This window comes from Eretmochelys imbricata, chromosome 10 (genome assembly GCF_965152235.1).
Source record: "Eretmochelys imbricata isolate rEreImb1 chromosome 10, rEreImb1.hap1, whole genome shotgun sequence".
Lineage (NCBI taxonomy): Eukaryota > Metazoa > Chordata > Testudines > Cheloniidae > Eretmochelys > Eretmochelys imbricata.
In genome coordinates, this window is record NC_135581.1 from 32,593,929 (window position 1) to 32,737,751 (window position 143,823).

Sequence of the window (143,823 nt, forward strand, 5' to 3'; positions counted from 1 at the left end):
CATGGAGATGGGGGCGGGACCAGCCAGGATAGTAGGGGCTAGACTCAGGGACAGTGATTCCAGACAGTATGGGGACCCCACACAGCTCTTCCAGTGTCCCACAGCTCCTGCAGCTCTGTTGATGCCTCTCAGTCCTGACCTGCAGCCCCTTGGCGATGAGACTGAACCATGCCTGGGCAGGGCAAAGCCAGAGGACACTCGAGTCAGTCATCCATCCTGGACGTAGGGGCACAGACTCAGCACCCCATCTAGTAGCTGGCTCCCGCAGGGAGCTGGTGCTTGTCTGTATCAGCAGTTTTATCTGACACAGCAAATGACTGCAGGTTGTGGGGCTGAAACAATCTCAAGCTGTTCTCAGGCTGTCTGTGGGTGAGGTGCTCGGCTCGCTTTCGTGGGTCCGGGCATGGGACAGGAGTACCTAGTGCTCACTTTCGGTAAGCAGACCTGGTGCTGTGAGATGAGCTGAATGCTGGGTTTAGGCGCCTGATGCCAATGCTCATCAGAGCCCAGGAAAGGTGCTGGTTGGTACAGACAGCAGGACGGTGGCCATGGAAGTGGGAATCCAAGGAGCATGTAACAACTCACCTGCCTGGAAAATGGAGATGCTGGAGGGTTGGGCCCATCCCTAGCCAGCGCCAGCGATGAGAGCTGAGGGATCTACGCTGTGACAGGCAGGAGGGCTGCTGAGGTATGGGCTCAGGGGGAGCTGCAGTAGGTGCAGAGCTTGGTGGCAGTAGCAAATATTCAAACAAGAACTTTGAAGACCAGAGTGGAGAAGGGTGAATAGGGTCGGTTGGTCCAAAGGACCGGGCAAGAGCCATTCCAAAGAGATAGGCAAGTGCCGTTCTGAAGAGACGGGCGATGGCCTCCGTTACTCTCAGCCGACTGAAAGGGAGTTGGGTGCAGATTCCCGAATCCAGAGTGGCAGAGATGGGTGCCATGAGGCACCCAGTGCAGTAACGCAACTGATCCCAGAGAAGCCAGCGGGAGCCCCGGTAAGAGTTCTCTTTTCTTTGTGAAGGGCAGGGCACCCTTGAATGGGTTCACCCCAAGAAAGGGGCCCGAGCCTTGGAAAGCATCATGGTTCCAGCAGCATCCGGTGAGCTCTCACTGGGCCTTGAAAATCCGGGGGAGATGGTGTAAATCTCGCATTTGCTGTACCCATCTCCATAGAATCATAGAATATCAAGGTTGGAAGGGACCTCAGGAGGTCATCTAGTCCAATCCCCTGCTCAAACCAGGACCAATCCCAAATAAATCATCCCAGCCAGGGCTTTGTCAAGCCTGACCTTAAAAACCTGTAAGGAAGGAGATTCCACCACCACCCTAGGTAACCCATTCCAGTGCTTCACCACCCTCCTAGTGAAAAAGTTTTTCCTCACATGTAATCTAAACCTCCCCCACTGTGACTTGAGACCATTACTCCTTGTTCTGTCATCTGCTACCTCTCAGAACAGTCTAATCCACCCTCTTTGGAACCACCCTTCAGGTAGTTGAAAGCAGCTATCAAATCCCCCCTCATTCTTCTCTTCTGCAGACTAAACATCCCCAGTTCCCTCAGCCTCTCCTCATACGTCAAGTGCTACAGCCTCCTAATCATTTGTGTTCCCTCCACTGGACACTTTCCAATTTTTCCACATCCTTCTTGTAGTGTGGGGCCCAAAACTGGACCCAGGACCCAGATGAGGCCTCACTAATGTCAAATAGAGGGGAACGATCAAGTCCCTTGATCTGCTGGCACTGCCCCTACTTATACATCCCAAAACGCCGTTAGCCTTCTTGGCAACAAGGGCACACTGTTGACTCATAGCACATAGTTGACCTCCACAGCAGGTCTCCAAGGGAACAGCCTTTGGTACGTGTAGGAAGGGAAGTCGGCAAGCCAGAGTGGGATAAGGATTGGCTCTAAGCCGGGCTGGGTCAGTCGGGTTTGGGTGTGCAGTGGAGCTGCACGAGATGCCCTTCTGGATAAAAGCCAGGCCCCTCCTGAGGATCGCCCAAACTGCAGCGGGCATTGCTCCCCTCTGGCCTTCTGGGGGGTAGCTGCTGTCCTGCCTGGCACCAAGTAGCTGATTTAGTACCGGTGGGAACAGGGAACGCCAACAATTTAATTCACACAAATGCCTGTTGGGGGCGCTGGTACAATGTGAATTGTGCTCAAAATGTCAACCTGAAGCAATTCCATGAAGCACGTGCACAGACACTGGTCAGGCAGAACTAGGACTGGCATAGTCTGATCCTGCGGTCCCACTGCCCGGAAGCAGCCTAGGCCTTTTAGAGCCAATTGATGTGGGTCAGTGGGCCCTGCTTGAGCGGCCCATTCCTCAGAGCAGTCCCCAGACATAGCCCCATGCAGACACCCGAGGCACTTGCCAAGCTGGGCTCCTCACACCTTTCCAGGGCTGGGACGCTTCTGTTCTATTTGTTAAGATCCCTTTGATGTCACTTGTATTCAAGGTCATTTTCTTTTTTCTTTTCCTTAGCTGTCTTTCTTTCCGTGTGAGCTGGGACCCCCTGTCACGGGGTACTGGTTCTCGGAGGCAGGCTGGGAGGGCAGTCGCCCCATTCCAAGTGCCTGGGCAAGGTGAATAGGGCTGAAGGAATAACCAAACTAGGCTCTGGGAGAGTGGAAGATGGGGCTCGAGAACCCAGGCCATTGTTCCTTTCAGGGTCTGAGGCCAGGCACCTTGGTGGAAGGGCAGCCCGGCGCCCCATGAGCCTAGGCAGGAGTTGGGCGGATTAGACCCATTGGGGAAGGACCAATGGCAGGGGCAGATGACCAGGTGGGTGATCCAAAAAACAGGCTCCATCCAAGTCAAGGAGACAGCTGCAAGGCAGAGCTCAGCCAGGGCACAGCCGCACAAGGAGGGCTGAGACCTTGCACCAACTGGGCCAGCTGGCAGGCTGGGGAAGCGCACACATGAACCACCCAATGCTCAGGAGGCATGTGGAGCCCCAGGCATGGTGTGTGTGGGGGCAGATAGGAGGACTCTGCTGGGAGCCAGCTGATGTTTAACAAACCAGAGGGGCGCACTCTTTGTAGCTTCTGTGGGCTGAGCCCCAGGAGCTCCTTGCATCCCCGCATCAGCTCCCTGCGGGCTACACTCCAATAACCTCTCTTGCAGGGAATCCCTGGAAGCCCCCAACCTCCTCCCAGTCTGGGGTTTTGTGCGCCCTCCAATCCCAGCTCCACTCACTCCAGGGTCCCCCAGTCCAGTGGCTCAGTGTGCACCATTCCTGCTTCACCCCATGCCCTCCATTCCCCCACTGCCAGGGCCTCTGTTCACCCCTTCCCACCAAGGTCCTCTATCCCCCACCACTCCATGCCAGACCCCATGTGCTTGGCGCCTACACAAAGCATCTGCATTGGTGTTGCTTCAGCCAGGCCTGAACTGCACAGTGGGGGCGTAGCTGGCCAGGTGCTCCTTGCCCAGCAGTGGCGCTGTGCCAGGGAGTTGTTGTCTGTGTATACAGTAAAGTGAGCAGCTGCCAGATACCTCTTAAACCTCAGACAAGGGCTAGCAGTTCTACTGGGAAGCTGCTGTAGTGGCCATTGTCCATACCAGAGTCGTTCAGTCCCCAGCTGGCATATGCTACCCCCCACTTGCCTGCCCTGGGGAAGCCCCGCACCCACCCCATGTAGCAGCATGTGAACAGCATTTGAGGGGAAGGGCGTAATTTGGATAGGCTGGTATCGTTGCCACTAGCAGGGCGGATTTCAAGCACTGGAAGGGCTCTTGGCAGCCTTCAGTCCAGCTGAAGTGACTCCCTGGCACCCGTGAGAACAGGGAGGTGGATCTGGGGCAGTCAATGGCTCGATGATGAGGGGAGCGGGTGTGCGTCCTCATGTAGGCTGCACAGAAGCAGTTTTCTGTCAGAGGACAGTGGGGGCTGCCCTGGCTGTAGCCTTCTCTGATCACATCTACTCCTTTCATCTCATCAAGCACCATCCCAGGCTGTGCCCGTGAGCTGGTCCCACAGCACTAAGGGCTGGGCCGGTGTAGTGGGAGGTGGCCCCCGGCGCCTCACAGCGGGGCCCGGCCATGAGGACAGAGCAGGAGAGGGATGCAGGCAGTGACTTCGGCACCAAATCCAGCCACCGCGTCATGACACGCTGGGCAGAAACTAGGGTTACCATGTAGCCAGGTTTTCCCACACGTGACCTCACTTTTGGTCCGCCGAGATCCGTCAAGGCACATTTTTGAAATATGAACAAATGTCCACGATTTACTTACTTACCTTACTTCTGCGGTGCCTTCAGAGCCGGGCAGCTGGCTGCTGCCCCCCGCCCCATTCTCCTTACACCCCAGCCCCCCTGCAGCATCCTCTATTTGGGAACCTGAACGTGGTAAACCAAGCAGAAAAAGCTTCTCTTGCCACCGCGCGGCATCCTGGGATATGTAGTCCTGCCCCAAGCTGGGCTGCTAGGAAAGAGGGGCATGGCCCATCGCCTCCATGGGCTTCCCGCCCAGCAACAGGCAGCCAGCGCCATAGGGAGGCACCCCAGCCCTTCCTCTCACTCACCCACCAGGGCCCGGGGCTGAGGGTGCTGGAGGCCCCCCAGAGCCCCATAGTGCCCCCCAACACTAGAAGCCTGTATTCCAACCTCATGAGTGTCACTTCTACCCCCCCCCCCATTACCGGGGGTCTCCATTCTAACCCCATGTGTCTCCTCTACCCCCCCCGGGCCTCCATTCTAACCCCATGTGTCTCCTCCAGCCCCCCCCCCCCACACACACCATGGGTCTCCATTCTAACCCCACATGCCTCTCCAGCTGGGGGGAAGGGGTTAAAGTGATCTTTGGGATGAGGGTAATTGCTCCAAGAGGGCAGAGCCAGGGGAGGCACTTGGAGCCACAAGCTGGGCACTGGCCACAGCCGCCATTTTGCTGGGTGCTGCCTACCTGCCCTTTCCAGCACCTCCATTTGGCAGGGTGGCCCAGGGTAGCTGTTCCATGAGATCTAGAGCTGGTGAGGCCATGGGGACAAGCCCACCTGGTGTGGCCAACCAATGGCTCGGTGCTTAGGGGGGGACCGCTTGGAGTCTGGTGCCATGGGTGGGCTCTGCCTCCTGTTCCCTTTCCTCCCTCCCATAGCACCTGCACCCATCTCCCCAGCTCAGGCCAGGCGGAAACTCAGCCTGGAGCGGCCTGGCCGAGGTCACACCCTCTCGGGGGGTGCCTCACAAAGTGGCGTTGTCCGCAAGGGCCCGTCACAGAGGGGCTCGGGGCTGTGGGACATCAGGTCTTCAGGCCCCATGACCTGCTAAGGCATGCAGAAATGCATGTAGTCCTGCTTGTACAGGTAGGGCAGTTCTGACGGGAGGCCTGCATGGTTGAAGTCCATGGCTGCCTTTGTTACAAGCAACCCACTGAACTTCTCCTGTCCAGATCACTGGTGCTCCCCTCTCCGTCGTGGGGGGATGCCTTACGCCTAATGGCTTTGCCCTACGGCGGAGCCATGGAACAGCAGGTATAAATGGCTGGGGATCCTCTTGGGAGCAATTCCCCTGGGCTGGGCAGGGTCCGAGAAAGGTCATCCCCCCTTGCTCCATGCCCGTGATGGTCGAGCTCTCTGGGCCGGCCGCAGCGAGACTGCAGAACTCCTGGGAGGGAAGGGAAAGGTAGAGGAGAGCAGGCAGAAGGCATGCACACATCTTGCAGGGACCTTGCTGTGGGACAGGGTAAAGAGAGGGGTGCTTTGTCTTATACACGCAACTACCCCCCCCCCCCGAAAAGTGTCCCAATTTTTCGCACTAGCTATCTGGTCACCCTAGCCTGACCCTGCCCTTGACTCTTCCCAGGTAGGTCTTAATAACCCCAGCACCTGTCTCGGCCACGAGGGAGAGGGGAGTCCGTCCTCTGATACCAGTCCCTCATACTAGACACTTTAGGCTTCAAAGCGATAACTCTAAGGCGGGGTGGGCAAACTTTTTAGCCTGAGGGCCACATTTGGGTATGGAAATTGTATGGTGGGCACACATGGTGGGCCATGAATGCTCATGAAATTGGAGGTTGGGGTGTGGGAGTGGGTGAGGGCTCCAGCTGGGGGTGCGGGCTCTGGAGTGGGGCTGAGGAGTTTGGGGTTGCAGGAAGGTGCCGTGGCCCGGGACTGAGGGGTTTGGAGGGCGGGAGAGAGATCAGGGCTGGGGCAGGGAGTTGGGGCCCAGGAGAGGGACAGGGGTGGAGGCACCGGCAGCGTTTACCTCAAGCAGCTCCCAGAAGCAGCAGCATGACCCCCCTTCAGCTCCTAGGCAGAGGCGTGGCCAGGCAGCTCTGCACGTTGCCCCGTCCGCAGGTGCCACCCCTGCAGCTCCCATTGGCTGTGGTTCCTGGCCAATGGGAGCTGTGGGGGCCACACCTGGGGTGGGGGGGTGGCAGCATGCAGCGCTCCCTGCCTGCCCCTATGCATAGGAGTCAGAGGGGGACTTGCCGCTGCTTCCAGAAGCTATGCGGAGTCACAGCATGCACAGAGCAGGGCCAACCCCTTACCCTCCTCCCTGGCTGGAGCAGGGCAAGCTCCAGACCCTGCTCCCAGTGGGAGCTTGAGGGCCAGATTAAAACATCTGAAGGTCTGGATGCAGCCCCTCGGAATTTCTGAAGTCAAAATGGCTGAGAACTTAAAAACTGAGACAGTTCCAGATCATTAAACCCAGTGACGACTGACCCTAGTGATATTCTGAACCAAAAGAGCCCCGAATTGTAGCTGTCTCCATCACTTCACACAGACTCAATATTCTAGGCTTCAGTGTGACACACAGCTCAACAATGCTGGGATCTTCTATTATCAAAACTGAAAACGCTGCCTTTCAGTCTTTAGCCCAGCCAGACATGGATTTTTCCCTTTCCCCTGATGTTATTAGTTTCCTTATCAATCTTTTACGCTTACACACACACTCTCTCTCTATCACACACACACTGAAAAAGGACGGGCTTTTACCCAAAGTTGTCCTCTTTCTCTGTGTTAGAATAATACTTTTTGGCCATCTAAAGTCATGGGGGCAGGGCATCAGTGAGGGTCCCACAGGTTGAGAAGACAGGGATTGTCACGGAGCCAGTGGTGGGCAGTATGTTTTGAAGGGAGGAATGAAAGGGGGAGGGAGGGCAGGGACGTGAAAGTTGGGAGGCAGAGCTGAAGACCCCAAATACCCTCCTGAACAACTCTGACCCCTGTTTTTCTCCCCATACTCTCCTACCCTGCTTTGAGCTCCTCTTTCTCCCTAGAAACAGCATCATTGGGGGAAAAGGGGTAAGCCTGGTGCCCTGTCCCCATGCTTGGAGGGAGCATGGGGAAATGGGGAGTTCTGGGTTCCCTTTCCCTATTGGAGAACAGTGGAGGGAAGGGGAAACCCTTGAGCTCAGCCCCTGACCTGATGGAGCAGGCACGGGGAGGGATTGTAGAGGACGTTGGGGGTAGTTGTAGGGGACGGAACAGATTGTTCTCTGGGGCTCAAAATCACTGACCGAACAGAATCAGAAAGGGGAAAGTTGGGAGATCAAAGGCCCCTTTGAAGACTATCCCTCTTTCACCAAGGGATCAAAATCAGTTTTTCATCAGCGCTCTAGTCAACGAACTGGGGTTTCTAAAGATGGGGTTTGGCTGGTCCCCTACATCTTCTCAAACACAGAATATTCTCACCTGCTGCTCTGACTGCATCTCTGCTGCTCTGACCATTGAGCTATGCACCACTCAGTGGCCAGCTCCACTTCCTCCTGGCCATGCCTTAAGGGGAAGTGGTGGGGCTGTGAGGAGCCCATGGACCCACCTGTGGCAGGCAGGGGTTGCAGAGTGGAGATGCAGAGGGCCCTGCGCCAGCTCTGGGCCCTATGAGGCACAGGGGGCTCTACACATCCCTCTACAGCACAGGGAGTTCTGGGAGCTGTGAAGTGGCCCATTCATCTCAATGAAGTGTTCTCAACAGAGTGAGAACACCCATGCAGATGAATACAGCCTGAAAGAAGGTGTCAACTGCTCCAGTCACCTCAGTGAGTATTCTCAGCCCTCCTTCCTGTGGGCCTATACCAGGCACTGAGCATGCCCATTCTCAGCTCCCAACTATGATCTCAGAGCTGCACACTGTGCCACACACCAAACATGCCCATCCTTAGCTTCCCACTTTCGCCAGGGACTCCTGGACACCAGGAAGAGAGCAGTAGCTTTGGAAACATCTTGAGCCTGGAGCCTGGCCCCATTTCTCAGTGTCTCAGGGCAGGCCAGGGCTGTACCTTTTAGGGGAGAGGTGGTCAGGGCCTGAGTTTTGTCTCCTTCCTCTGCAACCCGAACAGTTATAAGAATCCCAAAATGATAAAAGCAGCTCGGGCTGAACCTTCTATCTCCGGAACCCCTCATCCCACCCCCAAATGCACCCCAGGCTCTGGCAATGAACAGGGATAGCCAAGCTGTCCACCGGCTCCAGCTTCCTTGGCTCCTGGTGAACAGCAATTGGGGTCTGACAGTTGGGGGCAGGGAGGCCAGGCTGAGCTCCTAGCTCCAACATGGGGTGGGAGGGAAGGCCCCCCCCCGCACCACTAGCTGTAATCCGTGTTTTCTGCACTGTGACATGTAGTTAACCCTTTGACTCCTGGAGTCTCAGTTATCACCACTGTTAACGGCTAGGCGCAAGCTTAGGGGACACAAGGCGGCAGCAGCAGAGAGTGCCAGGAGAAGCTTGATGCCAGGGAGTGAGCAGGCACCGTGTCAGAGCTGAGGGGAACATCAGGGCGCCTATTCCCAGTGCACAGTCATGTTGGCGGGGTGGGCGGGTGGGTGCCACCAGCCCGGCAGCAGTGAGTCCAGGTGCGAGATGGAATGAACCCATCCTGCTTGTGCAGCAGGGACGTCTCCCCACAGCCAATGGATGAGCTGGCCTGAGGGTGGGGAGGGCCATGGTCTGAAGAAGCAGTCATGAGCAGCAGGGCCCCAGCAGCCCCCTGGGAACCTAGAGCCTGCCTGCACCCAGCCAGACCCCAGGCCTGGGGCTTTGCAGATAGCTGCTTGGGGAGACAGGTGCTGTGTTCAGAGGGTGGGGCTGGCAGGACGGAGACCCCTTAACACCTCTGCAGCCACAGCCTCCACCAGACCTCTCCGGGCCCGCTGTGCACATCATGGGGTCTGAGTGCCGTGGGGCCTGGCCTCTGCAGGGGAGTTGGTTTCCGGTGACAGGGTGAACCCAGGCCCGAGTCTGGGCTCAGCCGTCTGCCCCAGAGTGCTCTGCTCCGCTCCCCCTGCATGGGGCAGGGGATGCACACACAGACTACAATAACGGCCAAACAGAGGCTATTGCTGCATGGATTTATTACTCTAAACAAAGGAACAAAGGGAGGAGCCCCCAGAAATCCCTGCCGGGGGAGACAGGCGGCTGGCCCATCTCACTGGGGAGGAGCAGAGAATGAAAGGCATGGTGGCAAACGGAAGCAGACGGCAGAGCCCAGCAGCCATGCACACAAACCTGCCCCTGGGAATGCGTCCTTGTGGGCAGAGCTCCCAATAGGGACAGAAGACTCCCGCAGGGTCCAGGCCAGCCCCATGGATAGGGTGAGGGGCTCCCCACAGCACAGAAAGCAGGAACAAGGCACACAGCAAGGTCACCGCACTGAGCAACATCGATCAAGGCGGGCACAGGGGGCACCAACGAGGCCATGGGCACTGGGGAAAAGCAGGTGCCCAAACACCTCCTGCTCCAGGTGTGCAGCTGTGTGCAGAGTGCAGGTCTCTCTCAGCCCCGTAGGCTGGCAGCACCCCCATGCCCCGCTAGCCCCGTCTGGAACCCTGCCCAGGGAGCATGCAGCTGCAGGTCAGGACGAGGGGCAGAGAGATTCACGCCCCTGGAAATAGCGGTGATAGAAGCTTCCCTGCTACCAAAGGGAGTCACCGAAGTCAGTGGCAGGGGCCGGGAGGTGCTTTTCACGGCATCTTCCTGTGCCATGGCCGTGCCTGCTCTCCAGGGGAGGAGCCGTAGCAGGAGCATTGGGAAGACTGACCCCTCTGCTACCCCAATGCACGCCCCATCTCCTCAGCAACAGACACCCGAGCCCAGGAGAGCGCAGTGAGGGCCTAGGGGTGATCTTCTGCCTCATGAAGGCCTTACCAGGGTGGAGGCAGCTGGCTGCAACTCAAAGGGGCCATGGGTTAGGGGGTGGTTCTCTGCCATGGAGGCCTTTCCCATGCCCCAGCATGGCAGGAATCCCGTACCAGGAGGCAGGACCCCTCCACCTGGGCTTCACTGCTGGTGGTGCTGAGCATGGAGCTGCTGGCTTTGGAGAGATGCTAGGCCCAACCCCACCCACAGCTGAGTGCTCGACTCATCGGCCCTGCCCCAGCCAGCGGGAAACAAACTGCCAGGCTGATCCTCCCACACCTTTGGGCCCTGCAGCTGTAACAGGGCCTAGCACTGCCAGGGCGCTGCTCCCAACTCTCTGCAGGCCGGGCTCCCTGCCCCTGCCAGGGCTCAGACACACCACAGTGGTGCTGGGGCTATGGGGAGATTCCAGGGGCTAGGACTTGGGCTGGGGAAGGGTTTCCCCAGAGCTAGGAGGAGCAGGTGGCAGGGCTTCACTGCAGCAGGGAAAGTGGGCAGAATAGTAAAGGACGAAGAACAGGCTATTCTCCCTAAGGGCTCCCCTGAACAGTGTCACTCAGCAGAGCCCCACTGGCCCTGGCCCTGCAGGTAGCCAAGTGGGTGCTGCTGGTGGCTGCCTGGCGGGGCAAAGCCCCCCCTTCCGGCAGGAGGCTTGTGCTTGTGTCTAAGGAGCTCAGAAAGCTGCCCTGGAGCCGCTGGCAGGAGTTCGCCAGTGCTGTGAGCTAGGTAAGAGCCCGCCTGCAGACATGCATGGCATGCTGAGATCCCAGGAACCAGGGCCTGGAAGGAAGAAGCCACACAGCAGGGCGGGACAGGTGCTAGGTCCACCCCGGCGCAGCAGCGACCAACTCCCCAAGAAGGACGGGCTGGAGGGAGCAGGGTAGCAGCTGGTGGCTGAACCCAAGAGCCCCCAAGAGTGCAGGATCAGGAAGGGGAGTGGCATCCCATGTGCCCCATGCTGGAGATTCGGCTGGATCTTCCCTGGGAAGGACTGAGCAGGAGCAGGCTCCCCAGAGAGGGGCTGTCCCTCCTGTGAGTGCAGCTGGGGCCCTCGTCCCTCTGCAGGGGAAGGCATAAGCCTATCCACACTGCTCCTCCCACACAAGGCTGCAGGGGAGTGAGCGCCAGCTGCAAAGCAATCATGGAGCCACCAGCTGGACAGGTGGCAATGCCACACCCAGGGGACCATCGCCTGGGGACAGTAGCACCAGGAGGAGAGGGAGTGCCACATAAGTCTGGCTAGAGACCCCCCCCCGGGCTGGGTGCCCCCAGGAGAAAGCAGAGCAGACCCTGGCCGGCCTGCAAGGGGTGACTGGCCCAAGACGTATTTACAGGGGAGGGGCAGCGCAACCCTACAGCTGCGAACAGTTGTCGTGTTTACAAAATATACATGGGAGTGTCCTTCATTTGCATCCCGCCCCCCAACAACTCCCTCCCACCAGCTCCTCTGTGGGGGGAGGGAAAGGGGGCGGAGGGGTTAGAACAGGAAGTACTTTAAACATCTTTAAAAAACCAACCTGTGCAAAAGTTGTGCCCGTTGGTGAGGGGAGCAGCCAGTCCCAAGAGGAAAGCGGGAGCCTGGCTCGAACCCACTGCAGGGGGCAGCGCCTGCCTTCCTCTTGCCCCATTTACAGACTCATTTAACACACCCGAGCCATGTTCAGAGTGTCATTTGGGGGCCCTGCTGGGCGTGGGAGGCTCCCAGCTCCCTCGGGGAGAGGAGAGCTTGTGCATGTGGCTTGGGACGCAGTTGAGACCGCCGCAGGCCTGGGCGGAAGGAAAGGCTGCGCGCGTCCTCTGGGCAGAGCTGGGGCTGGTCGAAGAGGAGGGGCTGAGTGGGACTGTTGGCGCCATGGCTTGGAAGGGTCTTGGAGTCGGACGACCCTGAAGGAGGGGGGAGAGAGAGAGAGAGACAGATGTCACAGCCCAGGAAGACAGCTCGCTCGCCTTGCGGTCCCTCCCTCCCTCCCTCTGATCAGCCTAGGGGTGGAGCAGGCGGGCACAGGATGGGCTGAGCCACAGCTTGGGGGAAATCAGCCAGCATGTGAGCACCAGAGGAGCCCTGTGGGCACGGGACCTTTCGGGGGTGGGGGGAGGCTAGAGGGACTCAGGCTGCAAACGGGACACTCCCCACAGTCTAGCATATGCCAGGTATGTCCCGCTCTCCTTTGCTCGGGAAGGGAACTGCCCTGTGCTGGCTCCCAGGACAGAGGGGCTGGGTGGGGACCCAACAAGGATTTCCTCTCCAGTTTCTTGGCTTTGCTGATGAGTGCACGAGCCCCATGCCCTTTGCCACAGTTCAGCAGGACGTGGACCCAGCGGGCACCGGGGCCCAGATGGGAGCTCCCGCAGGTTTCAGGCTCTTGGCCCCCCAGTCTTTGGGGAACCCTGCACATGGTGAGTGGAAGCAGATCAGACCAGATCTCCTTGTGTGCGTGTGAGAGGGGGTTTCTGGGCCAGTTCCGCACCCTGGCCACTTGTGCTAACAGGGCTGAGTTACCCACATGCTTATGGGCCTCCTGCAGGAGCATTCAGCGAGGGGCTGCGGGAGGGTGCTCAGCATGGCAGGGACCGGGCTCCTCTGTTCCTGTAACAGCAGCGGTGGCTGGAGGCACCATGCGCCCCTAGTCGTGAGGAGCAGTGAGCTGAACTCACCTCGCTTTCTTGGGGAGAGGGACACTGGTGGCCTGCCCAGTGGAGCCTGGCGGGGTGCTGGGCCTGGCTAGCGCTGGGCAGAGGGGACTCAGGAATGCTGCCAGGGGGTAGGATCAGAGCTGACAGGTCAGTTTGCAGACAATTCACAAAGGAGGCACAAGCTGAGCAGTCTGGAGAGAGAGAAGCCCTGGGAGCAGCTGAACTCCAGGATTTCAGGCCAGTTGGCTGAAATCCCATGCCCTGCACTGGGGCCTGTTACTGCCACCCTGTGGTGAGGGGAAACCACTGCAGCAATGCACCATCCTAGGCCGAGCTGGAAGGGCAGGGAGGGGAGAAGGGGCCAGCCTGGTACTGACACATTCAGCTAGTCTGCCCCCACCACAGCCCCACCCTGAAAGGGGTCCTGCCGCCCCATGCAATTCCCTGCGCATAAGAGAATGAGACGACGTACCAGCTTACTCCTCTATCCCAATAGAGCAGGAATCGGGACCCAGTGCTGCCCAGGGCAGGAGCAGGGAGGCAGACAGAAGGAAGGAGACATTAGAGAGACGCTCAGAACAGACCGCGACTCTACGGGGGAGAACAGGCTGCAAGGACTACAGCTGATGGAGCTGCACTGGGAGCAGCTCAGCCACGAAGCCCCCCGAAGCGCAATCCCCCGCCCGCGGCACAGTGAGTGGGCCCCTCCCTCGCCCACAGGCTGGTTCCAGGATGAGCCCAGTGTGCCGCGTGTGGATTGTGGTGACAGCAGGCACAATCCCCCTGCTGCCACAGCCCTTCCTGCACAGGCATCCTGGAGGAGGATTCCCCTGCTCTAACGGCAGCGGGGCTGCAGCCTGGGTCCTCCCCTGCACAGCCAGCAATGCTCACTGCTCAGCGGCCCCAGCATGGCAGGCCCTGCCTCTCCCTCCCTGGATCAGCAGTATGGAGACAAGGAGCAATAAAGCCAGGAGCCTGCACTCTTCTCTGGGTGTGCCCGGGATCTGCTGCCAGGTGGGCTTTTCCCCTTGGTGGGAGCTCACAGCTGGAGCGCCAGGGCCAGTGATCAGATGCGGCTGTCACTAGAGGAGGGAGACCAGGGGTTTTCAGCCCCCCCACATGTTATGCCTCTATTCATGTACTCCTGAATCTTCGCTAGAGTGGGGAAAGAGAATCTCACCAACTTGCACGGGGAGGCCACTATCACACTTGCAATTGTGTTGCCGTCTGGTGGCTGCAGCCCAAAGAGCAGAAAGGAGGAAAGGGGGTGGGACTGGAAGCAGCAAGACAAAAGGGTGAGGGAGGAGGGGGACGGCAAAGGGAGATATAGGGCAAGTTATCTCTCTGGGAGCCCTACTCACCCATGCCCCTGGAGGCAGCAGTTAGCTCCATATGATCATGGCAAGTGGGTGCTTTAGGGGAGAGTTTCGCTCTCCACTGGAGACGAGCTGCCTGATGCGCCAACCCAGGCAAGCAAGCTGCAAGCAGGGTGGCTCAGCCTGCAGCCAATAGGCACAGCACAGACCCCTTGCCAAGCCGCGGCGGCACCACCCACCGCCAATCAGCGCCGTGCCCGCACAAGGGCTGGGCTGTTACCTGGCAGGTACACATCAACTGGGGGGTCGCTCTCCGACCGCGTAAGGCTCCTGTGCTCGCTGCAGTTGCTCTCTGGCGGGATGTCTTCCATGGAGGGCAGGCGGCTACCTGGAGTCAGCAGAGAGCTGGACAGCTTAGTGCCGGGAGAGAGATGGAGGGGCCTGTGCTGCCTTCCCTCCCGAGGAGAGACCAGTGCTAACAAGGGCCCCCCACTGCCATACGCATGGGGAGAACAGGTTCCTTCCCCACTGCCCCTTGCTGCGCCCTGCAAACGCTGCCAGGTGACAGGGCCAGTGACTGAAAAAGGCACCTCTCTTGTCTGCAGCCGAGACACTTGAAGACACATCAGGCCTAGGGAGCCCAGCGAAGTCGCGCAATGCCTCCTGCCATTCCTCCTGACAGCCCTGCCCTGGGCACTGATCACAGCACCAGAGTGCGAATCCTAGCAGAGCACTGAGCCAGCCCCAGGCATGCAGGGAACAGCCTGGATCTTACCCATGGAGCAGCACTGGAGCAGGGAGATGGCCACCTGGCACTGGGCAAGACGGAGAACCCACCCCTGGCGCTCTCCTCCTTCCCCATGTGGAAGCCACCTCCCACAGCAGATCAACAGGCAGCCTGGTGTTACTGAGGGTTTGTCTAGGGAATGAGATCTAGGCTTTTAAGTTGCAGTGAAATTTCCCATCAAGTGTTTGGGAATGGTGGGTGCTGCCTGGCACAACGGCCAACCGAGGGCCTCTGCCTCCCACCTGGCCCTTGGGCGCAGGCTGGGGAACATGGTGACAGCAGCAAAGGGGAGGAGAATGCACACAGCCAGCCTGTCATTGCACTACTGATCTGCCCCGTCAGCCCACCCTGGGCAGAGCTCAGCTCCAGGGAGAGCCGGCTGGGAAGGAACGCATGAGAAATTTCAGTCACTGTCGCTTCTCTAGTTCCCAGCTGGCGCGGTTTCCCCTTCAGCTTCTGCCACTGTCCAAATGCAGTTTTTAAATGCTCCCTTTGGAAGATCTGAGACATGAGACGCGCTGGAAGGAGTCACAGCGCACAGAGCTCTGCAGATCTTGATAGTTCTTCGCACAAAGACCCCTGTTGCACAAAGTTCATGTTTCAATGAAGAATCACACCTGGGGCCCAGCAGTGATGGGTCAGGCGCTGTGTCCGTGCACAAGCACTAGGGGGCGCTCAGTCTCCAAGGAAATCCCATGGACAAAGCTCAGGCTTGTCTAGAGGGTGAGTGCATAGCAAACTGGGGTGTCAATCTGCAGCACAGCAGCCTGCCCCTGTGCTAACTGGCCACGTGGACCCTGCTACCACACGCAGAGCTCCCAAGCGCTCAATGCACACAGGGGAATGTTTACGTCTTGCCTCTGAGTTGGGAGGTGAGATTCCCAGCTCAGGTTAGCGTGTTAAAAACAGTGGTGTAGCTGGGGCTGCATGGGTGGCTGCTCAGACCAGCCACCTGTGTATGTACCCGGGATCCAGGCAAATACGTATTCCAGCAGCTATCCCAAGACGCGGCCCATGCTACCCCAGCTCCATTATTTTTAGTGTGCTACCTCAAGCAGAGCTAGTGCCGGTATGTCTGCACAGGCTGGAAATCACATCTCCCAGATTAAACGTGCACATACCCTGAGTGCATGGTCGAAGGATCCATGTGGCCAGTTGATACGCAGCAGGCTAGCGTGCTGCAGATTTACCCCCCAGCTTGTTGCCCGGACAGGCCCTCAGACTGGGGAATTGCAGCTGATTAGCCATTGTCAGATTCAAGTTTCCAAGGGGAACTGGAAACCCCAAAGCCGGTCCCTGGCAGAGGGATTCCCACATTCAACAGAGATCAGTGACCCGGGCATGTGATCCTAGGCTGAGACCATGTCCATCCCCAAGGAGCACCTTCCAGAGGGATTAGAAGGAGCCCTGCCATAAGCTGAGAGAGCAAGGCCAAGAGGCTAGCAGGGGGTCAATTCCAGCCCCAAACTCTACCCTCTAGACTAACTTATCTGAAGGCAGGACGTACCTTGCTGCAGGGACGAGATCCCCTCCATTTCTTCAGCCACTATGCTCTGGAAAAGGAGAGAACAGAATGACCTCTGCAGGCTGGAACCCCTCCCCTCGGACTCAGTATACTGTACCGACGTGCTCAGGAGGGCTGTGTCCAGGACAGGGGGCAGCCTGATGCCCCGATACAGGGTGCCCAGCATTATCAGCACACTAGTACCATACTGGCCTGGGGAACGAGGGTGGCCACCTGTCCAGTCACACCACCCCCTGCTGAAACCCCCTCCTGGAGGTTCCCAGGTGTCAGATGCTGATTGTGGGTCCACTGGGCAGGCCCAGGTTGGGGGGTTCAGAGCTAGGAAGCTGCAAAGCCAGCTGCAGTGATTGGAGCCAGAATTAACCTAAATCTGCCACTCAGGAATCCTTCTGCACCGGCAGGAGCATCCCAAGTTAACAAAGCCCTTCAGGTGCCAGCCCCAAGGGGTTAGAAATGCCCTCCTGGGCTGTAATTGTAATAGTTCCCATTGTGCCCAGGGGGAGGGGTTGGGAGCATGGGAAACCCAAGGCATTGGGGTTGGGGGGTAGAGAGCTGTGGAGTTAAGGGAGATGGGGAAGTGTTTGGGGCTCCCCGGCAGCAGACTCCGGGCTCCTTCCCATCATGCACTAAAGGGTTTACCCTGAGCCCTGTTACTCAGGAAGATCCTGCCCGAAATGCACCTCCCCGCAGACTGGCACCCGTAGCCAGCCGCCAGGCCACAGCCCAGAGAGTGGCCCTTCACTGGTGCAGGGCTCATGGGGCAGGGAGCGACCAGGGTTGAGTGCTTGGGATGCGGACTTACTCCAGGAGAGCTGTTCTTCCTCAGTACCAGCTCGGCCCCGCTCAGCGCTGGCTGGGAGTCCGAGTCCTCAGAGAGCTTCTCCTCATCCTCTTCGTGGATCGGCGACGAAGGAGATCGTAACGCACTGGGGGTAGGAGAAGAGTGACGTTGCAGAGAGCCACAAAACATAGCAACTTACATTCCCATGGCACCTCCCAGCCCCCGGCAGGCACAGCACAGTGGAAACGGCAGAAACCAGGAGGTGCACAAGAGTGTAGGCAGGGGAACGTGCGATCAGGAACCTCCCTCCCATAGAAAGGGCCACAAGGGCATAAGCAGCCGCTTTGAGTGCTCAGACCCCTGGTGCGTGTCATTTGAGACACAAGCCAACAGTCACCTGCATAGAACCTGCTCATCAGGGCAAAGGGCCACCTCAGGCCTGCTGGGATCTGAACTTGGCATTCCCAGGAGTTTCAGCCCCTTCTTGCAATGCTTGTCAGGGCTCTGCTTCCGGACTGGGTCTCCACGTGTCAAGGGGAGGTTCACCTGCACCCTGGGGCTTGAGGGGCATGATACCAGAAAAAGCTCAAAGGAAGTGTGGGCATAGAACTGGGGGTGCGGGACATGGGGAGTGCGAAAGCACGGCTGCAAAACCAGGCTGAAAATCCGGGGCTGCCACTTCCCAGCCTCACACGGCACTAGGACAGCAGATCGCTCTGTGACCAGGAGTCAGGAAGGCTACTCCCCAGCTCAGTGTGTTTATGGACAGCTGATATGAGAAAGCTGGGGACCTCCTGTGATGCAGCCTACGGAGACAGATGGGAATGGTCGGTAGCTCTGAGCTCTCTAGGGGTATTTAGAAGGCACGTGCAGGGAAGAGGCCCTGGGGGAGGGAAGTTTCCGAAGTTAGGGCTGACCTGTCTGGAGATTTGCTCCGCTTGCTCTTTTGAGGGCCGCTCTCCATGGCTCTGTCAATCCCGGCTAGTGGGCGGCCAGCTGGGGGCAGTCCATCCACCACCCCGGTGTAGCTGATTTCCTCGTACAGAGGAGCGGAAGGGATGGATGGGGAGATGGAGCGGAGGCCATTCAATGCTTCCAGCAGCGAAATGGGCTCATATCCTGGAGGGATGTTGTCGGAGCTCTGCAGGTGAGGAAAACAGGGGTAACATCAGGCAACCCCACCAAGCTGGACCCAGTGCAAAACCGGGATCCCTGCTTTATTCTTTGCACAGTAAATCCTTTGCTCCTTTAATGGTTAATTTAAAGGGGCACCACCAGCTTAAAATTTTGTGCACACACATGTTTCAAACAACAGTCAAAATTCTATAAGGCAAAGATTAGAGAGAGCAATATGTTATGTGCTTGCTATTTGTCAGTTTATTTCTTTTGTGCATCCAACAGCCCTTCCTGCTGCTTCCTCCACATAGTGAGTTTCCTTTGTTGTCTGTCTGGGTCTTTCACATGACTGGGAAACTGGGGGCTGAGGGGACATGCCGTACATGTCGACGGTGTCCTGTTAAAAGTAGTTAAACCAATGTCATTTGAACCCAATTATTAATCACCATCAGCAGCCGCAAACTGCACCTCAATTCTGCACCGCAGTGCTCGTGTTTTGGGGGCAGGCTGGTAAATTCCCAAAGGGAAGTTTTTATTGCGCTGAGGAGGAGTATAAAGAATATGCCCAGCTCAGCATCTCTGCCACTGACTGAGATGTTATAACCCATTCACTTTGTGATGCCTTTCAGTGCCATCATCATCTGCTCTGACAAAGCACAAGTGCCTTGTAGAGGTTGGTGCATGCATGCCGGAGGACATGGCAGCGAGGTACAGCACACTGTGGGTTTAGGCAATTGGAGAGGCAGTGGGGGATAGTGAGCTAAGTGAGCAATGAAATACTTAATTGCATTGACACTAAAACTGCCCCTAGGTTCCAGGATTATTGCCCCACCAAGCTGGAGGGGGCATTGTGTACAGACACCAGCTCAGAGCTCCTCTTTCAGGAGGCAGCAGACATGAGGAGACAGTAAGAGACTGGTTTATATCGGGGACATTTTCTTCGCAGTCATGAGGGGCAAGAACCAACCCTTTTATTTTGTGTTTTCTTTTTTGAACGAAAGCTCAGGTGCTGTAGCTCGGTTCTGAGGCCGGGGGGTGGGGGTTGGATCCTGCAGTGAAGTCCACAGCCAGGGGCCACACAGGGCCCTGCGAATCAGTCACTGAAACTTACACACATCTTTAAGCAACAGCTCCCTCTCATCGGGCACTTACCACCCAGCTGTCCCTGCAGCCTATTGCTCTGCCTACAGCACCACAGGGAAGGGAGGGATAACTCAGTAGGAAGGGAGGGATAGCTCAGTGGTTTAAGCATTGGCCTGCTAAACCCAGGAGGGTTGTGAGTTCAATCCTTGAGGGGGCCATTTAGGAATCTGGGGCAAAAATTGGGGATTGGTCCTGCTTTGAGCAGGGGGTTGGACTAGATGACCTCCTGAGGTCCCTTCCAACCCTGATATTCTATGATTCTATGACCACTGCAGGGTGCCCTGCGTGATCCTCGGAGGGCTGCATCTGCAGCTTGCGAGGAGGCTGCGGGCTGTGTCAAGCTTGTATAACAGCATCAGACAACAGCCCTCATCTTTAATGAAGAGATGCGACCTGCAGAGAACACAGGTCCCAGTGCGCCACGCTCCACCATGAGCCAAGCCCCCAGGCTGACTGGAGCAAGAGGAAGCAGGAGCCTCCCTGGTGTTGAAGATGAGGGTAGCTGCAAGCCTCACTGGATAGGTCTAGGGGATAACAATGGATCGCTCCTCCCTCTCTTAGGTCCGTCACTTGCATTTATACTTCAGCTGTGCTTCCCCCTCCTGCTTGCCAAGGCGCGGCCCCTGATTCGTTGCGCTGTACCGCAATCATGAACAAGTCCCAGGGTGCAAACACTCAACTAGAAGAGTTTTAGAGAGGTTTTTTAAGCAACTTCACAACCAAAGGTGTTTGCTTTACACAAGGTGTGCAGGGACTCTTTTGCAATCAGTTCTGCTTGCATCTGAGACTTGGTTTGACTCTGCTATTGTCAACCCCAACCTCTCTGAACAAGAGTTTTACAAAGAGAGCCCAAGCACGCCCTTCAAAGAGATCGGGGCTAGACAAATCCAGACAAGCTCCCTCAAGCAATCCCATGGGTGGAACAGGAACTCGATAGAGGCTCTTTTTCCCAGTCCTAGGAGTCTGGAGCAGGAAAACAAGTAAGAAGGGGTTTTGATCTCAGGGTTCCAGTACAGGACCGGGGCCAGGAATCCCTGTGTTCTGATACTGACTCCCTCTGGACTACAGGCAAGTCTCCCAAAATGTATCCATCTGTAAAACAAGGATAATGCTGCTTCCCTCCAGCACAGTGGTTGGGCGAGCGCTATTAGAATGAATGGGAGCAGTGTCTGGGGTTAGTGCACTTTGGGCATTAGGAGGAAGCGAACCCCAGCGTGTTAGCAAGCCCTCCTACGTGGAAGGTCTCACATGCTAGTGAGACTCCTGGTGATTAATGACAGGTTTCAGAGTAGCAGCCGTGTTAGTCTGTATCCATAAAAAGAAAAGGAGTACTTGTGGCACCTTAGAGACAAATTTATTAGAGCATGAGCTTTCGTGAGCTACAGCTCACTTCATCGAAAGCTTATGCTCTGATGATTAATGTGACCAAGTCCACTCACTGTTTCCCTTGCACATTTCCTGTTGGGTAGGGAGACAGCACTTGCTTTGGGGGAACACAGGGCCAGAAGCCATACAGGGTTGAGAGTTACTTACAGAGTGCTCATCATGGTCCATGGTCTGCGCCAGGACGGGGCTGAACGAGACGGGCGACAGAGCCCCAGGCTTCTTCCTCACAGCTCGGATCTGCAGCAGGGCGCGGAAGGCTAGGAGGGAACATTGTACAGGTGACTAGATGGCCAAAGCAGCACGTCAGACAGCGTCAGCTTGTGCCACAGCAACTCCACTAGGGACATGGCTCAGACACCCCGTTAACAGGCAGAATTCACCATGGTGAGGCCCTGCACCCCAGAGACCAGGAGCTCCTGGGGGGACTGGCACCGATTTCAGGCTAAGGTCTTGTAGCTGAACACACGGAAGCCAAGTGCTGGTGTCCAGCCCCCTTAGCTCATCCGCTAGTGCAAGAAACTGGAGGGAGGAGCAGTCTGGCAGCAGACAGAGCCCCTGGCCCCGAGCAGCATCTGTAGCGAATGAAACGGCAGCTCTATTTATATGGAAATACAGCCCCAGGCCCTTCTGGAAGTGCCCACTCTCATAACTAACCTGGGGGGCGCTGCTGCACCTGAGCAAGGCCCTATATCTGCAGCCAGCTGTGTCAGCCTGCCGCCAGCCGTGTCAGCCTGCCCCCAGCCAGCGACCCGCAGGGAGGAGAGGGGCTGACGCATGGTGGGAGGCCAGGAGTTGGTACACTGTGGCAATCCCCAATGCAGGCCCAGGGCAAAGATGCAGTCGCCAGGCTCGGGCACGGTGGGGCAGCACTGCAAAGGCCCTCAGACAGGCAGGGACCCCAGCCATTGCTCAGGAAGACTCCCTGGTGCATGGGATGCTGCACTAGTCCTGGGAGGTGTGGGGATGGGGCCAGGCCTGGGGCTACTCCCTGAGAAGTGGGAAGGAGAAAGAAGGGGGGGGAGGGATAGCTCAGTGGTTTGAGCATTGGCCTGCTAAACCCAGGGTTGTGAGTTCAATCCTTGAGGGGGCCATTTAGGGAACTGGGGCAAAAATTGGGGGATTGGTCCTGCTTTGAGCAGGGGGTTGGACTAGATGATCTCCTGAGGTCCCTTCCAACCCTGATATTCTATGATTCTATGAAAAGCAGGCCAGGCTCTGACAGATTTGCACACAGAATGCCAAGGAGACCGTCAGCAGCTCTCTGTGACTGCTCTGCAAGAACCCCGCTGGGGGTGGGAGACACAGCTCCCTCTACTGTTTCTCAGCCTCAGATTTGTTGCTCCAGGCCAGGGTGGGGGTGAGGAGTTGGCCACTGTGTTAATGTGGCATTAATTTTCTGGTAATGGGGGGAGTTAAACGATGACTTGTTAACACTTTAGGGCTAGGAGGCACATCAGATGCGCTGAAATCCCCCAATGAACAAGACTCTGAGATGGTCTGAAACAGGTCCAGGCCCATCCCATACAAAGGGGCAAGGTGATTAAACTCAGGCCTCCTTGTTTCATTCACAGGCTCACGTTGGCCTCCATGTCACTACCCTAGAGCAGCCTCTGCCCAGACAAATCAATGGGTTCTTTTGAGGGAAAAAAATAGATTTTTTTTCACCACTAGAAATCAAGGGTTGCTATTTAAATTACACGGTTTTCTTTTTAAAAAGAAACCTGATTAAAATGAAATCTGAATTTAACCCAAAATATGTTAAGGCCTAAACTTACTATAATTTTTTAAAACATTTAAATAAAAAATAAATATACTGAATCCATGAGCCTCTATCAAAAACTGTGAGATAAAGGCTGCTTTCTTGATGCAAAGAATCCAGGGAACACAGCTAACTTTTGAGGTCAAGCTTTATAAATAAGGCACATTAGGTAATGCACTGTATTAAGGCCTTATTTTATTTAATAAAAAATCAATTTTATGTGCTGTTGTGTGTGTTTAATTAAATTCCAGTTACTATCCTATTGCAGCTTAACACAAATTACAAGAAAAAAGTTAATTACCTAGTAAATAAGCAATATATTATTCACCATTTTCTAACATACTAAAAATATACAATTAATAAGAATTTGAAAATATTAAGCTATATAATTGCTTAAATAAACGTATGTCGTTATAGTGTACTGTCCTAGGTAGCAAAAAGATGTCCTAAATCTAGTGTAAAGGCTCTATTTAGTTGTAAATCAACATGTTTAAATGGTTATATCAACCAATGACAAGGCACCTTTCTGTAGAAATACCTGAAGTACAGCTGGAAAAGTTGATTCAAATTGATGATTTGGCTGTCCATGGGGCGATTTACATCAATTCACCCTGCCTCCATCTCATTTCTGGCCCCAACTCACTCTCTGGAAAGCTCTAATTTTGTCACTTTGCTCAGACTTAGGTTAAAGGGAGTCTAAGAATACACCAGGCTTTCAACTGATACTGCTTGCTTGTGCTTAAAGACAATCCAGGGATTAGTCAGTTTCCCTGTTGCACTCAGCGGCTAGCAGGGCAGCGTGAAGCCAGAGGTTACGGGGAGTTTGAGCTGCGTTGGCTGTAACTTGGTCTAAATTCAGTTTCAGGACTAGACAAGAGCCTCTGATCAGGATGCTGCTGCGGACTTGGATGCTTGAGGCACTGCACACTATCCAGTTGTCTAGGTAAGGGACATGCTGGACACCTAGGCAGCGCAGGCAGGCCGATACACGCGCTAGGCCAAAAGGGAGCACCGGGTGTTGACTGCGTGTATCTCAAGCTATAACGTGAAGGTGTTTCCTGTGGCCTGGATGTATTACCAGGAGTATGTGTCCTGCACATAGAGGGCAGCATACCAATCTCCACTCTCCAGGGTAGGGTAATGGAAGCGAGGGGGACCATCCGGAACTTGATTTTCTTAGTTCAACTTCCTGGAAGTTTTGGGGAATTAGGAATAGAATCCCTCTGTGATGACAATGAGCCTTTTCTATCACTCCCCATTGCGGAAGAGACCGGACTTCTTAGAGTAATACAGTCTTGTGAGATGTCCCTGAAAGGGGACCGGGAAGGTAGGCTGCGGGGAGGGAGGTGAACTGGATAACACATTCCTCTTCACATTGCTGAGCACCCACTGGTCTGACGTTATTTGAGTTCCAAGCACTGTTAAAAGTGCAATAGGCATCTTCCAAAAGCTGGGATACATGGAGAGACTGGTATGCTGTCCAAGTGATTGTTAAGAAGCTGTTGATGTCTAGTGAGAAGGGCCTGATGGAGACAAAGCCGTCTGGTGCCATCGAGAAGGCCTAGATTGTCTCTTAAGAGTCATGAAATCTCTGCTGGAAACGTGATCTGTGAGGGCAGAGGTCTAAACTGTTTCCTCTTTGATTGGGGTGTACACCCCTATTGAGCTCAGTTGTCCAGGAGTTTTTCAGGGTGCACGTGACAACGTCAGTCTTTTGAGAGAACAATTCAGACCGCTCAAACGGCAAATCCCAGATTGCAGCTCCTTTGGAATTCCAGACACCTGGAGCCACGGGGAACATCTCATGGCAAGGACAGTGGCCACGGATCACAAGGCTGTATCAGTTGCATCAGTAGCTGCGTGGAGGGATGTTTTTGCTGTGAGGTGCCCTTCAGAGCCATAAACTGTTCCCTAGTCTTCTCTGGTAGTCTGGCTAAAGCTGTAAAATTAATACAATTATATTTGGACAGGAGAACTTGACGGTTAGCCACCCTCATCTGCAGAGTAACTGTAGAGTGAGTTTTCCTGCCATATATAGCCAGTCTCTTGAGCAACCTGTCTTTAAGCTTGGCTTTGAGATGAGACAGGTGGGAATGCTCACTGGCGGCCATAACCACCAGTGAGTTGGAGACACATCAGAGAGTGTGATAACTGATAACAATCAGAATCCATTTGAGGAGCTTGGCAGCATCTTTCCAGTCTTTTGGCTGCAGGTGGAATAGAAACTGGGGTCTGCCCAAGGATTTTCTCTGGTCTCAAGCAGGGCTTCTTCAATGGAAAGGACCACGTTTCCCGTAGCAAGTGTTTGTGCAGCATCAAGGAGACTGCAGATTTTCTTGAACCAGCTTCACCTGCACTCCTAAAGAAGAGGCCACTCTTCTCATTAGGTCCTGGACAACCTTGAAGTCCTCTGGAGGTGACTCTGCGGGTGACAGCCTTGTCTGGAGATGACGAAGTGCGTGGAGGGACATCCAGGGGTTACTTGAGTATCTCATCCTCCTCAATAGGGGACAGTCAGAGGAGCCTGATGAAAGGCTTCTTGGACTGGAGAAGGGGACCCCGGCTGGTCTGAGATTCTGAAGGAGGTCTCAGCTCCCTTGGAATGGGCCACGACCAGTATGGCCAAGAGAGGGGAACTCCACAGTTGGAGCCTCCCACAGTGGAGGGCACCATCTTGGGGCTTCCTTGAAAAAAGACGAGTCATAGTCCTTAGAATCTGTGCCCCTGTCATGATGTCTATGAGGTGATCTGAAAGGTCAGGATGGTAACAGAATTCCGAGTCTGAAGAGGGAATGTGTAACTCCCCAAGGAACAGAGGGAGCATTCCTGTCGGGGCTCAGGGGGGTCTTGAGAGAGATGGGCCCTGTAGTCCATATATAGCATGGGATAAGGAGGTTTGAATGCTGATGAGGTAATAGGTGTTGGCAGTTTTGAAGTCGACTTTGTCAGTGATGACAAAGGCTTCGGTTTTAATTATCGCTCTGGGAAAGCTGACTTAATCGATGGTCCCGGATACACTGAAAATACTGGCAATGTCTACCACACCAGATGTCTCTGTGTGGATGGTGCCAGGTGTGTCAACAGTACGGACAGGGCCAGTGGTGCGCATACTGCTGAGAATGCCGAAGACCCTGTGGTGCTCAATACTAGAGCTGGGTGTTGCAGTAATGGAAAGGCTGGTAAAAGGAGGCACCCAAGATCTCTTGCAGACAGGAAGACTAAAGGAGTCAGAGGCATTGACTCGATCATTGGTGGATCCAGCATTGCCAAGGTGGCCTGGATTGTCTGTACAGGTGAAGAGGGGCCCAGTAAAGATAAAGGCATGGGACTCAATGGTCCTGGAGGAACTGGAGTCTGATGGAGCTGGTGAGTGCTTATGTTTACGATGCCTCGAACCGGTACTGAAGGACTTACTGGAAGGCTTGCTCGATGAAGACTAAGATTTCAAGCGCTTTTCAGCATCGGAATGCTTTGGGTGCTTTGAGGCGGCCGACAGTGAGAGGAAGAACACTGTTTTTCTCTTGACTTGCATTCCGAGATGCGGGCAGCTGGAGGGGCATTCCTTGTGGATTCAGAATCCATCATCTCATGTGCGGGTTCAGTTCCAAGGCAAACCCACCACCACAGTGCACTTTTAGGCAAAAATCCCTCTGCTTTTTTCCTTTAGTGGGGGAGGAGGTACAAACTGGATATCTGTCCCTCACAATACCTTTTCCTAGTTAGAGTAAGCAGCTTTTGTGCCTGTCCATGCTAAGGAACAGAGGAGGTGGTGGCAGACATGCCCCTTTCATGGCCTTGGCTCACTGCACAAGGAGAGTAGGAGGACATGTGCCACCTAGTGGTCTGCTGGCAAAAGCCTTTGACTTGAACACACTGAGCACCCGTATCCCTGCACTGGAACATACATGTGCCTAATCACTTATTTTATCTAGTAGTTATTAAAAAAACAAAAACCCACACACTTCAGCCTGTCTCCTCCCAGTGTGTGTCCTCCCCCCCCAACCCAGTTCTTATCCTTTCCCCCCCACTTCTGTCTACTCCTGAGTCTCTACATTCCTCCACTGTCAGCAAATAGACACGCTCTGCCAGCAGGTTTCATCTCCCTCTAGTGGTCAGTTCACAAAGAAGATAATAGCCTTCTATTACTATCAATTACTCAGCTCAAGTGGCAGAGGTCCCAAACTAGCTGGTGACCCATGTGAGGGTCAACATGGTTCCACATGAGGGCATCAGTTTTTTCAGTAAGCTTTTTTTAAAAAAAGAAAATGATATAGAAGACTGTGTTAAAAAGAATGTTAAGATTGTACAGTGAAGCACTCATAAGTTAGCCTTACATCTGGCATTTCCTGTCTGTACAACCTTAATTTGCCCCCCTCCCCCTCCAATACATATGCATTATGATATAGTCTTTAGTTACATGATCAGATACTGTTCTTTCCACAGGATCTTCTGAAGACCCAGCTATCCTTTTTAATGGTGATCTGGAAACAAATGGGGGTTTTCTTTGTTTGCTTTTTTATGCATAAAGAATGCCTGAAAGGGTTTCTGTGGTGTCTAGAACAGAGGAGTTTTGAGAGCGCTCTATGGTGCACACTACATTCTAAGTCTTAAAAGACACCAGAAACCAGCAGTATATATGAAGCCTGGCTGTGTGCGGGTGCAAGTATTTAGTTAACATGGTTATTTGGGACCCAACTGTGCCTTTGTGGCTTCATCACATTATTTTTGTTATGTAAAGAGCAAAAGCGTAAGAGTTTTCTATTTAAAAAGAGGTTACTTTTGAGGTGGGAGGGTTTTTTTTCTTGGCGTACTCTATGGATCCCTTGATTCCCTGCTCTGTTCATTCCCTCTGAGGCACCTGGCATTGGCCACTGTTGGAAGACAGGATACTGGGCTACATGGATCTTTGGTCTGACCCAGTATGGTTGTTCTTATGGAGGACTAGAGAACTAAGGTGATATCACAAGTATCAAGGAAGTGAAACCCAAGGAATGACAAGGAAAAATAATGTCTAGTAGGACCATTTAAAAGTCTCTGTTGAAGATTTAAATATCTCCATCCTTTCAATTAAGGACCTATAAAGCTTCTCCCCTCCCCCCCAGCACTTCTCTGGTCTTTTCCCAGCAATTATTTCCCTCCCCCTCAGCTCCTCCATTACCCCTGACTCTCCCCCAGCCTTTGCACTGCTTCTGGCGGTGTGGGAAATACGGTTCTATATTGCAGTTTTAATGAATTATTACTCAGAGTTCTGTATTAATATGCCTACTAAGGATTCTATTTGTCAAAAAACATTTCCTGAATCTTTTCTGTTGTCCGTATTGTTACAGACATACTTGCTGACAGGTATTTTGAAATAAATGACCAAAAATAATTGAAACTGGTGTGATTATATTGTGTTATTTTGACAAATAAAATATTCAGCATTTTGCAGAATTTTAATTTTTTTGTTGCAGAATTTTTAACTTTTTGGCATAGAATTTCCCCAGGAGTAGTATTTGGTGCATTTACGAGCACCAGAGAGAACACCATCTTCTGAAGCAGTCAGGGACACTTAAATATTTATATTGCAGTAGCTCCCAGAGGCCCCAAGCAGGATCAGCTTTCCAGTATGCTGGGCACTCCCCAAATGCACACCAAGACAGGCCTTGTCCCAAAGATCTTACAGTCCAAAACAGTGAGCGGGGGACAGACTGGAGGGGATCCAGGATGGAGCAGGGGGAGAGGAACTCAAGGCAACAGCTATAAATACATGTTTGAGGAATTTGGAGGTGAAGGATACTGGGGATATGGGGCGGTAATTGAAGACGTAGGCGAGTATGGGATAGGTTCAATACATCTGATACCATGGTTTGATTCAGGCTGATCACATGGCTTTCGGGTGGCCAATAAACAAGCAGGGAAAGCCAGCTGCTTCAGGCCCTTTCAAATTATAACACTGAGCTGTTTAGTGCAAGGTTAGCCACCCAGCCCCAGAGACACTTAAACGAGCTTGCAATTAAACATGTTACAATTAAATGAGCTTGCGTCCACAACAGGCCCTCCCGAGGCTCAGAAAAAACGATCATGCCTGGAAGAGCTCATCAGAGTCAAGGCCCAACTTGCAACCTCCCAACCTGTCTGATTAGCTCCCAGCATGGGGTCATGCTTGTGACCTAATCCAATTTGCTGTCCTATTCCTAGTAACTGCTGAAATATTAACAGGGCACTGAGCTGGAGACAGGGCTGCAGTTACTCTGCTCTGCATCAGGCATTCATTTTTTGAATGAATAGGCCCTGAATTAGGGGATATGGAAAGGATTTAACACCTCCAAGTGCTGGACGTAAAGCAGGCTGGTGGTAGAAGCCAAACAGACTGCTGACTCGCAAGAGCTCCATTCATTTAATAGAATGCCAGTGAGTTAGCATCAACCCTCTGGAGTGACGGGAGCCAGTTTGCTTCAGGAAAAACGGTGGTGCTTACATAAAAGACACACCCTTTTCCTCTCCCAGATGGGGCTGCTAGCTTGACACACAGGGTGAGTGGACTGAAAGGAAGACGAAGATACACACTGCTAGGACACTGGTTGGAGGAAGCTAAGCAGGCTATAGTCCATCTAGACTTTGCCTCCCATTCTGGTCCCACTGGCTGAGCAGGAGGGGAGAGAATCAGACTACAGGTTTCTGCCCCACCCATAATCCCAGGGCACCAACCAGTCACTTATGCTGTTGGTCGGTAAAGCCACCCCTGCCCAGAGAGGTTAGGGCTTTTGCACCCGAATGGGGAGATGCAGCTACCCAATGGATGGCAGTGAGACCTGCACCCTCTCCTGAGTGTACTCACGCAGCCTGCAGATGGGGCAGTTGTTGGCCTGGTAGCGCAGGGTGTCTGCACAGGAATTGCACAAGCACAGGTGCCTGCAGGGCAAGATGAGGGTGTCTCTCAGGTCGGACAGGCACACCACGCACTCGTTGCTGTTGTCACTGTTCTCGTCATCGGAAGGCTGTTATGAGAGGAGAGGCAGTGCCACGTGAATACAGGTTCTTTGCTGGGAAGGAAAGGGACACTGCAATCCAATGAGGTCCTTGCAGCTCAAAGGTGAAATATGGCTCAAAAGGTAAAGAGGCTGCAATCCATGCTCAAGGAGCTCAATCTATTTAACTTAAAGAGAAGGTTAAGGGGTGACGATCACAGTCTACGAGTATCTACACAGGGAATGAATATTTGATAATGGGCTCTTCAGTCTAGCAGAGAAAGGTCTAACACATTACACATTTTTTAACCACTGCAACAATTTACCAAGGGTTGTAGTGGATCACTAGCAACTTTTAAAACCAAGACTGGATGTTTAGAAAAACATTTGCTCTAGGAAGGATCTTGGGGCGGTCTCTGGGCTGTGTTCTACAGAAGGATCGCCCTCGACGATCACAATTTTGTGCTCCTGTCCAGCCTTCTTCCAACTGCAACAGAACAGGCAACCAGCAGGGGAACTGCTGAGCAGCAGGAGAGAAGGGCAGCAGCTGCCCACAGCTCAAACCAGATCTGCCCTGGGGCCAGGGCCGGCTCTGGGCACCTGCCTAGTAAGCAGGTGCCTGGGGCGGCAAACGGGAAAGGGTGGCCCTGCGGCAGCTTTAGGCGGCACGCCAGAGGCAGCTCCTCCGCTTCCCAATTCGGCAGCATTTTCCATCGCTGCTTGGGGCGGTCAAAAAGGTAGAGCCGGCCCTGCCTGGGGCAGCAGCGGAGGGAGGTGGTGACACCTACCATCTCCTCCTGCTGATTCACACACGTTAATTTCAAAGTCCTGGGTGCAGCTCAGGGAACACTGTCCATTCAGAACCCAACACTTGTGAACAGTCACCCTCCAGGGCCGCAATGCAGAGCCTCAAGAGCTTCTAAGTAGCCCCAGGGACACAGGCTGCAGCAGGGAGTTTGTGGCCTTCTTCGAAGTGAGATACCTAGGGTGGGAGAGGGAAGACCCCTCCATCCCCCTTGGTGTAACACTGCCGCACTCTGGGCTCGATTATACGGCTTTCATTAAACAAAGCCCTGCGACTGCAGCTGACAGTCAAATGCAGCAGTCACTACAAAGAGGAACTTGCTCCCAGTCACAGCAGCTCCCTCTGCTGAAGCCAGGGGTGGGGGGGAGGAGAGAGGAATCCTTCCAGTGCAGTGGACCCTGCTCCCCCCCATCAGCAACACCTGCTGAACCTGGAGCAGTCGCAATTGTTGGGGAAGGGCCCAACCATTAGTGACCTCAGTGATGGGCACAGACATGCTCGTTCTTTCGTGTGAGTTCCCTTTGCTGACGCACGCTGGGACGCACGCCGCACTGTGGGGAGACCTAGACGTAAACAAGAAGACACAGCATCTGCTCCTGCCAGATGAGCGAGCCAACCTGCTGACCACACTAGCGAGCAGCTGGAAGCTGCCTGCGGACGTAGTGTGGGCTCTTGATCAATTTCAGGGCTCCTGCGTGTTGCGCAAGGAGGTCCTTCCTCTCTCCTTTTCACACTGGCTGCTCACTGTACTGGAACTGAACGACAAACAGCCCGAAGTCTTGCACTGACAGGGCTCTCTGTCTGAAAGAGCTGGGTCCGACGGCTCATCAGAAGACAGCAGGAGTGCAAAGAGGAGTCTCTAAGGGGACCAGGTAATAGGATTTGAAAAGAGTTCCCCGCCTCCCCACGGGCTACCTGGTGGAGCAGCCACACAGAGGACAGATTGTTAGCACAGGCCTGGGAAAAGGCTGGGGGAGAAGGGGTGGGGCTTCCCCTGTTCTGTTCCCTTCCTAACATCACTTCCTCCCGCAAGCGCAGCACTGGGGAATCGAGTACAGCACTCCCAAAAGCAGTCAAATTTGTAGAGGCCAACACCCGGCACTCACCGTGCTTCTCATCTGCAGAGCACATCACAGATGAATACTCTCAGCCTCTCCCCCCTGCCCACTGAGCTGGGAAGGTCAGCATTACAGAGGGGTAAACTGAGACTCAGAGAAGTTAAATGACGTGCCCAAGGCCATGCAATAAATAAGAACCCAGGATCAAATCCCAGGCTTGTCTTCTCGAGAAGGAGCTGATTATGTTTGTAGTTGAAGCGGTTTCCATATAATCCCTTTGGCACTAGTGAGACTACTCCGAGTCAGCTCCTCCACGGCTGCAGGGACATGGAGAACAGCAGTCCATTCCGACACATGGCCACGTCCAAGGGATGCACTGCAGCGACAGACCCGGCACAAGGGGAATGTTAACCCCTGGCAATGAGGAGCCAACCTGCACACACTAACAGCACCGCTACAGTCGCAAACCTCAGGGATGCAGAGAGCTCTCCTCAGCCTGCCCTGTGCTAACCGACCAGTCAGTTGCAAGGAGTGATCTCAGGGAGTGCGGTGGGGGGTGGGATCAAGGACCCACTTACAGGGGAGGAAAAGGAAGACTTTTCTGGGCTGGGAAGCAGCCTGTGCAGGGCACCAGAGACGGAGCGCGCAGTAGCTGAGCCTGGCACGGCTCTTCTCGTGATGGACCGTTATTGGTATGGGCTATGGAGAGAGGTGCCCGCGGAAACCCAACAGCAGCTGGTGCCTCACTCCCTCTAGCTCCTGTGAACATCAGGCACAGAGCCCATCCTCAGGCTGCCAAACAAAACCGAAGGGGACAAATTCACCACTGACTGTGGCATCACAACAGAAGGGCCTGGACTGCCATAATTAGCAGTAAGGCAACATGACCAGTACCTTTGTCTCCTGGTTGTTTTTATTCTCGATGCCATAGATCTCCTGAAGCAGGTAACTCACCCGATCCACCTAGGAAAGAAAGGGACTTCACTTAGCCTAGGAGTCATGGCTGCTCTATTTGCATTTATTCCATTTTAGTCACTTCACCTGCAACAAGGGAGAGAATGGGCTGCCAGACCCGCGCCACAGCCTAGGGCAGGGGTGAGCAAACTTTTTGGCCCGAGGGCCACACCTGGGTGGGGAAATTGTATGCAGGACCATGAATGTAGGGCTGGGGCAGGGGGTTGGGGTGCAGGAGGGGGTGCGGTGTGCAGGAAGGGGCTCAGGGCAGGAGGTTGGGGTGCAGGAGGGGTGCGGCAGGGGGCTCAGGGCAAATGGGTTCGGGGTGCAGGCTCCGGCCTGGCACTGCTTACCTCGAGCGGGTCCAGGGTGGCAGTGGTGCGCAGGGGGCTAAGGCAGGCTCCCTGCCTGCCCTGGCCTTGCACCACACCCGGAAGCGGCCAGCATGTCTGGCAGTGGCTCCTGGGGGTAGGGTGAAGCAGGCGGCTCCACCACATGCTGCCCTGGTCTATGGGTACCACCCCCAAAACTCCCATTGGCCGCAGATCCCCATTCCCGGACAATGGGAGCTGTGGGGGGCAGTGCACGGAGCCCTCTGCCCCAGGGGCCACAGGAACGTGGTGCTGGCCGCTTCCGGGAGTAGCATGGAGCCACGGCAGGCAGAGATCCTGCCTTCGACCCACTGCGCCATGGGGCAGGCAATCCCGCAGGCCGGACTGAAAGCCCTGATGGGACAGATCCGGCCCACGGGCCATAGTTTGCCCTCTCCTGGCCTATGGGGCGTAGCACTGCCCGTGCAGTGCTGAAGGGGAGCTGATCTACACAAACATAGCAAAGGAGCCTGGATGAGCCATGGCCCAGCAGAGCCCCTCCCTTCACCTTCACGCTGAGGAGCGGGCTTCAGACAGGGGCACCGGAAAAGGGGGGGCCCAGGAGGCCATTACTGGCGGTGAGTGCAAGTGATGTGAAGGGGGGGAGGAGCGAGTGGAGGCGGGGTGAGGGCAGGGCCTTTGGGCCAGGGCCATGGTTCCGGCGTCAGCGACCCCCTCCGTTTTTAGGGAGCTTCCGTTGCCCCAGCTTCAGAACTGGCTGAGGGGCAGGGACAGAACAGGGGTTACATCAAACACAACTGATAATACTGCACTTGGCTCATAGCAGGCCTGCAACAGGTGCCTGCAACTTCCGCTGGCTTCAACGGGAGCTGCAGGACCTGGCCCCTCTCAGGATCAGGCCCTTCTTGGTGGCTTAGCTTTAATCACGGATGTCCATGCTGAACTTCAGACCCCCCTGCTCAGTTCCATATAAGAAAGGCTGGACAAACGCAGCAGCAGCAGCCCTTGCTTCTGCACTGTGGCAGCCAAGTTTCCCCAGCACTTGTTACCAGCATGTGGTGTTCTGCTTGCAGATACCCACGAGTCAACAGAGCCGGAGAAATGGTTCTGTATGAGAAAGCTACTTCAGAGGGTCAGGCTCCTGGGAGAGCGCTAGGTGAGCGCAGTGAATTTACCTACAAAAGCGCTCGAGCCCTTGGGGTGTCTCCCCTTTAGGACAGTACATGGATAATTACTGGGATGGCACGTGCAAGTGCAAAGAGGCACAGCTGGCAAATCGTAACTGGGTATGGACTGTACTGCAGCTGCTATGCACCTTTGGCCTTGCCATGTGCCCAACGCAGTGCCCCTCCGCGTGAAAAGCCATGGAGGAGCAGGATCAGCAGCTAGTGCGGTGATGCCTTGGCCTGGAGTGCGTGTGCATGTAGTAACTAGGTCACAGGTTCAGTTCCCACTGCGGGAAGGCTTCTTAGGTTATGGTTTCCCACACTGGGGAGGGTGCGGGTCTGCCGCTGCATCACGAGACAGATGGGGTAAGAGGGTGCAGAGGATCTTTTCGTCTCTGTTCCAGGAAAGGGATGAGGGGGAAGACACTGAAAACTGAAGAGAGGAAGAAGGGCTCAGTGTTCAGAGCAGACCGGGGACTTGCCAGTAGGAGCTTTTACAGAGGACAGCTGGGGCAGCCACGCTGGCAGGTGCAGTGCTAATCTCACCTGAGCCTTCTACGCATGGAAGCACCCTGGTAACGGACACAACCTTTGATCACTGCGCTTCGTTGCAGATGCTATACAGTGAGCTCCACCAAAAAGCAAATCTCTCCTGGATCCACCCTGTGAAAAGCCCAGGGAGTGGGCGAAATGGTGGGGAGACCCTCAGTACTGCCCAGAGTGACATCCTGAAGATGGGACATGGAAACGCTTTACTGCATATCCAAAACTGACCCTTTGCCACTACTCTGCGAAGCCACCTGGAATCAGATGCTCGAACTCTCCCACCGGTCGGCCAGTTGAGTTTTCCACCTCCAGCCAATAACAAGAACTTGGTTGTTTGAAGGGCTGTGTCTGTGACTAAGAGCTTTAGTGCTGCAGAAAGCAGCACACACAGATGACACAGGCCAAGCCTAATCATATCCATCCTGCTTGCCAGTTTAAAATGCTCTGACTCATGAACCAGCAGCTTAATTCCAGTGTCTCCCCACTGAATCAGCATGGAGCCTACATCCATGCTGGGGCTGCGTTTCAAGGCAATGAGGTCAGTGGTTGGACTCTGGAGTGAAATTCTCCGCAGTGCCTCTAAGCTACAGGCTGGGAAGTTTTACAATTATTGTGTGGGAGCAGAGCGTTTATAGCTGGACATTTCAAAGAGGGCCTTGTTCCATCCTCCTGACTCCTTGGGTAATCAAGATGTGCAGACGGGGGTCAGCTCCGAGGGTGCCGACGGATGGCAGCGTGGGCACTGGAATCTAACCAGGGTGATGTGTTCCCTTTATTGAAAGATCTCTAAAATAGAATGTAGGATCACATGCCAGTTAGAAATATACGAGGCTCAGTCGACGGCGAAATCCACCTCTCCGACAAGGTAGAATGCAATTCCTGCTAGAGAGACCTTTAGGTATTAATTAGTGCACTACACCCCATCTAGCCAAGAGAAACTCAGCTCAGATCATTAGCCAAAAGGCTTACAGCACTGGGTACCCAGAAGATCTCAGGGAGTAACAGGTGGTTACAGTGGTAGGGAGGGAAGGAAAGAAGTCTAATGATGGTATGAGAAAAGTTGACAATAATATACACACACTTCACTCCACTACTTTTCAGCTCATTCTACACACACAGGGAGCAGACTAATCCATGTTAATTTCTGCAGAACTCTGTGTTCTTGTAGAAACAGCTTACAGGTCTATTTTAAAAACCTGGGAACATTATGGGTGGGACTGTTTAGCTCCTAGATTTTATGAGCTGAGGAGGAAGAGACAATTAGGAAGGCAGAGAACTGTGTCAGCAAAGAGAGACAGACAAATACACACTACTTCTTAGCAGGAGCTCCCATATTGTGGTAAGCTGAGAACTGTGCTGGCGGCCAGTTAAAAGGAAACAGCTCTCCATTTCAGCAGGCTAAAGTACTAAGGGAGAGCCGTGCACATGTAATGTAAGTCCATGCAGTAACCAGCATTTATTTGAATAGATCATTGCCATGTGGGCCAATACTTTACCATCAGCAAACTTGGCAAGAAGAACAGGCTGGTTTTGTGAGCTTGTGAATGCAACATTTCTTCCTGATTTAAAAAAAAAAAAAACACACACACAAACAAAACCAACCTTGAAGAGGAGACACTGCTGATTTCACTGTGCTCTGCTCCTTCACAGCCACAGGGCAGCCTCCAAGATGGCATTCTGCTCTACACTGCCTGGGAGTTCTCAAATTCAGAACAACGACCGTTGGGGATAATCCCTTTCTGGGCCTTACTTTACACACGTCAGTTAGTTTTCTGGGCTGAATTCTCTTGCTCCGTATCTTAAACCTATTGATGGGAGCTCCACGACCGGAGCGGAGACTGAGTTTTAATATAGCCAAAGGCAAAGGGAGACATCTATCAAAGAGGAATGCAGGCCAGACCTTCTGAATGGGGGACTGTACTCTGGAAAGCAGGAACACTGAAAAGGATTTAGGGGTCAGAGTGGACAAGCAATTGAACACGAACACCCAGTGCAAAGTTGTAGCAAAAAGAGCTAATGTGATCCTTGGATGTGTAGACAGGGGAGCAGTGAGTACAAGCAGAAGGTGATTTTAACTCTGTGTATGGCACTGGTGAGACCAATGCTGGAATACTGTGCCCAGTTCTGGTCTCTGTATTTTAAAAAGAATGTTGAAAAACTGGCCAGGGTGTACAATGATTTGAGAACAGAAAAAAATGCCTTACAGTGAGAGGCATACAGAGCTTAATCTGTTTTGTTTATCCAAAAGGAGACTGAGAGGTGACTTTGTTACAGGGTCTAAGTATCTTCATGGGGAGAAAATACCGTGTATCGAAGGGCTCTTAAATCTAGCAGAGAACGGCAGAACAAGACCCAGCGGCTCAAAGCTGAAGCCTGACATATTCAATGAGAAATAAGGCACATGTTTTTAAGAATGCAGGTGATTGACCTTTGAAACAAATGACCAAGGGAAATGGTGGATTCTCCATCTCCTGATGTCTTCAGATCAATGCTGACTGCCTTGCTGGAAGATATGCTTTAGCCAAACACAAGTTATTGGGCTCAGTGCAGGGATAAGTGGGTGGTGTTGGTGGCCTATGATACACAGGATGTCAGACTAGATGATCTAATGATCCTTTTTGACTTTAAACTCTCTGAATCCCCAATGGCCTAGAGAAGAGTATGAGCTATGGTGAACATCCGCAATTCATTCCTCTCTGTGGCCTACTGCAGATGAATGCTTCTCCTCACTGCTTGGGTTCTTAGATGAGTACGTTTACAGCAGCTTGAACTGGAGCGAGCAACTCTTGCTGTGTAGATGTCCCACAGCAGGACTTGAGACACTTTTCACACTGCTTTGACTGTGGAAAGCTCTTTTAAGGACTCATCTACACTTGAAACTCTGCAACTGTACTGCTGTAGACATTACCTAGATCAACAGAAGGGGTTCTCCCATCAGCATAGGTAATCCACCTCCCTGACAGGGGATAGTTAGGTCGATGGAAGAATTATTCTGTTGACCAATCGCTGTCTACACCATGGGGTAGGCCGGCTTAACTATATCACTCAGGGGTGTGGATTTTCACACCCCGAGGGATGTAGCTGGGTCAACCTAACTTTAGTATAGACCAGGCCGAAGTCAAGAAGATACCACTTTCAGCCCATCTTCCCCAGCAGTAAATGTCTAAACCACTAACTCCCTGCTGGCTGCAGCTACAGAGGCAAAACAGACCAGCTCTGATATGGACAGTAGAGGAGCCTTATATGACAACAAGTTTCCAAGATCAGTTCCAGAGTCAAAAGTTTATTGAGAACAGCTGTTTCAAAGTAGCCATAGTCTAACTGCCTTTTGTTTTTGCCAAGTTTCCTGGTGTGGAGCCTATATTTTTCTGTACCCTATTTGCGCCCCTTTGTTGGCAACCTTTGGAGAGACACCGGGATTGAAATGAGTCAGATGGAGTTCCCCTCTCCCCCATACAGGTGGCCCTTCCAGGTTATGCGGCTGCTCCCCTTGCTGTGGATCAACAGAAGTGTCAGGTTCCATATCCCATTCCAATTCCCTGAGTAACCCAGTTTCCATAGCAAGCCTCCCCCCGCCCATTTTCAGCCTAAAGCAAAATTTGACATGGCTAGATTAGAGAAGGGCTATGATAGATTTCATCCTTTGTGCAAGTCTTGTAGAAGCAAGTGGGAGCCAACCCAGCCCAGAGACGATGCAGTTAGTGAATAAAGACAACAGCCCAGCCAGCTGCGTCAGATGCGCCCCAGTAATAACAGTATTTACTGAGAACAAATGACCAGTGCAGAAATTAGATCACTAGCCAGATCACTGGCTGTAGAAACAGGCAAGCAAACTAAGTTACTGTTTGCACAGTGCTGGGAAGATGTCCCATGTTAAGTATTGACAGGTTTCAGAGTAACAACCGTATTAGTCTGTATTCGCAAAAAGAAAAGGAGTACTTGTGGCACCTTAGAGACTAACCAATTTATCTGAGCGTAAGCTTTCGTGAGCTACAGCTCACTTCATCAGATGCATCCGATGAAGTGAGCTGTAGCTCACGAAAGCTTATGCTCAAATAAATTGGTTAGTCTCTAAGATGTTAAGTATTATGATTATCAAAGATCAAAGACAGAGTCCACTCTTAAAGACCAACCACAACGGCAACTTATTAATGACATTCACATCAAACCAAGGCAACACATCATCTCACGTTTTAGGGGCTTTTTATCTTGCTATTTTTTTCCACCAAAAAGCACTACCTAAAAGCTACAGAGAGGCATAGTTTTTAAACCTCCCCCACCCACTGAGTTCTATCAGCCCATCAGGACAAAGCACTCTAACAGGCAATGCTCTCTCTAAAGCAGCTCAGGGAAAATGCAGCTTTATTCAAAAACTGAATATCCACATTAGAAATAAGGCACACATCTGCCAGGGAAGTGCAAGCCCCAGCACCCAAAGTCTTAGGGAGAGCTGAGTAAGGTGCAAAAAAGAGGGAGACATGATTAAGGTGAGAGGAAAGGAAGAGATGGGTAGTTGTTCTGTGGGTGGACTGGAACAGGGGAGAGGAGAGAAACGGGTGGGTGCAGAAGTCTTTGTTCAGTGCTTAACACAATGGGGTCCTGGGCCATGACCTTAGCTCCTAGGCACAACCGCAATACACCATCATAAAGGCATGGTGGTCATCAGTCAGGGTGCCACAGAATGGATGAATTTGGTAGTGGGATAGAAAGGAAGGAATGAGTTTCCAAAATGCAGAGAACACAACAGCAGGATTTAGGAAGGGCCTGGATGGGAAGAGAAAATGAAATCTCAGACTTGACACCAATACTGCAAGCTTTGGCCATGGGAAGGGAAGCAAGGCTGCCAATGGAGACATGAGGGAGAAGGGGAAGATGATCAGGCTGGGTTTTTGCCATGCTATCAATCCTGTTGCTATGCTGCAAAGGAGTCTAACTGTAAATAACCTGCTGCTCTTTTTAAACTCCACACTACTGGTGCTTCCGATCCTCAGCATGAGATCTGCTGGACTAATTCCTCCCTGCTGAGCAGATCTGTTGAGATCACCAGCTCAATGTCACGGTGAACTCAGCCAAATTCCCACAAGGGGAGGGGCCACCATCATATAACCAGTTTAGAATAGTCTTCCAACAAGGGCACACCCCTGGGCATGAATGGAAACTGCACATGCCCAGTCTGCTTCTGGATTGAATAGCCAGTGCATTCACCACAGCTCACTCTTTAGTCTTCTGTTACCTCAGCTGAACATCTGTGTGCTGCATCTTCTTCAAGGCCTTGCACTGCAGGTGCCCCCAAGCCACCTCACCTTATTCCTGGCAGAGAAATAGCGTCAAACTTCTCCTCCAAAGTCTGAATTCCTTGGGAACCTCGGTGTCTTGTGAGTCTTCCAGCTCTCAGGATATTCCCTTCAACTCTGCTTGGAATTATGATGGCTTCAGTGTCGCTCATTCTCGCTAGGCAACATCCAAGCCAGCTCTCTCAAGTCCCTCTGCGCTGGCAGGAAGATGGACCAGGTGAGTTAACAGCTCTTCTATCTCTGCTTTCTTGCAGTTGCTCCCAGGTTTCCTTTTAGCTGCCTGTGGACCAAGCACCCTCCATTTAGATCTCCTTGGACTGCTCCCGTCACCCCAGCTGCTCCTAGGATATCACCAGCAAAAGACGTTCCTTTTCTCAGCGAATAAGGAGACTTGACACATTGTGCAGGGAGAAAACAAGTACAGAGATCCCTGCAATTAGCTAAGGCACGCAGATGTGCAAGGAAAAGAGCTAACAGTTGTGAGGAGGTGGCTAACACTGGGGTGGCCAAAAAATGGTCCACCCAGTTAGACTTCTAGAGCCTCTATCATAGAACACAGAGCTGAAGGGGCAAAGAGTAGATTCTGAGCAAGTGGCGTTTGTGCTGCCCAACACATCCAGCAACGATGCAATTCAGACAGACCTCAAACTGATGTTGATAGAGCTTAGTGAAGACATCAGGACGGTAGATATTTCTAAGGCACTTACCATTTTGATACGCCTCAATCGGCTATGGAGATCCAGGAGCACAGAATGACAGATGTTGATCTAAACACAATGCACCACTCAAGCCAATACAAAAGGTGCTACCCGTGACATTACAAGTCCCACGGCGCAATGCTGGCACCTTTTGGTTGCACAGGCCCTATCTCCACCATAAAGAAGAGGAAGGCTCCCATCTGCTCCTTAATCTAGACAAATTAGGTGCAGCCTGTGGGCTTCTGGCAATCTGCCAATGCAGCTGCCCTTTGGGCACATGGGGGCATCTCTGGGATGGCAGCAAACATCTTGGCCCAGCACATTTTTTTTTCTATAAATGATATAAACAGGGACCATATACTTACAATCTGCTTCTGTTTTAAAGGCTTCACAGAGAAGCTGCCATCCACGTGCTGGTGGGGGGAAAAGACAGAGAGGTTAAACGGACTCTACGGAAATAGCCAAAGCAACAGTGCAAAGACACTCAATGCGCAATTAGTGTCCCCACACAGGGAGTGACTGTAGAGCAGGTAGTGCACCCCAGGTCCTGAGGGTTTCTTCCCCGTGTAGACAACCCTTCGATGCTGCACCAGGAGTAGCGGGATAGCTCACGGCAGGAGGGGTAGCTCAGTGGTTTGAGCATTGGCCTGCTAAACCCAAATTTGTGAGTTCAATCCTTGAGGGGACCATTTAGGGATGTGGGGCAAAATTGGGGATTGGTCCTGCTTTGAGCAGGGGGTAGGATTAGATGACCTCTTGAGGTCCCTTCCAACCCTGATATTCTATGATTCTAGTCCTTACTTTATCTATCTGAAAGTGTCACTTGAAGCATTACAGCACTAGGGGCCTCATTCCACAACAAGGCAGAGCTGTGGTTTTCTAAACATTTGCCAGCTGCACAGAGCATGTGGCAGAGAGTCAAAACGGACTTACAGATGGTCACCATGTGCTCTTGTGACTGCAAATTTAGTTAGAGCTACCGCGCTAATGGGCCACGCTTACTTAATCGACTGTAAAAGCTAGACCAGAAGAACAGAATCTACTACAGCTGCTCAGCACAAGACTCTTCAGCCACAGCTCAGCTCAATGCTCCACAGAGCCCTTTGATTTTGTAACTGAGGCAATGTGCGCTCCAAAGTTACCATCAGCAGGGGGAAAAAAAAAGCCACAGCTTTTGCTTTGGGGAAGCAGCCATGATGCAGAAAGGGTTGTTTGGGAGTTTGCCATCCAAGGCTTAAGTTACATTCACTGGGAGCACAAGCCAAAGGGCTGCTGTGAATCAGGAGGGGCCTCCTGATGGGATGGGGGAGACCAGTCTTATCTAGTACCTGGGTTATTTTAAGTGCATCATCTTACAGAGTGTGAAGGGAGTAAGAACATCTCCAGAGACCTAGTGACAAGAGGAATAAAAACACTTTCCCTGCAGAGTTTCACACAGCTTGTGTGGTCTCCTTACAGACCTACAGGGAAGGAAGGAATCTAAGTAAACAGAACCATTTACACTGGCACTCCCCAAAGCAGTTCTGTATTGCAGGACAACGGAAGTATGTCAAACTGACTGGTAATATGTCAAGCACCATTCAATCCTGCTTTGGGGAAGTGCACCGCAGATAAGAGGCTGTAATTACCAGGAGGAGACGGCTCCCTCCACTGAAAAACAGAAGCCAATGGAACAACTCTTAGATTTTTTTTTTTTTTAAACTGAAGTTGTTTGTACATTGGCCTGTGGCCTCATGAGCAAACCACACAGGCCGCCCAAGGGGATGCAGCGAGACTAACTTTTTCTTTCAACCAAGATCCTGAAAACAAGTTCATCTGGACCTCCAGTAGCAGGTCCTGGGCATCACCTGCATATTGATACCAGACCCAGCCGCAGGAAGCGGCGAGGACCAAAAAGTCAGAATCCCTTCAAAATGTATCTACTGCCATGCCCCCCGCTGGGTGCTACCCCAGTGCAGGAGACTGTTCTCATGCGACTCCCGCACCAAACCAGGCGATCTGGAGAAACATCCCGCTGGTGGGACCTTATCCAAAATGGGACATTTGCCCAGTCCATTCTCTACCAGGTGATTCCTGATTTCTGAAGCTGCCACTACACCGCTGCAGCTGCTATTGTAACGTATGGAAACTAACTAAAGACAAAGGGAGCACCTGTCCCTGGGACTAGACTCAGACCAGCTTGGGGGTCTCTCAACAGAAGGTCTGCCTGTGCCTTTGGTGTCCCTGATCTCCCTAGAGGTTTATCACAGACAGGGTTTGTTGGGACCCAGGAAGCAGCACGAGTGGCTCTAGCAGGTTTTCCATGTGGTGTGTGTGCAACCATGTAGCTCCCCCACAGCAAGACAGCAAGGTCTGACTACCCTAGTGGGATGACACTGTTGTTTTGTGTTTGTACAAACTCTTAAGGCTTTCAGCTGCTAGAAAGGAGGACCCCATTTATGTCCTGGCATGAAGAGAAAGCAGCTAGTCTCGGCTAAAAATTCCTGCAAACTCAGTGTGTTTTACTTTGTAATTCAGACATTTCACTATGGTTTCTGTCCTGCTACTTAACACCAGAGCACAGGAGAGACAGGCATCAAACATTTATTTGTGAGGCTACCACAGATTTCTAGCGAAATCTTTCTCAATGCTGCATTGAGGTGGTGCTCACCTCCCATCACCCCACCTCTGTTACCACCTCAGTACCCGCGTGTGCTAGATGGAAATGCAAACCCGCTGAATGAGTTTTGAAGCTAGGAGCTTTTAAAAAACCTGTTAAACAATTAACTGCTCTACAAGTACATCTCCAGATGCAAAAATGACACGTGAGAGCATTGACGTGGGCTAGAAAGAAGAAGAATGGATGTGAATGGGCTAATGTACAAGGAGCATGAGGGGAACTTGGCTGGTGGCAGCAGCCAGAGCTGTAATTTTGCCATCACAAGGTGAGCAGGGCAGAGAGATCAGGTAATCAAAGGGGCAACACCTACCATAATATGTCCTCCGCAACTTCACGTAACTATCAGATTGAAGGTGTGGCCCAGACCAATGGCTCTCAACCTTTCCAGACTATGGTACCTCTTTCAGGAGTCTGATTTGTCTTGCATACCCCAAGTTTCACCTCACTTAAAAACTACAGGCGTACAAAATCAGACAAAAATATAAGTGTTCCACCCCACTATTGCTGAAAAATTGCTGACTTTCTCATTTTCACCATATCATTATAAAATAAATCAATTGGAATATAAATATTGTAGATACATTTCAGCGGATATTATATAGAGCAGTATAAACAAGTCATTGTATGAAATTTTAGTTTGTGCTGACTTCACTAGTGCTTTTTATGTAGCTTGTAAAACTAGGCAAATATCTAGATGAGTTGATGTACCTCCTGGAAGACCTCTGCATACCCCTAATTGAGAACCACTGGCCTAGAGGAAAGAGAGCAGGGCAGGGCTCACAGACAGACAGCCATGTAAGCAGAAAGCACCCCTCTCTTTTTGAGATTTAAAACATGAAGATGCACAGCCCAAAGCATGGTGTTTTAAGGCCCTTGCATGGCTATCTTGTCAGTCTCTAAGACACAGATTTTCTCCAGCAACAACAATGACAAATTGAATCCTACTTCTTGCTTTAGAAGTGTTTGAACAAAGCAGAGATGGGCAGACAAGAGTAATTCTAACAAAGGATACAAGAGAATACAAGTTCCCTAATGAAGCCATGTCTCAGCCTGTCACCTAACAATGCTCTCGAAGGGCAATATGCAGATACTGAATTCTGCAACATTTACTTTTCACATTTAACAGCCAGAGAGCTAGGAAAGTGACTCCAAAAGGTCCGAATTCAGTCACACACACACACGAAGAGCACCATGCTGTAGTCATCATCAGGAGCATGCTACAGGGCCTACACGCTAACAGCAAGGCATGACATTGGAGGGAAGGATGCATAGTGAGGACACAGGCCTGGGAACCAGGAGAGCTGGTGTGACGTTGCATTCCATATGCTTTATGAAAATATGCTTGGAATGTGAGTATCATGTATAGAATGTTTCAGAGTAGCAGCCGTGTTAGTCTGTATCCGCAAAAAGAAAAGGAGGACTTGTGGCACCTTAGATACTAACAAATTTATTTGAGCATAAGCTTTCGTGAGCTACAGTGGTTCCTCTAGGCCAGTGGTTCTCAACCAGGGATATGCAGAGGTCACCCAGGAGGTACATCAACTCATCTAGATATTTGTATGGAATATGCTTCAAGCAAAAGGTCTCTTGTAAGGTATCATTACAAAGCTTATAATCTACTGTGTTCATCCTATTTGTATGAATGTATCATTCTTGTATCTAAAACTAGAAATATGAAGTATTACTTTGAAAAACTATTGTAACTATGCAAAGTGTGGGCCATTAATGGTGGCTTGGAATCTTGATGGCTCCCATTAACTAGGGCAATTGGTTGTAAATGGCTGTTTACTTGTAAGCCTTCCTGTATACATTGGTGCCAGATAGTGAGTAATGAAGTCTCACAGGACATATGAACATGTCACAACACTGGAATCCACCTTAAACGTGGTGCTTTTTCATTTAGAAGGAAGGATGGAAACCCAAAGAGAGACAAAGGATTCCCGCTTTGTGCCAAAGCTATAAAAGGGGGTGGAACAGAACAAAGGGGTTGCTAATCATGAGAAATCCCCTAGTTACAACCTGAGTTGGAAGTAACAAGAACTGTACCGGGGAAAGGATTGGGCCCAGACTAAGAAGGAGTCTACTCTGTGAAAGAAGCTTATTGGAACATCTCTGAAGGTGAGATTTTCCTGTAATCAGTTTCTTAAATGTATTAGGCTTAGACTTGTGTGTTTTGTTTTATTTTTCTTGGTAACTTACTTTGTTCTGTCTGTTATTTCTTGAAAACACTTAAATCCTACTTTTTATATTTAAAATCACTTTGTTTATTATTAAACCCAGAGTAAGTGATTCATATCTGGGGGAGCAAACAGCTTGTGCATCTCTCTCTATCAGTGTTATAGAGGGCAGACAATTTATGAGTTTACCCCGTATAAGCTTTATACAGAGTAAAACGGATTTATTTGGGGTTTGGATCCCATTGGGAGCTGGGTGTCTGGGTGCTGGAGATAGGAAACCTGCTGAGCAGTTTTGGTTAAAGTCTGCAGCTTTGGGGGCATGGTTCATACCCTAAGTTTGTGTTGTAGTGGAGTAGTGTGTCTGGCTCAACCAGACAGGGTTCTGGAGTCCCAAGCTGGCAGGGAAAACAGGCTCAGAGGTAGTTTCAGCATGTCAGGTGACAGTCCCAAGGGGGTCTCTGTGACTGAACCCATCACAGTTGGGTCCTCGTCCTGGCTTTGCCACAGATCGCGTGTGACTGTAGGCAAGACACTCTCTGCCTCAGTTTCCCCCTTCATAAAATGGAACCAATTCCCACCTGCCACCCAGAGGCTATGGGATGAGTTTTTGCAAAGTGTGCTGAGGTTCGTAGATGGAAAGGGCTCTAAGCACTGGGGATCACTATCAACAATCTCTAAAGAGCAGCATCTCTGTGTGCTTTTAGCACCCTTTTCCTTGAGACTTCCCAGGATCATTAGCAGCAGTTTCCCAGAACCTCAGGACCACCATGCTGGCTCATCCCTCACTCTCCCCTTTCACTGAATTTTCTCCCCAAATAAGATGCATTTCAGAAGAGCCCAAACTCACCCCGTTGACCTTGGCCTAACAAGTTCTATAGCAAGTATCCCAGCTCACTGGGGTCTGGAGAATTCCAGGACAGCACAGGAATCAGTGCTACAAAGGGACTGGACTCTCAACACAGGAAACAGAGCATGGGTCCAACTTTGCAGGAGGTTCTCACAAGAAACATGTGGGGGGGGGGGGGGAAAACCAGGTCTGAAGCAAGAACAGCACAGGTAATGCTCTCTTTCTAGCCAATCAAACAGCTTTGTTTATCACTTTATTGCTACCTAAAGGCTTGACAGGGGACTTCTAACTATACTGGTATAATCATACTGCGATAATGAACTGCTGTAGTTATACTGGAATAACTCCCCCATGTGATCATACTATTCTGGAATGTTAGTGGCTTTTGTTTCAGTTTAGTTTAAACCCCTTCCAAAGCAACAAATTAAAACAGAAAAGGCACTCCTGCCAGAATAAGAGTGTCCACATAGGGAGTTACACTGGGATAGCTACAGTGGTTTAAATTCACACTCTACCACTACTGGAATAACTGTCCTATGTAGGCATGCTCTAAGAGTTTCATATGCTTTCAAAAAGAGGGGGAGGAAGGAACTGAGTGATGAAGACTGAAAATCAGGGTGTTAAACTTCATTTGTTGCAGATGACATTTGGAAATGGAAGCAGAAGCCTTGAAAAGAAGTCCATTGAAATGTAATTTACAGGGCATTTCTACCCTGAAAAGGGATGTGTCAAAACAGCCCCGCCTTACTCAGTAAGCTTTCTCCCTGGGGGCATTAAGAGCCAGAACTCTTAACACACTACAAGTGATTACTCCATTTTACTACTATGAGTGCTCCAAAGCCAGCCCAGCTCTGAGAGTGGGAGCTGGAATCTAGTCTGGCTCTTGCACCACCCAAATTGTTATTTCAGTAGCATCCAGAGGTGAAAGTAAGCCGGTCCGGTCCGGTCCGGTGTACCAGCAAGAGCCAGTACTCCATGCCGGACTGGACCAGCTTCCCCAGGCTGGAGCTTTAAAGGGCCCAGGGCTCTCCGCAGTGGCTGGAGCCCTGGGCCCTTTAAAGCGCTGCCGGAGCCTTGACACCACTACCCCAGGGGCTCCGGCCGCGGGTCTCGGGGGGGCACTTTAAAGGGCCCAGGGCTCCCTGCAGCGGCTGGAACCCCTTGCCCTTTAAAGCATTGCCCAAGCCCCGCTGCCGGAGCCCCTGGGGTAGTGGTGGCAGGGCTCCAACCGTGATTTAAAGGCCCTGGAGCTCTGCTGCAATAGCGACGGCCAGAGCCTGGGGCCCTTTAAATTGCCCCTAAGCCCCGGGGCTCCCAGCCACCTCTGCAGCTGGTAGCTCCGGGGGTGATTTAAAGGCCCCGGGGCTCCCAGCCACAGCCGGAGCCTTTAAATCTTGATTTAAAGGGCCCAAGTATTTAAAGGCCCTGTCTCTTCCGATTGAGGCCAAGCCTCTTCCTGTCGAGGCCACGCCCCCTGCTCAGAACTCGGGAGTACCAGTAAGTCCTTAAATTACTTTCACCCCGGTAGCATCCCATTGTAGAATAGTTGCTGATGAAGAGTGAGCCAGAGAGAGAGCACGGGGGAGTGTGCAGGGCTGGTAGGAAAGCCATCTCTTTACTTGACAGCTGTGTAGATTTGATCTCGAGTCAGACACAATTAATATGATTCCATTTTCAGAGCAGAACTGTATTTAACTCATCTAGCTGGCACATCTAGAGTTGGAACAAGTTTACATGCAAAGGATACTAGAGATGGGACTCCAAGGCACTATGCTTTTTTCCATTTCCTCTGTGTTCCTGGGGACACTCAAGGTGCAATTAGTCAGTTAAAACCCAGAAAAGAAGTGGCTGATTGAGATATTTTGGGGATGGGAAAGGAGATTCACTGCAAGACACTTAATAGCCCTGGGAACCATCTAGCAGATTGATAGGTGTGTACACATGTAAGCACACATCTGTTCACTGAGGGAGTCATAAAAAGGGAAGAACTGCATCATTAACATGAAACACACAAAAAGACTCAAGAGCCGCATTTTCCAGTCACACACTGAACTGCCGAGGCCAGCAGACTACACACGTACTGCCGAGGTTACATGTTTGTTTTACCAATACATAAATAGCAAATTACTGAAGCCTGCTGGTATGTCCGAGTTCTGTGAGCACCCTTCTCCGCTTGCTCTGGTGACTCTGGCAGTAACTGGATCCTTAACAAACAAAGCTGCTTTGGATTAATGGCCTACACTTCAAACAGCCCCAGACCTTTCTAAGGAGAGTAAATGTGCTTTAAGCAAACAAGGTGAGGAGGGCCATGGGTGGGGTGGAGATTGTCTGGAAGGAGCAAGGCTGCGGCTGCAGAGCAGAAAACTGGCAGAGCAGAAAACGTGCAGCTTCCTGGTTGCTTGAAGCCTGTATTCCTTTCATGAGCAGTGCGGGGGGGCTGCAAGGGACATTTTGCTGCTGCTATGTTTCACCTATGCTTGGATTTGCCTTCCCTAGTCTGCCAAACATGGACGGTGGGTGAACCGTGGGCTCGGGGAGGCTAGCCCCCGGCCTGCCCCTTCTGTTCAAGGCCCTGCAGCCCCCCCTCCCCACAGGCCGCCTGAACGCCCCCAGTCCCAGAGCACCATGTGGGTGGTGTGAGCACTGGCTCCAGCCACCCGGAGTTCCTGGCTGCAGGCTGGCCCCCACTAGCCCCAGCCTGGGGCCCCGGCCATGGGGGAAGAGCTGTAGAGCGCAGGGAAGCAGGAGGGGACCTGGGGCCAGAGCCACACAGGGCTTTTGGGAAGGCTCAACCTCCCCTGGCCTCTGATATCTGCTGCCCATGGGGCTAAAGTCCTCAATGGTCACTGCACTTCACAAGCTCTCTGTTCAGACTGCAGTTGGATAGCTCAGCCTTGCGAGCAGAGTTTTGGGGCCATGACAGGATCATGGCAGGATGCGCTCTCAGGTTGCAAACATGCATCACCCATCACTGCGTCACAATCCCATCAAGCAAAGTCAAGGGACCATATCCCGATTCCATGGCTCCCTTTACACTTTCCTGCATCTTCCACCAAGACTCCTGGCTGCTTAGCCCTCTGGAGAAGGGTCCTAGCTGCTCCCTCCATTTGCTCAGCAGTGGGCAGCACGCTCTGGAAATTGCCACTATATTCTGTGCCCAACGCTGGGCAGGACCCGAATGGCATCAGCCAGCAACATGAATTCCATGCAAGGCCACCAAGAGTTTTGGCCTGCTGCATGAACAGTCTGAGGGAGGCCAAGGCTGCCCCTGGGGACACACACATTACTCAGCGAATGGACTGACAAAGAATCCCTGTCTATAAAACACCCTAATGTTAAAATTGTTCAGCTCCCAGTCTGCCACTCACTACCAAGCCACCTGCTGGCATGGCACAGGCAACATTGCTCCTCAGTCTTCAAACAGGTAACCAGCTACTCCTCTTTACTGCACCCCCCCACCCCCTTTCCAACCCTCCCACACTGCAACACCTCACACAGGGCCACGGATCAGGCCAACCCGCCTCCACTGCGCTCCCAAAACACCAGGCAAAGAATAACCCTCCACGCTCACCAGCAACCCCGGACACAGGGGGCCAAACAAACAGGGCTAGGAATCAAGGAAATAAAGCAGGTAACCTAGCCCCTCATAACATGGTCAGGGCATGGGAGGTTCCCCAGAGAAGAGGGTGTCCCTCCTGACTGTCCCAGGCCCAATAGGGGAGGGCTGGTCTGCATTTAGCCTTTAAGGTGACATTCAACAAGACACAGGAAACCAAGGGCCAGCTATGGGGGCAGGAATATGAGGGGGGCTATGGTTTAGGAGAAGGAGCCATGGGTGTGTTCCACCCCCAGTCCAGGATCAGCTGGGCCATCAGCCCCTCCACAGCATGAGGGGAACCCCATACAGTGATCACAGACTCCTTACTGCCCTGGGACTCCAGCCTCCATTCCACACTGGCTGGGCTGTGCTGAAGGCAGGGGCTGTGGTGCAATGCTCCCTGAAGCAGTCTGGCAGCCAAGTCTAGCAGAAGGCACTCAGGACCGCCCAGGAAAATCACCAATACCTAGGAGCAGGCTGCACCAAGGATGGTGATGCCCAACTGGTGGGCTAGCAAGCACAGAGCAGGTGGAGAGTGAAGAGGAATGATGGAGCACTCTCAGTGCTTGTGCTCAAACATGGGGCTCTCAAGAGGTCTGGGCACTGGACTGAGCTCAGCATCACTCATGCAATGGCCCAGGCAGCTTTAGGTGCTTTTGAGTTTTGCTGACCACCTTGCTCTGCTCTCTAACTATTAGGGAGGCACTCATCTCCACCTGGCATAAGGTGCACTTGGCATGCTTCCCCTTCAGCCGAAACCCCATGGACCTCCACATTACAATAGCTGGAGATCTCCGTGCTCTATGCATCAGGTCAAAAGCACCCAGACTCCTTGGAATTACAGGTTAAGCCCTTGGATCTTCTGAAGGAGAGGAAGTTCCAGGAGGGCTCAAAACCCCAAGATCCTTTCTGCCTTGCTTGGAGAGCGAGCAGCCCGTGGGCCACTTCATGGGGGGGTGGGGGGGGGAGGGAAAGATCATTGCTAAATTTCTGCTCCTCCCCACCAGGCAGCAACATGCCGTGTGAGTACCAGCTGCTGCCTCTCTCCCAGAGCGAGCTGAGTGTCGGTGTCACCGTGCATCCAGAGTGTTGGACTCTCTGGGACAGAAAGTGCTACCGAAATGGAAACTATCACAGCAGCACTAATGATTTCTAACAGAATTATCATGCACCATGGAATGTTGCACCTTCCGGTATCAGTCACAGTGAGGTGCCAATTCTCACAGCTCAGGAGACAAAACTTGCTCCATCAGCCGGAGGCCATGGGGAACAGATTTCTATAAGAAGCGTTTATTATAAAGGCTGGCCACATGGTGCTAGAATATGATGCCAGGAATGCAGAGCAAGGTTCATTTCAGGACTCCAGCTCCGTAGCCACAGGAGGCTGGGCACTATGCGAGAGTGGTGAGCTCGGTCTTCTCAAGCGGATAGTGGCGAGACAAACCCCATCCCTCTGACTGTCCTGCATACAAAATTACACTGGCAGTGGATTTGGCGCTAGCTACAGCCAAGAGGGCACGAAGGCAGCAGCAAGGGGAATAACTAAGGGTCTTTGGAGAGCAGGGAACGGTGAACGCTTTGGCTACAGACGTTAATTCACCAGGCACCGTGCAACACCACTCACTTTTGTCTCACATGGAACAAGGGCCTGATCCTCCCATAATCTCATCATAGTCCCAAAAGGGCACCTAGAGAATCTCCCACCACAGGCAACAGCCTGGCTCTGACCATTTCAGGCTTCAATACCTGCCCGGCTCTCTCCTGATTCACAGTATGGGCAGGGCCAGATATACTGGGAGAGAGCAAGTTTGCTCTTCTTGCTTCCAGGAGAATTTAGGAAAGAGGCAGGAAGAAATTCCCAGAGGAAGCGAGAGCTGCCCTTTTCCTTGTTCTAACAGTTCCCTAGCTGGCAGATGGCACCCCCAGCTGAGCTCTCTCCATCCACCGGAGGGCCTCCCCACTCCCCAAAGCAGATCGAAGAGAGACTTTTTATCCACCTCCAAGGTCAGCAAACACCACGTAAAATAACTTAGTTCCCAGAGCACCTTTCCAGCCAGGGGTTTTCTCCAGCACCGACTGATTAGCCCTCCCACTCCCTTGGAGGAAGCTATCCCCACCATGTTACAGCTGGGAAAACTGGGGCAGGGAGGTTGTGCAACTTGGCCAGGGTCCCAGCAAGCCCTGAGCAGAACCAGGCTTAGACCTCAGGCATTGCAGACTCCCACACTTCGGGTACTAGTCCACGGCTCGGAAAAAGAAAAGCAAACACGCTGCTCCCTCCGATCGCTCTCCCAGCCCCTCTCGCCTTGCCCTCAAGTGCAGTTTGCACCACTAAACTCCCTGAACAACCTCTAGGTACTCCCACTAAGGTGCCTTAACAGCTGCAGCATGGAGAAGCAGTAGCTGCACTGCTATCAGACTACGCATGCCGCAGGGGGGAGACAATCAGTACCGGGACCTATCCATACAGCAGAGTTCCCTGTAATATATCATGGTTTAGATTTGCCCTCTGGGTGGGAATAAGCTACTCTTACCATGTTCCCAAACACTGTGAGAGCCCTGGTCTTCACATATGACATAGCACCAGTTTGTAACAGGATTTGGTCTCAGATTAAACAGTCATATAGCAGATCTGGTCCTGCAGATGGATCTGAAGGCTCTGATCATACTACCATGACAGCCTTCTTTTGTCTAAACACCACTGCATTTAAACATCCTAGATGCTGGAATCATTCCAATCCTCAGGTGGCCAGGAGATGTTGCTTACAATTGGCTGGTTGACCACCACAACTCTGTGTACTGAATACACCTGCATGGGAGCTGATGTATGTTACATATGATGGTAGCGTATTATGGTAGCACCTGGGAGCCCCAGTCATGTGCAAACAGAACAAAAGACAGACATTCTGTACCATGGACACTTCCATCCACATGGCTATGTGGACACACAGGAAAGGAAGCAGAACGGCAGGGCTCAGTTACCTTTTCAAATGCAGCCAGGAGAACATGAGCATGGCCAGTAACTTCAACCACCACTGGAAAGAGAGAACAACATTGGTTAAAACCTTGAACAAGGTCGGCACCTCCAAGCCCACCACACACAGAGGGAACAGAACGAGGGTTATGCTTCTCCCCGCCATTTTTCGGTGGGGAGGGGGGCGGGAAAGGGGAAGAGAGAGTATTTCATGGCTATTGCTCTGTGAGGCCAATCCCCTTATGGTTTGGAGCATGTCGGGGAGAAGGGGTTCAGCGTAAAGAATGTAACAGCCCAGGTTATTATGACTGGGAATCCAGCTGCTGCACACAAGTTGAATTATATCCCATTTCCCCCTTTAATTGGCCCATGCTGCATTTTCATCCTTGCCTGCAATGTCAACAGCTCTCCCAGTTTATACTGTCCAGGAATTCAATTAGTGACTTCTCCACATTAGCCTCTGAAGAATGGTAAACACTTGGGCCCAGAGAACAGCCCTGTAGGGCAAATGGCACCTCCATCCTGCAGACAGCCTGTGAACCACTGCCCACTCAGATCCATTTTACCAGCTGCATCTCTCGCAGCTGTTCCGTGCAATCTGGCTTCTCCTTTACAGACACCAAAGCAGTGAGAGCGAAAAGCCTGCTGGGTTTCTTTTACTCCCTAAGCTTGTTATCCTCGCAAAGAGAGACGTCAGGCTGGTTTATCTACAGCTGGCAAATCCTCAGTGTTTATTGCCTTATTTTACTCTAGTCCTAGGGATTCCCAATTCATTTATTAATTGTACCAGCAGTTTATCAAGTACAGACACAAACATCTTGGTTTCATTCTCTGGCCCCTTCTGTCCTTTTCCCCCCACGTTTGGCCCCTTCCCAATTGGGGGTGATCTCATTCTTCTAGGAGAGCTCAAAAGCAACTGATGAAGCTTCCAGCACTGTACGCGTGGCTCCGTCAACACTCAGGAGCCAGGTAAAGACAGCGTGTTTTAGGAGTCAGACTCGTACATGCAGAGCCTCGGATGAGAGTCTGGAGGAGTCACGAGGCAAGACAAGGGGGACAAGGGGTATACCTGCCTTTGGTCCCACTCACATGACCACATGGCAACTAGCTAGGGATGCAGGGAAGGTTTTGAGTGACTTGCCGATTCTGCTGTCAGCTCCCAGGCTAGTAACGGCAGAAGGAAATGACTCTGCTTCCAAAGGGAAGGGAGCTCGGTAGTTCCTTTGCAGCCCCAAAGGGCATAAATGACAAGGCGACCCATTCATTTGATTCTGGCTTAAAAAAGCAACATGTGGGAGGAGAAACTATGGACTCTCTTGCCAAGAGTGACTGGTGACCCTTGGAGTCACACAGAGGTCTCACAGAGAGTCTTTAGCAGGTAAAGTATAGTTGGCAAAGATAACAGTGTGTGTATGGAGGCCAGGGGGGCTGATCCCCTCCCTGCTATCAGTGAGGGGGAAACAAGTTCCAGGGGATTTTTCTGCAAACAAGCCAGTATAAATTCTAATCTGAGCAATGGAATTAACTTCAGCTCTCCCATAAACCATTTTAAAGCCAAGTTAGAGATAGGAGAACCTAAACAGAAACTATGCCTGTTCATGCAGGCAGCTTGCATAGCCAGAACTGGACAGTCACATGCTGCACAGAAATCTCCCCTCCATTAAGGATTTTAAACTTAGAGCAGTTCCAGTTCCAGCCCAGTAGCTTTATACTCACAGTTCTGCACAGAAAGCAAGCATCTCCTGGCAGCTTTCGGACAAACAAAGCATTTTGCTGATTGCTCTTTTCATTTACCGTTCAATTTTATTTAATGCACATGCCTATCACTTACCAGGCGATCAGAACACCTACTACTAGCTCTTTCATTCATTAAAAGGAAAGAAAAAGGCACATCAAATTTTCTCAGATCCCTTTGCAGGGTCATATACTGTGCGCGTTGATATTTTTTCCAGGAGGGGATTTAAAAGCCATTGCCTGTCTAGGTTATTAGGACAGATTTACAGAGTTTATTAAATCAAATGAGAGTGCATTATTGACTAAGAGACACTGCAGTATGCACACAGCTGTATGCTTGCTTCCTTATTCCCCATCTCTTCTTGTTCTATTTATCAGGCCATGATAGGCATTTCTATATATATGCACCACTGCAGCATACAAGTAGATTGTCAAAGCACTCCCCAGACATAATGAAAGAGACACTTTTACATCTAAGAAAAACCAAACTTCTTTACCAGTGTTACTAACAGCACCTTCGATTATTACAACTGCAAACATTTTACAACTCCTTTCCTTCATACTATATTATGCCTTATTGCTCAACTTCATGTTGGTTCATATTTGGGGATTTTTCTCAACTGGTTTTGCTTGCCATCTGTTTCTGGACAGTTTCACATTTCTGGTTCCCACGTCCTAGCACAATGCTGCAATGTTTGTGCTGGAAATGGAGTTACTGTAAATAATCTGTTGGTCTCTGCTTTGGAAGACATTACAACAAAAAAAACCTAGGGTGAAATCCTGGCCCCACTGGCTTCAATAGAGAAAGGACTGCGTTTACGACAAAGGTAACCAAAATGTCTCCCATTAACTGCTGACATTCAGGAGGAGTGGTAGCCACACAAACAGCCTGAGGAGGAACAAACCTCATGCAACACGAATGGCAGTCTAGATATTATATTTATTAGCCAGCCATGCATCAAAAAAAAGCAATGAATGTTTTTAAATGGGTGAATGTATTAAAAACCGACAAATAAAAAGCTGCTCTGGCTGATTGTCAAGTAGGGCTGAAAGAATTCAGCTGCCCTTTGAACTAACCAGAGCCTTTCAACATTCAAAGTTAGGTTTCACTGTAAAAACAGTTTGATTTAACAGTGATTTGAAGAGCTTGGAAACATTAATGTTATTATAACAGCACCTAAAGATTTCACACAGATCAGGGCCTGCCTGCCTGCACATACACATAGCCAGAGGACTTGCAGTCTGATCAGACAAAGGGCAAGTATTACTATCCCCATTTTACAGATGAGAACTGAGGTGCAGCAGGATGAAGGGACTTGCCCCAGATCACACCACAGTCTGTGGCACAGCCAGGAACTGAACCAAGGTCTGACCTAGCCAGTGCCTTAGCCATAAGACCACCCTTCCTCTCCAAATGAAATCTGAGTGTAAAAGGCAGATTTGACTGTTACCTGGGCCCCTTTCCCCTGGATGTTTAAGTCACATTCCTGAAACACTGGAAACACATGGAGTCATTAAGCCCCATCCTGCATGAAGCACGTGTTTGGGGGTTGCACCCCTCTACAGCTATCTCTACATGCAAGCCAAGGGTGTGATTCCTCTGCTTATGTACATATACTCAGGCTGGAGCTAGCCCAAGTATAAAGAGCGGGGTAGCCGCAGAAACACGGGTACTGGCAGGGGAGGCATGGCTGAGTCATGCTGAGTCCAACCCCCCTCCCCCCCCCGAAACTGGTGGGTACGTACCCATGCAGCTGCTACTTGTGCTACTGAGGCTACACTGCTATGCGTGCTCTCGTTAGCTTGCTGAGAGCTAGTGTGCATATGTGTATGTGAGAGGGGGACTCAATCACCGAGTTCACAGTGCAGACAAAGCCTCCAAGGAGCTCGGAGAAACAACCAATCAATGAAAAAGCATCTAGCTTACCATCCCCTTCATCCACTACGGCTTGGATCACCACAGGGAACACGCCACGATCCAAATCAAAGTTCAACTGAGAAGAAAGAAAACAGGGTTTCAACAATGAGAGACAAAGCCCATGTTAAGCCAACACCAAGACAGATTAAAAAGTAAGGCTCAAGACTGGTGGCTGGCTGTGGGGAGCTGTATTGTGATACAGTGTGTGGCCCACAAAAAGTGATGACTCTGTTAGGCCTGGGTGGCTGAGCTCCCCTCCCAGCTTTAGGGGGTGGGGCTGCCAGGGTAGAGCAGAGGCACTCTGGTGGGGTAGTACAGGGGGACGGCTCCCCGGCCACCTCCTGTGCTGTACTTATTCTGCGGAGAGAGGACGTCATTCTGATGGGCTGTCAATCCCCACTTGCAATGAACACAAAGAATCTGTACCAAACATAAGACGACGCTTATCTTCCAGAAGGAAGAAATGAACATATTTTTAACGGGTACAGTGATTAAACAGGAAACATGGCTAGCAGACTAAGGAACCAGAGCAATTTGGATTTATTTGCCCCCCACCAATTCACATATCCAAAGGAGCTCCTATGCAATTTCCAGCTGCACAAAGTATCTAGAAAATAACTAATGCCATTAGTGATGCGTCGAAATGGTACGCTGTAGTAGCAGTATCTAAGGGTAGTGTTGCAGATTTTGCCTCCTACTTTATACAAACTACATATCACAAACTAAATATGAGTCAATAGTGAAATACTGCTACAAAAAAAGCAAACGTTATTCTGGGATACATTAGCAGTAGTGTTGCAAGCAAGGCAAGAGAAGTAATTCTCTCTCTTTCCTCAGCATTGATAAGGCCTCAGCTGGAGCACTCGGTCCCGTTCTGGGCTGCACACTTCAGGAAAGATGTGGACAAAATTGGAGAAAATCCAGAGAGGAGCAACAAAAATGATTAAAGATCTAGAAAACATGACATGCAAAGAGTGACTGAAAAAACTGGGTTTGTTTAGTCAGGAGAAGAGAAGACTGAGAGGGGGAACATAACAGTCTTCAGTATATAAGTGGTAGTTATAAACAGGAGGGTATTAAATTATTCTTCTTATCCACTGAGGACAGGACAAGTAATGGACTTAAATTGCAGCAAGGGACTTCTAGGTTGGCCATTAGGAAAAACTTCCTAACTCTCAGGATAGTTAAGCACTATAAGAAATTATCTAAAGAGGTTGTGGAATTTCAGTCAAAGGAGGTTTTTTAAGAGCAGGTTAGACAAACACTTGTCAGCGATGGTCTAGATAATCCTTAGTCCTGCCTCAGTGCAGGGGACTGGACTAGATAACCCACCCAGGTCCCTTCCAGTTCTGCAGTTCTGTGATTCTATCACAGCAGTAATGTCCTCAGTGTAGTTGTACAGATTTTGCTTCCCACTTTATAATAATAGGCTACAACATTTTAAAAGCATGTTCTTCAGCTGGTAAATTAGCAACCCTGCCTATGCCACGAAAGAAACCCAGAGTGCCGCATACAGTCCTTGATGTTAGATCATCACACCCCCCAGATCAGTAAAATTGCAATCTGGCATAAACCTCTCCCCCTGAAACACAGCACACGGATTTTCCTCTCCTGCCATGTTGTACACACAGTAGGTCAGGAACATGAATTTCAAAACAACAGCAGACAGTGACAATTTAAAATCTCACTTGAGAGTGCACAGCATAGGCCCAAATGCTTCCATTGCCTGAACTTCATAAAGCACTTTAACAATTGCAGGGAATCTTGTAAATTACAGAAAATGGAACTTTAAAGTATCGTCAGATGCCAGGAGAGGAGGTGGCTCAGGGATTCATTTCTGGAATTTTCTGAAACTACTGCATCAGTTCCCCGGCTTCAACTTGCAAGCCTAACTAAGTCTGTTAGCTACAGAGCTCTAAGTAGCTGCAGTTACACACTAAGCCATGGCTTCTCTTGTGCTCAGCATTGGCCATGAGATCTCCAAGGCAGAAGAGCAGAGTGAAAGGGACTGGCTTTCAGCTGGAGAAGGCACCAGCCCTTGGGGGAAGGGCATGGAGGAGGGCAAGAAACTCAGTACCTGAGGTTATTGAGGCTGTGGTGCCCCAAAACAGGCTGGGTTTCTTGCCCTCCTCCATGCCCTTCCCCCCAGGGCTGGTGTTATCCATGGTCCCACTTGCCCTCCAAGGCTGTTTGCAATTTAAATTGAAGGCTGACTTGAGAAGAGCCTTTCTTCTCAGCCTTTCTTCTGGACTCCTAATGAGCAAGAAAGAAGACTCCACTGGATAAAGATGGGGCCTATTATTCACAGATTTATTTTAAGATGAACAAGTGATCATCCTAGGTCGGACTATCAGAAATGACCCTTCCAAGGCCTCTTCCTGCTCTCTGAGTCCTCCACAGTTCAGAAAATAGGAACATTTAACTACAGCACCTATCTCACAATAGTATCCAAACACTGTGTCAGACTCATCAATGTCACACACACTTATGGCACACCTGCTGTCAGATGTGCACAGGGGATCTGATCTACATGAGCAAGGTTCACACAGACATAGCAGAATACCACAGCCAAGTTCCAATTTGCAGACCAAGAGTTCTCCCCCTGCACTTCAGGATAATCACCCTTGTTCTACAAAACAGCACACACATACCACCATAGATGGGTGCCTGGGGGAATGAGAAATGGCGATCCAACTGATAATGTACTGCATTTGGTAGGAGAAAGGATAAAGCCCCTAAGTCAGATCTCTGAGGTATCCAATGAGTCCTCCAACACCAACAACATAACAACAAAAACCCAATATTCCTACGGAAAAAAAATAAGCAGAAAATTCCTTTTAGGCCATCTTTACACATCATAAAGCAGCAAAACGACCTCACAGTGCAGATACTTTCCCTCTTTTATCGGGTCTCATTTATCAAAGCCACCAGGCCAACCAAACGCCTCAGGCAAGGAGACCCTATTCACGTGTATATCCCCAGACAGATAATTAGAAGTTCCCTAGCAACTAATCAACTTTGCCTGCAAACAGAACCCTAAAGGGCTGTTGTGGGCAATATGCTGCTTTCAAAAGCCACCTCAAGTTGTTAGTTGCCATTAATGGCCTCATCGTTATAGCTGTTTACTGCATTAAAAAAGCACTGAAAGGAGCCAGCCTTCTGCTCTTGCTGGCAACTGAAAGCACAGTGCCTGAAGTGACATCTTCACCATGAGCTCGGGGTGCGATTACCCTGCTCATGCTACCTGAGCATAAATAGATGTGTAGCTATGGTAGCCCGGGTAGATGCAGCAGAGGGATGGCTGAGCCATGCTGAGCACATACCCACTAGTTTCAGGGAGGTTTGGCTCAGCCGTGCCCCCATAGCCGCTACCCATGATATCAAAGCTACGCTGCTATTTATATTAGCACTAACTTCATGAGAGCCGGCATGAGCAGGTGTACACAAGCAGGGGAGTGACACCTCTAGCTCATACTGCAGATGTAGTCTTACACACACACTTCGGATGCTAAGAATGCAGATACCCCAATGCAGTGAATTAACAAAGCTGGCAGGAGGGGGGCCTGCTGATTCAAAGGAGAGAGGCTGGAAAACATACCGGGGAAAGAATTTGCCAGGCTCAAGAGGCTCAATGAACATCTGGCCTTTCCTTCCAATAGGGTAAAAATGGACTTGAACTGCTCCTCCCACCCCAAACGCAAACCCTAGAACTCCTATGCCTTCAATTTCACAGGAATAATGAGACCAGAGCATGCATCTGTAGCGTATGAGACTTGAACCTCTGGGGACATGTCCCTTTCTCCCCACCCCATGCTTCCTAGGTTTCTCTCTCCCCAGCTCTGGATGCTGCAGAGAGCCCAGGGCGTCAGATGCTGGGCCAGCAGCCACTGTGACTGCCATTCAGCGTCTGCACAGGCACCAAGAGCCAAGTTGGAGGCTGCATGGCTGGTCTTTGCCTGCTGCCGTGCTGTGCACCCTGCTGCCAGACAGAGCTCCTTCCTGACCCTGGCTCTTCAGCGCAGCACCAGGGCACGCAGCCCCATCCACTTGCCCTGCCAGACAGACAGGCAGCCTGTGCAGGGAAAGCAGAGGGGACTGCGCTCAACGGCTAGAGTCAGTAGGAGGCCAGTAATCACGGGTGTATCTGTCCACTCCCCTCCCAGCCCTGAGCCCAGTCTGCTTTCCCGGAGCAGCACTGAAGGGCCAGAGTTGGGAGGGGAGTGGAAAGATGCACCTGTGAGTACTGACTGGCCCCCTGCTGTAGAAATGTGAGATAAAAGGTGTCCCAATTTAGTAAGGGACAGGTAATTTTCCATTTAAATATGGGATGTCCCTTGTAATACAGGACTGCTGGCACCCTACCCACAAGCCAGGCTGAATCACAATGGCAGGAGGTAACAGAGCTGCGAGGGGATGACACTGCCCAGGCTCATTCCATGGCTACCAGAAGGCTTCACTTTCCAGCCCTGCCAATCCGGCAGTAGTGACAAAGAAATCAATGCCTGCAGGCTATGGGTCACTAGATTCCCTCAAAAGCCACAGAAAGACCCAATTCCAGAAAGGGCTCACACAGCTGCTTCACAAAAGCAAAACATTGTGAGAAAGGAAAGAGAGTGTCTGTGTTCGTTCTGAAAGGCGCCAGAAGAGGTTTGGACACATCCCCACATGCCAGCATCGTGTGCGCGCACTAGAAAAGGAAGAAAATGATGAATTCCTGCAGGAGGTTACAAAAAAGTTCCAGATGCTCAAGGTTCACTCTGGAAATGGAGGAGTGAGAATGATGGTCCACAGTATGAGACAGGTTATATACCACATCTTCTCCTTGGGTCACAGACGGGCATCCAGATACGCTCCTCCTGGTATCTGTACTCATGACCAGCTTTTCTGGATCCAACATCAGGTAGCTGATAAACAGACACTCTCGCTCATTGGGTTTGATCAGCAGCAAAAGGTCAGAACATTTTAATCTTTAAGTTTCGCCATTCTCACCCAAATGAGTCAAATGGGAGCAGCTCACTCCTCTCAGAGGTATTGTTTCAGGCTGTCTGCAGCCAGAGGCAGACGGCACTGCACAGTGGTTACAGGCAGTTTGCAATTTGAAGGTTATCTTCATGTGGCTAGAGACTTAATTTCAAAGCAACAACACTTGTCTTCTAGAGCACGAGACATCCACCAATGAAAAAGCAGTCCTCACTGAGCAGCAGTGAGCCTCTCCAATTGGACTCCTTATCTTGTTTTTTCCCCAGACTTCATCTAGGACTGATTTTATCACCTAGTATCTCAAAAACAGAATGCTTTATAACTGTTGACAGCTGGAATTCCAAACATCCAGAGCACTCCTTTTAACTGTGTAGTTTCTCAGCAGGAGACCCTGAGTACATCTGGCAAATCGGGGGCAGGGAGGAAGGGGGAGAGGAGAAACAAAAGAGAGTAAACTCCCATGTAGTTAAAAGCATAATACCCAAGAGAGCTTCTGAGTAGGGATAACTATCCTGTACTGCACTTGAAGTTCTAGCATGTCTTTCCATCTCTAACTGCTATGAGCTTAATTTTAAACCTAGTAACTTTACCCACAGTTGTTCATGATGTCCCTTCAGGGGAGCATTTAGTATGCTGAGAATGGCTTCATTTTCAAACCGTGGCACAAGGGGCATTTCTATAGAAAACAGAGACCCACCGTCCCATTACCTCTCTGTTCAGTGTGCTTCCTTCCATTAATTATAACCTAAATTTTAAAAGGTTTCAGAGTGGTAGCCGTGTTAGGCTGTATCAGCAAAAATAACGAGGAGTCCTTGTTATTTTTGCTATTTTTAAAAGGTGTAACAGTGGATCTCTTAGGCCTGCGCTGCACTAAAAAGTTAGGTAGATCCTGCTACATCACTCAGAGTTGTGAAAGATCCGCAACCTGAGCCATGTAGTTTAGCTGATCCAGTACAGAGTGTGCTGGGTTGATGGCCTCATGGACGGTAGAACCTCTCCCACTGGTGTAGGTAGGGTCTACACTGAAGCGCTATGGCAATGCAGCTGAAGTTGTGCTGCTGTAGCCCTTCAAGTGTAGACAAGCCCTCAGATACAAAGTAGACTAGTACCACCTACCAAGTACAACGTGGCCCATTAAATACCCTGCTGCACTGCCACCAGACGGGCAGCATACGTAATATCTTAGGCCTATCAGGTTGCAGCAAGCTCCCAGGGCTAGAGTAGATCTTCACTATAAAAGCTGCAGCAGCACAGGGGTTCTTCCCTCGCTAGGTCAACGGGATCTACACTGGGGTTAGGTTGGCTTAACCAAGTTGCTCAGGGGGTGTGGATTTTTCACAGCCCTGAGCAAGGTAGCTGGGTCAAGTCAACTTTTTAGCATAGACCTGGCCTTAGTCCAGATTTCCACTACAAACTTATGTCGACGGAAGTTAGGTCGGCACCGAGCTGCTGCAGTTGGTACACTGCTCATGTGCGCGCATACCGGCCCCTTTGTGTTGGCAGTGTGCGTACTCACCAGGACTGCTTGTATCGATGCAGAGTGTGGATAGGTATCCCACTATGCAACTCACCACCTGCCAGCACACTGTATTTTGGGAAGTCTTGGCAATGCATGATGCGGCCAAAACGAGTCGCACAAGACTGACTGGGAGCACGGGGTCAACTTCCCAGTTTGCAGCTGTCTCCATCCCATAATTTTATCTGTATCCCAAAATCTTTGCACCTTTTTTCAAAATCCCCCAAACCCACATGGCCCTCTTCGCTGTCCACCACGTCTGACAGAAGCATAGCACCTGTATAACTCTGCACTAGTGTCATGAATGTTGCAAGCACAGGGCGCCTGATCCTGAGGAATTTGCAGAGATGCAAGAACTACTGAATGAGTGAGGAACGTGACATTTCCCTGGAGGATACAGTGCTGTGGGCCATAGCGAGCACCAATTCAAGTTTGTGGGCAGCATTTGTGGAGCAGCTGCAGATGGTGGAGTGCCACTTCTGGGACTGAGAAACAAGCACCGACTGGTGGGATCACATTGTAATGCAGGTTTGGGATGACGAGCAGTGGCTCCAGAACTTTCAGATGCGTAAGGCCATATTCCTGGATCTGTTTGCTGAGCTTGCCCCAGCTCTCCAGAGTAGGGACACCAAAATGAAAGCTGCACTGGCAGCAGAGAAGCGAATGGTGATTGCATTGTGGAAACTTGCAATGCCAAATTTATACCGGTCAGCAGGAAATCAATTTGGAGTCGGGAAATCCACTGCGGGGACTGCTGTGATGCAAATGTGCAAGGCCATTAATCGCCTCCTGATACGCAGGGCTGTGATTCTCGGCAATGTGCAGGACACAGTGGATGGATTTGCAGCAATGGGGTTCCTGAACTACAGTGGAGCAATAAACGGCACACACATCCCTATTCTGGCAACAGACCACCACGCCACAGAGAGTACATCAACAGAAACAGCTAATATTCCACAGTTGGGCAAGTGTTGGTGGATCACTGGGAATACCTTACTGATATCAACGTGGGCTGCTCTGGGAAGGCGCACGATGCTCTCATCGTTAAGAACACAGGATTGTTCAGAAAGCTGCAAGCAGGGACTTTCTTTCAGCAATGCAGAATGACAGTTGAGTGCACTTTTGGTCATTTGAAAGGACGCAGGCGTTGTTTACTCAGTGACCTCAGTGAGAAAAATAAGCCAATAGCTATTGCTACCCGTTGTGTCCTGCATAACATCTGTGAAGCAAGGGGGAAAAACGTTTCTGGCGGGTGGAGGCAGAGCAGCTGTCTGCTGAATCTGAACAGCCGGATACAAGGGCTATTAGAAGAGTTCAGTGTGGAGCTACACAGCTCAGGGAAGCTTTGTAAGACCATTTTAACAGGGAGCCACAGTAGCATGTGTTGTTGTAGTGGACTCTACCTCATCTTGCTCTTTAGTGGCCTGGTAGGAATTGTGTGGTGATTGCTGTACGTGTAGTAACAGAACATTGTCAATGCACCTATTAATGTTGTTTCTGAATGACCTTATGAGTTGTGAGACACTTTGCAGTAACAGGTAATTGGTTGCTTTCAGAACTGCTGAGCACTCAGCAGCATATGTTGTGAACTAATAAAAATGAATGGTTACAAATAATAGAATTTTATTCTGTAACAAGTTCAGTGCAAAAAGAACCCATGCAATTTCAAAACAAATCCATTAAAAATGGAATAAAATGGAATTTATTAAGAGAACAGAACTTGTGAAGGGGAAAGAACATTCATGTCCATTTCAGCTACAAATACACCGACTGTGGCTGTCATGGGTTAGTGATTGTTTTTCATGTGCCCCCGGGTGGAGCGGCAGGGGTACTGCAGTGACCCCTGATTACACGTGAAATGTTGAGGAGGGGGTGTGTAGGGAGGTCCCAATATTGGGTTCTCAATGGGCTGCAAAGAGAGGTGAGCCTGGGATTGTTAAACCTGCAACAGAGTCTGCAGCATCTGTGTTTGCTGTCTGAGAAGCCCCATTATGTCTTGGTGCATCTCCGTCTCCTTGTCCTGCTGGAACTCCTGAGCCTTTCTCCTCCACTCTTTCCTTCTCCAGGTGTCCGCAAAGTTCATCCTCCAGGCCCTGTGCTCATGGTGCAGTGCAGTACAGGATCTCATTAAAGATGTCATCCTGAGTTCTCCTTTTTCTCCTCCTCATCTGGCTCTGCCAGTATGGAGGGGGAGACCCTGAAGGTCACAATGGCAGCAGCTGCAGATATAAACACACAGAGGTACCACTGTCAGCATATTCACCACAGAAAGCAAAACTTAAGATGCTTAATTCACTCCCGTTGCTCCTCTAAAGCTTTAAGCTCTGCATTCTCGCTTCTACTTGGGATTGCTTGTGCACGGCACCAGTCACTGCACCAGCCATGGTGAGTATGATCCACTGGGGGTAGGGGAAATGAGGAGGGAATTGTTTGATCACATGATTCTAGTTGTACAAGGCAATGGCACTGAATACTGAATGGCACAGACAGTGGTGATTTTAACTGATATCTCAGCCCTGAGGGTAACAGAGGCAGAGAGAGCACAGCTGCTGCTGGTGTCCCAGAGCTGCCCGGCTCATATGCTGCTAGCCTGTGTACTGCAATGCTGCCTGCTAAAATGATCACCAAGTGGCATGGGACAGCGTCCTACCACGGTAGAAGAAATAAGACAGCCCTCCTTAGCAACCTTCGGCTGACAATGGAAGAGGACTGCAATGAAAGTTTCATTGAGATCTCCATGGAGAACTCAAGGGACATCCCTGTGTACATAAACATGTGGCCCCCTTGCCTAACTCTAGAGGGGAATGAAAATCTGATAGCAACTCTACCTCTCTTGGTTGTACCACTCCCTCTTCTAGCAAGAATCAATTAATAAGAATGTCCTGCTACTTTGGAGATGCCACCCCTGTAATTGAAATATTTATCCACACACACTTACCAAGGCTCTTTACCCTACAGTGAACTTGCCCAGGATCAAAAGGCAGGACTGGCTGGATTGCGATGGAATCAAAAACAGGTCCTCACTGTGCAGCTGGATTCCCCCGGTCACCTGTCTCCCATATTCCTCCTCCTCCTCTTCCACATCCTCCTTGCTGTTCATGGCAGGGACCTGTGACTCAAGCTCCTCAGAGTGCTGGGGGTGGTGCTGGGGTCTCCACCGAGGATGGCAAACAGATCTTTGTAAGAGCAGCAGGTCTGTGGCTCGGCACTAGACCGATTGTTGGCCTTCCTGGCCTTCTGGTACACCTTCTGCAGTTCCTTGACTTTCACGCAGCATTGCTGGTGGTCCCTGGTCATGCCCCTTCTCTTGCATCCCCTGAGCAATTTGCTCACAGATGTCAAGGTTTCTACTGCTGGTTCAGATCTATGCCTGCACAGCCTTTTCTCCCCACAGGCCCAGGAGATCCAGTATCTCCTGCCTACTCCAGGCAGGAGTGTGCAGCCAGCATGGTCAACTGCGCAGTTTCACTCAACAAGAGAGAGCTGCTAGGTGTGGTCGACAAGCCAGGCAATCAGGAAAAGGAATTTCAAAAATTTGCAGGGCTTTAAGGGGTGGAGGTGGGGGTTCTGGTCTCCGTGACCTCGGGGAAGCAGAGTTCACAATGATGACCAAAGCAGTCAGTGTGGGGCATTGTGGGACAGCTGCTGGAGGACAGTTAAGGTCGACATAAGTAACACGGCGTCTACACTCGCACTGCATTGACCTAAGTACAATGGCTATGGCTCTTCGCTGCTTATGGTGTCAGCGTAATGGGGCACTTCCATTGGTGGGAGACAAAGTTAAGAATAGACAAATGCACAACTAGGTCCACGTATGCTATCTTGCATCGACCCAACTTTGCAATGTAGACCAGTCTTAATTTACTTTGTGGAGAGTGCAGGAGAACAGAAAATTGGGAATCTACCACCTTTTTGTTCCTAGCTTCAGTCTAATCATTACAGAGGCCGAATGTTCTAGGAAATGTTTAACTATGGTTAGTCTACAGGCTTCCTAGAAAAATTTTCAGTTCTCAACTATATAATGACATGACTATGTATCAATTTAGACCAGTTGCTATTAAAGGTCTTGTGACTGAAACCACTTCCTGTCTCAGCTCAGCCTCAAACACTGCGAGATCCTCTGCAGGGGTTCGCTGCGTCTCTAGCTAGCCATTTCTATACCACATTTTCAAAACTACCATGTCTCACTCCAAACATTCCCAACTCATTAAAGATAATTGACTAAGGTGCAGCTGAAAGCAGCTCTTAGGTTCCTGCTCCACTTCCTGCTCCCAATCTACTATTGCAAGAGCACAGCTACATTTTGGCACATTTGGCGGGGAAAGCATAGGCCAGAACTACTTTGTGAATTTGTGCACTGTCTGAATGTACGGTCTCCCAAAGGCTGCACTTCATGTTCCCTCTTGGATGCGTAGAAGACAGTCTTTCAACAACGAAAGCCTCTTAGTACAGTTTGCCAATGAACCAACACATCTGTAAAGACAAACTAAAACATGCACTTAGTAAGGTTTATCCAGCCAGCCACCCCAGGCAAGACTGCTTTCCATCCTGTCATATGGTCAAGGGCTGTGTCATATACAACCACTGCAGTAGGCAAAAGCATGAACTCCATCTTATTCTGACAAACTAACAGTGAAGCTGGCAAGCAGTCCACAGGGTTTAAGTGAATACAGCTGAACAGCAGCACACAGTTTGATGTCCGACAGGAGTGCTGCATTTCAGAGAGTAGTTAGGAAGACCTAGCCACATGCATGTTATTGGGTGTGGAGGGGGGAAGGGAAGGTAGATACACACACAGAAACCCTCCTCTGAGCCATGCTGCCTGTTCTACATTTGCTCCCCAAGCAGGACTCCCAGTGAAGTCAGCTGCAGACCTGCCAGACGGCAGGGCTGATTATGCAACAGATCAGCAGAGTGGATCAGCAGAATTTGGTCCGAAGAGGAGATGGGAAGGGGGTTTACAGCTTATGTTTCTATAGTACCTCTGACTCCAAAGAGCTTTGAAGACTTGACCAACAGATGTGCAATACACAGATCACCTCCACCTCTGCTGACACACAGCTGTTTAAAGACTAGTTGCAAAACTTTTGCTAAGAGTTAAAAACCTGTTTGCACAATTACAAGTGACTCTGGCTGGTGGCTCTGGCTGGTCAGAAATGCCATTAGCAGAGGATTTGAACAAATTTGCTTTTCTAAGAGGCTGAGGAGAGTCTGGGCTGCCAGCATCTTGCTTCCTTCATCAGAGTGAGTGACAAAGGGAACGAAAAGCAGGGCTGAGAATGGGACAGTTCTTTCAGCTGTCGTAGGTGTACTTGTGAGGTCATCTACTGGCAGAGAAACTAGAACATCTGCAGCCCAGATTTCTCAGGATCATGGGGAAGAGCCTGGTAATTGCCTTACGGTTTGTTTTGAAACTATGGTTAGGGGTGTATTTTACCAATGGCTATTCACTCTGCTGGAATTGCACAACATATATAGGGTTTTTTTTGTTTCCACGTTTAACCATGCACTGCAACATTACGACAGTTTGGGACAGGAAGTGAATATCATCATATCCAGTTGAACTTGGACAGCAGGGTGAGGGTTAGAGAAAGTCCCTATCTTGGTTGGAAACTGGCCAAAACACCTGGATTAACACCACTCATAATGCTCTCTGCTCAGAAGAGTATCATTAACCACAAATGGCCAAGACCTTGGTATTATAGCTCATCAACAAGGACAGCACCTCTAGCAGCAAAGCTTCCCACAATTCCATGCTGGGGCACTGGTATGTTACTGACTCAAAGGACACCACTTCCTCTAGCACATAGGCAAGGAAAGTACTTAGCTAAAGAAAACCCAGCCTTCCATAGCTAGTGATACGTGACAAGTTCCGAGGATAAGCTAAAGGAAATGGTATTGAAGAAGCCAGTCAGATGTGCCTATTAATCTTGTCCCAGGAGACAAAAACAAAGGGAATTTAGGAACTGAAATGAGGCAAATTTAAAACCAATCAGAGAAAATGCTATTTTGTACAGAGTGTAGTTCACATGTTGGTCTCAAAGCCACAGATGCGACTGAGATAGACTTCAGCATGATTAAAATACCAGGTAATAACTCATTTATATGAACAGGGAACCCTTACAGCTCCCTAGCTAGGTTTAGAGGCACATTCACCATCAGTATTTTAGTAATTTGACAACTATGCCGTCCAACATCAGTTATGGAAAACACGATATTTTAAACTGAGAAAGATCCCACCCAATATTTACTTAACTGGCAGGTGCTGGGAAAAATGGAAACAAAAGAAAAGAAATGCAGTGACTAGCTCATTCACCTCTGATCTCACAATCCTCCTCTGCAGTAAGGTGCGCCATCATTTTGAAATTAAAATCAGCAGACATAAAAGCCTCACCCTAAGGCTGATAAACCAGATGGAACAGTGAAATTAAACGTACCAAAAATGCTGTTTAACATACAAAGAAACCCAGAAAAAATACCAATCTTTTTCTCGCTAATCTCTCAGTTCTAGGAAGGTAGGCAAGTTACTTGTAATAACAGTAACTAACATGTCACACAGTATCATTTTGGAGTTGACAGATCCCTTTATGTTTTGGGCCCATATGACTTGATAGAATCCCTTTCATTTTCTTGTAAGAATCTTCTTATCTATCAGATACCGGACAAAGGGAAGCTTATGGAAGGCTATACATAAATGCTCACTTTCCCAACCAACACAGCTCCAGTCATGGTGATCTTGAGTTCTTTGAAACCCGTGAATGAATGCAGATGTGCCTTATGGGCTCAATTACCTTTGTAGCATCTTTCCAAAAGGGCTGTGGTGAATTCTCCATTACTGGCAATTTTTAAATCAAGATTTGGGGGATGCTTTTCTAAAATACCTGCTCTAGTTCAAATAGGAATGATTGTGGGGCAGTTCTCTGGCCTGTGTTACACAGGAGATCAGGCTACATGATTGCAGTGGTCCCTCATCCCTTCCGGCCTTGGAATCTATGAACACATATGCGCCCCCTCAATATTCTGTAACAGACACACACTAGGAAAAAACAAACACACGCTGATTCACCAGTAGGACATCATGAGAAATGGAATACTAATACTAATTCACAGCTCAGAACACAATTCAAAATTGTACTCTTTTCTAGAGAAGATAAGTATTTATTTTCAAAGCGATCAAATTCTACCCTGCTTGTATGATTCTGACTTCCTTTGATGGGGTAAAAAAAAAAAGTGAATATTGTAACTGGGGACTCTCTCTTTAAAAAGAAGTTTACTTACCAAGCATGTGGTTTAATACGTTTGCTAAGTGGACCCAACTTTTCTGCAGGCTCTGTGTAACCAGACACATTACTAGGTGATAAATGCCTCTCTGAAGGGGACTTGCGTTCCTGAGCTCCCACAGTGCCCTGATCAGTTGGGAGAACATCACATCAAGACTGGATGAAAAAGCAGCAGCTTCCTCTGGAGATGGCACCAGTGTCATTCATCCAGAGAGCTGTAGATAAGTTCCAATCTACTCCAGGTATCTGAGATCTTGACAGACAGTCCAACCCGCCCCAACCCATGCCCTTTTTTTTTTTTTTGGCTTAATATACCTACCCAACAGTTGTCCTGAATGTTTCAGACCCATTTTTCCCAGGGCCCTTCACCCCACGCTGACAGATCATGCCACGGCAACTGTGACTGGTAATTTTCCAGCTACAACTCAGGAAGTTAAACAAACAGAGCCCAGTGTTTCTGGAACAACAGGGTTTTGGAGAAGAGGGAAATCTAAGGAGAGATTTACCTCATCGTCCTTCCAGTCTGAGAAATCAATCTTGAAGGAAGGCAGGGAGAATTGCTGGCTCACCCCTCTCTTGTAATGAACCGTCTCTGACTGCAGAGAAGGATTCTTTGTGCTGTATCTGGAGAGGGGGCAAAAAAGAAAACTCAATGTAACAAGTGATTGCTCTGTGCTGGACTCTAAGAAAGTCATTCACGCCTGCAGCCTCCCAGGAATCACAAATAGCTGCTCTGAGAAGCGGAGCTGGCAGGGGCTGGCAGCCATTCACTCTGGACACAAAAAGGAAGGGAAAGTGAGCTCAGGAGAGGAAAAGAGCGCAAGAACACAGCCTTGATCTGCAGTCAAGTTGATCAGTTCCATAGTGGCCTGGCTGGGAATATTAGTCAATGGGGCAGCACAAAGCACTGCAGACAAGGGACCCCAGCCTAGCAAAGGGTGACCCCAGAGGTCTGGAGTATGGGTACTGGCAGCACATATTTTAACAGGCTCAGGTCTCCTCAATACTTTTGAAGAGGAAGCCTGGCCCCTCCCCTCACATGCACAGCTGAAAGCTTGAGCAGTGATCTAACAGTGATAAATCTTTCCACACCTCCCCTCACTTGCTGACAGGCTGCCTGCGTCCCGCCTGCGATGGCATTTGGCTCCCTCTAATGGCTGCACACAGAGAGCAGTGGCAGCTTAGCATTGGATCAGCATTTGGGCCAAGTAGCAGGAACTAAATTTGATACCCTCCTCTCACACCCATGTCTCCAAGCCCCATGCCCCTTTCCCTCCCTGCAAGAGCAGCATCCTTGATCTGAAGGCAGTACAACTCCACTAGCTCAAGGGCACCCCCCACCAGCCGCACCAACACCAGATCCAGGGGTGTTGGCCAACTTTCCCTCCACACCTACGGTGGAGTGACAGTTATTCCCTTGTTAGGGTCTTACTCTGAAACCAAGGCATCACCTGGAGCAGTAGGGCCAGCTGCCACCCTCCAGGCCTTCTGCACTTGTAATCGGCTGGGTTCTCTATCCTAACCCAAGTTAGAAGTTCCAGCAGGGCTGTAAGCATCCAAGGAAACTTCCACCTGGTGCCACTATTTACTGTGTCCAGGGTGTAAGTGGTATCTTACAAATCATAGGGGAAGCAAATGTCCCAGGTGCAAGCTAATGCAGAAATAATGATCCTTGAAGGGTGTTTAGCAGAGTTCAAACCAAGGACCTACAGTCCAGACCTTTATGTACTTGAGCTAAAGGAGTAACTCCATTGGTTAGCCATAGTAATAGGCTGTTATCCTCAGTATTCTCCGTTGTAAGGGAGAGGAATAGCAGCGGCTCTGTAAAAACAAATGGTTTGAAAGAGGGGCTTTGCGCTTGCTCAAAGAGCAGGGGCTGGAGAGAAACCAAGCAAGGGAGGTGAGGAGAATGGGAGGCGCGGCTCTTGAGGTGAAAGAGGATGAGAGAAGGGCAGAGGTGTGCGAAGGGCAAGACCATGGCTCTGAGGAAAGTGTGCAAGGAAAGAGGAAACCAGGGAGTAGAAGCACCGCTAGGAGATCTGGATTCAGCATCTTTAAAGGATCTGACTAGCCCTTTTGTGATACAGAAGCGGAGCTCGCAGACTGTCAGGAACTAAAGCACCTGCTGTGGCTGGAAAGCACACTTGCAACTTCCACGGTAACTAACGCAAAGCGCGTGGAAAAGAGATGGTAAGACACAGCTCCCACAAGGGCTCCAAAGAACACGACAACAGCCACTACCACCTACTGTGCCCTGCCTCTGCTCCAGCCAGGAGCACGATGCAGCTCCCACATATTTACACAACAGCAGTCATCTCCCTCACGTTTTCTGTCTTGCATTTAGAGCTTAAAGCTTCCCAGAGCTCCATAGTAATGCTTTTGTTGCCATGGTTGCGTGGTACAGTTGGTTGGCTCCTTAGATGCACTTTTAACTAGCTGATAGCTCCATTTCCAGTGTGTTGGTTGGCAGTGTAAAGCAGGGGATCTTCTCTTCGGAGTCCACAGCAGGCTGCTCCAGGACAGCTACACCGCTCACCCACCTAACAGCTGAGAGGTTTAATGCAGTTCTGACACACGTGATCAATAATTAGCTATCCACAGCCTGTTTTGAGCACCACTGCACACCTACCATTAAAAAGCACCAACCCAGGGAAAGCACCTGCTCATCTGCCCTTACCCTTACACGCTCAAGCCAATACTTTCAAACTGGGGGCCTAAAGTTAGGCTCCTAAATCCACAGTCAAGTCCTTAGGATTTAGCCGCCTGATTGTCAGAGAAGCTGAGCACTTACAAATCCCACTCAAGCCCGTGGGAGCAGGAAGCTTGGAGAAAAAGAGACCACTTCTATTTTAGGAGTTTAAACGTCTGATTTTAGGTCTCCCAGTTTGGCCTCAGCTATCTTGGTGATGAGCACAGTATAAATGTCTGGAGGAGAAAGAACTGCGGATGTCTTACCCAGCCGGCCTGACCCAAAAATTACATGCCCCAGGCAAGCTCCCCAGTTGGTGTACACTGGCATAGTTACACTGGAAATCCATTGCCATGACACTGACACCAGCTAAGAACCTGGCTGGTAGAATTTTGCCAGGCTGATTAGACAGTCAGTGGAACCACTTGCATGGGGTGCCAAAGACTGATTTTGCAAATTAACAGCTGGGTGAATAAAAAAAAACATCCAGGGGACTGCACTAAAACGTGCTTTGTTCATTCTTGCTGGGGTAGTTTCATTTTAATGATTTATGACAATACTTCACAATGTACTAGAAAAATGTTCAGAACAGTACAGCATAAAAATAACACAGCTGTAGTAATAGGAGATCTCGCTGCAACTCTGTTATTAAAGTGCTGTGGGGAGGTGGGAAGTGACAGCTGCTTTGTGTGTGAATTATAGGGTACGCAGGTGAGTGTGGTTTTACTTACTATACAGTCAAATCAGCTACAGCAAGCACATGGTGTCCCAAGTCAGGCATAGGCATCACTTCAATTCAATTGGGATTTTATTGGCAGAATACGCTAGACAAATGTTGCTAAAGGCTGAGTATGAAAAGCCAGACCCCTCAGATCTCTGTCAGAGGCAGTTAGGACCCATGCAGGACAGGTCACACACAATGTTTGGGGTTTGATCCTGTGTCCGTTTGTATGTCCATTCCTGACCTGGTGGTAGGTTGCCACACAGTGCAATGTCAACTCTCTCCTTTCTCCCAGGAAGAGGCATAGCTTCTCCGCACCAGCCCTGGAGAAACTGTGGCCGAGTGTGTGAAATCTGCCCTTTGGCAGGCAGGTTTCACCATCCCAAGACTGTAGCAGGTCTAGATTTGCTAGCTGGACTTATTGTGTAAGACGTGCTGCACTCATATTTACTCTAACCAGCATGCCCAAGTTGTTCAGTTACATGCTAGTGCAGCTGCAGAGAAAGGCAAGAGGGGGCTAAACTCTTATTAAAGAAAGAGGGTTTACCTGTGGGCAGTGAAATCTCTGGAATTTAGTTTTATGGCATACGAGTTTCAAGCACTATAGAATTTCTTTGGGGGCTGCTATCTGTATGGCTCAAAGCAGGCTTTGGCTTAAAGAGAGGAGTAGGTTTGTGCCCAGCAGTAAATACCCAGCCCTGGATTGCTTCACACACTTCTGCTATAGACACTCATGCTTAATTTGACTTCTCTGTACAATCAAGGAGAAAGGACTTTCACAGGCCATGAATAAGCATGAGACTATTAAGTGACAAGAGGCTCATCTAGTACTGCTGCCTCCTTTCTGTACACACTCAACTGAATGCAGCCAGTAGGCCAAGGCATACATTTAATTAGCTGGTTCACCGCCATCAAAAGGAATTAAGTTCAAAATCCCACATTCAAACAGATGGTAAGTGACCCAGTGTCACATGGGCTGTCACTTTAAAAGAGACAGGGTTGGGTGGGGTGGTTTTGCAATACCTGATACTAATAGAAATGAAATGTAATAAATCATTCCAATGAAATCAGCTGTGCTTCATTGTGCCTGCAAGCAAACAGTGCAGTATAAGTAATTTAGGGAAGAGCATCTCTTGTCTCTAAAGCACATGGAAAGGAAAAGCTCTGCACAAGTACTGAACAGTATACTCACACAGAGTTAGAAACCAAAACTATTAGGTCACCTTTGGCAGCACAGAATTGTTCCTTAAAGTGCATGTCCAGCCCAAATGGCTAGTTTTAAGTGACTCTAGTCATGGGGCTGACTCCAACTCTTTCCCTTAGGGGACTACTAAACGTTCATACCTCACAGTTAGGAAATGGTTTTGTGACATTCAGCAAGATACCTGCAGCTGTAAAATCCCTAGGGACCCTGTTTTAACGAAGAGCATGACATGCCAGTGTGGTGTGAGGCTTTGGACAGATTAGGGAAGGGAGCTCAAAGCCACTAATCATGCAATGAAACACACAGGCTGCTCATACCACACACATATGCTATCTTCCCCAGCCTAACAGACTCCAGAAAACTCAGTTGTCTCATGAAACAGACAGAGAAGTCTCAAGCAGAGAAGAGACAAGAGACTCCTTCTGTCTTCAAGATGGATTCCCATGGTACTGATGCCATTCCTTTTCTAATTGGAGTGCTGAGCCATTCTGGGAGGAGATTTCCTTTTGTCTTTGAAATGGACCCCAGTTCTCTCAGCAAAGGGAAGGAGACCTATTAGCTCTGGATAGAGCTGCAGGATAAGCAGGCCGGGGGGGTTGTGGTCCATGGAGAATGGTCTCTGCACAGAGAGCTGAGAGTCCTTCCTCCAAAATGCAGCAAAATGACTCTAAGAGGCCCAAGCCATGCTCCAAGCCGGGGACTGAAACAAACATCATGTTAGTATAATTAGGGATTGTGAGGTGGGTCTTTCAGCAAAGTAGCCAGGGAAGTGAGCTTCAGCCATTTAGAACTTCCAAGGAGCATGCTGCAGACTGGTGGCTAAGAGGACACGTTTGCCTTGGCACCTTTGGAGGAAGCCTCTCCTGCTTCAGAGATTGGCTTACACTTAAGAGGAAAAAGTGACTTTGGTTTTCAGAGAGATCCTGCTCCCCCCTGAAGCGCTGGGCATATCAGTCTGAAAGGGGTGAGAGGGGGCATTGATTCTAACACACACAACAGTTGCACACACTGACCTTTCAGTTTAGATATTAGTGTCAAACCAATGGAGATAAAGTACCCTCAATGATCGTGCACTCCAATTAGTGTGCTAAAAATGCAGCTCTCCACTTTGAGGTGTTCTAAATGCAGCCCAGAGTTGTTTTTTCCACCAGAACTTGGAGAATAAATCAAAGCAATTATAGTGTTTGCCCTTACAGAACTGCTTGGCAAAGCTAAAATCAGGGCTTTAAAAGAATGTTTTTAGTAGCAGCGTGCTAAATCCAGAGAAGCAGAGATACCCACTTCAGGCAGCTGCACTAGCCCCAAGATGTGCTTACAAAGCTGCCGCCACAATCACATGGGAAAATAGTCTGGGTTGAATTAAAGCAGTTTATAAAGTCTATATTTGCTGCTCTCTTCCCCAGATCCCTATTATCTACCACATCTGCATTAAATCAGGATCTTGGCTTCAGAAGAGTCCATCGGCTTCTGTTGCAACCATAACCACCACCACCCAGTCATAAGCCATCATTATCCTCATAGTATGGGAGGGGAAACTGAGGCATGGTTGATTTGCTCAAGGGTCAGTGAAAGGCAGGAACAGAACCCAGCTGTGCTCTTTCAGTCTAAGGACTTGCACACTGGACAGCTATGCCACTCCAACGTAAAAGCACAGTCCCTAAAGATGATCCCTTTTCAGAGCAAGGGTGAGGGATATTCTGCAGGGCAGCAGGAGACAAGCTGGCACTGCTGCTTAGCCACGTTTCACCAGTTTTAGGGACAGAGGACTTCAAGTGCCAAGAGTGTCAAGCCGAGACCTTCGCTAGCACTAAATTCACAGGAAACCTTTTTAAAGGCTTACAAAAACATAATATGGAAACAGTTAGGATTTCTAGGAGCCTGCCTATATACTGCACTGCTCAGGAGAAACTGGGGCTGAAGAGCTGGGTTTTCAAAGCTTCCCAAGAGGTGCCAAAGCTCTGTAAGAGGAGCTAATTTATTACTTTTCACAAAGAGTAAAGACAGCTGCAGGCTTTAACAAAACTAGAGAGGAGCCTGATCAAAATCCTGACTTTGGAAACCCTCCAAGTTTGGAGGAATTCACATCTGGATGGGAATGTTCAGCCTTTGGCCCCATTTCTAAAAACAACATTCATTGATCATTAGCAGGATGTTTACATTGTGCCTAAGCAAGTCTTTTGACATCAGTTCTATTTGATTTTTTTTCTGCTTTAATCATTAATAGATCACTTACCTTAAATTACACAAGTTTCCTTTAAAAGCCAGTATGATGTATAACACAATTGCAGAAACCCTTAATTCTAACTGTAGAGAGATGTCAGCCATCAATTAGAGATCTACATTAAGCTTCTCCAGCCTAGAGATTTCTGTTAGCGACAAAAGATCCTGAGCTATTTATAAATAGAGGGGTCTAAAAATCATGCCATATGAGGCCTGCAGTAGTAAGTCACCAGGCCCCCGTGTACTTAAATTGCATGGAAAAAAAGAAAAATTACAGGCACCCTAGGTCTTGAAACACGGAAGTGTGCCCCCTTGAGACTAAAACATCCCAAAAATATAAAACTCCGCCTTGATTGGACGCAGCCTAGATATGCTGATCTAGATTAAGCATTGCATACTAGGACTTTGAGTCTTCATGACTGAATTATATTGACGATACAAGCCACACTAACATTCCCTTGGTTGAACTTTGACCACACAAATGTTAGAGTAGGCACCAGGAAGGAAACATCTAACAGGCATTATTGCCTATAAAACACAGGAGAGACCCTTCAATATAATTAATTTCATAAGATGGTCATTTAACCCCTAAAGCCGGGGGAGGCGGCTCGATTCCTTACACATTTTTCCCTCTCCTGATCCTTGAAGGGCGCTCATTCTCACTGCATCAGTTCTATTGACCCAGGTGTTGCAATGAAAAGGGACATCCTCTTGAAATCTAGTTGGTCAGTTACAAAAAATGAGCTTACACCTTCAGGAGCTACACCTTGTGTCTCCCTGACAAACTGTATGGCTTTAGTTTTCTTTTCCCAAATGTGCATGGAAAAACCCACACAACTAACTAACAGGGGAAACTACTAAGATACAGAGCTGCCAAATGCACAAAGCAAGCAAACTGTAAAGGAGAAACCTCGCGCTCTCTCCTGCCTCCTTTGGTGTTACTTGTACCAGAAGAAAAATTTCAGACAGACTTATGACCTGCAAGTTGCCAGTGCCCCTTTAAATCTGTTTTCCCAGTACTTACACTGCCATGCCACTGATGAATTCCTCTGTAGCCTGGCAGTAGATAGTGATGGCAACACGGGCATCAGCATCAAAGGTGAATTCTAGGCTGTACAGGACTTTCTGCTTCCCGTTCTCCTCAGTAGGACTGTCTAGGTCATCCTTATACCTACAAGAAAAAGCCAGAGTCAGGACAAACTTTACAGATGGAAGATACTTGCTATCTCATCTACTTCATCCTCAGAGGCCAGTGCAAGAGTGTTCTTAGAGTATGTTAAGCTTTGTCCAGTACAGTCTTAATGACTAAAGCCATGGTTCACCGTGTCACCACAGAGAGGCCCACTGTTCCAGCAGAGCTAACTGTCAGGAAGGTTTTTCGGATAGTCAGCCTAAATTTCCTTGTTATCTGCCTCAGAATAAGATACCCCCCTAAACCCATCCAAGTCACCCTGTTCTTGGGAGCAACCCCAAGCAGCATAAGTCTCCCTAAGATGAGCACTTAAGCCAAGAGGAGGAGATCTGCCCTAAACAGCAGCTGAATCTCTTTCAGAGGTTATTTAACTGCAAAATGCCTGCTACTGACGTGTTAGCTCAGGGGTGGCCAACCTGAGCCTGAGAAGGAGCCAGAATTTACCAATGTACATTGCCAAAGAGCCACAATAATACGTCAGCAGCCCCCCACCTGCTCCCCCACCTGCCGCTCCCAGCACCTCCCACCCACTGGCAGCCCCGCCAACCAGCACCTCCCCCTCCCTCCCCACACCTCCCGATCAGCTGTTTTGTAGCGTGCAGGAGGCTCGGGGGGCGAGGGGTAGGAACAAGGGCACAGCAGGCTCAGGGGAGGGGACAGGAAGGGGTGGAATGGGGGTAGGGCCTGTTGCAGAGCCAGGGGTTGACCAGTGAGCACCCCCGGCACATTGGAAAGTTGGCACCAATATCTCCAGCCCCGGAGTCAGCGCCTATACAAGGAGATGCATATTAAACTTCTCAAGAGTCACACATGGCTCCGGAGCCACAGCTTGGCCACCCTTGTGCTAACTGATCTCACAGTCACTCTATTTCAGTCCCAGGGAGGCAACGGTCACAATCCTACAGAAGAGAAAGCACTATAAATGAAGTTATCCACACAATGGACAATGCACACTACACCCTGGTTCCTGCCGATGTAAGTGCCGTAGTACACCGACATAATAACCCCATCTCCATGAGAGGCATAGGGCTTATGTCAGCGCGAAACTGTTCCTTACATCGGCTGGAGCCATGAAATTGACAAGAAAGCCAGCTTCCAGCTAGGCTGCTGCTAGGTCTCCACCCCAAGCTGGGCTGCCACTCAGGCTTCTGGCTTAGACTGCCACCCAGGCTCCCCAGAGGGAGCCCTGCTGTCCCCTGGTGTCTCGACTCCCTGCTAGGAACATGGCAGCTGACCAGATTCTGGGCATGGAGCACCCCACCGGAGGAGAGACACACCAAGCAGCTTCCCCTCCACTCTCAGTAGAGAGGTAAGAAGCCCTGGCCAGGCAGCTGGGCTTCCAGTGGGAAGCAGTGCAGCGCTGAGAGCCCTGGATCTCAGCCCCCCACGCTGCCCCTCTTCAGTCAGTGGAAGTGCTCCTGGTGAGGACATGCACCACTGACAGGAGGGCAGTGTGGACATCAGCCATCACATTAATTACTGTGGTGGCTGTAAGTCAACCTAACGTAGGTCAACTTAATATTGTAGTGTAGACATGCCCTGAAGGAGAGATAGAAGGGACAAGATGCACTGGAAAATCAGAGGAGGATGTAATTTAAAATGCTCCTCCACCGCCATCATCCCTTTCTCAGTCACAGTCCTAGGGTACAGAGGCCTGGTAGGGAGCAAGGCTCCACAGCCCTGTGGCTCACTTCTGGTTTATGCTTTATGTTCCTAGAGCCATGCTTCAGGGTTTCAGCTGGCCACCTGCAGCAATTAAGAAGGGATTCCCTCCACAACATACCTGGGGAGGGTTTGGGGGTTTTTTTGTTTTGTTTTTGAATATCTCCTTCCTTCATCAGCGATGAGTATGGCTAGAGATGGGACACTGGTCTCTGAGGTGGCACTGAGCATTCTCTCTCTCTCACATGCTTAGACGGCTGAAATAATCTAGCCCCATCAGTTAGGGGTTGGTTTGTGTCCTAGAGTAGGAAGGTTTATCTTTCTTATACATTTTTATCCAGCCTAATGTCACTGCTGATTCTGTCATTATCCCTGTACATTCTAATCCTTTTCTGAACCCTGTAAGCTCTCTTAGTTGCAACAACATTCTGAGGCAATGAGTGCTTGTCAGGCAGAAGAAGGGTTAAAGCAGCCTTGGAGAGGCTGCGCAGAACCCAGACAATTAGAAGAGGGCTGACTGAGCCAGCCAATAGGGAGAAGGCTTAGTGGAGCAGCCAGTTAGGGACAGGCTGGCCCATATAAGAAGGGCTGCTGAGTAGAACAGAGGGAATCTCTCCCTGGAGTGCAAGGGAGAAGGACTGTCTGCCTTAGAGTACCACCTTAGATAGAGCAGTGCTGGGTAGGGTTAGGGGAGCAATAGTGAGCTCTAGCCTGAGGATTGCCAGACTGAGGCCCCTGATAAAAAGGGCCAGGAAGGTGCTAGGGCTACAGGGAAGTGGCCCAGGGAAATAGGCAGTGGGAGTTGGAGGAGCGGCAGCATATGGCCGCCGGCTATAGGGTCCCTGGGTCAGGGCCCAGAATAGCGGGCAGGTCGGTCCACCCTCTTTTCTCCCACTTGTCACAGAGGGAGTGACCAGTATTCAGACTGTAGTTTACTCCTTGAGGGGAGGGGCTAGACCGAAGGCTGCAGTAGGCCACAGCAACAAGTGGATGGACTAGAGACAGCTGGTTCCCCCGGAAGGGGGGAGAAAGCAGAGTGGGGCACAGCTGGAGGGCTGTGCCCAGAAGAGGACGCCACGATCTGGGGAGCGATGCGGGTCTTAGAGGCAGAGCAGAAGTGATGGCAGTGAGACACCATTAGAGGAATGCTCACTGGTAACCAAGAGCTAATTTCCAGCATGGCCAGCAGGAGGCACTGAGGTGGTGAGTCCTGCCCCATTACAGTGCCTTAGTTATTTATGTGCTTGTAGAAAAGTTTTTTCTGAGGATCAGTTTTAAACGGATTGCCTTTTAAATGTCTATAATGATATTGAGCTTGCTGCCCTAGCCCAGCTTCTAACATCCTACCAGTAGCACATCTGAGGCTCAGCCAGTTAAATTAGGTGGACAAACCATTCAGGGAGGCCTAGATAACAAAGGGGCTTTTGCCTAGAATCCTTCTGGCTCTCCAGCACCTGTAGATCTTCTCTCCCAAATAGCCTCATAGAGCACTCCATAAGGCTATCCGGAATACACAGCAGATGTAGCTAGATGTTACTTTAGCAGGATGTCTCCAAGAGAATCCGTAACTAACATAAATCCAAACACCAACATAAATTCCACCTTCAGTGGGCATTTAATAGGTATGAGGTTTTAAAGCATCAATGATTTAATATAAAAGCTGCCAAATAAAGATTAAAAATAGTCAAATTAAACAAGCAATGCAGGGAATGGTTACAGCCTTATTTTTATTTCCTTAGTGCACAGCTATCTGGAAGATTCCACACAAATCAAGCAAGAGACGACAGACCTTTCTCCAGGGTTCACCTAGGTCAAAACAGGAACTGGCTTCTTAACCAGAGCTTTTCCAACTTGCTGAAATAAAAAGGATAAAAGCAAGAAATAGCTGCCATTCTGAAACGGTGGCTGCTATGACCTATATAAGGCAGCCGAAGTAGGACGCGACCAGGTTGCGTTTGCACTATTATGCAAATAGATACAGTCCTGATTTAAGTGTGGTTACTGGTGCCACTCAAGAGAATAAATTCACGGTAAAGCTCAACACTGTAAGCATGGAAAGGCATAGCCAGACCAGCAAGCTCTCCGAGTGAGTGCGAGTGTAACTTCGGCATTTCAAGCAGACTGACAGACTGGGAGACTGAAGGAAGCAGAAACCTCTAGACCAAAATTTTCAACAAAAAAATCCAACCTTTTCCCACTTGCAGATCTCTACAAAACTTCAAAGGGAGGTGCAGACCACTTTAGAAATCTTAGACAGTCTGTGGCCAGGGGGCCGCAGACCACCGGTTGAAAACCACTGCTCTAGACATGTACAACACAGAGAGCAGCAGTGCAAGCTTCCCTGCACCATCCCCTGCCAGCGTCCCTGCCCCTGAGCTCAAAGAACGCCCCCTAAAGGCTCAGGAGACCTCTGTCTCCATGCCACCACTGACATTGGGGGAGGGGGAATCAGTACCAATTTTGAGTGGGAGGGGAGATGGTGATGGGGACACGTCCCCAGTGGGAAATGTACCAAAACCTAGACCTCATTTCACATAGGCAGCCAGGCAGCCATTGGCCAGGAACACCATTGGCCTAGGCAGGGTTAAAAAATCAGCAACATAAGCTCTATATACTATTAACAGCCACCAAGCTAGCCAGGATGTGCATATTAACATACACTAGGCGAAAGCAGGGAAGCTACACGTAGCCATGGGAACAAATGCAGCACAGCGAGAGGTAAGAAAGTTGCGTATCGTGTCATTCCGAGGGCTCTGACAGCACGCACCCATTGATACCAGCCCGTTTCTCCACAGGGCTTGCTGTGCACGCTAGGTACGGCAGTGCCAGACACAGCCAGGCTAACTCTGCCGCACGTTAAACCCTATGGGATGGCATTGTTAGAAGCACTCAGCACTTTGTCTGGAGCCTGACGACAGTGACCTCGGAAAAGACTGTGGAAACGTACAGTAAACTCCGCTCCCTGGGACTTCAAGGGAAGTGGAATTAAGCCAACACCAAGCACTTTTGAAGGTCTCTCCCTACAGGTTCTGAGCTCAGTCGTTAGCAGGAATATAGTTAATTTCTCTTTACAAACATTAATACCCACTGCCCCTTATGAGGCATGTGTGGTAAGCAGTACCCCCATTTTATGGACGGGAAAACTGCAGCAGACGATGTTAAGAAACTCATCCAAGGTCACAGTGGAATCAGGGTCAGAGCAGGGATTAAGACCCACGAGTTCCTGGCTCTCAGGGCTGTGCTGACACCTGTCAGTGTCTCAGTGTACCTTAATGAAGATCTGTGGTGTGCTTCTCTGCATCACAATGCCTCTAGTAACCACTTTGCTCATGCCTATTGGGGCCAAGTGAGGACTCTCAGACAGGCAGGAGAGTTCGGGGGTGTGCTCCCACCTCCAGGACCTACATAGTCTCTTGCCATAAAGGACTCCATCTGCTTTGTGTGATACTATCTTTAAAGCATGATCTGATGAGAGATGGAGCATCCCGAGAGACCCAAGTAGTCAGGAGCACAATACACCCCACACTGGCTGTCCACTCACAGCGCTGGTTACAATCGTTAACCTTTTAGCTCCCAGAGAATCTTTGTGATGTCATGAACACCGAGAGAGATCAGAGGGTTTCCTGGCTCTTAGATCACTGAAACCTGTTCAGAAAGGAGGCTGAGGGCCCCTCGGCCTGCTCTGCAGTTCTTCTTACTACAGACCACCTCTTTGTCTTCTAACCTGTCTCTCAGCTTCCTCCACCGCAGAGCGCTGGGGAGCTCTGTTGCACAGCTAGCTGGAGGTTCAGCTGAGCTGCTGATGTATCGAGAAGCCATGCACTCTCCTGGGTCCCCCACTCATCCCTCAAGGTTCTCTCACTGTTCCAGAAAGAAAAGGAGTACTTGTGGCACCTTAGAGACTAACCAATTTATTTGAGCATGAGCTTTCGTGAGCTACAGCTCACTTCATTGGATGCATACCGTGGAAACTCACTAACCAATTTATTTGAGCATGAGCTTTCGTGAGCTACAGCTCACTTCCTACCCCCATCACCTCTGGATCTGCTGCCAATGTTTGTCTGTCCCCATCATTCCTAGGAATAAAGTGTTTAAACCCTAAATGGTCTAGGACCCAGTTACGCGAGATTGCACCTCCTCTCCCTTGCATCCCATCTGGATCGTTACAGTCAGCTGGCTTGCTCTCCTGGTCAGGTGCTGGAGTTGCACTCTCTGGAAGCTGCTCCTGTTGGCAGTCCAGCAGAGTTGGAGTTCTGTCTGACTGGAGCCGGGGATGACGCATTTACGCTTTGAGCCCAACCACCATGGAGTAACGCTGTTGATGTATTTAACACCAGGTGCCCTGGGGCTGGGTGTAAAGAATCTGCCAGTAAGTAGGGGTGCAGGTGGTCGAAGGTTATGCTGTGCACTATGCTGGCCTGCTGCAGGAGCCAGGAGCACTGAGGGCTATTTCAGACTGCTGTGCAGGGAGCAGAGAGATCCTTTTCTATGGCCTAGTTTATCACACAGCTGGTGGCTGCAGCTTCAGGAGAAAATTGTGTACTTAATCCTCCTGTGATCCTTGCAATGTGGAGCATCAGTAGGTGGCTCTGGGGTTAGTGAGCGCTTTCCAATTCCTGAGTCCAGTTCACTTTACAGTACATTTACACAATCCTTTCTGATTGCAGGGGCGAAAGGCCCAGGGAAAGACACTGTATGCACGTACCCGGTCAATTTCAAGTTACAGTGTGTGGAAGACTTTGGGCATTCATGTCCAGTACTATGTATACAGAGTCCTTTTACAGCCATCACTATGTATGATGTTAGAGGCACGTCTGAGAACACAGATTTGATCCATTGTTGCACCAGTATTCAAAAAGGGTGAACGGGATGACCGGGGTAACTACAGGCTTATTAGCCTAGCATTAACCCTGGACAAAACCATAGGAAAGCTGATACACGATTCAATCACTAGAGAATTAAAAGGAGAGGAAGATCATTAATGCCAGGCAACATGGTTTTATGGAAAACAGATCTTCTCAAACAAATCTGATTTCACTCTTTGAAGGGGTTACCAGTTTGGCTGATAAAGGGAATTGTGTAGATATAACAGACTTTTGTGAGGTATTTGACTGAGTACCACATAGTGTTCTGATTAAAGAACGAGCACGATACAATAATAAAGCATACTTCAAATGGATTAGGAACTGACTGACAAATCTCAAAAAGCAGTTATCAATGGGGAATCCTCATCAAATAGGGGTGTTTCTAGTAGGGCTCTGTACGGATTGGTACAGGTTTCAAGACTATTCAACATTTTGTTGATAAATGGCATAGTCAATTGCTTGATCACACTTTGGTTCATTATAAAATATACTTAAGAGACCAAATAACCAGTGTCAGTCAGGTTTAGAGTTATAAGCCAATAATCACATAGTACAGGAAAAAGGTTTTCTTTGATACCAGGGTCCGGGAAGCCATCCTGTGCAGCAATGTTACATGCACCTTACATAGAAAGCGTGCTCCCAAAATTACACATTCCATCTGGTGTTATTTAGATCATGATTTTACAAGTTACACATCTCTTTCTACGTCGCTCAAATCCAACCCATCAGTTTGTCCCAGTACCCTAACTTGTTTTTCTGTTCCTTCCTTATCTTTGTTTGGGATATTACCTTCCAGGTACTGGCCATGAAGGTACTTTCCACGAGGGCATGGAACAAATGTATCTTGATTTTGACAAGTTTCCTTATGCCAAATGCTTACTTCAGCAAATGCAAGGAATTATGGGATACTTAGCATAGCGAACAGGGTTATGGTACAGGCCGGTTTAGGCTATATCACTGTTACAATATTTGTGCTTTATGTTAATGGTGCACAAGGCATACCAATACATTTATATGTTGCAGATAATATATATTAGTGTGTATACACACACACACACACACACACGCACGCACATGCTAGCCAGCATATATTAGCCAACAATTTTAATCAAATTTCTGGAAGTAAATATTAATCTATTGAAGATGAACACAAAGATTGATATAATGCGAAATGATGGAGGACAGGGCAGTCATACACAGCCATTTGGGTTGCTCGTTAAGCTGTGCCCATTCAAACAAAACGTGTTCATCCAGCCAAATGCAAAAATGACATGCCTGGGAACAAGGAACGCAGGCCAGACCCACAGAATGGTGGACTGCATCCTGGAAAGCAGTGATTATGAACAGGATTTAGGGATCATAGTGGACAGGCAACTGAAACATGAGCTTCTAGTGCAATGCTGTGGCAAAAAGGGCTAATGTTTTCTTTGGATGGATAAACGGGGAGTAGTAAGGAGTGGAGAGCATTTTCATGGCATTAGCAGGACTGATACTAGAATACTACATCCAGTTCTGGGGTCCACATTTTAAAAAGGATGTTGAGAAAATAGGAGAGGGCGCAGAAAAGAGCCACAAAAATGATTCAAAGGCTGAATGATTCAAAGCCTTTGTGCCCTAGAGTAAGGGATTTAAAAAGCTCAATCTGTTTAGTTTATGAGAAAGATTGAGAGGCACCTTGATTACAGTGAACAGGTATCTTCACAGGGAGAAAATATTGAGTACTAAAGGGCTCTCTAATCTAGCAGAGAAAGGCAAAACAAGAACCAGTGACTCGAAGCTGAAGCCAGACAATTTCAAACTGGAAATAAGCCACAAATATTTATCAGTAATAACAACAACAAAGTATATTTCTTATAGAGCTTCTTTTATCAGCAGATCTCAACGCGTTTCACAAAACCCCTTGAGGTGGAGAAACGTCATCCCCATTTTACAGATGGGAAACTGAGGCACTGAGAGGCTTGTCCCAGGCCACACAGGGAGACCATGGCAGAGCAGGGAATTGAAGCCGGGTCCCCCACATCCTTAGCCAGTGCCCTAACCACTGGGCTATCCTTCCTCCAGTGAGGGTAATTAACCATTGGAACAAAAGACCAAAGGAAGTAGTGGGTTATCCATCTCTTGATGTTCTCAAATCCAGACTGGCTGCCTTTCTGGAAGACGCTTTAGTCAAAAACAAGCTATTGGGTTCAACACAGGGGAACTGGGGTGCAATGTAATATGGCCTGTGATATCTAGATGATCCACTGGTCCCTTCTGATCCCTGCCCCAAGGAGCTTACTATCTGATTCCAGAAGTGATACAAGTGAGAGCAGTAAATGCCATGCTTAATGAAGGAAGGGGAGAACAGGACTGTGAGACCCCTAAAACAATCTGGGCCAAGTTAAGTGAAGTCACACAGGGATGAAATAGCCCTGCAGCTCCCTGTGCTGTCAATGCGAGATGCACAGGCAGTTTTGATTTTTTGCTGAGCACCTACAAGTTCCAGGGCTGCTTTGATCTGAGCCACACCCACCACAACATGGGTTCCTCTGTGTGTCTCTCTTCCTTGAAGTTCTCTCTTGGGAACAGCAGAAGTTTTACTTTCTCTCCCTTGGCCTGTCGGTTCGCAGCATGAGCTGGCCAACGAAGCAGGAGCGGAGTTACAGTAGTAGGGTGATGCGACAAAGCTGCAGGCCCCAATTACAAACAAGCAACTATTCTCCGCTAGCAAGTGCCAGGTAAATCGCTCTGGGCAGACTCCCAAGTGACAAAGTGGTATACTGCCTGCCTCCTCCAGCATCCCCATGTAGCCTCCCTTCGTCTCAGGCAAGATGTGGATAAATTGGAGAAAGTCCAGAGAAGAGCAACAAAAATGATTCAAGGACTAGAAAACACGACCTATGAGGGAAGATTGAAAAAATTGGGTTTGTTTAGTCTGGAAAAGAGAAGACTGAGAGGGGACATAACAGTTTTCAAGTACATAAAAGTTTGTTACAAGGAGGAGGGAGGAAAATTGTTCTCCTTAACCTCTGAGGATAGGACAAGAAGCAATGGGCTTAAATTGCAGCAAGGGCAGTTTAGGTTGGACATTAGGAAAAATTTCCTAACTGTCAGAGTGATTAAGCACTGGAATAAATTACCTAGGGAGGTTGTGTAATCTCCATCATGAGGGATTTTTAAGAGCAGGTTGGACAAACACCAGTCAGGGATGGGCTAGATAATACTTAGTCCTGCCTTGAGTGCAAGGGACTGGACTAGATGACCTCTCGAGGTCCCTTCCAGTTCTATGATAAGTCTGAAGAAAGCAGCAGCGGCAGAGGGCAACAAGATCCCACCACGAGATGGCCTCTTTCCACACACATAATGCATCTCAGGACTCAATCTCCCTCCAATAACTGGAGAGGACATCCAGGTTAGGAGCTGCTGACCAACGCTGGCTTCCTGACTTACTTTCAAACTTATTCACAGCACCAAGAGGAGAAAACTTCCTCAGCCATTTGACTCTCAGGACTTTATGTGGTGACAATTGGCTTGCAGCTGTTCGGTCTCCTATGGGGACTCACCAGCTGGCAGAGTTCCTACCAGGAACTCACAGTCACCTTCTGAAGTGGCAGGGCAGGAAGGAAGAGAGGTCACCTGACTCTGTTATATTCAACAGGAGAGCTCACCCCTGCCCCTTCTGAAGTTAACACAGGGGAGTCTGGTCCTGGCAGGAAATCAGGAATTTGCACAAGTTCTCAAAGATACAGAGATTCAGGCAGGAACATTAATGAGTGTGGAATTTCTCCCGGTGACCACCACAAATACTTCAGGTTTGGCAACACACTGAACTTTGCTCACCAGTCACAGCATGGCCGGGAGCCAGAGTGGAAGTTTCCTCACACCCTCCCCCAAAGCTCTCAACTGCAATCTAGAAGGATCACCTAGCCCTCCAGACAGGTGAGACTCCGGCTAACAATTTGGAGACAGGGAAAACCCAAGAGCTCATGGGAATTTTAGTCAGATCTCATCTTTCATCAAAAAGCGAGCCAAATTCAGCCTCATTTTACAGGGACAGGAGGGAGAGAAGAGGAGAATCTCCAGAGAACTAGGAACTGGCTGTTTTTCCATGTTCACAATCACGAAGAAACCCTTGCTGGAGAGGTCAGGGAGGGGCTTTTACAGGTTCCTAGGGAGAGGGGTTGAACTTCCACTCAGCACAGGCAGCACAGTGCAAACTGAGACCTTTCCCTTGTGAAAAAGGCTGCTAACCCTTAAGTGTTAAAGGATTCTTTAAGTGTCTGGGTCACTAGAACTCCTAAACATACTGATCTCAAGAGAAAATTAAACAGTGCAGCACTGACCGTGCTCTGGAGCTCACTCAGGACCAGTAAGACTGACTGCCATGTGAGAGGCCAACTCTTGAAAGCAGATAGTACCTGCATCTATGTGGGTTCATCGCTGTGGTATCACTGAGCACCTTACAAACAGCAATGCAGCCTCAACTCCCCCAGATGGCAGGTCAATTTCATTCTCCCCACTTGACAAATAGGGTAACTAAGTTGCAAAGCGGGGAGATGACTTGTCCATCAGCAGGCTAGTGACAGAGCTCAGATTAGCACTTACAAATTCCTGTACTAGCAGCAGGCCCTTTCACAGATATAAGATTCTACACATCTGAGAGCTGGTGTGTTGCTAACCTATGCTTCCTAGAGGACTAGGACACTGTTTACATAGCGAGTCCTGGCTTCAGAGGAAGCAGGAATTAAGGTGTTATCCCAATAGAGACAGACATACCCTTTGGCTAGAAGAGCCAAGAGCTCTTCGTAACATGGACATTTACCAACGCCCACTATCTGAGTGGGTGCTTCTTCCTTCTCCACCTGTCCAGCTCATTCTGAGACCATCACTTTGAGTTTTTGACCATTAAAAAAGACTAATCAGAGTTTTCAAAGAAAAACAAGGTTGATAAGTTTCAAATGCAGTTCTGGTTAATCTAGCCCCTTTTCTACCAAGAGAGACAAGGTGGGTGATGTAATTTCTTTTATTGGACCAACTGCTGGTGGTGAGACAGACAAACTTTCGAGCCACACGGAGCTCTTCTTCAGGGCTGGGAAAGGGACTCCCAGTGTCACAGCAAAATGCAAAGTGGAACAGAGTGTTTAGCATAAATAGTTAGCATATATCTTATGTTCTTATGGCCATTCAAGGTGGTCATAGGACAAAAAGAGAGGGTTAGTAGATTACAGATTGTTGTAATAAGTCATAAATCTGGTGTCTGTTCAGTCCATGATTGTCAGTGTCTAGCAAAGTAATAAATTTAAGCTCCCAGCAGCTACAACTACACTGCCATACACTTTATACCAAGGCACTCAAACCTTGCCCAGCCATGACCTGAAATTGGCAACTTGCCAGGAATGCACACATTTCCATAAAATGACAAACTGCACAGACCCTCCAGGGGCTGTATGAAATGCTCCATGCAGCTGCCAGGCTGCTCAGACTGTGTGCTGGGACCTAGATCTACCCCAAGGCTCTACACCTGTATTAAATAAGTACAGCTGCAGACTGATTGTTAAGACACTCCACAGCTACGTTTAATGCACAGACCTAACTCTAGCTACCACTGCATTTGATTTAAGTGCAGAGCAGTGAGATATAGACCTGTTAGCCTGGATGAGCTATCTCCCTACAAGTGTGGGATACAGTCACCTAAAGGTGTGTGAATCAAGTGGGACTACACTGTGTTTTAGCCAGCAAGAAAAATCTGAAACAGAGTTTTATTCAAAACTAATCAGTCCTCCTGGCCTGGCCCTTGCACCAAAAACAACTTCTAGCTTTGCAATCACAAAAGTTCAGAAAGAAATCTGTCTGCAGGAGTAGTGACATGACTAATATTTTCTATTTGTGTTAGCGTTCCTGAGTGAGACCCAAGTGTCACAGCTTCCTACAAGGCAGCGTTTGCTCTACTCAGCCTCTAGAGAAAGATGTCTCCCCAGTGCTGGTTGGAAATGCTGATTACCCAACTCTGGGGAAATAAATAACGGGAGTTATCTGAAAAGCCCTGGACAGCGTTGATTACATGTGAACCCTGAATATTCTGATAACCCTTGGGAGTGACACTGGAATAAGGACTTGTCACTTAGTGCACTGAAGAGAAGGCCATCAAATGTAAGTGTGTCCCACCCTTTGCCTTCAATACAACAAACAGTTTGGTCAGTAAAGGTACCTCACAAGACGTAGAGAGTCTTTGCGGATATTCACCAAACTTCTCAGTGTCTTCACAGGCTCGTGTGGGGCTGGTGTGACATAGGGAAACTAGAATGAGAGGCAAGAAGTTGCTTTGTTAACATACCATCTTGGGAATTAACACTTTAAGCAAGATGCAACCTAATACAAGAAACATCCACACTGCCCGAGATCATGCTCATGTCAACACTGGGCTGCAACCAACCACAGCTGGCACTAAACAGCAATCCCACTGGCAGGCTCAGTAGAGAGACTCAAGCTGAATAGGCTAGAGAGACTAATCAGTCCTCTCCAGCTCAGCAGCAGTCCCCACAGCAGAGTGTACACACACTGGCAGGACACAGTGCAGAGCCTGTCCTGAAGCTGCCCACGCTGTCCTTATGCAGCACTTTTCACCACAACCAGACATCTCTCTCAAATACCTCGCAGCTCATGCACATCTACTGTTAAATTGTCTGCCACAGGCAGGAGGCGGCACCTCTTCATGCTTGTGCTTTCTACTCCCCTCCTGGAAAGCCTGGTGTTTGTTTAGTCTAAAATAAATCTCCACCCTTGGTTTGAGAAGAAGGAATATAACGCTTTCCTAAGTGCTACAGCCTAGGCTTGGCCATCTTAGCTCTACTCCTGCTCAAAACAGCGAAGTCTGAGGAAAAGACGCACAGGGAAATCCAGGACCTAGACTACTGTCCTTGTTCGAGAGAGACCATTTTACTTTCTCTCCCAGTCAGAACCAATAGCCTCAGAGGTGCACACAAAGGGGAAAAGAAAAAGGTCTTGGACAGGGTCTTTCCCAGCAGGGAGTTGGCTGAAAGCCTGCACTGAATTTATCCCCAGGTCTAAAACCTCCCTGCAGGAGAATCCAGGAGGTCATAGCAGTGCAATAGGTTTACAAGTGACTGCAAGGTAACTATACGGGAATCAGAGTCTCAGACCCAGTGCTGACATCAGGTCAGAACTACTCAGCTCAGCAGTCTGCATTGAAGGGTAAAAAAAACCAATGGCAATTAGGCTATTGATATCAAGCCTGTTCGTAAGGCTTGGAAGCTTGTATAAAATGCAAATTTGAGAGTCAGGAGCGGTCACCCATGACAAACTGAATCATGCAGTACTGTTACTTCCTGTTCATACCAAAGCAATCACGAGATGGAAAAAATCTCTCTCCAGACAGAGCATTCTGCAATTCCGTATTGCTGTCCATGCCAGGATCTCAGAGCTCTTTACAGTCTTGTCAGACACCTGAGAGGTAGGCATGATGCCCATATTGCAAATTGGACAACAGAAGCAGAGAGAGGCAATGTGATTTGCCCAAAATCTGTGCTGCAGTGGGGCTGGATCGTGGCAGGATGTTCTCAAAATGGCATCCTCCATGTGGATGGGGGCATTATACCAGATGCCCACTCACAAATATACCACTGCCCAAGATCACACAGCAACTCACTGGCAGAGCCAGAAATGGAACATAGGGATATCCCAATCCCCTAGTACTGTGCGCCAGCTCCAAGACAATGCTCAGTCTCCTCCTGGGTAAGTATCGAAGCTGGGTTTCCTACTGACAGACACATACAGATGTGAAATTAACAGCACATGTGAACTTGCCTGAACGGGTCTGTTCCCCAGGAAGTTTAAATCCATGTTCTCCCCGAAGAGGTAACCCTCGGGATGTGGGGTATCAAACTTCTCACCTCCCATGAAAAAGTGACTTGCAAAGTAGTTTCCTGGAAAGAGAAAAAATTAACAAATTCATGTGAGATTCATTCCTGGAGCATGGCAGAAATGTGCAGTTTTTAGTTGGGGGGAAGGCGGCTGAGCGGGGGAGCATAAGACACAAACAAAAGACTTTTTTTTCAGGCAACAGCCATAAATCACAGCACCGCATTAAACAGCTCCTGGCAACACTGAATCATGCAGTCAGCGCCAACAGCACTGGGCAAGAAGCAGCAACCAGAACCCTACAGAAGACAAGTCACTGGACATTTTTCATAAAAATATGCTCTACTTCAAATGGGACTTCTATCAGGGAAATTCTCTGGCCTCTCTCATACAGGCAGGTAGATGTGAGGATCACAGTGGGGCCTCATGGCCTTGGAATCAATGTATTACAGGGTTGTTAACCCGATCGTAAATTTCTCCCCCAAGGAAGAAAGGAGGCAGATTCTTCACAACACTGCTGAATTCTGGGAATTATCCCACTTTCCATCCTCATTTTCAAGGTCCGCTATCTGCCTAGCCAATGAGGAACGGACACGTTTCCTTTCAGATCCCATGAATGTAGTTCCTCATACAGCCAGAGGAGTGACTGTGAAGCAATGCTTGGTTCTTCTCCCTTCCCCATGCCCCTAGGGTGAAAACACATTACAGATAGGGTGCTAGAGGAAACCCACACAGATGCTAGTCTTGATTAAACACAGACAGCTATAACTGTAAAAAACACAGACATCTGTAAGAGATAAACCCCAAGACTGAACACAACCTTTGCTCTGCGAGAGCCTCGCTACACGTTCATCTAATTCCATTTCAAGGGGATGCACTGAGGCGGCAAACGGTGTGAGACAAACTGGGTGCAAGGTCACTGGAACGCCTTCCTCCAGCAGTCACTGAATTACTCACAAATGCCACACACAATCTAGTCACTTGCAGAAAAGAGCTAGCCGCTTTGGGCAACTGCTGCTCTCAAATGCAGCCGTCACATGTTCACAGTGCAGAGAAGTGAGAGGTGGCACAGACCTATTAAGCCCCATCCGAGCTATCTTCCTGCAGTTTTGAAATGGGGCTTTTCCATGCCCACAATGAGAAAGGAAATGGGCCGAATATAGCTTCACTATCTTGGCTCGGTGCAATATACAGGAATTTTGGGCCCCTCAAAAGAGCACTACCTAGAGTGACTGCATCTGGAAAGTTATGGAGAGGACTGAGAAGAACCCATCTGGCTAGCAGCACTGGTGAGTTGCTCTCTAAAAACAAGAGGGGTTTCATGAAAGGTTTCTCCTTTTTCAATTATATTTGTTCCTTTGGCTCCAAGAAAGGCTTTTTTTTTTAACCCTGCACAGCTGGTACCACTTTAACGATGAGCTCCACACTGCTGAGCTCAGCTAACAAGCTCACAGGCCTCCAGATGTTTGTTTTAAAAACAAGCCTGCTCCCTGGATACACCAATCACAAGCTTCGCCTGGGTCCAGAATCTAGAGGGTACCAAGTCCACTGCAGCAGCATGGCAGTATTGAGGTATCCCAACCCACAGACTCCCCCAGGCAACTAGGAGCAAAAGGAAAAGCTATTCCCGTTACAAATCCAAGCCAGATTTTCTGCTCAATATAGCCACGGATGCATTGTGATATTTATGCTTATGTTGTGGTTTGTGAAAGCAGGATTTAGGAATCAATTTTATATTTTATGTAGGTCATGCAGGAGGATGTTTTGAGGCATTTGATCTGATTAACTCCAAGGAAAAGTCCTCTGCAAGAAATCTCAGAATTGCAGTGGCTGATTATCCTGGCTCAGTGTCAGATGGCTTGCTCTTGACTCTGGTTTGATATTCTATGAATGGGACGCGTTAACGGGATTATAGCTCTTCTCAATGAACCTGGATTTATGTGCAGTTCACATTAACATTACTGTACACAAATTCCCATATATTCAAAGGAGGTTGTATCCTTTAATAGCCTCATCAGAGCATCCATGGTACTTTTTCTCCCACAGGAACTCAAGGTGCTTTATAAACCATGGACCAACCCTGCATAGACCTACTCATGTGAGTAAGGTTTCCAGGAGCAGGCATTATCCCCACATGGATCACTTTGCCCACCACTGAAATGCAGCCCCAGCAGCTGTTTAAAAGAGCACAGCAATGCTGCGCTACGTTACGTTACAGTTCAGGATGAGAAGTGAAGCAGACTATCATAGCCAACTGGAACTGCAGGGGGGATTTTAGGAAGATGGAACAGAACTGGCCAACTGTAATCTGGCCAGGACATTGCAGCTAGTATTTTCACATTTCTGAGAAGTGGTATTAGTATCTTTAATGTCCACAAATGATTAGGATCTCGGTTTTCGTTCTCATCCAGAAAATGGCTCACCTAGCAACACAGCCACCCTCTAATTGCAAGCTAGAGCATCTGTTTGGTACTCAGTCAAGAATCTCTCCTCCACTATATTACATCCTGGAGCACCCAGGATTTTACCTAGGGCAGTGGTTCTCAACCGGTGGTTCACAGACCCCTGAGGGTCTGCAGACTGTCTAAGGGGTCCGTGAAAGGTTGTTGTTACCACAGAACAGTGGTTTTCAACCTGTGGTCATTGGGCCCCTGGAGGTCTGCAGACTATGTCTAAGATTTCCAAAGAGGTTCGCACCTCCATTCAGCATTTTTTAGGGGTCTGCAAACCAAAAAAGGCCGAGAACCACTGCCCTAAAGGCCTCTCATTCACAAGTATAGCCCAGGCCTGATCTCACGTAGCTTGCAAGATATCTGACAACATCACAGCCCTACCTCAGCTGGGTGTTGGAAGGATAATGAATGTGTGAGGCACTCAGTGCTCTGGAAAAGTCTATAAATAAACCTTGCCATACTGATGGTAGGCTGTATATGCCACCCAAAGCTGGGGAGGACTGCCAGGTCAAAATGTGAATTCTTGCTCTGCGGATGGCCCTTCTGCCTTAAAGTGCTAAGGGTCTGCCTTGAGCAAGAGGTGCATGGTACAGAGAACAGCCATTATGTGACCCCAAACACTATTTCCTCCTCTCTTCCCCTACGGCAACTGGTAGATGTAAGGGAGAGTGCACATGCACGTAAAGTGCTCATTGAAAGGCAGACATTCCAAGCAAGAAACACAGCACTGTGCAAGTCCTAGAGCGCATAGGGCAAGGGGTTTATAGGAGCTAAGAGGAAAAAAGCCAGAACAGCATCAGAAGCCCTTGGGGGTACTGGTAAAGACTTGGGGAAATGTACTAAATTAGTGCTAGATGGTTACCTAACAGGTCAAAGATGGCAGTGACCTGTGGTGACAGATTCATAATACAGTGTGCAATAGTTAGCAAAATATAAGCAGGTGGACACTTTTCACAAAGCGATCCCTCTATGTCTGACCTATCAGGCCTCATCTGCAAAGGAAACCAGCTCAACACTTTCAAAAGATGAGCCTGGGAGCTTAAATTCATAACTTTGCTAGACACTGTGACACTGCACCCCATAATGCTTTATAGAAATATGCTTATGAGTGTAAATATGACATAACCGGAATATGCTTTATGCTAGATTTGCCATGTAACATATCTCTGCAAAGGTTATAATCTACGGATATATTCATCCTATTTGTATGTATGTATCATTTTTGTATTCGAAGTTACGAATATTGGCTATGTACCTGTTTGATTTTAAGTAGCCTCAGTGAAGCATTTGGTCAGCTTCTTGAGAAAAGACTGTTCTCAGTAAGTGCCCAATCAAGAAACATGTAAGCTGACAATGAACTTTGAGAGACACCAATCCCCATCTGAGCTTTCCTGGGAATGTGGCATCGGCCTGTAAAGAACTGAGTCATGCACAGACATGTGACTTGCCCATGTGACTCCAAAACTCCATCTGGTAGCTGGATTCTGCACAGGAGAGGAGAAGGAATTTTCACCCACAAGAAATGGAGGGGTTTCCCCAGGGGCTAAATAAGCCCCTGGGGAAACCCCTCCATTTGGTCTTTAGCTGGCTCAAGAGATAGCCTCTCCACCCCAAAGAATGCCTGAAAGAAACTGAAACAAAGGACAGTAACTACAGGGACGTGAGTGACTACTGGACCCAGACTAGAAGGAGGCTAGTCTGTCAAAGAAGCTTATTGGAACATTTCTGAGGGTGAGATTTACCTGCATTTAGTTTCCTAATGTATCAGGCTTAGACTTGCGTGTTTTATTTTATTTTGTTTGGTAATTTACTTTGTTCTGTCTATTATTACTTGGAACCACTTAAATCCTACTTTCTGTGTTTAATAAAATCACTTTTTACTTATTAACCCAGAGTATGTATTAGTACCTGGGCGGGCAAACAGTTGTGCATCTCTATCAGTGTTATAGAGGGCGAACAATTTATGAGTGTACCCTGTATAAGCTTTATACAGGGTAAAACGGACTTATTTGGGGTTTGGACCCCATTGGGAGCTGGGTATCTGAGTGCTGGGAGACGAGCACTTCTTAAGCGGTTTTCAGTTAAGCCTGCAGCTTGTGGGGGACATGGCTGAGACTTGGATCTGTTTGCAGCAGGCAAGCGTGTCTGACTCAAACAAGGCCAGGTACTGAAGTCCCAAGCTGGCAGGATAAATTGGCTCAGAGGGAGTCTAGGCACATCAGGTGGCAGTCCCAAAGGGGTTTCTGTGATCCAACCCATCACACTAACAATCACGGTTTTAATAAAAACACAGGATTCATGGCTTATTACAACCACCTGTAAGCCACTAAACCGCATTTTTGTCCTATGACTACAGGGGTGTCAACGGGCCACTTCACCTTTATTGGTCCCTTAGAATGTGTGCTAAATACATATGCTAATCTATCTGTTCCAACTTGTATTTAGCTGTGACACACTTAGCCCTGGTCTACACTTCAGAATTACTTTGGTAGAACTGTCAATGAAGCGCTCCTTGCTGCTGTCCAGGTCTCCAGTATAAGGCTTCATGAGCCACAGGGGTAATGGGCAATGTTCCCTCTAATTTTTTACATCCATGTGCAGAATGAATTTTGTTATGTGCACCAATATGGAGGTGATGTGTGGCGGGGGGGGAGGCGAGGGATTCAGAGTGTGTGAGGGGCTCAGATATGGGGCAGAGAGTTGGGATGGGGGGGGGAGAGGGCTCTGAGATGGGGCCAGGGATGTGGGGTTCATGGTATTGAAGGGGGCTCAGGGTTGGGTGTGGGGGGTGATGGCTCTGGTTGGGGCCAGAGATCAGGGGTTCAGGGTGTGGGAGGGGGCTCAGGGCTGGGAGAGAGTGCTTGAGTGTGGGGAGGGTGCGGGCTCTGGGGTGGGGCCGGGGATGAGGGGTTTGGGGTGCAGGCTGCCCTGGGGCTGCGTCGGGGAGAGAGGACTCTGCCCAGCCTTCTCGCGCCACAAGAGCTCCGGGGACGGGGGAGAGGTGCCTTTCCCTGGCAGCTCCTCTCTCCTCTCCAGTCCAGGCCCCTGTGACTGCGCTGCGCAGCCCTTGATAGCCTGCTGCGTGGCTTAGGGGGAACTTAGGCACGGGGTAGGTTGGGTCTCCAAAGATCACGATTGGCATTTCAACATCCCCCATTGGAATCTTCCGGTCTGGAAAGAAAGTCCCTGCATGCAGCTTTCTATACAGGCCAGTGTTCCTGAAGATGCATGGGCCATGCACCCTCCCTGACCACCCCATGTTGATGTCAGTGAAAGGACCCTGGTGATCCTCCAGAGCCTGCAATACCATAGAAAAGTAGCCCTTTCTGTTGATGCACTCTGTCGCAAGGTGGTGTGGGGCCAAAATTGGGACATGCCTTCCATCTATCACCCCACCGCAATTAGGGAATCCCATTGCAGCAAAGCCATGCACTGTTTCCTGCACATTGCTCAGAGTCACAGTCCTTCGCAGCAGGAAGCAATTAATGGCCCTGCACAGTTGCATCACCGCAACCCCCATGGCGGACTTCCCGACTCCAGACTGATATGTGAGTGACCGGTAGCAGTCTAGAGTTGCCAGCTTCCACACAGCGATCGCCATGTGCTTTTCCCCTGTGAAGGAAGCTCTCAAACTGGTGTCCTTAGGCTGCAGGGCATGGATGAGCTCCACACAGAGTTCAAGGAAGGTGGCTTTCCGCATCCAAAAGTTCTGCAGCCACTGCTCCTCATCCCATACCTGCATCACAGTCCGATCCCACCACTTAGTGCTTGTTTCCCGAGTCCAATAGTGACGGTCCACCGTGTGCAGCTGCTCCCGTGAATGCCAACATCAGTCTTGAACTGTTTCTTTCCATGGCACACAGCAGGGCAGGCAGCACAGATTCTTGCTCAGATTCACAGCTCATGAAATACTGCAGGATCTGCAGCGCTGTGTTCTTAACACTCAGCACAAGACTGGAGAGCAGTGCAGGATCCCATGCTTTCAGGTAGAGACGGCGGGTGCACAGTTCACAGGGACAGTTGAAAAATGGCGCAAAACGAAGTCAGAAGCCCATGGAATGACGAGACACAGAAAACTGCAGCATGGGGCAGTGAGCCTTCCCCCATGATGCACCGTGATCCATTCCCAGAACTCCTAGTGGCAGAAGGTGGTGAGTTGCACAGTGGGGTAGCTACCCATGGTGCACCGCTCTCTCTGTCGGTGTGAAAGCACAAACTGGGGACGTGCTCCACTGACACAAGAAGTGTCGTGTGAACGTGCACAAGCGATGTAATTACAGCAGTTTATGATCATCAACGTAACTCACGTCAACTTAACTCTGTAGCACAGACATGGTCTAAATTTAAACCTCTACTACCAATGACAAGCTGCTCAACCACAGTCACAGCTGACTTTTGAAGCTTGCCCAAAATAAAGAGAACACAAAACTCTTTATAAAAAGTCCTTACCCTGTTTAACTAGCACCTCAGATTCATAGAACAGGGAGAACTGGGAGGGGGGGAAATCCAACTGAGTTTTCCCTGCTCATGCTTTGTTTGCTTCCTTGCATTTTCCTCTAGACACAAATTAAGGGCTTGCTAGACTTGCAAGTTAGAGAGCATTAAAGCAGCCCCGGGCGCCCTAATCCATGAGTGTCCACACTGGCAAGGCACGTAGTGCATCCGGACTCCGCAGCTGGAGCGTTCCTGATAATCCACCTCCACGAGAAGCATAACGCTTGCTGCGCCCCAGCTGGAGTGCCGTGGCGCCAGTGTGGATGCCCTGGTCTATTAACGTGCTCTGATCGGCCTCCAGAAGTGTCCCACGCTGCCTGTTCTAGCCACTCTGGTCATCACTTTGAACTCTACTGCCCTGCCCTCAGACCCACCCTTTAAATTCTCTGGGAATTTTGAAATTCCCCTTCCTATTTGCTCAGCAAGGCATGGACTGCTCTCAGTGCATCTTTCCAGGTGACCATGCCTCCACACAGCAGGCGATCCCCAGTATGGAGCAATGGCAAGGTGCTGGACCTCATCAGTGTTTGGGGGGAGGAAGCTGTCCAGTCCCAGCTGCACTCCAGCCGTAGGAATTACGATACCTTCGGGCAGATATCAAGGGACATGATGAAAAGGGGCCATGACCGGGATGCACTGCAGTGCAGGGTTAAAGTGAAGGAGCTGCGGAATGCGTACCACAAAGGACGTGAGGCAAACCGGCCCTCTGGTGCTGCCCCCATGACCTGCCATTTCTACAAAGAGCTGGAAGCAATACTTTGGGGCAACCCCACCTCCACTCTGAAGACCACCATGGACACTTCAGAGCTCAAGACAGGAGACAGGAGGAGGAAAGCGGGAGCGAGGGTGCTGAGGAGCTGGGGGACGGGACAGCCCAGCATCCCTAGATGCATGCAACCAGGAGCTGTTTTCAAGCCAGGAGGAAGGTAACCAGTCACAGTGGACAGTGCTTGGGGAAGAACAAACAGCAGAGGAGGTGCCCAGTAAGTGGCTTTTATTTTGGGAAGGTAGTTGTTCGGTGTGGGCTCTTGGGGCGAGGAGGGTTAGGGCTGCATGCATGCCTAGATGCGAAATAGGGCATTGATGTGCTCTCTCACATTGTGGTAATCGGCCTCAATGATCTCTTCAAAGGTCCCATGCAGAAGCTGGGCAATCGGCTTACACAGGGTCCTTGGCAGAGCTACTGTGCTCCTTGTCCCAGTAAGGCTAACATGTCCAAGCCACTGTGCCGTGATGGGCGGGGGGACCATTGCTGCACACAGGCAAGCCGCATATGGGCCAGGGTGGAAGTAGAATTGTAGTAGAAGATCCTCCCTTGCTTCCCAGGTCACCCTCAGTAGTGAGATCTCTTCCAGGACGAACTCATCCTGTGGAAAATGTGGGGACAGTGTTCAGTATAGGGGCCCCCCTGCAGCTGTTGGCTCTCCCCAAAGCACAGAACCCCAGAGGACAGTACGGCCGTGAAACAATCAATCCCCCTTGCCCCTGTGCTTACTCACCACTTTGGGGCTCCTTGTGGGTTATGTGCACTCACTTTGGGATGGGCAATTTCTGCTATTGTGTACACTGTACTTGTCTTTAAATACAGCAGAATCATTGCTCTGTCTGGTGTGAACAATGCTGCCTCTGTTAAGTGTTGCATTTTAGCTTTACAGATGCAACCTTGAGATCCCAGCCATCCTTGTAATTAACAGCCAAAAGACTCCAAAGAATCAGGAAGCATCCGTGAAGAAGCAAAGAGGACATGCTGCATGAAGTATCATGGAGCGCCAAGCAGACTCAATACAGGCACTCGCAGCAATGCAGTCGGAGCACATCCGTGCACATCCCCCATCCCAAAACTCTTTCCTTTGTGCCCCTATGTCACCTCCAATGCACTTTCCCCAATATCCGGGTTCTTATCGCCACCAACTGCCTCCAACACGTGTAGCTTCACCACCCAGCCCTGCAAACTACGACCCTTACCCACTGCACTCAACCCCCATCACAATGCGTTTTAGCTAGCCTGAAGTGCAGCACCCATTGCACAGCACTCCAGACAGGAAGGCAGAGTATAACAGGACATACGCAAATCTCTGATTGTCCCATTCCCCACCCCATCCCCTTCCCTCATCCCACACAGCATAGATGTGTCATGCCCTTTCTATTTCCCAAACAGTTGTATTTCTTTTCAATAAATGAATTTTTTGGCTTTGAAAACATTCTTTATTATTGCATTAAGTAAAAGATACCGTAGCCCAGGAAAGCAACAGGCACTGCAAGTCAGCACATCATATGTAGCAAACATGGATTCCTACTAACATTGGAACCACTGCACTTCACTCCCGTGCAGGGCACCAAACATTATTGGTGGTTTTCAGCATCAAATTGTTCCCTCGAGGCCTTACAGCTCTGCGCTGGGCCCCTATAATCCCTAATCCTTACAGCCCTGTGCTGGGCCCTTCTAATAGCCCTGCTCTCTGGCTATTCAGTCTCCAGGTGTTGAACCTCCAAGGTCCATGCCTGAGTGAAGCTTTCACCCTTCCCTTCACAAATGTTATGGAGGGTACAGCACCCGGATATAACCGTGAGGATGTTGTCATCGGCCAGGTCCAGCTTCCCATACAGACCATGCCAGCGGCCCTTTAAACAGCCAAAAGCACACTCCACAGTCATTCTGCACTGACTCAGACTGTTGTTAAACCACTCCTTGCTGCTGTCAAGGCTCTTTGTGTAGAGTTTCATGAGCCAGGGCATTAAAGGGTAAGCGGGGTCTCCAAGGATCACAATGGGCATTTTGACTTCCCTCATATGATCTTCTGGTATGGGAAGAAAGTCCCAGCTTGCAGCTTCCTGAACAGGCCTGTGTTCCGAAATATGCGTGCGTCATGCACCTTTCCGGACCAGCCTGCGTTAATGTCAATAAACGCCCACGGTGATCCACAAGCGCCTGGAGAACCATAGAGAAATCCCCCTTCCGATTTATGTACTCGGAGGCTAAGTGGGCTGGTGCCAGAATTGGAATATGAGTCCCATCTATCGCCCCTCCACAGTTAGGGAAACCCATTTGTGCAAAGCCATCCACAATGTCATGCACGTTACCCAGAGTCACGGTTCTTCTGAGCAGGATGCGATTAATGGCCCAGCAAACTTGCACTAACATGATTCTAACATGATTCCAACGGTCAACTTTCCCACTCGAAACTGGTTAGCGACCGATTGGTAACTGTCTGGAGTTGCTAGCTTCCAGACTGCAATAGCCACCAGCTTATCCACTGGCAGGGCAGCTCTCAATCTTGTGTCCTTGTGCCACAGGGTGGGGCCGAGCTCAGCACACAGTCCCATAAAAGTGGCTTTTCTCATCCGAAAGTTCTGCAGCCACTGCTTGTCACCCAAGACTCGCGTGACAACGTGATCCCACCACTCAGTGCTTGTTTCCTGAGCCCAAAAGCAGCGTTCCACTGTGGTGAGCATGTCTGTGAATGCCATAAGCAATCTCATGTCATATGCATTATGCGAGTCGACATCATCGTTGGACACCTCACTGTCAGTTTGTAGCTTAAGGAGTAACTCGACTGCCATTCGGGACATGCTGGCGAGACCCATCAGCATATTCCTCACAAGTTCAGGATCCATTCCCGAAGACCGAAAGGGAAGACAGAGCGCGCAGTACAAAAAACGTTGAAAGATGGTGCCAAATGTGGACGGAAGCACAGGGATTGTTGGGTGGCGAAGTGATGCATCACAGGGCATTGAACAGGATGCCCCGCACCCCCACCCCCTACCCATTCTGGTGCTGTGGCTTGTGGGAAGAGGTGCTCTGTGGGTGCTCTCAATGCCGCTGCAAATGTGGCCACGCCAGTGCGCTTGCAGCTGAAAGCGTGAACACACTGCAGCGCTTTCCCTGCTGCGGTCTCCAAGGGCTGGTTTAACTCACAGCGCTGTAGATCCGCAAGTATAGCCATGCCCTAAATTAGTCAGTTTCACTTTCTGGCTTCCAAATATTTAGCACAAAGTGATGGGCTTCTAATATTGTCCTGGAAGGTTTACACTACATTTAAAGAAACTTCGCTATTCATTGAACTTTGCTGTGTGCCCACCCATTTCCCCCCTACTCTTTTTTTTTTTTTTTAAAGTAAAATTCAGATTTTGGGCTTGATTTTTATTTAAAAGTATATTTAAAACTTTTTTTTTTTAAGATCCAAACCCAAATGCCTTACCTAGTGCTACTGCAACTTTAGTATGCTTGACTTCAACGTTAGAGTCAGGAAATTCCAAACATTCAGGGTGGGGAACTCAGATCTGCTATGCATCCTATGTGTGTTACGACGTAAACATTAAGGTTTCACCCTTTAACAAGAGGAATATAAAATGCTCTTGTTTATTTTGGAGATGTATAAAATTCACCCTTCCACATGCTCATAATAGAATTTTTTAAAAAAAAGTAAATCTACCTCTTTTCACAGACAGAGTAAATATAGTAAAAAGAAAAGGAGTACTTGTGGCACCTTAGAGACTAACCAATTTATTTTAATCTCTAAGGTGCCACAAGTACTCCTTTTCTTTTTGCGAACACAGACTAACACGGCTGCTACTCTGAAACCAGTAAAAATAGTGTATACTTATTTTGTGACTGAGTTAAAGGTGACCTGCAAAGAAAAAAAATCACATCTTTTTCTTTTTGCTTCTTCAGAATGTATAATGGTAGCATGAAAGTTGGGTGGGTAGTTGTTTTAGTTGTTTTCTGGTTACTTTTTACATTAAAAATTCAGGTCTTGTTTACCCACAGAATATTCTACAGAGCATAAGAGAACTGATAGGGTTACCACAAAAATCAGAGTACACAGAAGTGAAATCTGACAGACATGGGAAGCTATTTTTATTCATGCTAATTAAAACTTTGTTTCTTTTTGTTAACAGCTATTTAACTCAATTGCCCAACACACTTAGGAGAAAAGAAGTCTTTGTTAAATAGTTAACCTTTCCCCCCGCCACCACCCTATACTCACACACTCCTTCAATGAAGAACTGAGAAGGAATAAATTCTATATGCACAGTCCTACTGAAGTCAATGTCTGCCAAATTGTAAGTGTTAGAGACCTCTGCTTATAAAAACAAAACACCTACTAGCAATAGCAAAAGGCTGCGACACTCCTTGTATACGGTATTTGCTTCAGTAGAGGAATGTTTATTAAAAAAAGCAGGAGCTAGAACTTAACTTTCATTCTAGCGTCTTCTGAATTACTAGCATCTCTAGCTCTTTGCTGCTGGCCAAGTCTTACTTAACAATTGCCAGCTGCGCTAAGGGATTATGCTCAACCCTTTGGCCCAGTGGCTGGAAACTAGAGCTCAGCAGAGGAGGAAGCTAAGGAGGCAAACAACAGGGTACTGCATACAGGGTTTGGAGAGAAGCAAGAGATGCTCCAGGATCAGAATCCAAGTGAGTTAAATCAGTATTTGGGAGAAGCCTAGGCAATCCCTTTAAGTGTCTTAATACTATGGTGACACTTTTGATGATGGAACCAGAATAGTACAGTGAAAGCATGCCTCCATACCCCTCTGGTTTCCAACTGAGTTTGCTAACTAGGATGGACTCCCATTAGACACTTTGGCGCAGATCTACAAAAGGACTTAGGTGTTGCAATGCCCAACTTTTAGGCACCTAGAGAAAAAAAAAAATCACAGGAGCAACACTGCAATCCACAAAGCCTGAGTTAGGGGCCTTGGCTCCCTATACAATGAATGGGGAGAGAGCGATGCCTTAGAATGCAATTCACAAAAGCCAGCTCACCAGGCGGGGTGCCAACGAAGCTAGCCAATGGGAGATGCCAAGGAGAGGGGTGTGTGCTAAACCTTTTCCCTCTCTCTGAGAGAGGTAGGTAAGTTCAGGCTGCAGGGAGGTGCCTGTCTCTGCTTAGCTACCCATACACAAGAACCTCCTCCTCCTCCCCTCTCCCCCCACCCCCAGTCAGCTGCACCTATTTTATTGCTTGTGGGAATGAAGCACCTGCCTTGCTCCACACAAAATGGCCAAAGGAGGAGGCAAGCATCTCTGGATAACGTGTGCAATGAGTTGTTTGCTAAGAAGAACAAAACACATGAGAACCTGCCACCAACAATGGCCTCCTTCAGGCCTCCTTCACCTGAAAAGTGCAAATCATCCGTCAGCGATATGGAATCATGCAACAGTTCAGTATCTTCACATGTCCCATCTGCAACAGATGGGTGATAGACAGCACGGGACATCTTGTTCCTAACATGATGGTGCTGCCACCTGCTCCAGAAGCCTTCCTCACCTTTATGCGGTGTGGCCGAGAGTGTACCAGTGCAACAAGGAGATGCAAATGTCGCAGGGAAAATTTGGCGTGCTCCAACGCATGCAGCTGGGACAGTGACAAGTGTAGCAACAGACTAACGAACTCATCAGACACAGATTCTGAGGGGGAGTAGAAATGTTTCAACTATCTGCAAATTACTGTGACTATTTTTGTGAATAAATATAGCTTGAATATAGCGTTGCATTAGGCTTTCACTAGCTCATCGTTATATGTAGGAATTACATAAGAGTACATGGTTATACTTTGTTATTCACAAGGTATGTTCAAGACATTCTACAGCCCTTATATAACTCTAAGGGGACTTAGACGTCGTTTACACATACTGTTGTATTCAGTGATAGCAAGAAGATAATTTACAGTTGTACCACAGGAGCTTTAGAGCAGATATCCAAAGTATGTTTTATAGTAAGGGGGTAGGCCTGATCTACCTAACTGCATAAAAATAGACTGAAAAACTTCTCTCCAATCAGTCCATTCTACAAATGATGACAAGTACTTTGATGTATTACCTGGTACAAACAAAGTTCATACTGTCATAGGACTACAAACCTTTGCTTTAACTGAAGGCAGAAAAATACAGGAAAATCCGTATCACCTGGGGCTAAATATTTCCTGAACGTTCCAAAACGGTACAATTTTAGCACCAAGTTGCATTAATTGGATTTAGAAGCTTTCTGCCCATTTTGGTCAAAGTTAAACTACATTTCTATGAGTTACAGCCCTTTTTCTGATTTTACGATTTTCCAGATTGGATTCAGGATAATGTTAAACACCGAGACAGAAAAACTGCACCATCTCCAGCAACTACATCCACTCTGGTGATGACCACCAGAGATGTGCCTAACGTGGTAACAATGACATTCTGCTAGCTGACAGGTTACCTCTTAGTGCCCAAAATAGTCCAACGCTGGCAGTAGTGATGCACCACCCACCTTAGCCCAGTAGTTAGAGCATTCACCTGGGATGTGGGAGACCTGGGTTCTGCTTGATAGGGAGAATGGGAGACTCCAGTTCAAATCCTTTCCCCCCATCATACAGAGGGGTGAGTTGAACCCAGGTCTCCCACATCCCAGTTGAGTGCTCTAACCACTGGGCCACGTGATAGTCTGATAGCTTCATGTCTCAGTCTCTCTTGCTGAAGCTGTTCCACTGGGGATAAATAATAACAGTGACTGAGCAAACTGGATCCTGTCTCCTACCTCCCGGTGGGGTCCCAGTCATTCTTTCATCATTTATCCACAGTGGAACAGCTTCAGCAGGAGACACTGAGGTACCCCCACATCAGAATATCCCACTGCCCAGAGATCAGCCAGAGGCGGCCTCCAAGCATACATACCGGATCAGGCCCTGCACGCAAGATAGGCAAGCAAATGCCTATCTTCCCCTGGTTGATGGATCGCTCTGGGGCTAAGGCAGGAGACAAGCATCTGGATGCCTAGGGGGAAGCAACAGGCGCTGAGGGAAGTTTTACCCTGAAAATTTAGGCATCGAGTGAGTTTAGGTGCCTAAAGGGCTCAGCAGGAGTTTTGCAGATCACAGGGGTGCATAGAACTGGGATTAAGTACCTTGGGGGATCCCACCCTTTAACAGTGGAGCAAATCCATAAGGAGCAGGAGATTCACTTTTACGGGCTCTCTAAATGACTTTCACTTCACCCCCTGTATATTTGGTATGTTGTGTTATTTGTGCACAGTTAAATTTAAGCCCTACCAGATATGGGTAGTGTTACAGTTATTGTGGAAACCATAATTAACTTTTCTGTGCATTTACAAATACATTATATGAGGAAATCTACACTGAAGTGCTATCACTGCTTAGAATCTAAAGGAAGGAAAATGTGAGAAAGATGTGTTCTTGATCACAGATTCCAATGTCTATAACGTGTGGAGTAACTCACAAGGCCACACGTCTGCAACTCTGTACCCTGTTATGTTATATTTAATTGCAAGTCTCATGCCAGACACCTGTGTGTGTTGGTTAGTTGTTGTCTTTCCTTCCCACACCCCACCATCCTTCCCATCTGTCCCTCTTTCCTCACTTCTCCAGGTCCCTGCCTCTTTCCATCTGACTGTATTCTCTCTTCCTTGGGAGTTTTGATGTGGAGTCATTATCAGACCACACCACAAACTCTCCCTTCCTCACCCTATCATCCTTAGCTCTGGCCCTTTCCCCATCACCTGTCTCCGATGCTTTCTCCTGAGTACAGGCTCTTCACTGCCACCTAGTCTCTGTGCTCCATGCTAGAGACATCTCTCTCCTTCCCTTTGTGGAGCACCCAGGCAAAAAACAACAGCTAGAGGAATGGAACTGCTGCAACAAACACCTTGCTGGGATGCAAGTTCTTGAAAGCAAGCACTTGGTATTCTTAGTTATTGGCTTCAGAATCTAGAACAGGACCCCAACGTTGCTGCCAAGTTACAAATAATAATAAACTCCAGAAACCAATGGAAGCTGGCACAACACTCCAACAGCTTCTGTGCATGGGAAACCAGGTGAAAAATGGACTAATGCTTCCTCTCTCCCACCTTTGTCTTGTTTATTTATATTACAAGCTCTTCAAAGTAAGACTTCTGTCTTATTTGAGTATGTGTAGCCCGAATGGAACCTCAGTTCTGATTGAGGCCTCTCAGTGTTGTTAGTTTATAGTAGCAGTAATAAAATAAAGGGAACCCATCACTTTTTTTGGCCATTCAAACAAAATACCAACAAGCAGCTACTAACATTTGCCAAGTAATGGACTCTAAGTAATTGAGTCAATTCCATTATGCAGAGCTGCTGGAGGAAGAACATCAAGCATGAAGACTCACCAAGGATCTGCGTGATATGCTGCTGATCCAGCCAGAGCTGCAGGAGGGGACTCAGTTGTTCCCTGTGATTGCCTATCTGTGGCCCATTTTGTATGGGCACCACTTCCCCTTCCCCACACAAAAACTCGCCGGACCAGCTGGCATGTGCACCCATTTCTGGCTTGCCCCTTGAGCTAGCTGGCCATCAGTAGAGCCAGCTCAGTCTCCATCCAGCAGATGACTGAGGCTAAAAGGTACTAGTAAAAAGGAACGAAAGGAGATCATGGGTTTTGGTCTAGTAAAGCAGTGCTTAGTGGGGTGGGTAAAAACTTTTTGGCCCGAGGGCCATATCTGGGTATGGAAATTGTATGATGGGCCATGAATGCTCACAAAATTGGGAGTTGGGGTGCAGGAGAGGGTGAGGACTCCAGCTGTGGGTACAGGCTCTAGGGTGGGGCCAGAAATGAGGAGTTCAGGGTGCGGGAGGGGGCTCTGGGCTGGGACAGGGGGTTGGGGTGAAGGGGGAGGTGAGGGCTCCAGCTGGGGGTGCGGGCTCTAGGATGGGGCTGGGAATGCGGGGTTGGGGGTGCAGGAGGGTGCTCCGGGCTGGGACCAAGGTGTTAGGAAAGCGGGAGGGGGCTCTGGGCTGGAGCAGAGGGTTGGGGCATAGAAGGGGGTCAGGGGTGCAGGCGCCACATGGCACTTACCTCAAGCAGCTCCCGGAAGCAGTGGCACGTCCCCACTTCTGGCTCCTACACGGAGGCATGGCTGGGCGGCTCTGCATGCTGCCCTGGCTGCAGGCGCCACCCTTGCAGTTTCCATTGGCCGTGGTTCCCGGACAATGGGAGCTGCGGGGGTGGCACTTGGGGAAAGGGCAGCGCACCAAGCCCCCTGGTTGCCCCAATGTGTAGGAGCCAGAGGGGGCACATGCTGCTGCTTCCAGGAGCCTAGCAGAGCAACGGCACGCGCGGAGCAGGTCAAGCCCCCGACCCCGCTCCCTGGCTGGAGCGCCGGAGCAGTGCACGCCCCCAACCCCACTCACCAGCGGGCGCTCGAGTGCCGGATTAAAACATCTGAAGGGCCGGATATGGCCCCCGGGCAGTAGTCTGCCCATCACTGGCTTAGACGGAATCCTAACTCGCTTCACCCTGCTAGGCTGGGAGCTCACAGCACCAAGGCAGAGCTCCAGGTCTTTTGCTAGCACATGGAGCAGGCAGCTGAGGAGTGGGAATAGCTAACAAGGTGCTCTGCTCCAGCTCTGCGACAGCTTTAATCTACTTTTGCATGTCCCTCAACCGTAGAATGACTGCGGGACTAGCAAGAGGGCCTATTCTTCCTCTACAAATCCCTCAACAGGCAAGATCCTTGCTGTATCAGTGCCTGTCTTGTCTACCCACCTCCCTATGAGGGAAAATACGGCCAGCCAAAAAACGGAGTCAACCGTCTTGCGGGAGCAGATGGTGTTTTCAGAGAAATCTTGCTGTAGAAAGGCATATAAGCATCTCCTCTACAAAGATAGCTGGTAAAAGGCAACACTTCACTGGTAACCATCCTCCAAACACGATCCATCAGAAATACAAGGGGAGGCAAAGAATATGAGCCTAGCTGGACACTGCACCAGTGCTCTGCTAACCCTCCTGCATAGCTATCATAGCATAGGCACATCAGAAGGGCATACCTGAAAACCAAGCATTCATCACAGCCCTCGTATCCAGTGATAGCCCACCAAGGTGCTGTCACTCTGCATGACATCGTAAGCAGTCATGTTCCTTTCAGCGTGAAGGTGGTCATCTTTTTTACCTAAAAACTGTATTATTTCATTATTTCTAACAGTGTTCTTTCTGGGAGCCTTCTTTAAAGCCATTTTTGGCCTAAAGGATTTTGTCCCAAGTTGAAAACTTGCACCTTTGCAAATGATCCAGAGATTGGTTCACTCCTGATTTGAGCTGTCGCAGCAGCACGTCATGCATGCTCACAGTGAGCCTGTAGGGGCTCAAATCACAGGCCGCACCAGGTGGCAGAGAACCTGATGTGCAACAGGAGACATTTGGAGACGAATTAGCAATTAAAATAGGATGGAATCTGTGGATAAAAATGTCAGCTGAGATGTTCTGAAAGACAGCCAAAAACACAGTATATGTACTCAGGAGACTGGTCAGGCGGTCAGGCATGTGCACACATGGACACACAGCAAAACTAAAGAAAAAACAAAGGTTCCTTTTAATATCTCTATCGGTAACAGAGGTAGATGTAAAGGAACAGCATCAAGTTAAAAATCTTATTAAAAACAAGTTTTAACTATCACATTGTGCTCCAGAAATAATTAAGATATAATTGCTTTGCACAGTTTAACTTTTTTCAGAGTAACAGCCGTGTTAGTCTGTATTTGCAAAAAGAAAAGGAGTACTTGTGGCACCTTAGAGACTAACCAATTTATTTGAGCATAAGCTTTCGTGAGCTACAGCTCACTTCATCAGATGCATACCGTGGAAACTGCAGCAGACTTTATATATACACAGAGAATATGAAACAATACCTCCTCCCACCCCACTATCCTGCTGGTAATAGCTTATCTAAAGTAATCATCAGGTTAGGCCATTTCCAGCACAAATCCAGGTTTTCTCACCCTCCACCCCCCCACAAAAATTCACTCTCCTGCTGGTGATAGCCCATCCAAAGTGACAACTCTTTACACAATGTGCATGATAATCAAGTTAGGCCATTTCCTGCACAAATCCAGGTTCTCTCACTCCCTCACCCCCCTCCAAAAACCCACCCCCATACACACACAAACTCACTCTCCTGCTGGTAATAGCTCATCCAAACTGACCACTCTCCAAGTTTAAATCCAAGTTAAACCAGAACATCTGGGGGGGGGGGGGGGTAGGAAAAAACAAGAGGAAATAGGCTACCTTGCATAATGACTTAGCCACTCCCAGTCTCTATTTAAGCCTAAATTAATAGTATCCAATTTGCAAATGAATTCCAATTCAGCAGTTTCTCGCTGGAGTCTGGATTTGAAGTTTTTTTGTTTTAAAATAGCGACCTTCATGTCTGTGATTGCGTGACCAGAGAGATTGAAGTGTTCTCCGACTGGTTTATGAATGTTATAATTCTTGACATCTGATTTGTGTCCATTTATTCTTTTACGTAGAGACTGTCCAGTTTGACCAATGTACATGGCAGGGGGCATTGCTGGCACATGATGGCATAAATCACATTGGTGGATGTGCAGGTGAACGAGCCTCTGATAGTGTGGCTGATGTTATTAGGCCCTGTGATGGTGTCCCCTGAATAGATATGTGGGCACAATTGGCAACGGGCTTTGTTGCAAGGATAAGTTCCTGGGTTAGTGGTTCTGTTGTGTGGTATGTGGTTGTTGGTGAGTATTTGCTTCAGGTTGCGGGGCTGTCTGTAGGCAAGGACTGGCCTGTCTCCCAAGATTTGTGAGAGTGTTGAGTCATCCTTTAGGATAGGTTGTAGATCCTTAATAATGCGTTGGAGGGGTTTTAGTTGGGGGCTGAAGGTGACGGCTAGTGGCGTTCTGTTATTTTCTTTGTTAGGCCTGTCCTGTAGTAGGTAACTTCTGGGAACTCTTCTGGCTCTATCAATCTGTTTCTTTACTTCCGCAGGTGGGTATTGTAGTTGTAAGAAAGCTTGACAGAGATCTTGTAGGTGTTTGTCTCTGTCTGAGGAGTTGGAGCAAATGCAGTTGTATCGCAGAGCTTGGCTGTAGACGATGGATCGTGTGGTGTGGTCAGGGTGAAAGCTGGAGGCATGGAGGTAGGAATAGCGGTCAGTAGGTTTCCGGTATAGGGTGGTGTTTATGTGACCATTGTTTATTAGCACTGTAGTGTCCAGGAAGTGGATCTCTTGTGTGGACTGGACCAGGCTGAGGTTGGTGGTGGGATGGAAATTGTTGAAATCATGGTGGAATTCCTCAAGGGCTTCTTTTCCATGGGTCCAGATGATGAAGATGTCATCAATATAGCGCAAGTAGAGTAGGGGCTTTAGGGGACGAGAGCTGAGGAAGCGTTGTTCTAAATCAGCCATAAAAATGTTGGCATACTGTGGGGCCATGCGGGTACCCATAGCAGTGCCGCTGATCTGAAGGTATACATTGTCCCCAAATGTGAAATAGTTATGGGTAAGGACAAAGTCACTTTGGATGGGCTATCACCAGCAGGAGAGTGAATTTGTGTGGGGGGGTGGAGGGTGAGAAAACCTGGATTTGTGCTGGAAATGGCCTAACCTGATGATTACTTTAGATAAGCTATTACCAGCAGGACAGTGGGGTGGGAGGAGGTATTGTTTCATATTTTCTGTGTATATATAAAGTCTGCTGCAGTTTCCACGGTATGCATCTGATGAAGTGAGCTGTAGCTCACGAAAGCTCATGCTCAAATAAATTGGTCAGTTTAACTTTTGTATTTCTCCCAGCTTAGACCATGAAATCAAAACTAGTCACTTGCATTTGTTTCCAGTCTGTTTCATTTTCAGTTCTCATGCCTGGTCCTCTGGTAACCAGTCTTTCAGCCTGCGGGCCAAACTCTGTATTCTCAAAAGTCAAGGGTCACAAATCAACAGTTTAGGGACTGATTTTCTGCCCTATTCTGCTCCCTTTGTGCCGCTTAGGTGGCGCAAAAAGAGCAGAAGGTATCTGCGGTCCCCTGCTGTGGATCTTTTTTTTTGCTCTATTCATAACTTTTTGTCTCCTAACGAGGAGAAGGCTATCCTGGTTCCTGGTGAATTATTTTTTTTTTTCTCAAAGGAATCAACCTTTAATATTTATATAACATTAGGGCAGCAGCTTTTCCATAAATGCTCCAGACTCTGGATTTTCCATCTCTGCTGGACAGCCCAGAATACATGCATTTTGAGATTATGCTTGGTCTACTGGTAGCTCTACCTGGCTTTTCAGCCCAGCACTGTCTTTAGTCAGTCCTTTGTTCTAAGCAGTAACCACCACTAACGATGGAGTTTGTACATTCACTCCAGACTGATCCAATTCAACTCCTCCAAAGAAGTCAGAGGGCTGGAATTTACCTACTCCAGAAGTAAGGTCACTCTAAGGCCTGGTCTACACTACAAAGTTAGGTCGACATGCACTGCCTTGCGTTAACCTCACTGCGCATGTGTGTCTACACTTAAATTTGCCTCCCACCAATGTAAGTGCCCCATTACAGCAATGCAGTAGCACGACCTCCCTGAGACGTGTAGCACCATGGTCAACGTAGTGAGATCGCTGCAATGCAAGTGTAGACGCTGCATTACCTATGTCGACCTTAACAGTCCTCCAGCGGCTGTCCCGATGCTGACAGCTCTGGTCACAATTATGAACTCCACATCCCAGGGGTCAAAGAGAATAAAAGCCTACCACAGACCCTGCCTTTAAAACTCTGCAGTTTTTTGAAATGCCTTTTCCTGACTGTACAGCTTGGCAAGCACACCTAGCAGTCATCCACTGTTGTGTGCAACTGCCCAGCCGACTATGCCTGCTACAAGCTCCTGACACGCTTCAGGACAGATATTAGTTATCGTAGTCTTGTGGGGAGAAAAGGCTGTGTAAGCACAGCTACAGACCACAGAAACATAGACATCTATGAGCAGGTTGCACAGGAGATCAGGATAAAGGGTACGACAGGGACCAGCAGCAGTGCTGCAGGAAAACAAAGGAACTATGACATGCATACCAGACAGCCAGGAAGACCGGCAGTCAATCCAGTGCTGAGCTGCAAGCCTGCCACCTTTACAAAGAGCCATACAGCTCTGTACTGAGCTCTTCTAATAGTCCTTGCATCTGGCTGCTCAAACTCAGTGGCCAGCTGCTTCATCTCCACCCTGGCAGCAAGTTTTCCCCTTTGCTTGACAGATACTATGGAGGACACAGCAGGCATCTGTAACCATTGGAATATTTTTCTCACAGAGATCCAATCTGGTGAGTAAACAACATCAGCATCCCTTCAATCTACCAAAAGCACATTCAGCTGGGATTCTGCACCTGCTGAGCCAATGAATCTCTCCCTTGGTGCTGTCCAGGTGGCCAGTATACAGCTCCATGAACCACGGGAGTAAGGGGTAGGCTGGATCCACCAGGATCATTATTAGCATTTCAATATCACCAATGGTAATCCACTGGTTGGTAAAGCAAGTCCCTGCTTGCAGCTTTCTGAAAAGTCCTGCATTCCTAAAGATGTGAAGATTATGCACCCTCCTGGACCAGCCCACGTTGATGTTGGCGAAGCATCCCAAGTGATCCACCAACACTTGCATAACCATAGAGAAGTATCCCTTTCTGTAGATGTACTCTGGGGCAAGATGGGATGGGGCCAAAATCATACAGCCACTGCAGTTATTAAATAGTTTCTGTGTGCACACTTGGCTTCTCATGTCGGCGATGCATGTCCTACCCAGGAGTACTTGTGTCGATTGTACTATCAATGTGGGACAGATCTTGAAACCCAGTAACAGCTGACATAAGCAAAGACACCGCGCCAACCTAATGACATCAACCATGACTCTATGCCGCTCGAGGAGGTGGTGTTACTAAATTGGCGGAGAGAGGCATGTACGTCGACAGGAGCCAAAGGTAAGTGAAGACGCTTTCATATCTAGGTCAAAGCAAGGCAACTTACTAACTGTGTAGTGTAGACCAGGCCTGAGTTTCAAGCCTTTTTAGGCAGGGCCAGGATTGTGCATGCCTTTAGGAAGCAGACCCATCCCCACAGAACACAATGCTGAAGGTGGCTGTCCATTTCTGGAAATTCAGGGTCAGGAATTCTGTACCCACAGTGGGAAATAAAGAACTGCATGGGGACCAATCAATGAACATCCCTATAATCAAACTGCTACAACTACTGAGAAATGTCTCACAAACAATGTCTTCTGTCCATACATACTCTGAGCCTCTTAAAATAAGATGAATTAGATCATCATTCCCTCTGAAGAAATAGCACAGTAATCTAAATGCCAGGATGACTGACAAATTACAGCCATCAGGAGCCTACATCTGGAACGCACTGTGATGACTGGCCTTACATTCCAATTACACAAAGCAGCACCATAAGTCTCTTGCTTTTTCAGTTAGTAGGCTGGTTCCCCTATACATTTCAAATCACCCCAAGATCACCAACATCCACCTTCCTTTCCCCGTCATCAGGCCATTTAGAGATTCTATTGATACACTGATTTGACCACTGCTGACATACACCAGTGAACAGTGCCTCAGGTTTGTTAATCACAGCAGTCTCTCTCCAGAACAAGCACAAGGGCATCTGCTTAAGAAGCCCTTGGGAAAACGATGCCAGAGACATAGAGCTCTTTGACAGCCACCTCTTAAACGGTGGAACACAAACACTTTTGCCCCCACTGAAAGCTTCACCATTAAGTCTAATTTAACCCACATTTCTACAGTCCCATGGCAACAGGTGCCCCTGATTTATTTGAATGCCAATTAATTATCCTGGGGAGGGTAAGAGACACAAAGGATAAAGAGTCACGTGGCATTGGCAAATCAGATGTTTGTGTGTGTTTGTCATTACTAGGAGAGCAGCTAGAAGGCCTGATAAAAATGTTTCATGTTAACAGATAACGTATCACATCAACCTGGTTCCTATTTTCCCTTGCAAACCAATACTCAAGAGCAACATTTAGGTGAACCTAGAGTCTTGAAGGCTGTGGGGATTCAGGACTGGATGTCCCAACCTAAGTTCCCTATAAGCTACACCTATTAAGCACTGTACAGGCACTCAGGGAACCTGCCAGGCTGGGAATTGCCATGGCCGGGGGAGGGGCACCCCTCCCCAGCCCCGGCCCAGATCATGTGTGGGAAAAATTAGAGGGAACACTCCCAATTTTCTTTAACCAATGACAGGCAATCTCCTCTTCAGTTCAGATTTGTGCAAACTTCAGGCTGGAGCTTAGTAGTCACATTCTGGGGTCTCTGGAACTCCCAGTTTGAGGAATTCATGAATCAGAAGAATCAAATGACCCTGCCCTATGGACTATAGACAAAAATCCCTCCGTAAGCAGAATTAATGACACTGAACAAACCTCCCATTCATAGGAGAAAGGAAGAAAGGAAAATGATGGATGGAGCAAAACAGAAGTGGCAGGCAGGGAGCCTTTGCAGCCATACAGATCATAGAATCATAGAATCACAGAATCTCAGGGCTAGAAGGGGCCTCAGGAGGTCATCTAGTCCAACCCCCTGTTCAAAGCAGGACCAATCCCCAGGGAGGAGTCAAAGGGGAAAAAAAAATCAAACAGAACCTTTTTATTGAAGCAACACATTTACACTGTCAGGCAAAAAAATCCTTTCCATAGGACTTTTGGGGCTGGACAGCCTGGAAGTTACAGATTTATTGATTCAGTAAGAATCAGGTTTTCTTCCTGCTCTATGGAGGCACGCGTTTCTTGTTAAGTTCTGATGGTGCAAGGGGTTGTCTCCAACCCATGCAGTGACAGCAGAAAGCATTAAGTCTGAGGAGATGCTGTCCTCTTACTGCAAGGTGTTGCTTTCTGTGTCTTTAACCCTGAGATCAGATACTGGCTGGAAGGAAGCATTTCCCTGAAAGAGACCACTACCCCACCCAGTCATTTTTGTTGAGCACCACACACCTTGTATTGTTTACACTGTACAAATAGGAAGTTAAATGCAGAGATGGGGAAATAGAGAACAGCCCTTATGGTGTAAAAAAGTCAAATGCTCTCAGTTTTAGAAGAGCAGGGCTAAGCCCCAAAAGCCCATGAAGTGCTCTTAAAACTCTACTTGAAATCCACACCCATTCTTTTTCCAGGGAATCTCCCCTCTCCTGTACTATAACACAACCCAAAAGACTCCTGGCAGGCATTACAGGCCCATCCTTTAAGAGTTTGATAAGCAAAGGTCTCTATAAGCTCCAAGGTGAAGAAGTCTTCCCATGATGTAAATTCTCCTGTTGCGTATGCAACCCAAACTCTGCACCCTTGTGCTAGGACAGGGGTCCTGAAAGAGGGACCTGGCCAGCTGCGTGCCAACCAAGCAGTGATAGCACCAGTCAACTGCACAGGTGAGGCCCAGCAAGGTCTGAAGTAATAACTTCACTGTCAATAACACAAGGGGGTGTGTGCCGGATGGGCGGTAACTGGTCAGTGTACCTTGGGACTGCGCTGATCACACCTACACAACTGCATCACACAGTGGTCTTTAACCTCCAACCTCCCCAAGGCCCCAGGGAACGGGTGCAGGGTGAAAGCAACCTCCTGGGGGTAGAGACGGGGCCAAGCCCCAGACCTGAGCACCGCCAAGGGGGGCCAGGGCCCAGGGGAGAGCACAATGCTCAGGGGCACTGAGAGGGGTGGAGGGGGCCAAGGCCCGGGGGGAGCGACAGGGGGCTGAGAGGAGGTTGAGGCGGGGGCAGGGCCCGGGGCGCTGTGCGGGGGCGGGGGGTGGAGGCCCAGGGGCGCTGTGGGGGGGGGGGGGGTCGAGGCCCGGGGGCACTGGGGAGGAGGGGTCGAGGCGGGGGAGGGTCCAGGCCCGGGGGAGCTGGCGGGGGAGGGTCTGCCCCCGGGCCGAGCCGCCCTTACCGGACTTGGGCGGGTAGCGATAGGCCGAATTGGCCTGGATGTCGATGTCCTCCACGCCCGCGATGCGCCGGCTCAGCAGGGAGCCCATGGCGGGACCGGCCCGGCCGGGGACCCAGCAGCGGCGAGAGCGACGGGCGATCGAGCGCCCCGGACCCAGCGACTCGCCCCACCACAGCCAGCCGCGGGGCAGCATGGGAAAGCGAGTCTGCCCGCCCCGCCGCGCAAGGCTGCCCCCGCCCCCGGAACAACAACTCCCAGCAGCCATCGCGCCCGGTCCTCCAGGCCATTGCCCGATGGCTCGGCCGGGCCGTACCAACAGCGGAGTGGAGGGTGCGAGTACTGTGCCCCTTCACCCAATGGAGTCTTCCGGGAGTGTGGGAGATGTAATGCCCACAGCCGCCAGCAGAGGGCGACGCCTCCTATCGGGCAGCCCAGCCCCCCGACGAAGCCTGAGCTTGCTGCAGCCGGGTCAGCTGGAGCAGCCGTGGGCCGCGGCCAGCCCCCCTGCCCGGCCCACCCCGCAGCCCCAGGGCGGTGGGGATCCCTGATAGGGACCCCCAGCATGGCTGGGCAGGGCAACGGAGCCTCCCCGCCCTGGGATCCGCCTAGCATAGCCAGAGCACCCCCGGCATGGTGGGGGAGGGTGACAGGGAGCCCCCAGGCAGAGCGACCTAGGGCAGCCTACATCTAAAATGATTGGGGGAGGGGTAGCTCAGTGGTTTGAGCATTGGCCTGCTAAACCCAGCCTTGTGAGTTCAATCCTTGAGGGGGCCATTTAGGGATCTGGGGCAAAAAAATTGGGGATTGGTCCTGCTTTGAGCAAGGGGTTGGACTAGATGATCTCCTCAGGTCCCTTCCAACCCCGATATTCTAGATTAGCTGTTACCACTCAAGAAAGAGATCCAGGAGTCACTGTGGAGAGTTCTCTGAAAACAGCCACTCAATGTGCACCCACAGTCAAAAAAGCAAAGACAATGTTGAGACTCATTAAGAAAGGGACAGAAAATATCATATTGCCTCTGTATAAATCCATGGTACGCCCACATCTTAAATATTGCCTGCAGATGTGGTCACCCCATCTCAAAAAAGATATATTGGACTTGGAAAAGGTTCAGAAAAGGGCAACAAAAATTATTAGGGGTATGGAACGGCTTCCATATGAGGGGAGCTTAATAAAACTGGGACTTTTCAGCTTGTAAAAGAGATGACTAAGGGGGATATGATTGAGGTCTATAAAATTATTACTGGTGTTGAGAAAGATAAATAAGGAAGTGTTATTTACTCCTCATAATTCAAGAACTAGAAGTCACCAAATGAAATTAATAGGCAGCAGGTTTAAAATAGGGCTGTTAATCGCAGTTAACTCACATGATTAACTCAAAAAAATTAATCACAATTAAAAAAATTAATTGCGATTAATCGTGGTTTTAATTGCACTGTTAATAGAATACCAATTGAAATTTATTAAATATTTTGGATGTTTTTCTACATTTTCATATATATTGTATTCGGTGTTGTAATTGAAATCAAAGTGTATATTATTTTTGCTTACAAATATTTTCACTGTAAAAATGATAAAAGAAATAGTATTTTTCAATTCACCTCATACAAGTACTGTAGTGCAATCTCTTTGTCATGAAAGTGCAACTTACAAATGTAGATTTTTTTGTTACATGACTGCATTCAAAACAAAACAATGTAAAACTTCAGAGCCTACAAGTCCACTCAGCCCTACTTCTTGTTCAGCCAATTGTTAAGACAAATGAGTTTGTTTACATTTAAGGGAGATAATACTGCCCTCTTCTTGTTTACAATGTCACCAGAAAGTGAGAACAGGTATTTGCATGGCACTTTTGTAGCCAGCATTGCAAGGTATGTACATGCCAGATATACTAAACATTTGTATGTCCCTTCTTGCTTCGGCCACCATTCCAGAGGACATGCTTCCATGCTGATGATGCTCATTAAAAAAATAAGCGTTAATTAAATTTCTTACTGAACTCCTTGGGGCAGAATTGTATGTCCCCTGCTCTGTTTTAACCGCATTATGCCATATATTTCCTCTTATAGCAGTCTCAGATGATGACCCAGCACATGTTCATTTTAAGAACACTTTCACTGCAGATTTGACAAAACACAAAGAAGGTACCAATGTGAGATTTCTAAAGATAGCTACGGCACTCGACCCAAGGTTTAAGAAACGGAAGTGCCTTCCAAAATCTGAGAGGGATGTGATGTGGAGCATGCTTTCAGAAGTCTTAACAGAGCAACACTCTGATGCAGAAACTACAGAACCCAAACCACTAAAAAGGAAAATCAGCCTTGTGCTGGTGGCATCTGACTCAGATGATGAAAATGAACATGTGTCGGTCTGCACTGCTTTGGATTCTTATCAAGCAGAACCTGTCATCAGCATGGATGCATGTCTTCTGGAATGGTGGCTGAAGCATGAAGGGACATGTGAATCTTTAGCGCATCTGGCACGTAAATATCTTGCGATGCCGGCTATAACAGTGCCATGAGAACGCCTGTTCTCACTTTCAGGCGACATTGTAAACAAGAAGTGGGCAGCCTTATCTCCTGCCAATGTAAAGAAACTTGATTGGCTGAACAAGAAGTAGGACTGAGTGGACATGTAGGCTCTAAAATTTTACATTGTTTTATTTTTGAATTAAGGTTTTTTTGTACATAATTCTACATTTGTAAGTTCAACTTTCATGATAAAGACATTGCACTACAGTACTTGTATGAGGTGAATTGAAAAATACTATTTCTTTTGTTTTTTTACAGCGCAAATACTTGTAATCAAAAATAAAAAATAAAGTGAGCACTATACACTCTGTATTCTGTGTTGTAACTGAAATCAATTATATTTGAAAATGTAGAAAGCATCCAAAAATATTTAAATAAATGGTATTCTATTATTGTTTAACAGTGCGATTAATCACGATTAATGTTTTTAATTGCGCAATTAATTGCAATTAACTTTTTTAATCGCTTGACAGCCCTAGTTTAAAACAAACAAAAAGAAGTATTTTTTCACACAATGCACAGTCAACCTATGGAACTCTTTGCCAGAGGATGTTGTGAAGGCCAAGACTATAACAGGGTTCTAATAAGAACTAGATAAGTTAATAGAGGATCGGTCCATCAATGGCTGTTAGCCAGGATGGGAAGGGATGGTGTCCCTAGCCTCTGTTTGCCAGAAGCTGGGAATGGGTGACAGGGGATGAATCACTTGATGATTACCTGTTCTGTTCATTCCTCTGGGGCACCTGAGGGCACCGGCCACTGTAGGAAGACAGGATACTGGGCTAGATGGACCTTTGGTCTGACCCAGTATGGCTGTTCTTATGTTCCTATAACATGAGCTGCAGGGGCATTGCAGAGACAGATAGATCTAGCTGCCAGGGCAAGGGATTGGCCTTACCCTGCAGTGCTCAACCACGGGCAGGGTGCTACCTGCAGGGATCCCACAGGCATGGGGCCATTCCCACAAAGGGGCTTGGCACTCTCTGTGCCCACTAGCTTTGCCTGCATCAAGGGGGACCCGTCAGGTACTCAGTGCAGACCCAGGGATGTGATGGGAGGAATGGGTGAGGTTGGAGGGGACATGCCCTGGCCAGGAGATGGCTTGGGCTGTTGAATCGTCTCCCACAAACGGGCTGGGAGCCTCTCACTCGGGACAGTTAACCCTAGACCAGTGAAGCACTGGCAGACATGCAACAGGGAGCAGTCCTGTCCCAGCCTGGGAATGGAAGGACGGGGCTCAAGGACGATTCCAGCTCTGACTGCTGACAGGCGATGGATGTTGCTGGAAATGCTACTTCTCTGCTGTAGGGCCTGTGGAGATGACTGGCCCCAGTAAGTGAGACGCCATCACGATCCAGGCAGCTGATTAGGGGTGCAGTGTCTAGCTTGGATCATGGTGGGCTTGGCCTCAGACTATGCTGGGGCAGGTAGTCTCCAGGGACCCTTGCTGTGACTCGACTGGCAAGACGATGCTCTGTCTTCATGCTAACTAAAAAACCCACCCAAGGAACAGGCGCGTCACATGAGTTTTACTGCCTCATAAGAAGTTCTCAGTGATCCGCCCAGGGTGGGTCCCCATTGTGCACTTTGATCTGCAATTGTCTCCTGCCTGAAACCTGTGGAGGCAGCCTCCTTCCAGCCTTGGGACTCACATCACAGCACCCATCTGTGGGCCTGATCCTGCAAAGGGCTGAGTGCCCGCAGCTCCCATATTCACAGGAAGGGGAGGATGCTCCGCACCTCCCAGGATCTGGCCCTATGTGAGGGCTGCACCAGCAGGACGTGTGAGAAGGTCAGAGGGAGCTCGCACCTCCCAAACACAGATTTGTTTAGGTTTCAGAGTAGCAGCCGTGTTAGTCTGTATTCGCAAAAACAAAAGGAGTACTTGTGGCACCTTAGAGACTAACAAATTTATTTGAGCATAAGCTTTTGTGAGCTACAGCTCACTTCATCGGATGCACTCTTGTTTTGTTTAGGTACATTCACCTGGGCCGTGTTACCAGAGATGCAGCTAACCTTCAAAGGGACCAGAGATTCGCCAGTTCAGATTTCTCATCAACGGGCCAGACCAGCTCTCCAGCTGGTGTCAATCAGTGTAGCTCTATAAAGTCAACGAGCTACAGTGATTTACCTCAGAAGAAGAGATGGCCCTCCATAGGATGGGGTCCAGAGCAGGGGTGCGGGAACAGGAGGAGCCGAGCGCCATGTCCTTCACACTTTTAAAAGAGGCTGGGCTATGCCCTTCCACTTTTTATTGGCCCTAAGGACAAATGACTGTTGGGGGGGGAGGGCGGGTTTTGGGGGGAAGAGGCTGTGTGGGAGCAGGGCTTCTGGGGAAGGGACAGCATGAGGGCAGGAGCTTGGGGAGAAGGGGCAGTGTCGGGGTGTAGCCTCAGGGAAAGGGGTGGTGCAAGGGCAGAGGCTCAGGGAGAAAGGACTGGGTGGGGCGTCGAGGAGAAGGGGCAGGGTGGGGCCTTGAGGGAATTGGCAGGACAGAGGAGAAGGGCAGTGCAGAGGGTGGGACCATGGTTTGGGGGCGCAAATTCACCCATCTGAGTATTTAGGCTTCTAGCATTTGAATACGAGCACTTATAAAATGTGTCACTATTTAGTTGTCTGCCTTCATGTGATTTAACTGAATGGGACTTTCATGCTTCATGCAGAGATGGGGCTGGAAACAGGAACCTGTAAAAGCTGGGGACGCAGGCTCTGCCCATGGGGAAAGCTTACGGGGGAGAAAGACAAGGGAAACTGGTTTGATCCGTTCACGAGCCAGGTAAGCAGGAGCGTTGGGGGGAGCTGAGTGATAGGGAGATCGGGGGTCAGGCGGACGATCGGGAGAGCAGGTGTTGGGGGGGGTTGATAAGGCAAGAGGCAGAGTCTGAGGTATGTGGCAGGGCAAAGGAAAGTGCAGCATTAACACTCTTTACTGAGGGGACGGCACAAGAGTCAAGGTTTCCGGCTCCCTGTGCCCAGTAGTGGCTGAGCTCTGAGTGAAGGGAAGTCCCAGGTCTGGACTTTGTGCTCCTAGTGTGTGTGCACTCCCAGAGCAGGGAGTGGAGACGAGGGGCATGCCTTCGTCACTAGAGGAAGGCCTGGCTTGGCTTTCCCCTTAGCTGCTTTGCATCTGCCTCTGTGACCTGCTGGTAAGTTGGGCAAAGCATCCCATCAGCACCGCCCTGGGCACCAGCTGTGCTGCTGCCCTCTCATCTCTCCCCCACCCGCACATACATCCTCTGCTCCCCCTCCCTCCATCAGCCAGCCATTCTCGGAGCCCTCACCTCTCTACTTCCCAAGCATTCCACCACCATAGGAGCACTCTACGGCTGTGTATGCCCTGGTCTACACTAGGACTTGAGGTTGAATTTAGCAGCGTTAAATCGATTTAACCCTGCACCCGTCCACATGACGAAGCCCTTTTTTTCGACTTAAAAGGCTCTTAAAATCGATTTCCTTACTCCAACCCTGACGAGGGGATTAGTGCGAAATCGGCCTTGCCGGGTCGAATTTGGGGTATTGTGGATGCAATTCGACGGTATTGGCCTCTGGGAGCTATCCCAGAGTGCTCAGTTGTGACTGCTCTGGACAGCACTCTCAACTCAGATGCACTGGCCAGGTAGACAGGAAAAGGCTGGCAAACTTTTGAATTTCATTTCCTGTTTGGCCAGCGTGGCGAGCTGCAGGTGAGTGCAGAGCTCATCAGCAGAGGTGACCATGATGGAGTCCCAGAATCGCAAAAGAGCTCCAGCATGGACTGAATGGGAGGTACGGGATCTGATCGCTGTATGGGGAGACGAATCCTTGCTATCAGAACTCTGTTCCAGTTTTCGAAATCCCAAAGCATTTGTCAAAATCTCCCAGGGCATGAAGGGCAGAGGCATAATAGGGACCCGCAGCAGTGCAGCGTGAAACTTAAGGAGTTGAGGCAAACCAACCAGAAAACCAGAGAGGCAAATGGCCACTCCGGGTCAGAGCCCAAAACATGCCGCTTCTATGATGAGCTGCATGCCATTTTAGGGGGTTCAGCCACCACTACCCCAACCGTGTTGTTTGACTCCTTCAATGGAGATGGAGGCAACACGGAAGCAGGTTTTGGGGATGAGGAAGATAGCTCACAGCAAGCAAGCGGAGAAACTGGTTTTCCCAACAGCCAGGAACTGTTTCTGACCCTGGACCTAGAGCCAGTACACCCCGAAGCCACCCAAGGCTGCCTCCCAGACCCGCCAGACGGAGAAGGGACCTCTGATGAGTGTACCTTTTTAAATAGTATACATGGTTTAAAAGCAAACGTGTTTAATGATTAATTTGCCCTGGCATTCGCAGCCAGTACAGCTACTGGAAAAGTCTGTTAACGTGTCTGGGGATGGAGCGGAAATCCTCCACGGACATCTCCATAAAGCTCTCCTGGATGTACTCCCAAAGCCTTTGCAAAAGGTTTCTTGGGAGGGCAGCTTTATTCCGTCCACCATGGTAGGACACTTTACCATGCTAGGCCAGTAGCACGTAGTCTGGAATCATTGCAGAACAAAGCATTGCAGTGTATGTTTGCTGGCGTTCAAACAACATCCGTTCTTTATCTCTCTGTGTTATCCTCAGGAGAGTGATATCATTCATGGTCACCTGGTTGAAATAGGGTGCTTTTCTTAAGGGGACATTCAGAGGTGCCTGTTCCTACTGGGCTGTTTGCCTGTGGCTGAACAGAAATGTTCCCTGCTGTTAGCCATGGGGAGAGGGGAGGGGGGAGGGGCTAGCCATGTGGTGGGGGAGGCAAAATGCGACCTTGGAACGAAAGCATATGTGCTATGTATGTAATGTTAACAGCAAGGTTTACCATGAAAGAGTGTACCCATTGTTCTATAAAATGTGTCTTTTTAAATACCACTGTCCCTTTTTTTTTCTCCACCAGCTGCATGTGTTTCAACGATCACAGGATCTTCTCCTTCCCAGAGGCTAGCGAAGATTAGAAGGCGAAAAAACGCACTCGCGATTAAATGTTCTCTGAGGTCATGCTGTCCTCCCACACTGACAGAGCACAGACGAATGCGTGGAGGCAGACTATGTCAGAGTGCAGGAAAGCACAAAATGACCGGGAGGAGAGGTGGCGGGCTGAAGAGAGTAAGTGGTGGACTGAAGAGAGGGCTGAAGCTGAAAGGTGATGGCAGCGTGATGAGAGGAGGCAGGATGGAATGCTGAGGCTGCTGGAGGATCAAACTAATATGCTCCAGCATATGGTTGAGCTGCAGGAAAGGCAGCAGGAGCACAGACCGCTGCTACAGCCCCTGTGTAACCAACCGCCCTCCTCCCCAAGTTCCATAGCTTCCTCACCCAGACGCCCAAGAACGCAGTGGGGGGGCCTCCGGCCACCCGGCCACTCCACCCCAGAGGATTACCCAAGCAACAGAAGGCTGGCATTCAATAAGTTTTAAAGTTTTAAACTTTTAAAGTGCTGTGTGGCCTTGTCCTTCCTTCCTCCACCACCCCTCCTGGTGCTTCCCTCCTCCATCACCCCTCCCGAGCTACCTTGGCAGTTATCCCCCTATTTGTGTGATGAATAAATAAAGAATGCATGAATATGACGCAACAATGACTTTATTGCCTCTGCAAGCAGTGATCGAAGGGAGGAGGGGAGGGTGGTTAGCTTACAGGGAAGTAGAGTGAACCAAGGGTGCGGGGGGTTTCATCAAGGAGAAACAAACAGAACTTTCACACCATAGCCTGGTCAGTCATGAAACTGGTTTTCAAAGCTTCTCTGATGCGCACCGCGCCTTCCTGTGCTCTTCTAACCACCCTGGTGTCTGGCTGTGCATAACCAGCGGCCAGGCTATTTGCCTCAACCTCCCACCCCGCCATAAACGTCTCCCCCTTACTCTCACAGATATTGTGGAGAGCACAGCAAGCAGTAATAACAATGGGAATATTGATTTCGTTGAGGTCTAACCGAGTCAGTAAACTGCACCAGCGTACTTTTAAACATCCAAATGCACATTCTACCACCATTTTGCACTTGCTCAGCCTGTAGCTGAACAGCTCCTGACTACTGTGTAGGCTGCCTGTGTGTGGCTTCATGAGCCATGGCATTAAGGGGTAGGCTGGGTCCCTAAGGATAACTATAGGCATTTCAACATCCCCAACGGTTATTTTCTGGTCTCGGAATAAAGTCCCTTCCTGCAGCTTTTGAAACAGACCAGAGTTCCTGAAGATGCGAGTGTCATGTACCTTTCCCAGCCATCCCACATTGATGTTGGTGAAACATCCCTTGTGATCCACCAGGGCTTGCAGCACTATTGAAAAGTACCCCTTGCGGTTTATGTACTCGCCGGCTTGGTGCTCCGGTGCCAAGATAGGGATATGGGTTCCATCTATGGCCCCACCACAGTTAGGGAATCCCATTGCAGCAAAGCCATCCACCATGACCTGCACATTTCCCAGGGTCACTACCTTTGATATCAGCAGATCTTTGGTTGTGTTGGCTACTTGCATCACAGCAGCCCCCACAGTAGATTTGCCCACTCCAAATTGATTCCCGACTGACTGGTAGCTGTCTGGCGTTGCAAGCTTCCACAGGGCTGTTGCCACTCGCTTCTCAACTGTGAGGGCTTCTCTCATCTTAGTATTCTTGCACCTCAGGGCAGGGGAAAGCAAGTCACAAAGTTCCATGAAAGTGCCCTTACGCATGCGAAAGTTTCGCAGCCACTGGGAATCGTTCCAGACCTGCAACACTATGCGGTCCCACCAGTCTGTGCTTGTTTCCCGGGCCCAGAATTGGCGTTCCACGGCATGAACCTGCCCCATTAGCACCATGATGCCCACATTGCCAGGGCCCATGCTTTGAGAGAAGTCTGTGTCCATGTCCTCATCACTCTCGTCACTGCGCTGACATTGCCTACTCACCCGGTTTCGCTTTGCCAGGTTCTGGTGCTGCATATACTGCTGGATAATACGCATGGTGTTTAACGTGCTGCTAATTGCCAAAGTGATCTGAGCGGGCTCCATGCTTGCCGTGGTATGGCGTCCGCACAGAAAAAAGGCGCAGAACGATTGTCTGCCATTGCTCTGATGGAGGGAGGGGTGACTGACGACATGGCTTACAGGGTTGGCTTACAGGGAATTAAAATCAACACAGGGGGTGGCTTTACATCAAGGAGAAACAAAAACAACTGTCACACAGAATGGCCCCCTCAAGGATTGAACTCAAAACCCTGGATTTAGCAGGCCAATGCTCAACCCAATGAGCTATCCCTCTCCCCAATATTTCAGGCAGGACTGCATCTCCATTAAACTTTTCAAGGTGCCCCTGACAGACCTCACCGAAACGATTGTCGGCCATTGATTTCACAGAGGGAGGGAGGGGGGAAGCAAATGAATACAAAACAAATCTGGTCAATTTCTTGTTTTGATCCACTCCATCTATCTTTTACATCTTTGGCTGGCAGCAGACAGTGCAGTAGGACTGCATGCCATCCTCATCTCCTGGCTGCTTGGCAGAAGATGGTACAATAGGACTGCCGGCAGGACTAAAGAGAATGACCTGGTCGAGTCACTCCTATTTTAGTCCCTGCGCCCATGTCTGCCCAGGCACTCCTGACCGACCTTACCGAGGCAGCCAGGAACACCTCAGACATGACAACAATGGCTATCAGGCCTATTGCACCGTCTGCTGTCACAAGGCAATGGGTTGCTGCTGTGTAGCAATGCAGTACCGCGTCTGCCAGCACCCAGGAGACGTATGGTTACAGTGAGCTGAGCGGGCTCCATGCTTGCCGTGGTATGGCGTCTGCACAGGTAACTCAGGAAAAAAGGCGCGAAACAATTGTCTGCCATAGCTTTCATGGAGGGAAGGAGGGAGGGAGGGAGGGCCTGACGACATGTACCAGAACCACCCGCGACAATGTTTTTGCCCCATTAGGCATTGGGATCTCAACCCAGAATTCCAATGGGCGGCGGAGACTGCGGGATAGCTACCCACAGTGCAACGCTCTGGAAGTCAACGCTAGCCTCGGTACTGTGGAAGCACTCCGCCGAGTTAATGCACTTAATGCACTTAGAGCATTTTGTGTGGGGACACACACAATCGACTATATAAAAATGATTTCTAAATAAACGACTTCTATAAATTCGACCTAATTTCGTAGTGTAGACATACCCTATATGTAAACAGCTAGCTAGCTAACAGATCAGGTGCCAGTAGATGGTGCTCAAGAACAGAGGCCCTGGGTTTGGCCCGACGGAGCTGTGCCAGCAAGTGGGTCCAAGCAGTTATACCAGTATAGTATACGGCAAGGGTATAGCTAGCATATAGGATACCGGTATCGCTATTCCAGCAAAGCGCTCCCCCTGATGTAAACAGTGCTAGAATGGTGGAAGAATTCTTCCATCAACCTAGCTACCTCCTCTCAGGCAACAGCAAGGGGAGAACAACAGCAAAGGGAGAACCCCGCCCGTTGCTGCAGGTACTGCCTATGCTATGGGGCTGATGCCACAGTGCAGCTGCGCTGTTATAGCATTTTAAGTGTAGGCACACCCCTAGTCTCACCATTGCAGGTGCAAGAGCCTTCTTGTCTGCAGCATCCATTTGTCTCTGCAGCCTCTGATGATATCAGACTGGCCCACCAGGCACTTGTCCCGTGGGCCTGTCACTTTCTTGGTTTAGGGCCAACCTGCCCCTCTCCTCACTGACTGATACCTTTATCCACAGGCTGATGCATGAATGAACAACAGAGAAGAGGCAGGAGCCCTGGGGCTGGTAGGTGTTTGGCTGTAGGAGAGGGTGGATCAGAGAGTGTGGGAGAGAGTGTTTTTGGATGCAGATTCTGTGTGCGAGTGGGATGTCTGTATGTGGGTGAAAATATATAAGTGGGTGTGTATGTGGAGGAATGGGGGAAGATTGTAAATGGTCCAGGCCAGACCAGGATGAGGAAGCAGATGACATCCCAGTCTCCATGGCTGGGTCATGAGCAGCTACTTAGTTGGGAAGGAAGTAGCCAGTCAGAAGAAATCTACACAGAGTGCATCACTTGCTGTGACCATCACTGAGCAGCGTGAGAAGCCAAAAGCAGCCTGATCGCAGTAGAAAAAACTACAACCCACAGATGGGCCCAAAGGGACATAAGAGCAACCTAATCAGTGTCGGGAGCAAAGCAAGGGCCTTGCTGGGCCGTTTGCTGAGTCCATAATTGTCCAGCAACTGTGCTGGGAGTGTCAGAGACTGAAGCTGCATTTCCCTGGCTCTTGCTCTCTCTTCCCCTTTATACACTTTTGTTTGGCTTCTCTTAAGAAGAAAGAAGGGTTAGACCTTAAGAGCAGAAGTTCAGAGCTACCTCACATATTTGGGAGGCAGTGAGGTCTAGTGGACAGAGCACTGGACACAGGAGACAAACAATTGGAATTGTCCTTTTCTGCATTATTATTGATAACTCTACCATCTCCACCTAGTAATGGACCAATACCATTGTTAGGATCCTTTTTGTTCCTAATATACTTAAAAAAACTCCTTCTTATTGTCTGTTTCAGTAACAGCAACTACATGAAATATATGCTAGTCAATGAGCAATTCCAGTTTGTCTTGAGAAATAAAGAGGAACTGATCACAGAACTAAAAATTAATGGTAACTTAGGTACAAGTGATCATGTCTTGGTCACATTTATAATGTGTGAACAGAATAAAGTCCTGACCAGTGATATACATAGTTGGTGCTTTAAAAGGGCCAAGTTCTCAAAGATTAAAACAATTATGAGCCAAACCAGCTGCAAGGAAGAATTTAATCAGAAAAATGTGAATGATAATTGGGAATTGTTTAAGAACACCTGACTAAATGCCACCAAAAACCCCTCACAATCCTCTAATTGAGGAAGAAGTCCATAATGGTTAAAAAACTGACCTGATTTAGAGGGGAAGTAAGGCAGCTATAAAAAAATATATATAAAACAAATGGAAGAAAGATGAAGTTGATAATAATGAATATAAATCAGAAGCCTGGAATTGTAGAAAATAGATAAGGGAGACAAAGGGACACAAGGACAGACCTGTGGCCAGCAGAGTTACAGACAATAAGAAGGAGTTTTTAAAGTATATTAGGAACAAAAAGGATCCTAACAATGGTATTGGTCCATTACTAGGTGGAGATGGTAGAATTATCAATAATAATGCAGAAAAGGCAGAAAAAATATTTCTGTTCTGTATTTGAGAAAATAACAGGTGATGTAGTCATATCATATGATAACACTCTTTTCATCCCACTAGTATCTCAGGAGGATGTTAAAAAGCAGAACTTGCATCCAAGAGTTTTAACAGAGCTGGATGAGGGCCTTGCTGGACCAATAATGTTGATTTTCAATAAGTCTTGGAACACTGGGGAAATTCCAGAAAACTGGAAGAAAGCTAATATTGTGCTAATATTTCAAAAAATATTTAAATGGGACAACTTGAGTATAGGCCTGTTATTGATCCTGGGCAAGATAATGGAGTGGCTGATCCAGGACTCAATTAATAAAAAATTAAAGGAGAGTAATGTAATTAATGCCAATCAACATGGGTGTACAGAAAATAGAACCTGTCAAACTAACTTGGTATCTTTTTTTAATGAGCTTACAAGTTTTGTTGATAAAGGTGATAGTAATATATTTAGACTTCTGCAAGGTATTTGACTTGGTACCACATGACATTTTGATTAGAAAACTAGAAACATGTAAAATTAACATGGCACATATTAAATGCCTTAAAAGCTAGGTAATTGATAGGTCTCAAAATGTAAATGGGAAATCATCATCAAACGGGTGTGTTTCTAGTGGGGTCCCACAGCTATTAGTTCTTGGCCCTTCACTATCTAACATTTCTATTTGTGACAGGGAAGAAAAACACAAAATAATCACTGATAAAGTTTGCAGATGACACAAAAATTAAGAGAATGGTAAATAATGAAGAGGGCAGGTCACTGATACCGAGCGATCTGGATTGCTCGGTAAATTGGGCACAAGCAAACAGTATGTATTTTAATATGGCTAAATGTAAAAGTATACATCTAGGAACAAAAAATGTAGGCCATACTTGAAAGATGGGAGACTCTATCCTGGGAAGCAGTGACTCTGAAAAGCTTTGGAGGTGGAGATGGATAATCTGCTGAACATGAGATCTGAGTGCAATGCTGTGGTCAAAAGTGCTTATGTGATTGTAGGTTACATAAATGGGAATCTCGAGTAGGAGCAGAGAGGTTGTTTTACCTCCATATCTGGCACTAAAAGCTCTGCTCTAGGAATTATTGTGGGACAGTTCTCTGGCCTGTGTTACACAGGAGGTCAGACGATGATCACAGTGGTTCCTTCTGGCCTTGGAATTTCTGAATCTTCTCTCCCCTGAATTCCTAGGGCAGAGCTGGGCAAACTTTTTGGCTCGAGGGCCACATCTGGGTATGGAAATTGTATGGCAGGCCATGAATGTTCACGAAATTGGGGTTGAGGTGCAGCCTCCAGAGTGGGGGCAGAAATGAGGAGTTCAGGGAGGGTGGGGTGTGGGGAGGGATTGAGGGCTCTAGCTGGGGGTGCAGGCTCTGGGGTGGGGTTGAGGATGAGGGGTTTGGGGTACAGAAGTGGGCTCCAGGCTGGAGCTGAGGGGTTCGGAGTGCAGGAGGGGGTTCTGGGATGGTGCAAGGGGATGGGATGGGGTGGCGGTGAGGGCTCTGGCTCAGGGTGCAGACTCTGGGATGGGGCTGGGGATGAGGGGTTTGGGGTGTAGAAGGGTGCTCCAGGCTGGGACTGAGGGATTTGGAGGGCGGGAGGGGGATCAGGGCTGGGGCACAGGGTTGGGGCGCCTGGGGGTGGCTCAGGGGCTGGCTCCGGGTGGCACTTACCTCAAGCAGCTCCCAGAAGCAGTGGCATGTCCCCCTTCTGGCTCCTACGTGGAGGCGTGGCCAGGAGGTTCTGCTGCGTGCCACCCCATCCACAGGCCCCACCCCTGCAGCTCCCATTGGCCACGGTCCTTGGCCAATGGTAGCTGTGGGGGCGACATTTGGGGTGGGGGTAGTGTGCAGAGCAGAGCCCCCTGGCTGCCCCTATGCATAGGAGCCGGAGAGGGGACTTGCCGCTGTTTTCAGGAGCTATGTGGAGTGGCCTCCAACCCTGCTCCCTGGCTGGAGTGCCGGAGCGGGGCAAGCCCCAGAACCCACTTCCCAGTGGGAGCTCAAGGGCCAGATTAAAATGGCTGGTGGGCTAGATGTGGCCCACGGGCCATAGTTTGCCCATCCCTGTCCTAGGGGCTGCTTGCAGAGTAAGGTGCAACCGTCCAAGCCAGAAGGGAGGGGGGGTTCAGACCCTGTGCTACTGAGCTTTGCCATTCTAGTGGGTAACTATGCAAAGCATTTGGGAAGAGTGCTTCAAGGATAGTCACGGCTATGCTGCTCTCTGAAGCACTGCTGGGGAGCCCAGCATTGAGTGGGGAGAGTTAACTGCAAAAAAGCAAAGGAGAAGGATGTGTCCCAGAAGGCTGGACCCCTTCAGGGGTATCTCAGCCAACTCTGTCCACATATCTGTTCAAGGGACACCATCATAAGACCTAATCACATCAGCCACACCATCAGGGGCTTGTTCACCTGCACATCTACCAATGTGATATATGCCATCATGTGCCAGCAATCCCCCTCTGGTGGGGAGGGATAGCTCAGTGGTTTGAGCATTAGCCTGCTAAACCCAGGGTTGAGTTCAATCCTTGAGGGGGCCATTTAGGGATCTGGTGCAAAAATTAGGGATTGGTCCTGCTTTGAGCAGGGGGTTGGACTAGATAACCTCCTGAAGTCTCTTCCAACCCTGATATTCTATGATATGCCACCACCTGCCCCAGGAGAAGGGCCTATTGTGGTTGAAGTAAATGGGGCTACTTGTGCTTAAAAGTTAGAATTATTCAACTTATTGAATATTATTGAATTATTCAAATTATTGCAGTGGGGGAGGGTTTAGGTTGGATATTAGGAAAAACTTTTTCACTAGGAGGGTGGTGAAACACTGGAATGTGTTACCTAGGGAGGTGGTGGAATCTCCTTCCTTAGATATTTTTAAGGTCAGGCTTGACAAAGCCCTGGCTGGGACGATTTAGTTGGGGGTTGATCCTGCTTTGAGCAGGGGGTTGGACTAGATGACCTCCCATTCAACCCTGATATTCTACGATTCTATGATTCTATGTACATTGGCCAAACCGGACAGTCTCTACGCATAAGAATAAATGGACACAAATCAGACATCAAGAATTAGAACATTCCAAAACCAGTCGGAGAACACTTCAACCTCCCTGGTCACTCAATTACATTCCTAAAAGTCGCAATTCTTCAACAAAAAAATGTAAAAACAGACTCCAATGAGAAACTGCAGAACTGGAATTAATTTGCAAACTGGACACCATTAAATTAGGCTTGAATAAAGTCTGGGAATGGATGGGTATTACACAAACTAAAAACTATTTCCCCATGCTAATTTCCCCCGTACTGTTACTCACACCTTCTTGTCAACTATTTGAAATGGGCCATCCTGATTATCATTACAAAAGTTGTTTTCCTCCTGCTGATAATAGCTCACCTTAATTGATTAGTCTCGTTAGAGTTGGTATGGCAACCCCCATTTTTTCATGTTCTCTGTATATATGTATCTTCCTACTGTATTTTCTACTCCATGCATCTGATGAAGTGAGTTTTAGCCCACGAAAGCTCATGCCCAAATAAATTTGTTAGTTTCTAAGGTGCCATAAGTGCTCCTCATTCTTTCAGCACAGAAGAGAGCTGATGTGGCCAGGGGAGAAGCACCAAGGAGCAATCATATCGATAGTCTTTTGCTTAGTGCACAGAATCTCCAGCCAGTACGTGCGTTCTTTCAGGGAGCATTAAGGCAATGACTGTGCCACTCTGGAGGGTTTATTTCTCATCGTGGAGGCCAGGGGCCTGGGTTACAGAATATCTCCATATGGGTTCTGCTGTACAGAATCCATGTGCTAGAGACAACAGAGAATTGCTCCATTAATCACATGCAGGAGCTGGGATTGGACGCTGCCCTTCTGCTACAAAACCCATAGGCCCAGAATTGCTTGAGCTAAAGAGCATCACCCTCAGCTGACAGCAGTAGCAGGTCCTTTATCCTCTGTGGGCCCAGGGGATGTCACACACTCACACACAGAAAGCCAGGATATTACATCGAGTGGCATGTCGAAAGCAGCAGGAACAATTCGAGGCCAGAACAGCAGCAACACATGGTCACATAGAGATCTGAGCCAGCTCCCGCCCCCCTGGGAATGCTGAATGGGGGCTGGCTTCAGCTGTTGGGAAGGAAAGGGGAGTGCTTGTGACCAGTAGCACAACAGCATGGCAAGAGGAGAGCAATCAGGTCTTGTGCTTTTGTGGGCAGCACGGTCACAGAGGCTAGGCAGGAACCTTCTGTACTGCACTGCGCTGCTGGCCAGGTGAATTGGGGCAAGAGGTCCTTTCTTCAGAAGCATCATAGAGCAAAAGCGGGATGTGCACCTGATGCAGCAATAGCCTGCTCCAGGCCCATGAATCTGAAGCTTGGGTTGTAGTTTGACCAAAGTAAGCAAGCAGGCTGTCACTGCTCAGAGGCCGCAGGGATGAGCCTGGCACAAACAACAATCCCCAGCTCTTACCCTCAGGGGATTTCAAAGCACTTTATGAAGGGGCCAGCATAATTATTCCCATTTCTCTGAGGTGGAGGGAGGGGACGTGATATGCCCACGGTCGCTGACCAGCAGATCTGAGACTGGAACCTGAACTCCTGAGTCCCAGTCCAGTGCTTTGTCCACTCAGCCAGTGGTTTTCAACTTGTGGGGGTCCGCAGACTACATCTAAGGTTTCCAAAGGGGTCCACACCTCCATTTGAAATTTTGTAGGTGTCCACCAATGAGAAAAGGTTGAAAACCACTGTGCTAGGCCACTCTGCCTCACTAAGAGACTGTCTACACTGCAACTGAAAGGGGTTATTGCAGCCCGTGTAGACATTCCCAAGCTAGCTGGGATCTAGCCAGATCCCAGCTAGCTTGAGTAACAATAGCAGCGAAGCCCTCTCAGTCTTTCTGCTGAAAGGAGCTGCAGCTGGACAGGTGAGTGAGCCCTCATTTGCACACTCACAGAACACCAAACAGTGCCTGTGACCATTTTCCACTTGCCCCCATTCTCTGACAAGATCACACCTGGCATGTAAAATTTGGCCTAAAGTGAGTTCTGAAATCTGACTTCAGTTACCCCAATGTGAATTGGGAGTGACCCCAATTAAGTATATGGAGTTAAGTGGTGTAAATCAGGACAAGACCAGTGACATCTAGGCAGTTAACTGGTGTAACTCCAGTGAAGTCTACCTGCTGTGAATCAGCAGCAACTCCGGTAAGGCGTAGGGAGTTTCTCCAGGATAAAGTGGAGTAAGAGGTAGATCAGGCCCTCAGTCTTTATTAATACTGCTAAAGTATTTCTCCAGCTAAAAAGAATTGCCCTTCAGCTGTCTCCTGGGCTATGAGGGAGGCGTGCTTGTTTGAATAAGGAAATGTATTTGCCTTCAGACTCTAGAACAACAGAGTGGCTCATCCAAAGTCCAGTGCTTCAGGATTTTATTATCCACTAAAACAATCTGGTTTGTCTTTCCTGCTAGGCATCTGTTTCCCCCTCACTGCCACTCATGTTCCAGCTGTAAAAGCCAACGTTCACCACCTATTCCTAGAATAACAAATACAGCCCTGGAGATTCAAGGCAATTTATGTGTGACCTAGGAGTGGTGCCTGTGACCTCTGCCTCTATAAACACCACTCTGCTCCCAAGGGCTTTGAACACTCCTCTGTTGGCTTGGGGCCCAAAGCCTCCCCCCTCTAAAAAACCAAACGCTAGTTTCTAAAAATATTGATTTTTCTTTAATTAAACCAGTTTTTAGGGGGAAATTTGTTTTCCCTGCCATGTTTACAGCTTGTCAGCTAAAGATCCCTCTGGGCTGTTCTGTGGGGGCTGGCTTGACCTTATAAAAACACTAGTCACATCCTGGAACACGGGGTACTTCCCAAAACTCTGTGATGGGCCCGGATGGTAACTGGCCCACAGAGTGCACTGCTGTTATTCTATGATCACCCCCCAGTGTAAATGCAGACCAATGGGATCAAGTAGGTGTAAGGCCTGCCCTGCTTTGCACCGTGACTGCAACGCACCCTCGTACTAGTAATGGACAATACTGTGGCATGTTTGTACAAAAGCAATGGAAACCACTGCAAATCACACAGGTTAGACAAGGGACCTGCTAGAGCGCTTTCCATGAACGCTTCTGGCCCTGACGTATGTGCGACTGCACCCAAAATGCAGCCAAGGGATGGAGGAGTTAGGAAGCAATGTGCTCGGACGGCTCTTAGACTAGCACTCTGCACCCACCATATCACCACAAAACGCAGCAAGGCCAGAACTAATCAGCCATTGCTGGGGGCCTGCGTGTTCATTGCTAAGCACTGGGAGCACCGTGGACTTGGGAACGTTTTTTCCCCTTTCAGCTCCACTTGCCATTTTTCCTTTGCTTTATTATCTCCCAGCCCTTCACACTGAATGTCCATGCCTGCTTATCATTCCCTGGTACTTAGCAACGCCATTATTTCCTTGTCTGCCTTGCTGATAGTGCCGAGCAGCCCAGCAGTGCCTGCCTGGCTGCGTGCTTTCTTCTGCTATGGTAATGCTGGGTTCTCAAAGGAGCCTTTCATGTCACCAGGAGCCCCCGGCTGCTTTCCAGAGCATTCAGCCACTATGGGCTCTTGTTTTACAACTTGACAACTATGTAAATGGAATGGGAACATGGTTCAGCGAAGCTAGAGATGTGAGAATGGGCCTGCAGGCTGCGCAATTCACTATCTTGCATTATTTATTTATTAGTAGTATTTATTATTATTTATCATTTGTGCTGTGGTCACATCTAGGAGCCCCAGTCACGAGCCAGGACCCCGTTGCGCTAGGTGCTGTGCAAATACAAGAAAGAGCCATTGTAACTGGATGGCTTGCCCTGCTGGGCTGGAGACCTGGTGCTATGCCAACCCTGGTTTGAAACAAGCCCCACCTGAGGGGAATCAGGTACTTCCCTAAGAGAACCAAAAAATGAGAGAAGACTCTGGTAGCGGGAGCTTGGAGGGAAAAGCCCAGTGAGCAGGAGGCAGTGGGCGAGGGGACCCCTGACTGTGTTTGGGACTGGATGTCAGAGCCCCAGGGAGGGAGAGCTGGGAGGACTGGCCAGGAGCTGAGAGTTGAAAGAAAAGCCCTGGGACTGAGAAAAAATGCCAGTGCTATGTATGGACTTCAGTTTGGGACTCTGGGTTGTTGTGAACTGGTTCTGATATTAAACTAGCCCCAGGCAAGGGTATTGTTAAGTAATCGGAGAAAGCCCCTGTGAGTTCTTAAAGGGCCCTGAAGAGAGGAAACAAACAGAGGTGGGGAGCCTGCAGACACACCTCTGCCCAGAAGGGGGTGCTCAGTAAGAGGCCACCCCACTATAGACAGTCCCTGCCCCAAAGTGCTTACCATCCCCAGCTGCTTTAGTTGGGCTTGGGTAGTGATGGGAGCAAGGCACACAATTTGGATCTAAATCACACATGATGAAGTCCAGGGATGCGGGACTGCAAGGAGGGGATGTTAAGTTCAGCCTGGAGCAGCTTGCATTCTTTCTACACTTACTAGTTTGGTGCCAGTTGTGTGCCCAGAAATGCACACAACAGAACACACAGACAGTCCCTGGCCCAAATGCTTTCATATAGAACATCACATTTGAGGATTTGGGGTTCAGTTTGGCCTATTATGCACCTGCAGCTCATTTGAAGAATTGGGATCCAGATAAGGATTTGGCTTCCCAAAGCTCAGAAACATTTCAATTAGGACAATAGGTTCCAAGGCCATCGTGAGACCATTGTGATCATCTAGTCTGGCCTCGTGTATAACAAAGGTCAGAGAACTGCCCTACTGAACTCAAACCTGTTCATCTGAGGAGTTGGATTCCTGACCCCTGGTGAATGTAGCATACAGATCATTACTGTGTGTACAAGCTCCATAAAGGACAATGTACATTGAGAACACATCCAGGATCCTCCTAATGGTTAATGCAGCTTCTCATAATAATGAACTCACTGCTGTCGCTTTCCCTGATTAAACATTACCCTGGTTTAACCAGAACAACATATTGATTGCCCCTGCAGATTTTCATGTGGCAGAACCTGGGGAAGGCTAAAGTGTATACTCCCCAGCCCTGCCCTGCAGCCTGCTAGAATCCAGGAACCTATAAAACGTCCTTGTGAGTCTCATTATCAATGTGGAAGTCGGATCAGAGGTGACAACCTCCAGCCTGCGGTGCTTCCTCCTTGGATGCTTACAACACTGTGTCCTGGAACCTGTCACCTCCGCTCTCAGTGTGTATGGGGAGCACCGATCCATTCCTTTTCACATCCTCTAGCTCCGGGCTAATCAGCCGTTAGCTGGGCATCGCCTGGGCAGGGGCTGTACGACAGGGCCATCCCACAGGGTGTATGGCAAGGAACACACCATACCTTGCCGTCCACCCAGCTCTGGCCTAGTTTCAGACAAGGGTTTACACGCAATATGCCTTAAGCCAGACCCGGGTGCCAGGAGCCCCTTTGTGCTAGTGCGTTAGCTGGAGCCTAAACCTCCCTACACACAAACAGGAAGCTGCATGCGGCTGATTGTAAACAGTGCGAGCCTCCCTCCCACGCTATTGCCATGCTGGCAATAAGCCCAGGCGCAGCAACGCCAGCCTCACTACTGCCCTAGCTGCACCCAGCGCAGCGCAGCGCAGCGCAGCCCCGCCCCACGCCCACCTCTCTCGCGTGCTCATTGGGGGCGCGAGATTTGTTTACCTTATATGGTCAGGTACTAACACAGCATGGCCGATGACTGGCTGTCCTGACACGTCACTCAGCGAACGTCAGCCTCCCCTGTAAAACTATGCAAACAAACCATGGGCTCCTGGGAAACGTAGTGCTGGGCACCTTACCTACCTGGGAGCGGGGTGCCTGCTGACTGCTCAGCCTGGTGCGGGGAGGGGACTGACTGCCTGGCAGTGCTGGTACTAGCCCATGGGGGGCCTTAAGCAGGAATATTTTGGGGGCCCCTGCTCACACAATACATGCTATAATTAATAGGGGGCTCCTGGAGCTGCTCCAGGTCTGAAGCCATGGCTCAGGGGGTTATGCAGAGCCCTGGCTCTGCTGACCAGAGTCAGCCACTTTCCTGCCGTGTGACGGGAGCCCCGCTGCTGGGTCTGAGAGCGGCTGGCAGGGCAGCGGTGGGAGGGAGGCGTTCTTCGCCAGACAGGGCGGCTACACGCCTCTCCTGGCTCCCAGACACAGCTCCAAGCACCCTACACAACAGCCTATTTCCTAGCCTGTGCAGGGTGAGCCCCCAGAGCAGCCCTACGGTGCTTTCTCTGCTTTTAAAACTGGACCAGGCAAAGGAGGCGCTAGGAAGCAACGCCGCTATGGCCTGTGTACCAGCGGCGGGGCTGTCCCACCTCCTTGGCCAACGCCAACAACTGCGGCCTTGACGCAGCCCACGCTAGCCTTGCCTAGGCCCGGCCAGCGCATGAGCCCATGGCAGCGGTGCATGGGGTCAAGTCCTGCAAAGGACCCGTTGCTCTGTGGCGCGCAGAGGGGACTTGCTCTGCCAGCCTGCCTGTGCGCACGGGTGGGTCCGCTCCAAAGCTTGTCTCTCTCACCAACAGAGGCTGGTCCAATGCCAGCTGTTACCCCACCCGCCTGGCACCGCAGCTAGCCAGCCCAGCCTCTGGACTACAGCTCCCAGCCTGCCCGCCCGGCCCCGCCCTGGCTGTGCCGTCAGGGAGGCCAGGCTGGGTGAGTCAGTCCCCTGCCTCCAGTAAATATTTGTATTAGCAGGAGCCGGCTCTGTAATGGTGGCTGCGCTGTGAGCGGCGCAGACCCAGGGACCCCAGGGCACGGCAGGCGGCATGTCGGTGAACATGGACGAGCTGAAGCACCAGGTCATGATTAACCAGTTCGTGCTGACCGCGGGCTGCGCCGCCGACCAGGCGAAGCAGCTGCTGCAGGCGGCGCACTGGCAGTTCGAGGTGAGCCCCCAGGGCGAGGCAGAGCTGGCTGGGTGGGGGCGCCCTGCCGGGGGGGCCGCCATCGCTGCCCATTTGCAGCACCGGCGAGGTCACGGCTGGCCTGGCCCTGCAGCCTGGGGCGCCGCGGAAGGGCTGGGGCGGCCGTGGGGCAGCTGGCGAGCAGACCCCCGCCGAGCTGGAGGGCGCGGGTGGGGCAGGAGGGGTTTCCTGGCGCTGTGCTACAGCCCGCGCCGCGGGGGGAGCTCAGCGCGGCCAGCCCCGATCGGTGCCTCTGGCGCCTCAGCCTGGCACCTCGGGCGGGCCGGGGGCTTGAGCCTGAGGGGGCGGTGAAGGCAGGAGCTCCTGGGCGTGGGGCTCCAGGGCGTGGGCAGTGCCGCTGCGGAGAGGAGCCCCAGTGCTGGGCTGGGGGGCCAGTCCGGAGCAAGCCTTGTGCCCAGGGTGTGAGCCAAGCCATCTGATCTGCCCACCTGGCTGCTGTGTCCAGAGCAAGCCCCAGGGCACTCACAGCGGCCCCCAGTGGGCTGCCATGGAGTGAATGTGGGGAGAGGGGTGCCTGAGAGGCCCCAGTGCTATATGCCCCCATCCTGCCCCACAGAAGGCTAATCCCGGGCACCTCCAACGTGCCGTAGCTGCCGCCAATTGCTGCGGGTGCCCCAGGGTCTGGCGGAATGGAAGGTGCCACAGCTGGGGCTACTGCCACAGTTCAGGGAGTGGGTGGTGGGACCGGGAGTTGTTTGGGATACGACCGCCTGTGCCAGCATCTCTGCGCTGCCCTGACAGACATTTGTGTGTGCCATGTGTGTGTGTTCAGCACACCCGCTTCTGGGGAACGCTCCATGCTGTCATGGTACTGCTGTTTGTCAGGCTCATACAGGTCAGCCTCCCTAGGCCAGGGGTGGCTTTTCTGTCTCTGACCATTCTTGGGAAAGAAGACCGCCATCAGTACTGTCACTGCGGTGCTGTTTTAGTGTTGGTGTGAATTGTGTATGTGTACGTGGATGGGGTATATGTGTACAGCCCTGTGTGTATTAGATGTGTGTGTACGAGTGTATATATGTCTAGTGTGTGAGTACTATATAGCAGGGGTGTATGTCTGTGTATGGGGTGTGCTTGTCTTCTGCCTGTGTTATTAAAGTGGGACTGTGTTTCATTGCTCCCAGATGGTCAGGGTTTCCCGAGGCTGGCTGTAGCAGATCCACAGGGGCCACCCACCCCTTTCTGGGCCCCACTCAGGAGTGGATTTGCTTTTAAAAGGAGGTAGAAGGAACACACACAGAGCATACGCGCAGTGTTGGGGCGAGCTCTGGCACTGCTAGGGCAGTCTTTCTGAGCTCACCTGTACTTGGTGCTTGGGGGGAACATAGCAATAACTGACCTTATGTGCACTCCCGCAACACCTCCCCCTGTTCCCTGCAGGCAGAATGATGCCCCTTAGTGGCTGTGGGTTGAAGAGCCCCGGTCTGGCCTTTCCTATGTTCCTGTCCCCTGGGGTTTGATTCCTAAGGCAACACCAGGAGAAGAGGTTTTGCTGGTTAAAACTTCATTGGCTCCAACTGCTTATTCCTTTGGCCTGGAGTCAGGATCCTCTGTGACATCGACAGTGATTGCTGGGGAAGTGACTGTGATGTCACTCTCGGGATTGCAGCTTCAGGTGGGGAACATGCAGGCGGACTGTGCGAGCGCAGTAGTCCCAGAAAGCTCCCTGGTGGTAAAAAATGGGAGTGTGTGCGTGCTCAGGGGATGGACACAGCCCTGCCTGCTACAAAAAGATGTTTTCCATGCGGCACCAGCAGCTCTTTGCAGCTCAGTGTGACGGTTTTGTCACTAATGGCACTGTTGTAATTAGCGTGTCTGTTCTGTGACACAGAAGGAGGTTTGAGTCAGTGTAGAGAGCAAGAGGTTTCTACTGCACACATTAGCATGGCTGGGGCATCCCTTGTTCTATATGCACTATAAAAGAAACAATTCTGGGTGCGTTTTATAGCATGGAGTCACTTGACTCCCTGTGCTTCTGGTTTGATCAGGTAGTTTAGACAGCTAGATACTGTATTCACAGGTTTTCTGGGTGCAAAATCAGAGGCTGATGGTCAAAATCAGACTGTCTGTGTGTGTGTGTGCGTGTGCAAATCCAAACAGATGAATATCTCACGCTCTCTCTGTGCACTGACTATGCACACCGAGAGAGGCACCCACAAGGCAAGCCCATCTGTATATTTTCAGATTTTGCAAAAGGAAATATTGGACACATTTACATGTGTAGTATGACCTAGTTTCTGTTCACCAGTGTAAATGAAGAGGAGCCCTACTGGACATTGTAAGACAGGTGTGAGAGAAGGATCAGACCCTGCCACCTTTTATGTGTGAAGCACCAGGAGTAGGAACTTGCGACAGAAAGTTATTGTTTCAATTACATTTTCCAGAAATTTGCCACTATTTGGCAAGTTGCACAAGTGCAAACAGCAGTGTGCTGGCCGTGGGTCTCCCGTGCTGGTTTGGCACTTGCATGACTCAGAGGAAGCTCAGCTGTAAACAACCCAATGGGACAAGTTACCAGTCACTTTTGGTGCAAAATGCTCAGATAATTCCCTTTGCAAAATGGCTGCTGAGCATGCCCCCTTCTCAGAGCTCTGCTCTAGGAGTACTGTCTTCCGGGTACTCCAAATCCCTCTCAGTCTGAGCCCATGATCTGCGTTTGCAGAGTATTGTTACTCCACCCCCTTTCACGGATGCCCTTCTCCAGGCTGAACCAGCTCCTCGGCATGTATGACTCTCTGGAGTTCAGTGGAGCTGTGCTAATTTACCCCTGCTGAGGAGCTGGTCCACTGAGTGGTCTCCTTGGTTTCAGAAGCATTACTCCTGCATCAAGGAATTGCTCAGTGTCAAGGTGGCAGAATCGCGCTCTGCGGGTATTGATGCATACTGTCTCTTTCACATGGGGGACCACATTGCTCCTGTTACTCAGAACTCCGTAACCCATGATCCCATGAGCATTATTATGTGCCTCTCCTGCATCACACCGTGGCCCAGGGACAGAGAGCGCGGCCCAGCCACTAGTGTTTCACTGGCAGCTGATGCTCCCACTCTCTTTGGGCACGATGGTCCATTCCCGTTTAAACTAACATTTCAAGATAATAAACTGCCTGACAACAAAGCTGAAATGAGTGACAAAGC

General features: G+C 49.7%; 2 protein-coding genes across 4 annotated transcripts in view; one reads left to right on the forward strand and one right to left on the reverse strand.

Annotated features, from left to right (window-relative positions):
* Positions 1-9,277: 9,277 nt before the first annotated feature.
* MGRN1 (mahogunin ring finger 1) lies at positions 9,278-118,238 on the reverse strand. 2 transcript variants are annotated; one of them, XM_077827657.1, is made up of 16 exons: positions 118,039-118,238; positions 92,368-92,486; positions 90,752-90,840; positions 77,870-78,016; positions 70,518-70,635; positions 56,245-56,311; positions 52,592-52,644; positions 40,694-40,741; positions 32,233-32,301; positions 29,346-29,505; positions 20,914-21,023; positions 18,039-18,262; positions 17,143-17,266; positions 16,323-16,368; positions 14,309-14,416; positions 9,278-11,962 (listed from the first exon to the last, which is right to left on the reverse strand). In XM_077827657.1, exons 1-16 carry the CDS (start codon positions 118,229-118,231, stop codon positions 11,739-11,741), a joined length of 1,899 nt encoding a protein of 632 aa, XP_077683783.1. In that variant the 5' UTR covers positions 118,232-118,238; the 3' UTR covers positions 9,278-11,738. The 2 variants fall into 2 exon arrangements, with proteins under 2 accessions (XP_077683783.1, XP_077683784.1); XM_077827658.1 differs by lacking the exon at positions 9,278-11,962 and adding an exon at positions 13,189-13,229 and having other exon boundaries at positions 118,039-118,226.
* Positions 118,239-140,394: 22,156 nt separating this feature from the next.
* Positions 140,395-143,823, forward strand: part of UBALD1 (UBA like domain containing 1) — a 15,714-nt gene continuing 12,285 nt past the window's right edge. Inside the window, exon 1 of one of the 2 annotated variants that reach the window (XM_077828632.1) lies at positions 140,395-140,652. In XM_077828632.1, the coding sequence (XP_077684758.1) occupies positions 140,533-140,652 (120 nt within the window). In that variant the 5' untranslated portion in view covers positions 140,395-140,532. The remainder of the gene's footprint in view (positions 140,653-143,823) is intronic. The other variant, XM_077828631.1, reaches the window with a different exon arrangement.

Coding starts and splice junctions, on each gene's coding strand:
- MGRN1 (XM_077827657.1), bottom strand. CDS start 118,231: ATGCTGCCCCGCGGCTGGCTGTGGTGGGGCGAGTCGCTGGGTCCGGGG. Junction 92,487..118,038: donor TCGCTACCCGCCCAAGTCCG/GTAAGGGCGGCT, acceptor TTCTCTTTCCAG/GAAACTACTTTGCAAGTCAC. Junction 16,369..17,142: donor GGAAGAACAGCTCTCCTGGA/GTAAGTCCGCAT, acceptor CTCCTTTTCCAG/AGCATAGTGGCTGAAGAAAT.